Here is a 123,585-nt window from a genome sequence, read left to right on the forward strand (position 1 = left end):
TGGGAACCTTACTCCTGAAACCCTGCCTCTCTGCCCGGTCCTTCCTACCTGAAATGAGCTGGATAGGATGGGCAGTGGGTGGCAGGAACACTGTGCCTTGTTCAGCTGGTAGAGGTTTGGCCAGATCTCCAGGGACAAAAAGCTGAGGGCAAAATAACTTATTGAACCCAAACTGCTGTCCTGACAGTGGGGGATTTTGCCTTTGCCTAAAGCCATCTGCAAGCCAGTCCTTTCCTCTGGGGACTGGAAGATGCAGTGGATGGTGGCAATACCTCTCCTAGATTCTGTATTACATCTCCAGCTGATGTCATATGTGATGGTGAACATATATATATATACGCATATATATCATTGTGGACAAAGACAGACTCACCCAAATTAATTTTGAGCCAGATAGTTTGGTAGAGGGCACCAGCCTAGGGTAGGAGTTGGTTGCTGGAATACAGAGGCTCACTAACTTAAAGAAGTATATATGAAATGATTACTGTAGGTCCCTCTAAGGACACAAGACAGCCAACCTAGGCTTGGAGTTATGCTATAGAAAAGCGGGATCTGCTGATTGATCGTAAGCTAAGACTTCTTATGAATTCACCAACAGCCGGTAATTTGAAGTAGATGTTGTAATGCTTCGTCTCTGGTCTTTCTAAACCAGCCATACATTTCAACCTCATTTATTATTTAGACCTGATATGTTGCTTTGTGTGGTGAGGAATTTATGCTCTCAGATATTGACTTGGTGAAAAATCACAAGGTCGTTTTGACTGTTTCCACTTGAGCTTGGAAAAATAAGCTCTCACCAGCTGCATGGAGGCTGTAGCTGTCCCAGGATATGGTCTGATGTTAGGGTAATGGAGCAGTCCAAGGGGCAAGGAGTCAGTGCAGAGGGTGTTATACAGAAAATGAGCTTCTCTTCTAGTGTATCTGAAAGCATTAAATCTGTGCTTTCACTGGGAGAGAAGGGGGTGCCCTATTTAAATTAGAAATGAGGACATGGCAACATCTCTGGTTGGAAATTGGAAATGTCAGGCCAAAAGTAATTTTTGTTTTAGGATGGAATCCTAAGTGTGTTTATGTCCCTGTAAGAAAACCTGGTTTTTTTTTCACTCCCAACACTGATTGTGAACATATTTTCTTTGATTCACTCCATAATCTTCCTCTGCCCAGCCCTCTTCCCAATGGAAGACTTGTAGGGATGCAATTCATGCCGGAGGACCCTTTGATGGGGAGGTCTGCGTCCTGCTCTGGGCTCTTTCCTGCTCACAACTCCCTCGCCGCGGGTGATCTTCAGGCGAGATGGGAATCGCGGCAGGCTCCGGGCGAGCCGGCAGCACCATCTGCTGCAGGCGAAGCCGAACGGCAGCGCCGGCCGGGATATTGCCATCCCGGCTGGATAACGGGGAGCGCTGGGTATCCACAGGCTCCCCAGTGCTCAGGGGCAGGGATAAGTGTCCACACCTCTTGACCGGGGAGCTGAGGAAAGGTTTTCTCCCCGCATTTTGGAAATAAGCTTTGTTAAAACTTGGTTGCTAATTATTTTCTCGCAACTGAATGCAATGAAAACTTGGTCTTAAAGGCTCCATCTTGCTAGGATTTGTAGCTAAATGTGGATATTGGGGTTTAAGATGACTACAGACTGAGCTATAAATCACACAAATATTAAGACAAGCTGCTTGCAGTGGGCTAAGCTGGTGCTCCAAGTGAAATACAAACTTGCATATTAATCTGTCTTGCTAAAATAGGAAATGTCAAGTTTCCACAGAGCCTGTGTGGCATTTCAAGTGGAAAGTGGTAGAAGGTAATACATCTGCTCTAATTATAGAAGTTGGTCAAACCTCTGATTTGATCTTTTAAAAGGAGGAAGTTCAGATGTGACCTCTGCATCTGAAAGCTAAAGGGCAAAGCAGCTTTAGGATGGTGGCTGTAATGGCATTTAGTGAGTTGTTAAATGAGAGGGCTGACACTCCTGTGCTGAGCTGAGAGCTGTTTGGAAACCTCTTCGCTGCCCTTTTCCACCCTGTAACTGGTAAACTGTTTTCCTGCAAAAGAATGGAAAATTGAGCAATGTGCTCAAGGCTTGATCCAAAGCATATTGGCTTCAAAGCCCATCCCAAAACTCCAGCTTCAGAGGAATTTGGAACATACTCATCCCAATAACCCTCACTTTGAACAATAGAAAACAAATTCATTTTCTAGTAAACACATAGACACTTCAATCACCTGAAAATTTGGGTAGCACAACTTGAACTGATCTTAGCAACGGAAAGTACCATGGAAATTATGTCCTTAGTAGGACAAGGGCATTTTATCTCAGTGAGACAGGAATAACCTAAAAGTTACTAGCAGATGTATATTGTCTCCTTAAAATCATTTATTTGGGGAAAGTGGAGGAGTTTAACCCCCAGATCCATATCAGACTGATGAGCAGATGAAATATCCTCAGTGAGCTCCCCTGGGCATGGAATGATGGTCAGCCTCCAAAGCTGCGATGCTCAGAGGCCCTTGGCCCTGCTCCATCTTACACAATGCCGGAGAGCAGAGTGCAGATGAGTGTAAGGAGACACCCAAAGCAGCCTGTGTGCCGCAACTGTTTTCTGCAAGGCTTGCTCTGCACCCAGCAAGGGCAGCCCAGGGCTGTTTGGCCTATCCAGGAACGTGTGTTTCCAGTAAGCTCCTCTCATGAGGGGAAGAGTGTTTAGAAAGCCCAAAGCTGTTTTATTTCCTCATTTCCACACAACCAAAAAACATCCAAAATCTGTGTCAGAAACTCTCAGCGTTATAGAATATCTGGTGGGTGAGGGACACTGGGGAGGAGGCTTTGAGGTGACCTGTATCATATGGGCAAGGGCTTGCTGGACCAAGGGAGCCCCAAAGCCAGTGCCAGGAGAGTGTTTGGGTGTATATTGCAATATCTCACTGCTGGCTGAGCCATAGACTGCAGTAAAACTTCTGCTGGGACTTGAAAAGCAGCCTCCAAAGCTGTTGGGAGAAGTTCCTGCATTATTGTTGGGTAAAAGAGCTGCATAATGAACAAGGGGCTGTTACAAATGCCATTTTACATGCAGAATTCTGCCTTAACCCTGCACTTTGCAAAGCCTTTTTGACGGTGGGTAGAGATTTCACTCTCAAACCAAACTATTGTACCCCTCCAGCTCAGAGAGCTGAGCTGGAAGTGGGACTCTACCTTATGTTCCACGTGGAAGGTACACAGGGCTCTCAGAGAAAACCCTGAGCTCATCCTCTGTCTATTTACTTCAGGGACAGTCTAAAGAAAGAGCTAAGATCCTGACCTACAGTTACATCAGCTTCAGCAGCCAGAGCACGTGGCTATTAGTAATCTAGTGAAAAATGTAACAGCACTTGCTTAAAAATAAACAGCCCACTCGAAAAAGGAAGTTACAGTAAATAAACTCCGTGAGAGGTAGCATTACAAACTTTATGGCTGGAGTCATAATTGGCTGTAGCGATAAATGTCTCTAAAGCAAGAGGTATTGGACATTTTCCTCCCTACTTCTTGCCATTGAAATTACCCCAGCTGGAAGAAAGCAGCCCAAACCTGCGCTCTGGGGAAGGAGACATCACTGTGTTTAGAGTCACCCCAGTGCTTCTGCCCACACAACTTCCTTTCTTGAAGTCATGCTGCAAAGAGAAAATGTTTTCCTTCCACTTGCTCAGCAGAGCACGGTGACCTCATGAGCAGGAGACTTCAACTTTCAGATGTTGAACTCCACGGAGCCTGATTTCCCTCTTCGTTTATGTTTTCTTCAGCAGCTTACATGAGCTGAGGCACGCTCTGTTAAATTACTCTTCACCGGCTTCCACTCCTCCTCATCTGGAAAAGTTGCTGTGAGCAACTCTGGTCAGCCTGTGAGTAACCCCCTGGAATTACTACAATCCCAGATAATTGGGACTGGGACAGTAGAAGGGTGGGGGGTGGGAAAGGTTTCTACTTACACTTTCCTTTTGTCTATTTCACACAACTTTGTCTCAAAAAGTACTCTGAAACAGAGCGGTAAAAGCAGACAAACTGCAACCCAGCTTTACATCTCCAAAACCCTGCCAAAGGAGAGGGCCCCAACAACACTGCCCATTGCCAGGGAACAGCCCAGACCCCAAAAGAAACACAGCAAGTGCCAATCTACAGAAGCTACAGACCTGACAGAGCTTAGTGCAGATCCTGAGATTTGCTCTTATGTGCAATATCACACCTCATCTTGCAGAGATATTGTCCTCCCACGTGTGTTGATATTGTTCTCTAGAAGGCGTGTGTTTTTTTATTGTGATGGTAGAGTTACATGAAACTAATGAGTCAATGGTCTCACATTTTTAAACAGATGGTTGAGATACCACTTTTGATTGCAGTCAGCTGCTGTGCTTTGGTGCCTCTGTGTCTTGGAGTGGGCGCTTGGGAGTACACCTGTAGGGAAAAGAGGCTTGAAATGGCTGTAGATTTCAAGGTTGGGCAGAGCTTTGTGTGATATAGTCTAGTGTGAGGCAACCCTTCCTGTGGGAAATGGATTGGAACTAGGTGATCTTAAGGTCTTTTCCAACCCTAACTATTCTATGATTCTATGGATGCAGGTACCATAGAAAGTACCTTGCTGCTGCAAGCCTTCCACTGGCTTTATTGAGCCACTGGTTTGGTAAGAGACAGCTTTCTGTCCAAGTCCCTTCAAGGAGGGTGGTGGAAGGGAGAAGTCTGGTAATGGGACAAGGGATTTCTTGAAAAAGAATACAACTGTGTCCTGACAATGACTGGAGCATCCTATCTGGCCTCACACCAGAGACAGAGCTGCTGATACAGTGATGTCAACCTGATTTCAAAAGTGTTGGAGAGGCATTTTGGAGAGATACTGGTGTTTGGTCTCACTGCACATCTTCACCCTCTCCCATGCTGTAATGTTCTGACTCATGTTGAGCAGTACCTCTCTGAGGAAACAGTCCCACCAGTTACAGCAGGGCTACTCATGGAAGACACTAATATTCGACATGAGTAAACAGCTATAAGTGTGTGTGATGGGCCATACGTGGTTTGTCAGAGTCCTGTGGTTTACAAGTCTGTGGGCTATGATAACGATACAAGCATACTAGTGTAAAATTCCAGATAAATATCCTTAAGATTGTGTTGACATTTCTGCAGAGCTAAGCATGAAGACATTTCAGTAGTTATAGTTGCAAAGACTTCTCCTCCTCTGTTCTAAACTAAGTTCCTTCTTGTTCTCTGGGTTTTGAATTTGGTACCATGTAGAAGCATCACTTTGGTAGATCAGAGTTATGTTCATGCTGATCTGATGTAAGCTTCACAATAATGCTTTGGTCTTTGGCATATGGTGAAGTTCATCTCAGTCCTAGCTGTTCTGCAAGTTAGGTGTTGAGTTAAAATGGGTCCTGAAGGATCTTTGTGTGGCTGGTGAGAGAGATTGGTGGCATTGCTAGTGGAAACCTCCAAGACAGGTTAACTCTGGGATGGCCACGTCAACCTAGATAGTCTAAAAGGACAGTGTATATCATGAAAAATTAAAGCCGAAGTAGTACTGAGCAACAGAGATTCACCTGCAGGGCATGAGGACTGGAAAAATTGTCATGCCTATTGGTGTACTTAATTTTGCAGCTCTGGGGATGATTCTAGTGAGTATATTTGTGGCTTCCTGTGCTGACTGTGTAGTCAAAGCAATTGCAAAACAGCTGCTTGGCATCCTGGGCCCATTCAGTAGAAAAGTCCACGCACCCCAGCAGGCTCCAGGGTGGAGTTGTGGGGCAGCCAAGTACTGCAACTCCCAACTGCAGGCACACCCCTAAACTATGAATTTTTGGACTTCCCCAGCACCCACGTCACAGGTGTTTCAATAAACCCCACTCTGAGGTGTTCCACAGAAAATGGGAACGGGCAAAAGGAGAGAATGGAAAATTCCCACTGCCTATGCATTCTCCAAAGGAACCTGGAGGCGGGAGGGTGCTTTGAGTGGCATTCATGGAGCCTGTCAGTCCCACATAACTCATGTAGGAAGTTTCTCACTGTTACAGTCTGCAGGGACGTTTCTTCCCCCTTAGTGACCTAATTCTGGTGAGTGAGCAGCCATTTGGAAGGGCTTTCCTGTCTGACTTTCTGCCTGTAGCTTGGAGCCGGCAGGAACAGGAGCCCAGGTTCAGAGCTTCCCCCATGGCACACGGTTCAGCAGCCCCATGACTCCCTGGATCCCCATTGCGGCTGTTGTGCACAGACAAGGTGACACTTAATGGACAGAACATGACAATGCTGCTAAGAGAAATAGGTCCTTAGGATATAAAGCAGCCCAATGCAAGCTTCCAATCCCACTGTAACTGGATGTGGCTTACTGAATTCTAATAGAGTTTTGCCAAAAGAAAGCAACTTTTTCATACAAGGCACATGATTTTCCTGTGAAAGAATGTTTACAGAATAGAGCTCATTGCCTCATCAGTCAGTGTATCCTTGATATTTTCATTTATGTGGTTTCATACTTAACACGTGTTTGAATCATAAGACTTCTACCCCTTTATCTGAATGTATCTACTGGGAGCATTTTTAAAAGTGAAATGTCAGTCAGGTGCATGCCAGACATGTAACAAACAGTTTTTTTCTCTGCTCTTTGTCTCAGTTCTCTGGAATTCCCCTCTGCTGCTTTCTCGTTTCTAATGTTTCCTTTCCAGCAGAGGAGAACAGGTCCAGATTCTTCTCTGACTGAACAAATGTACTCAGTAAGGTCCTAGAACCAGTTCCTTGGTTGGTGTATTTGACCCATTTACAGCACAACAGGAGGTCCTTTTGTCCCCCAGGTGAGAGCCTTTAAAGACTCCTCATATTTCTTCAGCTGGTCTGTGTTGGTTTGGTACTGGAGGGCTCCCCTCAAGCCTTTGATGGGTCTAAAACCTGAGAGCAGCCACTAGTGCTGCTGAACTGAGTGTTTTCCAGGTGGGTTTTTCCTTTGACTTTATTTCTGTAGCAAAGGAAGAGAAAATGCAGTAGGTCAGGAGCACTGGGAGGGTTGCAAGCTGTGGGTGGCAGAGACCATGGCACCCCTATGCAGATATGAAACCTGCTGCATGGTGAGGTGCCCTCCCATACCTTGTAGCAGCATTCCCTGCCATCCCCTGGTCTGGATGGCTCTTGTTTCTGACTGCTAGTGCTGCAGCTGCATGGAGATCTGAGGAAGTGGGCAACGCTGGAATGGGAACAGAATGTCATTATTTGTGGTGAATTATTTCTTCACCCTGAGTGTAGGAGAGACTGTAAATATATGCACTGGCACAGTTTTAACATACTTCTCTCTTCACCATAATAATGCAATTTTCCAGAAAGCCGTATAGAAATCCAGGTCAGAATTTGGATAAAAGAAGTAGCTGTTTGTTTGTTCCTGTTATTTCTTCACTTAAAATAATACATCTCAGTATCACCAATAGCATGATGTGTGTGCAAGAATGATGACAATAATAAGCATGGGGGTGGTGTGATACTGAGCAGGAACAGCTTGATGTTTGGTGTTTTAAGCAAGACATGCAGCTTGAGATGTTTAGAAATCCCACCAAAAACATTGCATTTAATATATATGTTCTTGCATTTGTGCCCCAGTTAGCTATCCATGGAAGCTTTTCCTCGCTGCTGTGTGCATTGACCTCACAGGCAAACGTAGCTGCTGGCATTGATGACTGTGTCACATGGATTGTGTGAAAACAGGGCAACATCTGGCAGTGAGCACTTCAGGCCTCTGATCAGAAAAATAAGTACAAAGAGGAAATGTGGTGGTTCTGTTGTCTCCTGAGTGCTTTAAAAATGAGATGGAGACTCTAGAACAAAACTACTTCTTAATGAAGCCTACATGATCTTTCCAGTATTAGCACTTTGCCATGAGCTCAGACAGCATCTCCCCAGAGTGCTGATGTGGGATTTCAAATGTGTCTGCAGTCAGCAAAGGCATAAACCTCCTGCTGAAACCCATGGCAAAGCCCTCTCTGCTTGCAAAGGGAGCGGATGGCCATGGTAGCTTCAGTCCATGCTCAGCCACACAAACAAAACAAAGAGGATAGAGCAGACCTGTGAAAGTCAGCATATGGTTAAGTGTTTTCCTTTGCATCTAGATGTGCTGTGAATTTTACTGACAATGGCCAAGCCAGACAAGAATCCTATTCACTTACTGCTGGTGGAAGAGGATCTGCAGTGCTAACTGGGCCTGCAACTTCCCATTAATTACAAGGTGCAGTGATTGCATATTTACATTTGCTGATGATGCCAATGTCTTTCAGAAGAAGGTATAGAGGATTTTACATGACTTTCAGCTGGAACATGATGTCACCAACACTCCCCCTCCCAGGCTGGTGGAGCAGTTCTGATTGCTTGCAAGGCTTTATTAATAGACTTGCTAACATCAAGGAAAGCTTTATGAACACTTGGGATATAGGGAAGTGCCACTGACTGCACCTTGCGGTGCTTCTGCAGACCTGAGAGGCTTTCATGCCTTGAATGGAAATGACTGCCCTTGTCCCAGAGGTGCTAATTGACCTCATGTGCAGTGCTCTGTAGGGCATTATGAGAGTCAGCCTCAACCACATATTTGATTATATCTCAGCAAGAGACAGGACATCACCTTGCTGCTGAGCAAGGCTTTTGTGTTGTAAGTAACTGGGTTAAGGCCTGCTGTGCAATGAGTTTTCAGGGATATCGATAGAGGGTATTCTCTCCATTCTCCCACAACAGTACAGAACGTACTTTTTATTCCGTTTTGCCCCAGTAATGGCATTAATGTCTGGGAGAGCAGACAACATGAGCTCTAGGTCTGGCTTTCTTACTGACTAGCTCCTCAGAGAGAAGTCAGCTCATTTTAGCCATATCCATGAAAGCCACTGTGCCAAATAATTGAGGCCATCTGAAGCAGTTTGTATACCCTGTTCCCATGCACTATATCATCTAGTAGGGTGTGGAAGCTTAAGCCAAGTGCTTGTGTATGCGAGTCACTTAGCTGTGTACAATTTGGTTGGGGTTGTGCTGTTCTTTATCAAGCCTCTTACTACAGAAAGTAGTGTTGGTATTGGTGCTTCCCAAAGGACTGCCAAAGTGAGCCCTCCAAAATAAGCAGTAGTGGTTTGAGTTGTATTACTGGGCAAGTTGCCTCATTTTCTGCTTTTTGTATGCACATATTTGAAGCAAACATTTGAAATCATCCCTGGATTTATGTTGAGGGAAGGGGCATCTTTTCTTCATGGCTGATGAATCAGGTGCCTTTCTTCACAAGTAGGCAATGTGTCTGATAGATCCATGTTTAGCATGTTGGAATGAGTTACCAGGCCTTTTTTGTAACAAAGCCTCTTTCCTCTACAGAAAAATGTCCTCCAGCAAATTATCTTTCCATGTAGATGGAGGCAATGACACAGATTTAGGCTGCCTGTTCAGATCAAATGGCAGCCTGCTGAGAGAAAAAAGTATTAAATCCCTGTGGGGTTTCTGCACTAGGCATGCATAAGTAAAGCATTTAGTGATCACTCAAGAAGAATTTTGGGAATCCTTTTATTTTTGGTATGGGTTTTTGATCTTAACTATACATAGTTTTGGCCCTTGATGCTACCAATTATCCCTGTATAATACAGAGTTAAAATACTTGCCACATTGTCTTGCTAGCTGAGGGCGTTCTTTTCTGCACATCCAAAAGTGTGAAAGGTAACACAAACCCCCAGCAAATTGGCCTGTATCCTTTAATTCTTCTCTATAAAACCCCCACAAGTCTCAGCAGGCTTTATGTATTAAAGACCTTTTTTTTTCTTCCTTTGGCTTTCTGATTCCCTAACTGCTCAGTTTTCATTTGAAGACAAACTCTTTGGTGACATAGAAATGAATTGTAATAGAAGTACTGCAGATGAGAAAAAAGATTCTGACTTCAGGTGGCAAATATTTTAATATGAAATAGAATAATTTTTAATATGTTATTCTGATTTCAGCTGGGTATTGTAAGACATTCGGGGAGGGTTTGCATTTCGTGATGTGTGGGTAAAGGCCTGAAATAAAGCAGAAATATGAGGATCTTGGTATTTCAACTCATTATGACTACTAACTACAAATGATCATACTTTTAATGTAAAAAAACCCTTATTCTATTCAAATAGCACTTGTAATGAATCTCTCAAAAGACAGATGAAGCACAGGGAACATTCACGGGATGTATCAAAATAGAAGGTTTTCACTGAAAGAATCTGTGCTGTTTCCATTCAAAACTATTATTGGACAGTGGGAAAGAAAACAAACGCCTTTCCCCTAAATTGATGAGATTATGTGTATTTTGAAAAACAGGCTGTGATTTTGGTCTCACCTTTTATAATAGGATTTTCACGCAACAAATTTAGACCTAAGTGTTGTTGATGTGAACATGACACAGTTTCTCAGGAAAGCTGAGAATAAAGCACTGGAGACCAGCACTGCTGGGCCAAGTCCTCTTCTCCATGCACTTTGTTCCTCATTTAAAGCAGTTTCTTACATGTCCCTACAGGTTGTACTGGTTTAAATCCAGCAGGGAAAAACTGGCAGGGGTGTACAGTTCACCTTTGATTTTTAAAGCAGTCTAGTTAAACAAATGCAGGTAGTCAGGGCAAATGTATTTAAACCAGTTAATTTTATAATCAGTTTAGCTAGCACTGATACCATACCGAATTACATTAAATCAGCATAAGTGAGTTTAACCTGGTTTATCTACATCTGCTTTGGCCTTTGCACCAGTTGAATTAACTGGATTTGCAATGCCATGCTAGCCAAATAAGATTGCCCTCACAAACTTTATTCCATAGACTTTTACTGAGTTTCCCAGCCTGTCTATTGCTGTGTCTAAGTGTCCACTTGGTGATACCTGCTGGAGTCCAGCTCTGACTGCTTCTGCTGCCACCTTTCCCCCTCCCAGAGAGCCTGCAAAAGCCCAGCAGAACTTGGCAGGATGAGTTGTGTGCTTTCTTGCAGTTGTCTTTGAGAAGCAAGACCCAAATTATGTTCCTCTGTGAGAATAACCCTCTGCTCCTCAGGAGGAGCTAATCATACATAGCCTGCTGCCAGCTCTTCTGGCTTTGGTCTTGGTTTTGTATTCTCCTTTCTTAATGCAATGGTTAAAGTCAAGTTAGCTCAGGAGAACCTTGTCTTTCACTTGAAGAAAAAGCCAGCTGCCTACTTCTCAGAGGCCTGCAAATGCACCACTGTATCCAAGGGTGACTGGGTGTTACTGGCCAGGAGCCTGGTTTACAGCCTGTCAGATCCTTCTTTCCAGGCCATGGACTGAAGGTGAGAGCCCTCAGGTTCTCTTCTCCATCCTCCATATCCCTTCCTTGAATACCAACCCAGAGCAGGGAAGACTGACCATTTGTCCCTGCAGTTGTGACACCCCAGCACCCACCATCTGGACCTAGGAACATCTGCCTTAAGCACCAAGCTCAGTCTCTAATGTGGAAATTGTCTCTGACGAAGAACCAAAGGGAGTGACTTATTCCTCAGTCAAGGCTATTTTTTCCCCAATGCCAAGTCAGTATGACATTGCTCTTGCAGCTTCTGTTTGCGCCACTGCTGCTGTTGCTACCTAGTGTCATGAGTTAGCATCTGGAAAGAGGAACATGTGAGAATCAAAACAAGGGTATTGAACAACAGAGATTGTCCAGTTCCCCTTGAATCCTTCTGCAATCTATCCAAATACAGCAGAGATGAAGAAAGGGAGGGCTAGGAATTAGTGGATGATTCATTAGAGTAACACAATTCATTCAAGAGCCCAGCTGCAGAATTAATCACCTTCAATTCTGCTGATAAAACCACCCTGGGACTGACAGGGTTTCAGACTTTGTTCCAAACTGATGACATGCTCTTGGAAACTACATTTTAAAATATGAATTCTGCTTATTTCTTCTGTGGTATTCATGTGACAAGGGGGGGTGTATTTTAAATCTCAGAACTGGAAACTTCTGAGAGAGAAGCAGATGCAAACCTTGCAGTGAAATTATTAGACCTGGCAACAGCATCTTATGTGAGGCAGGCTGTGGAGAGCAAGGCTGTCCTGCCGAGACCTGGGGTAGCTGGCCTGTTGTTCTTCCTCATAAAATGGCTTTTGGATTCCCCCTGAAAACATCTGGCTGCTTCTGGCTGTCTAGCAAAGCCCTGCATGTGAACTGACAATGCTTGGAAGAATTATCTCACTGTATGTGGCTGAGATATAGATATGCCATGTGTTGTTCTTGTGACAGCTGCAGCAAAGCAGCAGTTAAATTTCCGTGGGTTTCATCCCTCTCGGACTTTTTCCATCCTAAATGGGAGCAGGATTTCCTGCTGTTATGTTCGTGAGCTGCTGTGTGTATGCAGCTATGAAGAGAGGAGTTTGTTAGGTTTATTTTCCTCAATGGGGAGAAGGAAACCCCTTCATTTGAAAGCAGAAAGGATGAAAACTGCACTGTACAGGAGTCAAAGCTCAAATGGCAGACAGGGTAGGCAGAAACTGTGATTAAATCCTGAGTAAATGTGTGAGGGTGTCACTGGGAGGTGGAGGGAGCTGAGGTCTGAAATAGGGAGAGTGTCTCGGGTGGGCAGAGAGACAGGGTGGCAGCTGGGGCAGGAAGGTGACAGATTGGGTGTCTGCAAAGAAATGGTGTGGCTGGATGAACGAAAACTGGGACAAGAAATGAAGCAGAATGATGAAGAGCATGGGCAGAGAGGAGTTCTCCACTACATCTGACCTGGAAGGTGAAACGATTTTGGTGAGATACTGGGAATGGGAGTTTTTAACTGGCAATATATGCAGCTGGTGGAGCAAAGAAACAGGACAAGGATGTTCCTATGAGACTCTACGTAATCTTTCTATGAGTACTGGAAGCTCTTGCTTAAATGCCACCTTTCTTTCCATAAGGAGTATGAATGCAAAGGTCTAGGAACTTTCTTCAGTATTAAGTCACATGTCTGTTTATTTTTCTGAATAGCAGCATTGACTGCTTCCTTTCCTCTTCAAATGAATGCGCAAATAGTTGGTGTGGGCAATTCTTCCCAACTGGGAACTCTGCTGAGTCGCATTTCAATTTGTTGCCTACATATAGAGATATCAATCGATAGTTCCCTGCTGTCAACTAGAGCTCCCCAGACTATGGTCTGAGAAACAAGACTGATGGGAGAACCATTTAAAATGGTACTTGTAGCCCAGAAGGCAAACAGTGTAAATTATGAGAATTATAAGTGAGAATACCACAAATGAGGGAAGTGCAAAGAGTAATCACGGGATGGGGATAAAATAGCAGCTCTGCCCAATGTGCTTGTTGCATGTTAAACTGTGCACCCCACAGTAGCTTGAAAATCATTGCTGAAATCACAGGAAATGTTGGTTCAAAATGAGGAAGAGCTGTGTCTTCTGATAAACCCTTTTCCTCAGGAGCTGCACAGCTGAAGTCCTTCAGCCTACTGAATCTCTGTGCTTCCTTCTCAGATTTGATGAGAATCCAGTCTGAAAAGGGGAATTTGTTCTGTAAGCTGAGCACGTATTTTAATGGCTTTAACAATGTCAGGCTCTCATTTGAAAAATAACAATGCTGACCAGAGAGAAGATGTCTGTTTAGTGCTCAGGAGGTAAGTAGAGCTGGGACATGACATGATGTAAATGGTATGGAATAAATGTGGATACTGTCCTGCTTTTAGCTGGGACAGAGATAATTCCTAGTAGCTCATGCAGTGCTGTGTTTGGGCTTTAGTCTGAGAACAATTCTGGTAGCACCCCAATGTGTCAGTTGTAGCTCAGTAGTGCTTACCCATATAAAGGAATTTCCAGTCTCTCGTGCTCTGCCATTGAGGAGGGGCTCAAGAAGACAGGAGGGCGCAGAAGCAGAAACCTGACCCAAATTAGCCAAAGGGGTATTCAGTAGCATAGAACATCATGTTCAGTAGAGGAACTGAGTTTGCCGGGAACCACCAATTGCTGTTTGGGATCAGGCTGAGCATCAGTCAGTGAATGGTGAGACATTATATTATGCAACACTTGTCTTTCTTGGGGTTTATTCCTCTGTCTCTAAAAATTATCATAATTACAATTTTTATAATAACAATTATAATAATGTTACTTTATTTCAATTATTAAACTGTTCTTATCTCAACCCATGCTTTTACCTTTTTCTGATTCTCTTCCTATCCCACCAGAGCAGCTACGTGGTCCCTAGTTGCCAGCTGTGCTGTCAACCACAACAGTATGACTCAGCAGGACAGTTGAAGGTCCCAGTTGCCTAAATGCAACAAGAAATTGCCCCACCTGAACACCAAATACAAACTTTGCATTGCGCAGAGGAGGGATGAAAGCCAGAAATAAGCTTTGAGGTCTGGTGAAAAGAAACCCAGGCTCCCCTCTCCATGAGAGCTGCACACGCCAGCCCTACTGAAGCTGCGGTATCTCAAGTGAAGCAGCTTTTTCTGCGTACATTTGCATACGAGATCTTCACTCTTTAGAACTAGTGCTATAATTAAAATAGAGCCGAAAGCTCATAAAGCTGTAGGGTTTGAACAGTGTCTCATTTTGTACACCTGGAAATATAGAAGCAAAGTTATTACAAAGAGATGAGTCCTGCCGCTTACTTCCTTTCGTCAAATCACACGACATTTGTTCACTCATGGAAAACAGTTCACCAGAAACACCCCCTAACCCACAGAGGCTCAGGCTGTAAATACAGCTTAGAAGAGGCTTTTTTTTTTCTAACTTGTTTTTAATTGTTTGTTTATTGGTTGCTTTTTTCTTTCCTCCCCAAAGCAAGCACTGTTAGCAAGCCTACTCCTCTGTCGAGCTACCCCAGCCATCTGCCAATGTGGGCTCAAAAGAACATTCTTCAGGGCCTTATCCAATTTGTTGTATCTGATTCATTAAAGTAATTACTCTTGCTATTAAATCATTGCTTGGAGTTTGGCAGCTGCAGGATAATCTGGGACCTAAATTTATAAACCAAGCTAAAATTCTTGGTTTTCACAGAATCATGGAATAGTTTGGGTTGGAAGGGATCTTAAAGCTCATCCAGTTCCAACCCCCTGCCATGGGGGCAGGGACACCTTCCACTAGAGCAGGGTGCTCCAAGCCCCTGTGTCCTTGAACACTGCCAGGGATGGGGCAGCCACAGCTTCTCTGGGCACCCTGTGCCAGCGCCTCAGCACCCTCACAGGGAAGAACTTGTGCTTTAGGTCTAATCTAAACTTACCCTCTTTCAGGCACAGGATGTGTCTGGAACCAACACCACCCAAATCCCCCTATGCCTTCTGCTTTCCCCAGGACCTGGCATCTGCTGCAGGGATGATGGAGATGTGTCAGAGCTCTTCCTAACACTGTGTTCAAAGATTATCTACTCTTGTATTTTCTTACCCTGCCAGGAGCCAATTTGGAGCATGAGGCAGCATTAAACAATTTCTGCTGCAAGTCATTGATACCCAGCTGGCTCTCCAGTGTTTCATTGCACCTTTCTTTGCAATGTTTATGAGTTTTTGCCTATTTATAAAGGCCCATAAAGTTTTGAAGGAAGCCTCTTGGAGCTATAAATTCTCACGCTGAGAAGTGCCAGCAGTCCTGGGATGCTAAAGCCTATCAAAATAAATTGCCTTAAATGTCCTGCTCTGTATGGACTGTAGATCCTCCTTTGCTTGATGTGAGCTCCCAACAAGGCCAGTTAACGAGTGCCGCTGCGCAGGAGCACTGCTGGACACCCACGGAGGGGCCCCTTTGCCAGACGGCTCCAACGGGGTGATGAAAACCCCTTTGTGGTTCCATCTCCCCTCGCTGGATGAAGACACCCCAACCCTTGTGCAGCCGGCGGGGGGGGGGGGGCGTGACGTCACGCCTGCCGTCAGAGCCGCGTGACGTCACCGCTCCGGTGGCTGAGGGAAGGGAGGGGGCTCAGGTGGCGGCTGGGCCGGGCCCGGCGCTGTCAGCCGGCAGAGCCCGGCCCTCCCCGGCGTGGCCCGGCGGGAGTTGTAGTACGCAGCGGGCGGAGGCAGCCGGGCCGGCCTCGGGGCGGACTACAAGTCCCAGGCGGGGCGGGCGGCGGCGCTGTGTGTGTGTGTGTGTGCGGGAGCGGGCTCGGCTGGGCTCGGCGCGGCAGTCACCTCCCGTCTCTCCCTCTCGCAGCGGCGGCCACGACGACGATGCAGGCGGAGTCGGGGATCGTGCCGGACTTCGAGGTGGGCGAGGAGTTCCACGAGGAGCCCAAGACCTACTACGAGCTCAAGAGCCAGCCCCTCAAGAGCAGGTGGGACGGGCGGAGGACGCCGTGCCCCTGAGCCGCGGCGGGCCGTCGGTGAACGCCGAGATCCCCCCCTCTCCGCCCCGGCGCTGAGGGGCGGCCATTTAGTGCTTCCTGCCATAATAGCGGCGTTGTCGGGCGGGAGGCGGGCCGGGCCGGCGTTATGTAAAGGGCATTGTTGGCCGTGCGGGGCCTCGCCGTCGCGCCGGGGCAGCCCCAGCCGCCCGCGGGGTCCGGGTGGGGGGAACAAGGCGCTGGCGATACCTGCCCCCGGTGAGCGGCTTCCCCTCTAGCCCCGGCAGGTGCGGCCGCGCTCGGGTGGGGTCGGCGCGGCGCTGCAAAGTTGTTGCAAGGTCTTAGGGCGTGCGAGGGGGTTTGGGGAGGTTTGTTCTGACTTTGAGAGCGGGGTTGGTGCGCGCAGGCGTTTGGGGGGCTGGAAACTTTTGCCTAGGTACGATTGTTTCTGCCTGCAGTGTTGTTTTTTGCTGTGGGAAAAGCCCTTTATTCTTATCTAGAGCGGCTGCATCGCTTAGATATGGTCTGTAAAACGAAGGGAGGCAGTGAGTGTTTCTCTCCCTTTTGGGGATTCAAGATACTTGCTTTCCGACGTGGTTCTGGAAGAAGAAAGCAAACGCTCTCCTGCACCTTAAGTACCTGCCTTGTCAGCAGTGGTGCGCTTCTCCCTCCTCTGGTTTTTCATTCAAAGTACTCAGGTAGAAACAAGCCCTCCATTTCATCACAACGCTCCCCATGGCAGTACCCACCTGCGTGTAAGGTCATTGCTGCAGGTGTAGCGTGTTTGTAATTGAGTCTGCTGTTAGCCCGCCTTTATGTTCATGGATTTTAGTTTTGAACAATGCTCTTTGTATATCTGTGCATGTAGCCAAAAAATGAATGGGAAGGTAAATACTTAAAAACATTTGTGCTAGAATGAGCTTAGACTATACCACTGGCTGGTCATACACACTTCAAAGTAAAGAAATGTTTTTTCGCTCATGTTCCAAATGTTTTGGAAACATTGAAAGTCTTTGACTACCAGATGTTAAAAATTCTGTCACTGTCACAGCTGGGGCCACCTCCCGTGGCTTCTCTTCACAGCACCCCTACTTCCCGCTGAACCTTTGGTAATGCTGAGAAATGGTGCACATAGTGATGGTGATATGCAGCCTTTCACAGCTTGACAGGCCAGCCAGCCGAACCAGTGTTGCCAGAACTCCTCTGCCCTCCAAGGTTGTGCAGGGAAGTCGCCATTATCCAGGTGGATAATGCTCCAAGCTGGGAGCCATGCTAATGTGCGGAAAGGGGGCAGCATGGAGAAGATCTGTTCATCAGCAGTAGTTGGTTCCAGCTGTGGTGGAGGCAGCTGGGAGACCCTCAAGGCTCTGGGTTCAGTCCTGTATTTCCAATGGAGTACAGCAGTTATGGAGTAGATCATGACAACTGCACTGTTATCAGGTAACTGCATCAGCTACAGGTTCTAAGTAGTGTGCAGGAGTTGTCCCTTTGTAGTTGTCTATTCTGTAGTTTGTCGATGCCTTCAGCTGGTGTGGGCATGGAGCATAGATAGCCTGTCTGCATTTGCCCTTGCACAGGTGTTTCAACTGCTTTTAATTCCTGTGACTTGATGCTTTGGGACCCAAATGTATTCCTGTGTTGTTCTCTTCTTTTGGGGGGAAAGTGAATAAAGATAGTTTGTAATGAAGTGCTGGAGTATTTATCTTTTAAGTGTTGTCACTTCAAACATTCCTGGACTGAATTGCTACAGTATGGTCTTACAGGGTACTTAATACAGAGCCAGCATGCCTGCTGTTTGGGTCTAAAGGGACCCCTGTGTCAGTCATCCTGGCTTTCTGGTGTTCCTCAGGCCAATATCTGCTCTGATGTTTCCAGGAGGGCTTGTTTGTTAGAAATGACAAGTTGCCCCAGTCTGTCTTGTGTCCCTCCATGCATACCCATGCATACAAGAAGGGGGAGCCCTGAGGGTGGAATAACAACCCATGGTTTTTCTGGCAGGTAGTAGAATGACATGTTAACCTCAGCATGGAGCCTGCCCAGCTCACATACAGCTCTTACCCTGAGGTAGAGTCCCAGTTGTCTTCCTGGTCTTGTGGGTAAAGAAGAAGCAAAGGAGCCAGGGGCCTCTGCCAGGTCCCTAATAAACCTGTCCTTGAAGCCAGGCCGATAAAGCTTGATGATAACAGGAGGCCAGAGTTGCTCACAAACCTGTTTGCTTCATGATGTGCAGATAGTAATCTTAAAAGGGCTTCTGTAGTCCTTCAGCTTTGCTGAGGCCTGAAACCAGTCTGACTGATGATTATCAAGGATATTCAGCATCACCCTGCTGCTTTCTCCTGTGGATGTAAATCAGGAGTAATTGCACAGCAGTCAGTGGAATAACACCGGGTCAGCATGGTGTAACTATGGAACTGTGGCCATGGGAATTGCTTTGTTACTGTCTGCTCTGCAGCCTTGCTTTGGAAAGGTGCCTGGGGAGCAAGCAAAACAGAGGCAATACCTGGTGTTAAGAGACAACTCTAAGTAGCAGTCTTGCTTTTTCTCCTGGTGAGAACTGCTGATTTCCTAGCAACGTTCAGGACTGTCTCTTTTAACCATGAGAGGTGAGAAGCATCCTTGGCTTACTCACAGAAGCTGAAATTGTGAATACCTGGAAGAAGCCACCTAGCTCAGAAATACATAAGAATGGCAGTGCTCTGAGCCAAGAATAAACTTTTTGTTGCCTGGTTTAGCTCAACCCTGCTGCTAGTGCTGCCCTTCACTCAGTAAAACACTATTTACTTCCTTCCAGATTGCTGGTTTTCCAATGTGTTACATTCAGTTAAAGATTTCTGCTCTCCAGTGTGCCCTCACAGTTACTCCATCCATATTTCATAATTCAAGTCTGCAATCGAAAGCCACAAGGGCTCCAGTAATAAAGGCTTTTTGCAGTAAATACTATACTGACTTAGGCCAAGCCACAACTGAGTGCTAGAGGCCAGGGAAAAATGTAAGCCCAGCAAACAACTTTAATCACAAGGGATAGAGAGAATACATGGGGCTGCAATACATCAGTTCCAACCATATTTTCTAAACCCTTCAGACTCATGAGAAGTTAGCTTCTTGTGCTAAGCCCTAGCTACATTTAAGGGTTCTCTGGAATCTGCTGTGGTTGAATGTCTTTGAAAACTGAGATGATGTTTTGGTTGCTTCGGTTTCTCTGGCATCACTTTTCACTGTGGGAGGAAACTGGACTTTATGACTAGCGAGGAAGACAATGAGATTTATTTATTTTCCCTCACATTCACGCTTCATTCCTCTCCTGCCGTATTCCTGAAGGATAATAGTCTTAATTTATAAGTACATACACTTAAGTATTGCATCTGTTTGTGTAATGAACAAGTAAATAAGGTTTCTTTCCTGGTACACGCAGTGCACAATGAAATTGATGGAGTTTTATTGTCAGGCAATCAGTTCAAGAAAATAATCAGTTGTTACCAAAGAAAACAAAGATTCTGACCTGTCTGCACACAGTCATCAGGGTGCTGTAGGCTTAAGTTGCATTCATTTACTGCTCATGTAAATTCTTTACATCACTTGACTTACTAAAGTGATGTTTTTGGATATAAAACTGGTACCTGGAAGTAAAGACTTTACAGTCTGCCTTCATTCAGGGCAATCTGAACTAACACAAGTGTGCCAAATGCAGAGAAGAAATTGTATATTCTGTGGCTTTTCTGTGTTTTTTGGTTCTCTGCTGCGTGTGTCCATTTGAATGGGTGTGTGACCTAGGAAGAGCCAGCAAATTATTGTCAGTTGTTGTAATTTACTGCCTTACTCTTAATAAAACCATGTACTTGCAGGTTAATTACTGGTATTTGTGCTATTTTCCATTGTGCTTTCCCAGCTTGCTTATTTTCAGGCTGGTTAAAAAGCACCTGAATGATGCTGTTGCTGAAGTATTTTTAGTGGAAAAAAATATTGGGAAGTGCTTTTAAGTTGCATGATAGTTGGTTTTCTGAGGAAGCTTATTCTTGCTTTATGAGCAATAGCATTGAGATGTAGAGTTTGTCATTATTAAAGCAGTGATATATTTATAAAATTCTTACAATTCCTGGTGTCAAAATGCTGCTTCTTATATGTAAACCTTCAATATTTTACTTATATCAGCTAGTATCTTGTATCTATATAGTTAAGATCCTCTGTAAAGCACTTCAGCCCCCTCCCCCCTTTTTCCCATTCTTCTGATGCTGTGCTAAACATTGAAGTCTTGATTTAGTTAAAATGTCCCTTTTAATACACAGCGTTTGAGGAAATCTGAATTTCACTGGAGGCACACATTTCTGAAACATGTACTTACTCTGGAGCCAGAGAGGACTTTTTGTAAAGTGCCTTAGTCTGCAGATGATCAGATTTAATTTTGTAAATGAACTTTGCAGCGTGATTGAATTTGAACTTGATTACATTAGGCTTAACGTTGAGTTTGTGCCCTATTGGAGGTAGTCTTTTCGTATTCCTGCTATTTATGGATCTTATTCAAGTGTTTTATATTCTGGTTGGGTTCTGCAATGCAGTTTGTTCAAGCTACTGCTTATATCTGTTCCAGTTGTGCAAGAAGTGGAAAATATCCTTTATTTAGAACAGGTCACATGTGCTTGCATCCAGAAACCGTGTCTCAGTGTGTTTAAAAAAAAAATATATAAAAATGTGTCTTGGAGGAACAGATTTAAAAAGTTCCTGAAATATTTTTCCGTCTGTTACAGAGGAACATCACATACTTGAAACTAAAAGGTAATAATAGCAGAGTTTAAAGTGATACGTAGGCTTGCACTAACTGAAGTCAATGGTAAAAGTCTTAACCGACGTCAGTGGGAGTAGAGCTAAGCCAAAAGTATGTCTCTTTGAAATCTCTCCGGTAACATTTTTGTGAGTGAGTCAATAATCCCATGTTTATTCAGCACCTCAAATTCGCCTCCCTGGGAAGGAAACCCTCTCCACATCATTTTGTACTACTTTATTTTTGAAAACAGACTGAAAAGGCAAGGCTGCAGTTGGAGTGTCTGTTGTATAAACATGTGGAGACAATAAGTGGTATTTCTTTACACTTCTTTATATTGGGAGCTGGTGCTGCTCCATGTCTGTAGCAGAGCATTTTCCACAGTGAGAGATCTCTGCTGACCTTTTCTCTTCTGTGAAACTCTCGCTCTGTTATTTGCAGTAGGCCTTTGCTATTTAGCAAGGAAACAGAAATAGCCCATGAAATTCAGTTTGGCATTTGCTTTGATACAAACTATTGAACGTCACCTTTTTGCTTCTCCAGCTTGCTTTCCTCAGGAGGATTTTGTTCAGCTGCCAAGCTGGCCAGAGAATGCACAGGTACTTTGAGGCTGAGCTGACTGCCCTGACTGTGCACCTTTTAGCATACACATGTATTTTCTTTTGATTTATTGGGCTGCTGGCTGTTAATTGTGTGTAGGTATATATGCACTCTGCATGAGATTAATCCATATACTTTTCTGGTGAGCAGGAAGCTCCACTAGCTGGGTACAATCGATATACAGAATGCAGGTGATAATTTGAATCAATACATTCTTCTGCCTTTGAAAACGTTGGAAATGATCCAGTGCAGCCCTTCTGGTGAATGGCTGGGGTACTGCTCTTTTCCCTGTGTGCAGTGGAGGTAATTTCACAAGCCTCCAGACCAGAATGTTTGGGGCTGCTGTGAATCTTCCAGTTGTCATTAGCAAGTCATTGCAGAGCTTATTCTGCACTGTGTATGTTTTTATTTAGCACGTAGGGTGATGTATCAGAGGTCCTTCCCAGCACGGTGGTAGGCAACGTGACTAATTCCTGCTCTACGGTTTGGTCAGGATCTGGAAGAAAATTGGAAAATTAGAACAGAAAAGACTTGCAGATGTGTTATTTTATAAACAAATCCAGCCCCTCACCACGTTCTATGATGAAAGGTTTAATGGGAAGAAGTCTGTAGAGCTGCAAAAATAAGGGTACAGGAGAAGCCTGTTCTGACATTTACTATCCTGTCCTATTCCTATTTCTGTTTGCTTTCCAAAGCAACATGCTTTAAGACTTTCAAATGAGACAGAAGGAGTAATTTTCTGTTTAAATTTCAGCTAAATAATGAAATTGTGTGCTGGCTCTTCATTGTCTTCTGAGAACGATCTGCTGGTTTCAGTATTGGGAGCAAAATGAGAGTCCAACTTCCATTACCCTGGTCAGGCTCTTGGCCATTATTGTCTGTCTCGTTCTATTTTAGATTCAAAAAGTTTTTGAAATACATTGGTTATAACATTTTTGTTTGGTAAAATTCACTGTCTTTTTTGCTGGAACAAAGACAACATGATTAAGCAGCATGGCATGGCAGATTGTGCTGGACAGTTAACCATTGCATCACTGTCATATCATATTAGAACTGTGGTTGTTCGATTTACTTACTTCTGTTTATAATCCCAGCAGCTAAACAGTAACAGGACAATTACTGGCTTGCATATGGTTTTACACTTTATTTCTTTATGGGAAAAAACAGCACAGGAAAAGGAATACTGTTGTGTACTTATAATGAAACAATGCTACTGCTTTGTCGGCAACAGCTGTAAAATAGCTGATACCTCTTTCAGTGTCAAGATTGAAATATTTCAGTGTTTACTGGAACCAAAGACCGTAATATAGCCTGAGACAGGTCAGCCTGTCCTCCAGCAGGAGTTACATGCAGTTTTCAGTGTCAGATATGCTTGTTGTGGAGGGGCACTAGCAATTTTGGGGTGCCTTCTGAAAGGGCTCTGTCCCAGTGTCTTTGGGTAGCATTTCAGCATGCGACTTGCATAGGCCCTAGTCACCAAAGTCTGTGGGCTTGACTTGAAAGTGTTTCAAAGCGAACACAGGAGTGTCCAAGTGAAAGAGGATGGTGTGGGTATCACTGTGACAAGTACAAAACCCGTGAAATTTAGTAAGGAAGGCTTGCAATACAACTGCTAACTGATTCTTTAGCCACTAATAGTGCCTTTGGAGCAAGCTGATTTTTTCTGGTAACATCGCTGCTGCAAGGGCTGCTGTAATGTTTGTGTTAGCAGCTTTCTGCCAAGCATGCAAGTCAGGGTCTGGTGGGTTATAGCTTTTTTTAATTCCTTCAGTAGAAAAAAACACTGTAGAAACCTTCTGTAGGTGTGTCCCCCCCCTCCACTGACCTGCTGCTCACAGCTGCTGTGTGGACTGGACTGGCAGGTTGAAGGGCAAAAATGTGTTGCTGTGATATATAATTACTTCTTCCAGCATGAGCCAACAGAGCTGCTTGCTGTGATGATTGTTACGTATACTGCTATGTAAAACAGAATGCAAGTTTAATGTAGGGTTTGGGCTAGTATTTTAATGTTGTAATTAAAAGCCTGTAACAGTAAACAAGGCTTTTTTTCAAATCAGTTCCCATGAAGATTATTCCTTTACAATGCAGGCAGGCACGCATTCACAGGTGTAGAGTTCATGAATTCTGTGTTGCTTGGAGAAATGAGCATCAAGAACAAGCACCTCTTTTCCAGACCTTTTTACTCTAGAACACTACAGGTACAGTGTAAGGCATCTGGAGATCAATCCTGCAGTTGCTGTTTCATAGGGATATTTCAGCTAAGGGAAAGTCGCATTTGAGACAATGCGGCAGTTCCCGTCTCTTGGAAGAACTGGATTCATCCTTCTTAAATGCTCCAAAATCCCCAGTGATCTTGTTTCACAGGTACGTTGCACCTCTGTTCATACTGTTCTTTTGACACAAAATGGATGTAAGCCCACCTGAGGCTGGTATGGCTGGGGGTCTGGTCTTCTTAGATCGTCTCATTAAACTGCTTGGGAAGAGTCCATGGAAGTTGAAGGGAGTAGGAGGAAGGTTTGTGTCTTTTCAAGCCTACAAAGACGAGCCTTGCTTAGCTATGTGCAAGGATTATGTGCCTGGTTTGGCCTGCTGGTACCTTAAAGAATTTTTGTGATGAATTCTGGGAAAAAAGGACTTTACATTGTGAAAACTGGTATTTTGGGTGATCATAGTCTTTCCAGGTACCCAAAACTTCCATCTTTCCATCAAAAGATGTTGAGATATTGAGGCAGTGGAAGCTTACCACATTTAATGTGCTGAAAGCATCATGCCAGTAATCGATACTGTATTGTCAAAGCTTGCTTGTACCCTAGGATGCTGAGACACCGTTTCTTGTCTTTGTAGTTTTTGACCACACACAAACTGCTGTATGAATGGTAGAAACCCAGTAGGGCAGGGACACTGGGATCAGGGGACCACAGAAGAGTAACAAGGAGAATTGGGAACAACTGGAATGCACCAGATAAAGTATGCTTCAGAGAATGGAGACAGGAATGATGATTGTTATTAATCTTCCTGCCAGCCATCCTGTTGTAACATGTAAACATGCAGAAAATAGGAATTACTGTGATTGTTTCTGGAGGAGAAACAGCTAGCTAGATAGGAAACTTGGAGCAGAACTAAAACTGCTGGGAACTCTTTCAGGCTGTAGAAGATGGGAGCAGGCTTTGGAAGCTGTCAGATGGCAAGAGATGGGGAATATGGGCAAAGAGGGGTTGTGCTTCTTAAGCTTTAAACTGGGAAGTTGGAATAGTACTGTAGAGATGGAAAAGGATCATTAAGATATGAGTGGGAAAGCCTGGCTGAGCACATTTTGTGCACATTTACTATTTCAAGATTCTTTGGGTTTTACTAAATAAAGAAGGAGAGTGTTTGTATAAAATATGACTGACTTTGGAAATGCTTTTTCTGGACGTGTCCCTGCATGGTAATATGCAGCTGTAAAGCCAAACTAGGAATACAGAGGTACAAACCCTTTTTATAATGCTTGTGGTGTTCAGCTTGAATAAGTAAGAGTTGCAGCCTGGGAGAATGAAGCTGGAATGATAGAGGTTTGCACACACACATGAGAGAATGATCTTACAGATGAGCAAAGGGAAACAAACTTTTATGAGCTGTTCATTGGAAGCTGGGAGGAGTTCAGGGAGGCGTGGGGCTCTTGCAGTGGGTCCCCTGGGGTGCCATTAACTCCTGTGTTTGGGTTTCTGCTCAATCTAACAAGCTTTATTTTATTTAAATCAAGTATTTACAATTCTACCCAAGCCCAGCCAGGCTAAAGGCACATCCCAGATGTCAAGTCTGTCTAGTGAAGACATAGGCATGTCTCAGAAGAGTTGCTGGGATCATTTATTTATTTATTGCTGTTGTAACATGAAGGTTGCCATCTGATAAGTAATTATTCCACCCTCGGAGGAGGCACATTGTAAATCTGTTAAGCTGCCCCTTTGTTTGTTAGGCTTGTGCATAATGAGTTTGGAATTTAAGATTAGTAGTATGCTGTGCAACTGCTCATTTCATGACTTCATCCTCCTGCTCAGCTCGCCTGCCTGTCCACCTGTCACATCCTGTTGGGCACCTAGGGCTATATTCGTAAGGGGAACTTTGGTTTAGCATTGCATCATCTCAGTTCTATGCGTTCTGCTGCCTAGTGGAATTAAAAAACAAACCCAGCCATGAGGTAGGTGTGAAGGTCCCCTATAGAACACATGGGGGAAAGGTGGCTTCAAAGAAGGCTTGTGAAAACTGGCATGTGGAGTGAGGGATGGCCTGAGTCAGGCAGTGATGGGTGTAGGAGGCTGGTGTTGAACACTGTCCCTTGAAGATTTAGTTGTCTGGTCTAGGTGAGCGGTTGCTAAATGCTTCTCAGAGTGATGAGCCAGAGACAAGTCTGCTCTTACGGAGATGAGGAAGAGCAGGTAGTACCACATCCCCCTACTCTAGCTTTATCCACTCAGGACACACAAGATTTGAGTTCCTGTCCTGCCTGTGACTCAAAATGTGGGATGGAACAAGTCCCCCATGCTTTGGACTGCCCAAACCAATAAACCATGGGTTTTTTTGTGGTGTCTCTTTTGCAGGAGCTAGTCTGTTTTGCCTTGTCTAGTTTTCATTGAACAGGTACGGACAGGAGTGGCTTGGTGTAACACGAGGGAGTGAGCATTCACCTGCTCCAGGAAGTAGTTATTTGCACAAAGTGAAACAGTTCTACCAGGAGGCAAAGAAAATGTGCTCAGAAATTACACAATTTTCAGAAACATCTTCTAAAAATAAGTCTTCCAAATCTCTGTAGTAGAGGTCACAGCATGAAATATGGGGACTTGCATATGAGTGGTATTTGAGGCTTAGACTGATGGATGAAGGGGAAAAGTCTTTAGGGTTATGGTAACCAGAGATTCCCAAATGGTTGCAGGCAGTCAGTGAAGTCAAAGGAAGGAATGGGCTCTCTGGTACTGATGGCCAAAGGACCTCTCTGAATTGTATACATTGGTGAGGAAGTTGTTGGTCAAAGGTGAATATTAAGAGTGAAGATGAGTATACGTATTTCTGAAGAGTATTTAAGTTTTTAGGAATGTGAAATCATTCCTGGTACATCAAGAGAAGTCTGAGTCTATGTAGAAGTGCGATAGGAAGGAGTAGAGTAAGGCAGGAGATGAAACGAGGTTATGTCTCTATCACATTTGTTGCACAATTTACAGTTTCAGTCTAATTGCAAAACTATTCTGCAGGTGATAATTTGGTTCCCAGCTAATACAGCTTTTGATATTTACTGTAGCAAGCTATGCTGTAAGAGCTGTTAGCTCTGGAGATGCCAGCAAGGACTTTGTTTGTCAGTTGTGTCAAGTAATGAAAAGCATGAAATGGATCTGCCTGTGAAGAGGGTCTTAAAGGTGTTGGAGCTGCCCCTGTAAGGAAAGGAAGGATGACTGGAAGTGCCCTTGTGCTGCGTGTTTGCAGGGCTGGGAAGGGTCTTGCAGTCTTTCTGATGTTTCCCGAAGGAATCAGCCACCTAACCTTTACTGCAGTGTCCTGCCTTCTGGGAGAGATCCCTCTGATAAGGCAGTAATTAATGTCCTTCCAAAGGAGTTGTGGAGGAGTCAATTAAGTATCCCTCACTTAGCCTTTCTAATAAGGTGCTTGTAGGAGTTGTACTGGGGTGCTTTATCTCCGTAGGGCAAGGTTTCCCTCCTTTGGGTCTGCAGTGATCTCTTGCATGATCTAGGGAAGGGTGTTCATGGGTCTCAGGTGGGATCTTTAAGGGTTTGTTCTCTGAAACTGTTGACCATTTGGCCTTTTGTGTTCCACTTGAAGCTATAAATAGACCTGCAGAGGAGCAGGTCCAATGATACTGTGTTCCTGAATGCTGTTCTGCTGTGCCAAGTGTTGGCTGTGTACCAGCTCAATGAAAGGAGGCTGGTGAGAAAAGTTGGCTCTTACGGTGAGCTGTGACCTGGAGCACCTCTTCCTGATGGTGGTTACAGTCTCAGCTGATAATCCCACCATTTTCATGCCCAGAGCTTCTCCTGGACAGCCTGGACATTGAAGCTGCTTTAGGTAGGCACAAGAGACACATGGAAAAGGACAGGTCTTGCTTTCTCAGGACCATGCTATCATCATGATGCAATGTTCAGCAGATTATGGTGATGCTCTGCTCTGCCATCCTGGTTGGCTCATGTGGAAAACAAGCAGCACTGCAGGAAAACACATATTAATGATCTAGAGAGTTCTTGCAGCTCCTCCTTGGTTAGGTACTGGGTTTGCTCACTTGCCTGTTTTCTTCTATTGTTTTTGAGATGTGCTATGAGTTGGAGGACGGGACTGGTTTGTATGGTTACCAGTCTCATCCCCTGCTATCTGATAACTCCTGCCCCGTTGCTATGAAACGTGTTAGTGAGATGCCGTGTAAAAGGGATGAATATCCATCTGTAACTGCAGAGAGGTTTTTCTGTGGCTCATCTCTCGCTGATCTTTCTGATCAGTTTTCTGATTCTGCTGGTGGTGCATTTGAATGTTGTTGCATAATTATCTGATGTGTATTTCCTATCTGTAATTTAATACACTTCCATTGAGGTTTATGAAATAGTACAGTGCAGAAAATCGCAATATCTGTCCTTGTTGTCTTTTTTCAGTGGGTTTCTGTTTTGTGGCAAGGACTTTCACAGCTCTTGATATTCCAATTCTGTACACACTATTTATTCTAAGATAGCTTCCCCTGTATTTAAGAGCTACAGGATCAGACTGTGCTTTGGAGAAATGCTAAATTTGGCTGCTTGCAGTCATCCAAAGTACATAGGTTCTTCAGTAGGTGCTGTTTGGCTTCGTGTAGTGCCATAGGGAATGGTGGGTATGTGGTGGAAATGCAGTTCCTCCTTCTGTATATAGCATAGGTAAAAGTAAACGGTTGGATTAGAAACTGTGCTTTACTTGGTTGCACTAGAAACTGTGTGTGCTTTATTTGGTGGCACTTACAGTTACAGAGCACCCTGGCAGCAGAAAGACTGATGCTCTAGAACTGCAAGATTGTATGGATCGCATTGCATTTCTGCTGGAACAAAAATATAACAGGCTCAGCATTTGGACTTTCCACTTGTGTATTGTTTTCTTTTTATTTTGTGTATTTAGAAAAAGCTATGCCCTGCAAACTGCTGGTTTAGTGTTTTCTGTGGAATGAAAACCATCTGGAGGATTTAACTGAATTTCATCGAAGTTTTTGGTAACAGGCTCTTTTCTGTTTCCTGGCATGTTGTTAGATGAAGATGAGAATCTGAGTTAAAATTCAGGGAGTTACCTGTGTGCTGGTTTATGACCTGGAATTTTAGAAACAACTTGGGCTTATTTGAAGTTGTAAAAGTGATTGGAATATCAAAATGATATGTAGTGTCTTTCATAAGCATTCTTCCTGAGCAAATGCTTGCCATAAGCTGCTTTTTTTTCCCCTAATATACTTTGAATCTTTGGCATAGTGGGAGCTGCAAGCTAAAGAAAGCATCTAGCATTCGTGCCGAGGCTTCTTTGAAAGAGATCAGACTTAAATGCCAACTGAAGTTAAGCGTATGTTTAAAGACCTCCCTTGATCAAGCCTTCATTCAGCAAAACACTTCCATGTATTTTTTATTTCAGAATCCTAAATAATTCAATGGGTTTTGTGCTGGCAGGTTTAAACTTGTTGCAGCCCTTAGGCTGTAACGAACACTGGAGTGCTCCAGGAAACCATAAGCACATGAACTGTGCTGCTCATCTGTTTGTGCTTGAGTTTGAGCTCATGGTTTGAATGTGGTGTTGGACTGGGAGAAGAGTGTTCAGCATATGACAGGCTGCTAAATCTGATGTACTTTTGAGCCTGACACTGTGACTTTAATTTATTCTGCTTTTGTTGAAATACTACTTGGAAAAGTAAAAAAATCCCACTGAGAAGAGAAATGCGTGATCTTTTCAATGCGAGGTGCAGAATGAGCAGAACTTCAGTATGGTCTATCTAACAGAGGAAGAGCTCTATCAGTCAGTTTTCTTTTAGTCGTTTCCCACAAAAACTTAACTGCCCATTTAGTTTTTGATGCCCTGATGATAACATTGGCTTACATAGTCATTTTTTGGGGTGGTAGGGTTTTTTTGGTAGATTGTTCTCAAAGCCAACCACAGTGGTGTTAGTCTGGTATAAGGTGTCATATGGATTGGTTCTGAAAATTTGGAATAGGGTTCTTTCCAGCAGTGTCAAGTTTTTCCCAGTGGCTATATAGAATCAGAGAGTCAATGAGGTGATGCCTCTGGAGATCATCTCATCCAGCTCCATTGCTTGTCATGTTGAGTAGATTGCTCAGAGCCATGTCTCAATGGGTTTTGAGTATCTCCAGAGACAGAGACACTGCAGCCTCTCTTGGTAACCTCTTCCAGTTTTGGTGAGCTTCACAGCAGAAGTGTGGGGTTTGTTTGTTTGGTTGTTGTGTGGTTTTCTGAACTGTACATAACTCATACCTAAACTGCTGTTTTGACTTGTCTATCACAGTGCGCAGTAGATAGAGTATGCAGGAGGCTCCACACCTTCTCCCCAAGTTGGCTCCTTCAGCTTTGCTTTTCTGAGTAAGGCCAGGAATGTCTTTATCTAAACTGTTGCAATTTGTCCCTAAAGCAGTTGATGGTACAGGCATAGGTAAAGACCGGGTAGGCAGAACTTCTATGTCTTTTTTAGTCTTGGTTCAAAGCAGCCAGGTTTTCTTCATCTTGATTTAACCTTGTTTGACACAAACTATGTTTTGCTCTGTCATTCCTTGGTGTGGATGGATGCAAAGCACCCCGCAGCATAACATTACATTTAATAAGCCCTTCAGCTGCAGTGAAGAGGTTGTGTCCCGTGCAGCAAGACCATACCTTGGTGGTGGTTGTGCAAAGCATTTGACAGATGCTCATTGCTTGTGATGTTATCTGGACTGTTTAACAAGCATAATAGTTCCACAAGGCTGTTGACTAAAATATTTCATTTCTTTGATGCACCAGCACTAACTTGCCTGCTATGAATTCACACACTAAACTCAAAATTACTTCTAAAATAGTAAACATGAACTTTGGCCATTTCATGCTCTGGGATAATTCTAGAATCAGTTCCTCAGTGTGCTTGTGCAAAGTGCCTTTTTGTAACCTGCAGCTGGGTCTCTGCTCATCAGGACAGCATACCACACACTCTGCCAAGCTGTATTAAAGAAGTATCACATGGAATTAAGTATCAAAGCTTCAGTCGGGACTGATCTTGCCTTGGCTGTACTGCATTGTGCAGCTACCTGGAAACAGCAGTTTTCTGCAGATTGCTTCTGGTAGCCTTAAGGTCCAGCAAACTGGAGATCTTAGCATAAAAAAATGTTTACTGGGTTTACTGGAAAAGTTTAATTCAGAGGTGCCTTCCAGGGTAAAATAAAGCAGTTAAATACAAATCTTTAACGACACTGTCAATAGCAAGTAAGAGTCCAGTGCTGTCATGCCATAGCTGTCTTACCTGATTCACTTGGTGTCAGACATAGAAATGAACATGTGCTGCACAGTCTCCAGTTTGTATTTTCTGAGGCTGCATTTGTTTCTCTGTACTACCAAGTTCTGACATGTTTCAATAACTGGAGTTGACTGGCAATAACAAAACATCAAGAATAGAAAATAAACTATGTTTACTGCTCCAGACTTTGCTTCTTTTACGTTTCCCATAACTATTGAGAAGGAGGCAGGAAGTTAAGGGTGCTTTCCTGGAATAACACTTTTTGGAAAAGCGACTTGATTACTTATTGCTGTCTAGAAGCTCCAAGCAAACCTGAGACACAGTAGACTCGATGGTCCTTCTTACGTTAAGGTTATAGATGAGGACTATGTCTTCATTTGTGCAGTCCTTTAGGGCTTTTCTCATATAAATGAGCGACTTTGGATGATAAATAGCATGCAGCAATACCTGCCCTCCCAGGCAGGTAAGGCTTAGCTGTTAGGTGCCTCAGTGACAAAATTAATACCATGTGAGTGCTGGATGTTGGTAAGACTTGCCTCTACCTGTACTACGTGCAGTGAGAGTTCCTTTTGCCCCATTGCTTTTCTTTGCCTCCCCTTAGTGGTATGTACAGGGCAAATGAGGAGAAGCGGGTTGGGGAAAGAGGTCTGTACCTCTGCTTGAAAGGCCCATTTTGAAATGCCACTGGATTATCTTATTGTAGATGCCAGCTTCAGGAGCAGGAGAAGCCTTGTTCTCTGTCCTCTGGGTAAAATGTGGGATCCTGGGATGTTTCACTGTGAGAACTGCTGTTTGAATAAAGCTGTTGGGGCAGTTTAACTCTGCAGTGCTTAACTTCAATTAAGTTGTCAAGCCTAGCATTGCTTTAGGCATTAATAGAGTTTCACTCTCACTTAAAAATCTGGTTTAGTAATTAACCTCCATTTTATTCTGGAGTTCAGAAGGTGCTTGTTTAGTGCAGCAAATCTAATGTCATGTGAATTAAAACATGAAAGATACTCAGTAATGAGACACTGGAACAGGGTAGTGTAGAAATTAGATTATATGCAGTTTACAGAGAGTTCTCAGTGTAAAGTGTTTTGAAGCTACTGCCTTACCTCTGCATTTGCTCTGTTAAAGAATGTTCTGGAAATTAGCAATGGAGTTTGAATTTCTGTTGTCACACATGGATTTTTTATTGCACTTAGGTTTATTGTGCAGCTTCTGAAATCTGGCCATTGTTTGACTGTGACAGTGCAACATAAGCTGTGAGATGTTTAGGGAGGCTGTGAGAAAAGTATATAAAGATAGAGGGACCCTGGGTTCATCTGGGTGATAAGACCACAAGTTGAGATTCCCTTGTCTGTTGTAACTGAAGACTCAACCCAAACTCCAGCATGTTCTGCTGAATTTATTGGAGAGGCACAGAAGGATGGTGAGTGGAAGGAAAATTACACACACAGACAGCAGGACTGCTTCACAAAACTTAGCCTGGCCATTGTGATATCTTCGGTACCTTCCTTCATGCTTCTGTGCCCCTATTTACATCCTACCACAGCTATTACTGTTACAAAGAAAAGTAGTCCCCAGCTTTTCTGGCCAGAGGACTGTTTATCATTGACATGTAGCTGGGTACTGCTGCTCTTGTCTGTAAGAGCAGAGCTGCTATGCAAGGGGAAATGGGTTTAATCTTCCCCAGGAAGTGTCAGGCTTACTGCATGTATGGAGTGTGTGTCAGCTGCTGTGTTCCATGAGTTTCAGAACTGGACTGGTTGATGGCATTGCACCAGTTCATATGGGCTGATGTGCCTTTGGGCAGAAGGTACAGGCCTTCAAACAGGCCAGAAAAGTACACCAGTTTCTGCTGCCTGGGGGTTTTGTGTGGCTGCAGGGATAAGGGGCAGCTTTCAGCTTTTCTACTGAACATTGCATGCACAAAGTGTTGTTTAGGCATCTTTTTTAGTCTGGGAATCAGGGACTGTGTAAAAGCACCAATTCAGAACATTCAGAACATGACAAAGGCATTTGCAGAACAGTACTATCATGCTTTTGCCCTGTGACGTTCATTCTAATGTTAAAGTGCACTTCTACCAGTTCTCTGGTATTGGCTACTACAGTAGACTTCAGAGGTGAAGATACAGGAGGTTCAGTGTTCGCCCAGCCACCTCTATAGCTTAGATATGTGTAATCAAAGGCTTTGTCTTTTCTATCATTGTGGTGATTTAAGGGGAAAAACAACCTCTAACCAATTACTTCACTCCTTTAGTTCCAAGGCTGTAATGTGGGGTAAAAGTTCATCTTCTGAATGCCAGTAGAGGGACTATGCACTGTGCCGGGTGGGGTTTGGGCTGTTGCTGCAAGGTACAGCCATGCCCATCTCTGCCTTGAGCCACAGTCCTGCACCCAGGGAAGGAGCTGGCTGCTAAATGGCTGCAGGGAGGGTTGATTTATCTCGCTGAGTCAGTGGGAAAGGACCACACATGCATCAGCTTGCTGAACTGACTTGTAACTGTGTGGCCGTAGCACAAGACTCAAGCCAGGGCAGTGTTGAGAACCAGACTGTGGGAAGGCAGGACTCCTCCTTCTGTAGCAGTTTGCAGTTATGCTGAGTATTAGATGAAGCATCAAATCATGCTGCAGACCTAATAAAAACATGGTAAAAGTAATGTGTGAGTCGTATGGTTGCTGACCTGTGGTTGGTTTTCTGTCTGCAGCTGGATTTTGCTGTCTTACAAACAACATTCCAGTAGAAAGTGTGACAAGTACCATGCCTACAGCCAGTGACATCTTTACTAGTGAGTCCAGTTTGATGACTTTATATGACTGATTCTTGACATACCGAATCTCTTAAATGAATGAGCTGTAATGCCAGTGGTCTGGTAAACTGCCAGCACTCTTGAGCTTTATGCTTACTCCATAGGAGCCACGTCCCAAATATGGCTCACTGAACTCGTCACCTTACGGCTCAAGCATAGCTTAGTTAATTCTGTGTAATAATTTACTGGTGTCAGCTATCCTGCAGTAGTTATCTGTGTGCAAAGTCCTGGTTCATAGCAAATATGATGTAATGCAGGTTAACACTAGCCTCTTTGACTGTAGACTAAGGTAAGCTGTCTTAGCACACATGGGCTGTGGTCTAACAGCACACGTGGCTGTTCTCGCTGCATAGCTGCCGAATGGTAAGTTTTTAAGCCAAGGTGTTTTGATTAGCCACCATTGAGACCTGGAATCACTTGTGTTAGCTTCAGCTGTAATGAGCAAGTCATCTTATGTTAATCTGTTTTCCATGGGAGACAGAAAAGGTAGATAATGGATGAAATGGGATTAAATTCTTCCAGTGTGTAGCCACTGCTGGTAACTGTGGACTAGTTTGACAGGGTTCACATCTGTGTTAACTTTCAGAAGACAACATGAAGCTATTATGCAGTTACTTCCCACTCCAGGATCTGCACATCAATTAGGAGAGGCTGCTTACTCATGCTCCTCAAAAGTTGTGCCAAAATAGCTGTTACATTATGTCAGAGCCCATATTTTCATCCTGAACAATTAATCAGAATATAAACCTTGTTCTTCCTTGGTAGCTTTGTATAGAGACCTAGGACTTTGATGCAGAGTACTTTGGAGTTGTGCTGGTTGAAGAGGTCTTCTCTGTAGTTGGCACACATCAGGGAAATTATTAGGAAATGCAGTGTTACTTGCCAGTGGTATATCTGGGAAGCTCCAACAACAAAGTCCTCTCTAAACAGTGTTTGTTCTGCAAGTTATGACTTACCCTACTATAATGCTTAGGATCCCTGCTTGGGACCAAGCATCCCATGCTGCTGGTAGGTGCTGTGAACATGAAGGAAGGTGGTGGGCTGCTTCACAGCAGATCAGCAGTCTGAGAATAAGATACAAGAAGCAGATGGCTGCAGGGGAAAACAATGAGGCAGAGCTGTTGATGTGATGGGAAGGAGTCCGAGCGCACCCACTGCCTCGCTGTTGTCGGCATGCTGCCCAGGAACAAGGTCTTGAGGCAGGCAAGGTTGATCATAGAGCAGGTACAATTGGAGGCACCTTTGAGCACCTTCTGTTGGCAATAGGAGAAAACTCTGAGCAGGCGCTGTTGAAATGTGGCATAGTTGGTGATAAGCTTGCAGCTATTGTTAAGCATCTGTTGTTCCAGATCCCAGCCTTGTCTCCGTGGATAGCTGGTAGATGTTCATGACGACCAGAGATTCATGGTAGCAGAGCCTCAGGCGGGTGTTGCATCTCAATTACTATGTGATGTGCCAAGGAGGCAGTGTCTGTGGAGAAGTGACAAAACCTTTTGTCATGAAAATGGAAAAATATGGGCTTTACTGAGGCTTTTGGTCTTGTGCAGAACCTGGAGATCTGTCTCCTGACTTTCCAGGCTGTCCTTGTATAAGAGCTACCTGATAGTGCTATACAGGAGCTCATTTTACCAAAGAACAGAGAAGTCTCAAATGTAATTACAGGAATTATTGTACTGTGCAACACACAACCTGAACAAGGATTCTGTAGAGAGGGAAGTACCATCACACTGAAGGGAAGATTAATGTCTGTTCCGTGTGTCTTGCTCCTAATTCACGATTTTCTGTGTGTTTTGCCAAATACCTTGTAATACAGGAAAAATAACTTGGAAAAGATGATGTGTAATAAAAATAGAAGTGCTTGCTCCAATTGTTCCATATGTTAATGGCTGGATTTTAGGCAAGAGATTCCGGTAAGGTGTGCCAACAGTCTGAATACCTGCTCGTGCTGCTGCCCTCTTTCCATGAAAAAGCATTTTGGGTTAGAGACAAGGGTGAAGTCATAGGGAGCATTTGTTATCTCCGTGAATTGGATCCAGTTCTGTGTGAATTTATTAGAAGAAACAAAGTATTGTAATTCCTGAGGTACCAGCAAGGTTCCTGCTTCAGATATCCTATCTTGCTTCCATTTATTTCTTCCTTACTGGTAAACTCATGGTGAGTGAACAAATCCATCATGTTGGAGACCATCTGGAAATAGCTGGAGCAGGCTAAATTGTACATGATATTTGTTAGAAACTTTTCAAAGACCCTTTAAGCCTGGAACAAGGTTTAATAGGAAAAACAGATTAGGATTCAATACATAGGAAATTTAATGTTTTCACTGAAAAAAAGAAAAGAAATAGAGACAGGGAAGTTAGATGATGATTGAATATAAATGCTGAGCCATTAAAGTGCAGCTCTGCCAGTGGCTGTTCTCTTGGTTTATTCTCTTCTTCCAGCTAATGTGTATGACTTCAAGATGCAGACCACTTTCCATCATTTGACAGGGTACCTGCTTGTGTTAAAAGTAAATACATGCAAGGCAATAATATAGGTTTGTAGAAAAAGAAAGAAGTTTAAGCAGGTAGTTAATGGATTTGGTTGCTGCAAGGGACTGTGGAGGTAGGTTGTACTAGTAGGCTCAAGGAAAGATAGACAACTTCATGGACAAAACAGACACTATTGGGAACTGGACTGGGGTTGCTCTATTTCTCAGTTAATGACTGGATGCTGGAGGGTTACAGGGCAGCAGAGCACAAGTACTAGCTGTGCTTGTCTGCTTTCCTGTTGGAGATGGGGTGCTGAGCTGGATGGACCATCAGTCTGCTTATTCCATGTGTTTGGCCAGGGCCTGGAATTTGGGTACCAGTCAGCTGAGCTCTATAGCAGGTTGGATGTCTAGTTCCTTCTTTCTCTATTTCAAATCCAGGAACATCTCGTCAAAGTCTGGGCTAATGAATCATTGCAAATGCTTGATGTGTTGGCAGCTACATGCCACCCAGCTTCACACTCTGTTCTGCTGCCATCATTTTAAGAAACTATTGGAACACTGCCTTCCCCCCCAAAAAAGAGTATATCCAAAGATCTGGGAACTAATGTATGCAACCCTCCCCCGGCTTATTTGTACCAAGATGCTTGGGTAGGCCTTGGTATTAATTCTAGCTGCAAAGCAGGTTTTAGTCAGGAAATCAAAAGCTTGGATATCATTTACTCTGAGTAGGTAACTGAGCCAGTTAATCCAGAATTGATGAAAAAAGCTCATCTGGGTTGGGAGAGCTCCAAGGCACCAAAATCTCCCAAGTTTATAACAGTGAGCTATATGGTGCTTTGCTTTACATGAGATATTAGTCATTATTCTGTCAGTCATGTTTGTTAGTTTGATTTAGCGTTTATTTAGAGGTCAAAAGAGTCATGTTCATCTTTGCATGTACCAAGAGGCTTGTTTATCCTCCTAATGTATTAGTTCAGTTGCTAGATGAACTGAAATCTGTACTTCCATCAACTATTTGTCATCTTTTATTTGAGTCACAAGGTTCATGTCATGATCTACTTCAACATATATGTTAAAACAGCTTCTAAAGGCTGCCTTTCTTTGGGGGAGCAGATGCCTAGTGAGTGTGACCTGCTTCCCTCTGTTTGGCTGAGGGGTCAGTAGGCAATATTTGTACTTCCAGCAGGGAAGAAATGTTATGAAAGTACATGGTCCTCTCCTGACCAGGTACTTGATGGACCTTTGATTTTTCACCCCACATCCCTGCAACTCCTTGACTCTTTGCTTTCTGGAGCAGACCACAAGTCACATAGCAAGTGAGCCTGGCCAGAGGAAGAGTTTCCATTTTACTGAGGGGTGAAATCAAGGACTGTGTTTTGGCTGGATGTCGTGATTCAGGCCTTCCCTTAAATCCAGAGGATGTGAAGCCCAGTCCTCTTCTCCAAGAGCTTAAAACCTTTTCCAGTGTTTGAAAAGCTGCCTGCTCTCCTGGGCTAGTACTCCTGCCTTTTCTTTTTCTCCGTTTCTGCAGTGTCAGGAAGAAAAAATAAATCTGTAACCCAAGTAATATTCTAAATATAGAAGTGCTAGTTTAAAAATGAGAAATCTTTCTGATGGCTTCAAAATGGGTTTTGTAATAAAAGGAAATGTATTTGACACTGCCAGAATTTACAGTCCCACCAGAGGCTTGTGAAATAACTGCTATAGCAAACATCCTGGACTGTAATGGAGCTTGTTGACACGTACGGGTTACTGAAGGGTATTTCTGGCTGTTGCCATGAGGATGGGTTAGCAGGAAAAAAATACATTCTTTGCAACTCCTGCAGGGCCCTGTCTGTACCATTGGCTTTTAAAAAGAGTGGCTTAATAAATGGTGGCTAAAAGGGAGACTTTCAAAATGGGTATCAAGAGTATGACCATTGGGAGCTAGGAGGAAGGGATTATGAGTAAGTCTGGTGTGAGTGGTACTCAGGCTAATGCTGCTTGTGATTGTTTGACTAGAAAACAGTTTTACTCAAGTCCCTTTCTAAATCCTTTCAGGCTTCAGCCTCCTTACAGCTGTTCAGCAAGTAAAGGTACCAGTTTTTCCCAGGTGAGATAATGACGTTAGTGTAGTCAGTAATTGTTGCAGGAAGGTGTTGTAGTGGTCTTCAGGTGATGTCAAATGCAGAGATTGCTCTGAGCCATTTTGATGAGATTTCAGCTACAGGTTTAGAGGTGAATGGTCCTACTCTATTTGACAGCACTTTATTTGTAGTACTTATTTATAGGTGTATCCATGGGTTTGATACATAGTGGCATAACCATAAAGAATTACACTAGAAGGAGTGTACTTTGCCATGATTTCTGCTTTGTCTTTAGGAGACACTGAAGATACATGGGGGAGAGGGAGCTTCTGCGCAGCTTCTCATAGCGTCCAAAAAAAACCACCATTGGGGGACTTAATTGCTGATGCTAGAAAGAAAAATAAATGTCTATAAGAACTTTTCTTCTATCAAAAGTTACTTTTCAGATGGGAATAAGACTGTTAAAGTATTGAAGTTTGATAAGTAAAGTTGTTTATTACAATGGGAAACTGGGGCTCTGGTACTTCGTACAGTTTCCTGTCTCATTCACTGCCACATGCATGGGGCTTGCGACATATTATTTTCATCTGCAGGTCTCTTAAGGCTTTTGCTGCTTCTCTGTGGGTCTTGCTTTGACTGCATGAGGGGCTCAGAGCATGAAACTCCACAGTACATTGGATATTGAATTGGTACTTTGAATGCTCCATCCCTGGCAGTGTTTAAGGCCAGGTTGGACGAAACCTTGTGTAGCAAGCTTTAGTGTGAGGTGTGCCTGCTCATGGTAGGGGGGTTGGAACTAGATGATCTTAAGGTCCATTCCAACCCTAACTATTCCATGATTCTATATTAAGGATTTGCTTTAATCTTCTGCTAAAGATCAGTTTCTCATACTGAGTGACAGTGGCTTAGCTGGCAAACCCCCAGATTTAAAGCTGTGTTTTCCAGCCATGTTTAGGCCTGTGCCTCTGTGTAACCTGCTTCTGTGGGAGATGGGGCTTTGGTCTACCTTTTGTTGTGCTTTTAATTTGTGAGCTTTCAGTGCCCACACACCACCCGTTACTGTTTGAGCCCTGAGTTGGGTACCACTGTTCCAGGCTCTGCTCGTTCTCGGTCGGTACTCAGTGCAAACACCTCCATGAGCTCTCAGAGATGTTTCAGGTTACATAAACCAGAATTTTAAATAGTGCATTTTTCACAACATTTGGAGCACGTGTTTGTGAATATAAATTCTCAGCACAGCACCAGCAGAGTTACTTCAACAGATGCAGAACTCTGTTACTAAGAATAGTTTCTGCAGTTATCTCCCCACACAAATTTTCTCCTTGGGCATTTGCAATGTGCTTATCAACACTGCAGAAGATCATATATGTATGTTCACAGGGTTTATTTTCCCCAGAAAACAGCCTGCAAGCTTTCTACTCTCAGGAGCTATTGAAGCTCTTCTGAAGCCGCACTGAGTTTCAGCTGAATTGGAATTCTACGTGGAAGCATTTGGGTACAAACACAATAAGGAAATTTAGCAATATCTCTTTTTTATGTTCTTTTTGTTCTTCCTTTCCCTTAGTAAACAGCAACACTTGCTGGCAAGAATGGGAATAACAGATCAATCTGCTTATTTTCAGTTGTTGGATTCATGTTTGTTAGTCATCCAGCTCTTTTCAGCTGTTACCCAGTGAAGGATTTACCTGGTAGGGAGGAAGAATGTCTTGGCACAAGATATAGACTCCTTCCTAAGAACATTGAGGGTGTAAAAGCACCTGAAGTCACATATAGATTTTACTTGTTTAAATGAAAGCTGAATTCTCAGCATTTTCCCACTGAAAGAAACAGAGTGCTCTCAGGAGTTAGGCCAGCCCTTGATCACCAGTAGGCACAAGAAAGGCATAATTGAAGGTTGCCTTGTTCCTCATTTGCTGAGCAGCAGAACTTTTATAGGGTGTGAGACTGTGGTTATTAACCGTAGTTAATGGGGATTGTCTCATTCTCATACACTGTTAAGAGTAACTGTTGGTTACGCTGTTCAAGCAGTGCTTCTGTTGCCAGTGATGTCAGAAGATTTACTTCGTTGAAATAAGAACAAAGGTCTTGTTTTGGTATATTAATAGTCATTGAAGGTGAACATAAAAGAAATTAAATAGGAACAACACACTGAAAATAAGCACAGTTTTAAAGGTATTTGAATGCTTAGTTCTTCTTGTCAAACAGAAGTGCCCTCACACAATAAAAATATGGCCTGGAGAAAAGAAAGAGTGGAAACTAGCAAAGAGGCTTTGGATCTGATAAAGTAAAGCCAGAAAGGGGAAAAATGGGAGGAAGAATAAAAAATAACTGGTTTTGATGGAGGTTTGGGCAGCTAACTTGATTTGCCCTGATGTCCTTTCTGGGTTCCATCACATCTGGCATTTTTGTGCATGTTTTAGGTTAAGTTGTGAGATTGTATTGTTTCTTGTGCATGGGACAACACAGCCCTAAATCTTTGGATGACTTTAAAAACAAAGTGAGAGTTTTTGTAGAAATATGTGGAATAATGCATGTTGCTTTGGTCAGGAGGAAAAACCCTTTGCATATGGAATAATTCTCCTGTAAATATCACTGTTGCATTAATGCTATGGAATTGGCAGCTGGATGCTCTTGGATAACTTAGGCCAGAAAGAAACTGCTAGAGGAAATGTAGCTCTCCCTGCTTTGGGAATAGCAGGTAATAAGCTTCCCTACTAAATGTTTTGTAATTTCTTTTAATGTGCTTGATAATGGCTTTTGTGAAAGAGGGTGTTATTGATGGTGTGGTCTCTTGTGGTGGTTCTCATCTTCCTAATGTGGGTTTCAGTTTGTTGTTATCACCAGCGGTGGCAGATCCAACCTCCCTGGGTGTTGTCCCTACCTCACTGCAGTGGTTTCACCAACATCTGGATATTTTAGAGGTAAAAACTCTTTTTTTCCAAAGGTGGCATTTCTTGTACTCAGCTTTTACATTTGTGGTACAAACGGTATTTCTTAAAACATATGGGGGGGGGGGAGGGGGAATCTGTGCTGTATTATTTACAAGATTCCCTAAACTTGGAGCTACCAATCCCGGTCTGGCTGTAAGTGTTACAGCCTTTTTCTCACCTAATGGCTGTCAACATGCAAATCCACCTCTCTAGTCTGGATTCATCTCCTAACATCATTGTACAAGCTGGTGTTGGAAGGAAGCGTAGCCAGGCCAAGGATCCTGGAACCTGCTGTCACGTACTTTGCTTGTCTCTACCTGGGAGCAAAAGTGATCCCTGAAGTTCTGTAGGATTTCCCCCTTGAAATAGGGAGTAGGAGTATGGGGAGGCAAAGGAAAGCTTGGGATTTTCCATATTCTTATGCCTAAATTAAACCAATGATTCAGCCAGCCAAGGGAGATGGTTTATCTGTTCAGCTATGGTATAGGCGTTGCCTCTTCTCCTGCCAAATACCTTTGAGGATGGGAAGGGACAACATGGTCCTTCTGGAAACCTGAGAAGCGTGATGGTGGTTAAACAGGAATAAACTAAACTTCTTGTACGTTCTGAGTCTGCTGAGCCTGCTGCTGAGCCTGTGCTGCTATTTAGTCCTAGTAGAAGAGAGCAGGGATTGTTATAGAATTCAAGGAGAAAGCCTTTAATCGATGTGCCAGGTGTACCCTGCCCATGGCAGGGGGGTTGGAACTAGGTGATCTTAAGGTCCTTTCCAGCCTTTCCTTTAAACCTTTCCAGCCCTAACTATTCTGTTCTTGTTTAAGGAAGCCCTTTATATCTGACTGATCTGGGTAACTTACTGTTTTGTGTCTCCAGGAGAAGGCTACTGTATGTGGCTTTGTCTTCCCAGCAGCTGCGGTAGCCCATAGTGATAAGAGTGCTGCGTGCTGTAGGTCTGAGATAAGTGTTGGAAATCTACATGTTTATTTCTGAAACACGATACAAATGTAACAACTTCTGAAGATCAGCTATAGATTAGCAAATACTTGGTGAGTCATACCTTCCCCTTACTGCTTTGGTTTCTTTAGTATGTCATAAACGCTTAGGAAAGCTCATTCATCCCAGATAGGTGTGAAATCAATCTTTGATGCGTAGGGTTGTGACTCAGGGAGTGGAAACAAAAAGGCCACTTGGTGTAATGTCTGCTGCTGTGTTCTTGCCAGATGCCTTGAGCAGAGGGGGGCAATCGCTTCTGCTGTGGTTTGTTTGGGAGATGCTTTGAAGATTATGGATCTCTTCCATATAACATATACCAATTAACTGTGATTAGGAGTGTTGTAGGTAATAGCTCTGCTATGAGGATGAAAAGATGAATAGCACAGGATATGAAGGTATTGGCTGCATATGTGAGGGAAGGCTATGGGGCATTGGGAGTCTTGTTCCACGGGGAGCGAGGTGGCAGGGAAGTGGGAGGGAGTTGGGACAGGCAGGAGCTTTGTCTGGAGGGTTTCTGGGGCAGATGTCGGCAGCAGGCTGGGAGCTGACATCAAGGTGAGTTTCTGCTTTATCTCCTTGCTCTGGCTTGAGTCCCTCTTTTTGTTGTACGTGTGCCTTTGGCCCTCCTTGTGGAGTAAGCGGGGCCACATCTCTAGAAGATCTTTCAGTCTTTTGTTCCAAAGGGAACTTGGAGCCTTCAGACTCTGCCTCTTGCCTGTTCTTTCTGGCTTGAAATGAAGGATGCCATGTCCTTTGCTGTGAGAACTTTCCTTATCCTGTCATGTCTGTCTTCTGTCCCTCCCAGCAGTGCCATGAGGCTCCCCATCTCTTGCTTCCTGTACTTGTTCTTTCATCCTGGAAGGGTTTTTGTTTATTAGTAAAGTGAACTGGCTGCCGTAATTTAACACGTGTCCTTCACTTGCTTCCCACCTTGGAAGTCAGGATTCCAGATTCATCCTGTGTTACAGCACATCTGCTTCACCTTCCTGAGCCATTTGCTGGGTGCTCATCCACCTTGTCCTGCAGAGTACTGTTTGGTGATTGTTTTCCTTGTGAGCCTTTTAAAATGATCTTACTAATGAACTGTGCTGCAAGCTGGGAGACTGGCAGGAAGCTGGTCTCATGTTTTTATGGGAATCTCTGCAGTGTTCCCACCAGATGCTACCTACTGCAGAGCTTGCTATGACAGGTTCAGATGATAACCAGCCTCTTGCACCCTGCCACTGTAAGGTTGATGGAGCAGCTTTCAAGGTGCTTTCGTGCTCTGTGTGTTTGAGCAGTGTTGGTGTGCCTGTAATTTGCACTGGGCGGACAAACAGGCTGCTTATTGCTCCTGTGATTGCCCAGGAAATGTTCTGTCAACTCCACCCTTTCTTCCTGATGTGTAGCACTTCCCACTGATCCAGTGTTGAGCTAAGCTGGAGAGAGGAGCAGAGAACTGGGTGAGTCATCTCACAAAGGCTTTACAGCAGGTGTCTCACCTGATACGCTTGCCCTGCTTTCTTGTCTGTTGTGGTATTTTTCTGCCCCATCTCTTAAATTTCTTTGGGTTGTTCTTTGACAAGGTGCCCTTAATAGAAGGCACCTGGTTTTTTTCCCATCTGTTTTCCCTTCTTTCCCCTGAGATCTGTGTCCTTGCCTATGGCAGAGGGGTTGGAACTACATGATCTTTAAAGTCCCTTCCAACCCACACTATTCTATGATCTTTGGTTTGCCAGTACAGGGGGTTAAACTGGCAGGTAAAGGTGATTTTGAGATGCTTTCTGCTGCAATATTTCCTGTGGCAGCATTATATGCAATCAGTTGTGCTCATAGAAAATGAAGGGAAGGTTCAGTGGAGCAGTGAGGAAGGAGAGGGCAGACTACCAGCTACAATGTGTTTCAAGTAAAATCTTCTGCCTGTTAGCCTTGTCACATCAAAATGAATTGACTGTTAGCGTCGGTATGGAAAAAGTGTTTCTTCTTCCTGAGTATTTCCCCTTTCTTCAAAGGGAAGAAGAGATCCATGGTAGGAAGTGGCTGGGGGTTTTTTATTGCTGTTATTAAAATAAGACAAACTCACTCCTTTAGCTAGCATCTATTGTAAGCACTGCTGCTGTGTCCTGGCACGCTTTTGTCTCCTCCAGTGGTACTTATGTTGTCTGTCTTCTATAATAAGTTCTTCGGGACATGAGTGGTCATGTTTGCTATTTGTGTAGTGGTGTTTGTACAAGATGCTGATTGATGTTGACTGCTTCTTTGTGCTGTGGCAGTGCAAACAAATAATTAAGTAGCTTATATGTGGCAGGTAGAGACTTGGTGTATATATGAGTAAATGTGTGCAAACCCCATGATATGCTAATACACAGCACCAGGGAGATGTATAAAAAGCTTAGATTTTGTGTCTTGGATAAAAAAGCTGGTTTTAGGTAGGGGGAGAGAGCAATCCCACCCACAGTGGGTAAAATACCCAGTATGTTTAAGAGAATGTAGCAGAACAGAAGCCTCTGGGTATGGGTTGCTGTGTGTTGGAACTGCAGAAGCAAGTCATTCAGCAGCTGATTTATTTAATGCTTTCAAATATAATTGTAACTTTTAATGCAGATGGACACAACTTTTACACACTTCACTAATTTCATTCAAATATGTACCGTAAATGAATGTTTTTATCTTCACCAATTTTTTACCTGCTCTGAAATAAGAGAGGCTTCCAGTAAGTCCATTTTGACATGGGCCACTCTTCAGCTCCTCCATCACTGCAAGAAATGTTCTATGATTTCTTAAAAACTGTAAATATTTAAGGGGAACAGAACTTCTGGGTGGAAACTGCCCAATTAAAAGTGTTTGGAGCTCTGTGTTTATTTATAACATTTATGAATAATTATTACTCAAAGTCTGAGTATTATTTTCTTGGGAAGTCCCTCATTAGAAACTCTGCATCATCAAGGGTGAACTGTACTGTTACTTTACTAGTTTCAGTTCCCAACTGGGCAGAGACATGAGGAAAAACTGCAGAGGCAAACACAGCACGCTGTGAGTAAGAAAGCAAGTCTTCCAGCATCCCAAATACTTTTCATACTTATTTTTCTTTGTTTTCCTGAACTTAAGCACAACTGCTTTTGCAGTGAAATGTTGTGTATATGGAGCATTGTTCTGGGTAGCGCAGGGAGAGAGAAGCCAGGGAGAGTGGTGTGTACTCCCCCCCCCTTTAATGCCAGGGCTGGGCATCCCTAAGCCTGCCATGTACCTTCTACCAGTCTGCATGCCCTCAGTGCAGCTCTGCTTGGGTTATACATCCAAGTATTTGGCCTCTTTCCATTTTCCTTAGAACAGGGACCATTGTTTGTGCCTGGACAACAGTGGCTTGTTTTCTAATTCAAAAAATGCCTTATAGAAGAGGCCTTTATCATCCTGCTTTGTAAATGGGGAAATAGAAACAGAAAAGGGAGCATCTTATCCCCAGGTAATGTAGATGAATAGCAGTCAGGGACAGAGCCCTGGTCCTTATTAAGTCCTATAGTTATTTACATCTGATGTTAGTATCACCAAGCATAACTCTCCTGTGAGTTTCTTATAATAAGTTTATTGCAAAATGTTTCAGAACACAAATAACCTTTCCCTCTGTGCAGACAGAGCCAGCTTATTGCAGTTACTCATTATTGTGGCCTTAAGCTGCTGGCAGTGATAGTCTGTGACAGGTAGGAATAGCTCAATAGTCAGTGCTGGAGATACAGGGCTGGAGAGACGTGGCAGATGGTAATAACACATGCAACAGGCTACTTCTCATCCTTCAGATTACTGGAAAAGGAAGTTTTTGTGCTGTCTGCTCATGACTGGGTCCGGGAAGCCTCTCCTGCATGGTTCCACACACCAAGAGTGAACTTTGACCAGCTCACTTCTTGAAGCTGTCGTTTTGTTACACAACACTTGTATCTTTGACCTTTTCTTAAACAGAACAAAATCAAAAGCCGTTGAGGTTTCTTGTTCTCAGTTCCTCAGTAATGTTTTTTCGTTTTCTTTCTGTTTTTACTTCTCTGTTAAGAGCTGATGCTGTTCTCCTTGGACCTCTATGTATGCATCTCTTGTACCTTCTGTCATTCTCCACTTAGACCCCAACAAGTATTCCTCCATCCTTACTATGTTGATACTCACTTGCGTTCTCCACACTGTTTTCTGGCCCTGCCTTTACTCATCACTCATATCACCTGTCCTGATACCTGTCTCTCAGCTTTCTCATGCTGCAGCCCCTCCTGTGCCGCATCCCTTGGGGCTGTTCCTTGCATGTTGACGGTTGTTCTGTCAGCCTCTTCTCAACATCTCTTGTTTTCTTGCATTTTCCTGTCCTCTTTCTCCTAAAGGAGGCCTCTCATGCTACATCCTTTCTTTTGATGTGAACTCTTCCACTTTATTCTTCCTGCCTTGTCCTCTCCCTGTATTATTGAAGACTAAGTGAAATTTCTGTAGCTTTGTACCTAATAGCCAGATCTTGATTCTTTGTGTTTTCACTTATTCCAGCTATATCTTTCTACTTCATAGTGTTTTGTACAGCACACACACAAGGATCTTCAGAGCTCTTTTATGTGAATTTACTTCATTTTGGATTTGAAGGGTTGGAAAGCAGGTAATACAGAAATGAAGGACAGTAGTAATAGTTAAAAATTCAGGTAATGGGGCAAGGAGAGGCTACTTTCTATATCAAGAACTCGTTGTTAACAACAGAACTGGAAACGCTAAGGATTTTGGTAACTGGCTACTTCTGAGAGCAGTCTAGGATGGGTGACCATGCACTTGTGGCAGGACATAAGTTTGCTTTGCATTCAGAAGGGGTTCTGACTTCTCCACAACTTTTTTCCTTTTATCCTCTGTTTGACTATCCGTTAATCCTTATGTCCATGACCCAAACTAGCCATAATGTGTGCTTTGTTGTTTACATCTCGCTGTTATACTTTTTTTTCTGCCTGTTTACTCAGAATTGTTTGCTTCCATGGTGAGCAGTAGGATAACTAGGATTTAGCATGAAAGCTGTACTGCATGACGTTGCTGATGTTAAAGCCTCAATGTGCCTCTGTTGTAGAAGGGGAGGAATTTGGATGCGGTGACTTGATTTAGCATGTTCCCATCATACAATAAAGGAAAACTTGCCAACTGAATGGGAAGTGATGGCTTGATTGCGTTAAGATTATTCTATTCTGTTCATAAATGATTATTTCCTGTTTCCCCACTCCCTTCCTCCTCCAGACTAATCAAATTGAAGCAGAGCTGCCTTTGCATCTCAGAACTGGGCTTCTTCAAAATGTAGTGAAAAGGAATAAATTAATGTTTTTATAGTTGCATTACTAATTTATACAAAATCTCAGTTGTTCCATAACGGCAGTGGGGTTTTTTGTTTATGCAACCAATGGCATGAGAAAAATCTGTGTTGCTAATGATGGTTTCTCTGTTGACATGCTGTTGGACTTCATGGTATTTTAGATTTGGTCAACCATTAAGCAACTGTAGTTTGGTAGTTTAATTATGTGAGAAAGTAGGTGCTGGAACTGAGAGCTGTAATATAACTGCTAACCTCACAGGAGAGAATTAGATTTGTCCAGTGTCCTGTTTGTCATTTTGCCCTGCTTGTCATGTGTGAGGAACACCCAAATGCAGCCTAATGAAGAATTTGTCCACTAAAAGCTTACATTCCACCCACTGCAATGTTTCTGTTGATCTGTTGAAGTAGTTTCCTTGTAAACTCTTGGATTGCTCATGTCCTCTGACCATGATGGCTACAAGAAAATAATTTTTTTTTATTACAAGAATATAACTTTTGATGTTTCAGGTGAATGGATTTGTTCATCAGCTGCTCTTAGCAACTACTTTGCAGATGCATCCTGCAGTCATCTGTCCTAGTTTCTTTCATATTTATGGAAGGCAAAGGAGCTGTACTGAGTGCTGTTAAGGTTGACCAAGGGTGGTCTAGGCCATCTACTTTGGGTCTAAGTTTTGGCCCAAGACTTTTAGGCAATGTTTTTTTATGTGGGCACCTGAGTCCAGCTCATGTTATCTGCAGCTTGTCATCTGAAGCTTAGAATGAGGGATAGGAAAGACTTCCTCTTGCAGATCTCCCACGTAGAATGTTATTTCACCAAATGTGAAGCTGTTTTTTCTGGGGCTGTTATTTGGGTTTTTTGTGTGTGTGCATATGCTGCTACTGAAAGGTGTTACTTATCACAGGAATAGCCATCCTTTGGGAGCCGTCTTTCCTGCCTTCAGCAAGAAGCTCAACTTTTGTTTCTACCTGAGATTTGAACCCTTGGTAATAATGTGGTGAATGCCTTTTTGTTTCGAGGTATGTTGGTTGCAGGAAGGATGCTTAAAGTGTTCTGTGTGACAGTGCACCCTAAGTAGTGATCAAGCAGCAAAACTGAAGTCAGCCATCCTTTATTTTCTGACATTTAGGCACTATTATCTCTGTCCTAAGCCTTGCTGTCTTGTCTCTGCTTTTTACATTGAAATTAGTACTTGCATTCAGTTGCAATGCAGCTGAAATCAGAGGGAAGTGCTGGGCCATGGTTATTGCCCCTCTCCCCTCCAGTTCTCCATGCTAACCAGAGAGACCAGCAGTGTTTTCTTCACAAGACTTGCTGTCGAGATGTGTGTGTTGCTGTGCCTGATGGATTGAATGACACTGCCAGATGGATGGTATGCTCAAGTGGCTCTGACCATTGGCTTGGGTTTTAGACATTACATGTCTAAAGGCTTAGTCACCTATTAGATGGAAATGTTTTAAATATTTTTCTTTTCGTTTACTGAACAAGGCTCACTAAATTATTCCAAAATAGATGGAATATTGTTTGTTCTTACTGCAATAGAAACAGTTACTTAAAAATGTTTGGAAAAGTTTCCTCAATGTATGCTTCAGTCTTTCTCCTGACCTGAAATTGCTTATTAACTTGGTGATGCACCAAGGCTGCTCTCAGAAATAGATCATCAAATACACCCTCTACTACTCCGCTCAGTCACTGTGTATGTTTCCTTTAAAATGCTACAAGAAGCACAGATATAGCTGGAGCACCTACTGTGGAGTCAGGGACAGAAATAAACATGACATTATTATTTTAGACTTGGGCACAGTTCTGACTGGTGGTGTGCCTTGATAACTTTGACAACTAATATTTTTTAAGCAGACTTTAAGGTTTGTAGGCTTTGCTACTTTAGTGGCTAAGCCTTTCTCTTACCAGCTTTTTTTCTCTGAGGTTCTTGGTTTGGTGTTCATACCCTTGTCTCCTGTTACAAAAAGCCAAGGCTGTGCTTTTCCCTGGTCATACAGAAGTGGCTCTCCCTCTGTTACCTTACTGAAGCACTTCTGTAGCATTTTTGCCTCCCTTCCTGCACTGAAACTCCTAAATTTAGTAACATCAAAGCCAAAAGGTTAGAATTGTGCTGTGAACTTGCCACAATTCATTTTGGTTGCATTGTGCCCATTCAAACTGTTAAGTGGCTATTCCCTTTCATCTGCTTGGGCTTTAGGGAGCCATCAGCAGCTTGCCAGTGGAGTTTGACCACTGGGCTGCTCTAGGTTTATGTCACCGTTATTACTCCCACTGCTATACCAATAGCTGTCTTTATATTTGCAGTATCACCAGCTACAGGCCTTTCTATTTTAAGAATCCCTGGCATGTTGTAGCCTTTCCAGAGCATGATTTGCACTCTTAGGGAAAACGAAAGATGCATCCAACAGAAAGCAGCAAGCTTGCAGAAGTTTGGATGTACATCAAGTTTCCTTGAGGTGTAACTTAAGAGAAATGACGTCTGGTTATGAATTATGACTGCTAGAAGATTTCTATCACATACAGAAAACTTAACGAGGAGAGATTCTGACCAATTCGGCTTGAATTTTCCCAATGCATGTACATTGGTAACGTACTGCATTCAGTGCTGAATAGATATTCACTCAAACCTTAAATACAGTGTCAGTAATGTTGAGTTGTGACTGACACAGTGTTTGGTAAAGATGCTCTGTCACACTCTTCCAAGCTATAATCTTTTCCTCAACCTTGCTTAAAGGTAACCAAGGTATCTTGGGCACTGGCACTGTTGTAAGATAGCAGTATGCTAACAACCCGTGTCTGCTTGTGCACGTACGTGTTGGATTTGAGGAGGAGAAACGCTGAGGGCTGACTCACCAGGGTGTTGTTTCGGGGGGAAGGAGGGAGGTTGAGCTGCTCATCGCTCCCTTACAGTCAGATTTGATCCGTCAGTATTTTAGGAAGGCAGTTATGGAAATCGGCCATCTCCGCATGGCGTTCTGTGCTGGGCATGCTCGATGGGGAGAGGAGAATGTATGTAAGGGCTTAGTGGTTTCATGTTGGCTCAGCTAGCTGAATTTTAGTAGTTGTCAATGTTATTAAAAGCTTGCAAGATATCTTTATTTAATTCCATTAGAAGAGTTTGGCTGGTAGGAATGCTCAACCTCTAAACTTCTTAAAGTTACAGTAGGTCAACAGACAAACTCGCTTATAAGGATTAATAAAGAATACAACAGCAAGGGCCCTGTGAGAAAATTACTCTTGTGGAGCCTTGTGTAGGAATGCATGCACAGAGCAGTTATTGAAGAGTAGCAAGAGTCTTGTTGCAACTATAAGTGCTCTTCTGTATCTTTCCAAGGGATAATGAGTGGCTGGGCTGTATCATTTTTGACCCCGTCTGCCATGGCTTAAACCTTTATAACTTGGATGAGTAAAATATATTTTAGGTATATGATAATTAATTTAAATGACAAAGACTTCAGTGTTTCTGGACCAAAAATAGTTTGGGTTGGAAGGGACCCCCAGACGTCATCTGGTCCAACCAGTGTCCAAGTTCAAAGTTGAGCAGGGCTTTAAGCAGCCTCCTTTTCTAGTGAAGCTTTGCTTATCTTCCAAGGATCACTAATGAAAATGTTGCAGTGTTCAACATCAGTAACATCAACAAAATCAACATTGTTGATCCCAGAGTGAACCCCCCCCTCCAAGGACAGCTGATATTAACCAACCCATGCAGTGTGGGTTGACTTGCTGACCGCTGCCTGCAGAGCTGGGCAGCCTGTCCAGATTTCCTTGCATCTTGTAGTCATGTAAACAGCAGTCACTGCTCTCTGGTTTTGCCTCCGAGCCAGCCATCTCACTGTGGAAGGCAGTCAATTTGAGAGGCACAGTTTGCCTGGCATGGGAGCTATCCCATTGTCTCTTCCCCATCTCAGTGTAGATTACACCAGTGTCTGATCCATTTGCTTTGCCCTCTTTTTAACACCCCTGCAACTAAATGCTCTTTACAGTGAGCAGCCAGCCAAGATCTAAGGCAGAGGATTGATTTCTTACGTGCTTTCTTTTGGGCAGAGGGCTTAACAATGTTTACATTTGCAGAATGACCTTGAAGACCAGGCCTGTTGGCTTTCCTTCCATCTGCCGGGCATGTTCCAGTTCTGGACCCACTGTCTGGATGTCCCAGTTTTCAGAACAGTCTCAGTTGTACTGAGATGTACATTGAGATTGGGAAGAGTTTGTTTCCTATTGAAGAAATTGATTGCTAGTGGCTTTTCACATTCTTCTTCCTCGGTTTTGTCACTGAATATTTTCCAGAACCTGTTTTCTTCCTGTAACAGTTATGGTTGGAAAAACTGTAGGCTATGTTTTGGTGCCATTCAATCCGGAGCAGCTAATATTAGGAGGAAAAACTAATCTAATTTTCAGAAGTTGTGGATAATAATTTTTCAGTAACAGTTTTTCTTTATTTAAAGTGCTAACAAAATATGTGTATGTACAAAAGCTGTGTTTGAGTGCACAGAGATTAAGCCAGCTATAAATAGCATCTTCCATGACCCTGCTGGAATTTTCTTTAAGCTTGGAAACACTGAAGTGTGTGTTTTGTCAGTATTGAATCATGAACTCTGAAGAAGAGCTAATGACTTCTTATTTCTCAGCCCTGATCTCCAAGTAGAGTGTTCTTTATATGAACAGGAGATCAGTCTGAAACTGTAGCTCAGGCTTCATTTGCCTTATTTAACTGCATTTACTCGCTTTGTGCATTGTGGCATTCTCTTTTCCGCTCCAGTTGGTGTGTTTATGAAAATAATTATTTTCAACCCATATTATCAAAGCCATGCAAGCTGTGGGTGACAGTTCACAAAATCTGCTTCATTTTCTGTTGTACTTAAACCCAAGTTTTCCCATTTGGACATCTTGTAAATCTTCCCCTTGTGAAATGCATGGCTTTCTTTATTATTCTGACTAATTTAAGGAAGAGGTGGAACTGGGATTAAATGATCAGCTCCTGTTAGAAAAGCCATATTCTCTGCTACCTGTCCTGATGGATCTGGCTGTAGACAGCACATTTGGGCCTGAGATTTGGTTCTGACTTTAAAAGTGTTCCCAGGATGTGCTGCACCCAAACTGGTTGGGCTGCAATTAATGTATGTTAATGAAGTTCTGCCAACAAAACAATGAAAAGATGTTTAAACTCCCCAGTTTGTTTGAAATTGAAATGTTTTGTAGGAAGATGTTAACTTTTTGGTAGGAAGCAGTCAGATTGCTTTGCATGTCCTTTTTTGGTGCAGGATTCCTTTCAGCAGATATTAGTATTTAAGCAATAATAGATGTTTTGGTAATCGGTCGAATCCTGGCTTCAATAATCTTTTCTTAAAATCTGTCTTCTGTTTCTGTATAGAACAGAACTGTAAAAAATAAATTCCAGAGCTTGACTAGCTCTTGTTTGGCATGAAGTCGTAGAGCACTTAAAATTCCTCATACAACAGCTTTAATTGCTTGCTAATCCTGCCTAAAGATTGGCTGAGAATGTCAGCTCGGTTCTCCTGTTGCTGAGTTTGAGTAGCATAGACCACAAATGCTTTGAGAAAAATACTGGAAGTATTTGTGGTAGAATGCAAGTAGAGGGGTATGGAAAGCTATGCCTAGAGGTCAAATTGTTACCATTTAGATGGCTGGCTATTGATCTGTATCACCGGTCTGACAGATGTATAGCTATTGTAGCATGAGTTAATAATTTCTTGGTGTAATGCAAAATCAACAGTGAGTTGACCTGTTCCCAGTGCTGCTGCTGTGCTCCACGAAGCACAGCAATTCTGGACCAAGGCTGACCGATAGCCATGCCTTCCTCTTGCCTTTCTACGTTGTGTTGAGCTTTGATGAATGTGTTAGTACTCACTGCTGGCTGTTCCCTTTTTTTAGAAACAAACCTTACCCTCAGTAACTCTATAGCCACGGTGAGTAATGGAGAAGTCATTGCTTGTTAATGATTCACTTACAGGTTCCTGTATTGCTGTTGCTCAGTCACTTGTGTTGCTGTTCTCTGCAGAAGTATTGCTCAGATGAGCACTTAGACCTGATTTTCATAGTTTCGGTAGTGTTGCTGTAATGACAGGGTGGCAGGTGTCTGCCTTCGATTACTGATCATCTGGTCTAAAGTGTATCACTCCAGAGCTGGTCCCAGTGATGCTCTTGGCAGGCTTGTAGAAAATCAGTGCCTTTGAACCCTGCAACTACTTAAAGACAACTTTAAAGTTGTTTTGTGTTGGTCTGTGAAAGGTGTGCATGGTTGCTTGCTGAAAGACTGACCCGTCCTGCTATGTCAGCTCTTGTAAACGAAAAGGATTAAATGCGAAACTTCCCTTTTCCATTTTGAAACTTATTTTCAGGTAAAGTTCTTAACACAGCTTCTCCAAGGTGTTTATTTTCTGCACACACGCTTGGTGATCTGCTTTCTTAGGAAGCACTGGGTGCTTTGCTGCGGCACTTACAGGAATGGTACATCCAATAGAGCAGCAAAAGGAAACGTCATCTCTTAAGTAACTCAGCTGCAGAAACAGAGTCCTGAAAGAGATGCCTGGGGTCACCCAGTCCAGTCCTTTGTCTTAGTCGTGCATGTCATATCCTCCCTGGTCTGATTGAGTTACGCAGACAAAGCTTGCCTAATAATACGGCTTCCTATTTTGTAACAGTCATTATTGTAAGGCTGGTTCATGGTGCCATTGTTCAAATAAAACAGAAAAAATAAAATGAGAAAAAAAAGTGAAAAGGGGCTCACACAAGAACAAGAGGATGCTTTTGCTGCTTTTGGCTTGGTTACTTCCTGTAAAAACAACAAAGCCACTTGCCATGCGATTCTTGGGATTGTTCAGCAGCAGTCAACCCAAGAATAGTAATTAATAAGTTAAAACCCCCTGAAAGCTGCAGGATGCTAACAACATGGAGATGCTGTGGCCTGACTTTTGAAGATGCAGTATCTTGTTTTTCCTTGATATCTGCTTGCCTTCCAGCATGGGTGGCCAAAGCCCAGCAGCTCCAAGTCATTTCCCAGGAAGATGCATGGGCTAACAGAGGCCCTCGGCTTGGGAGTGCTATGATTTGATCTGAGATTGGTGAAAATCTGCGTGTGAGAGCAAAAGCCGAGAGGGACAACCACAGCTTGGCCATGGGCTGTTAGAGGAGAATCTTGAAGGGAGGGTCAGGTAGAATGGGCAGAGTTTCTGATAAAAGGAGATGAATTGCACCCAGTTTTTTTATAGCTTTTAGGTGTTCCTATAATTTACTTTATTCTAGGGAGAAAAGTCAGAATTTTTAAACAAAAGTGTTTTTTTGTGTTGTCTTTTGGTGGATTTGTTATTTTTCTTGCCAGCGGTGAACCAGGTCAGGGCCTGTGCAAGGCAAGGCTTCCATGTCATCATTCTGCCCCTGCCATTTCACAGCAGTGGCTTTGTACCCTCTCCGTTTTCTTCCTCTCCTCTTGCCCTTCTCCACTTTCTCCTCCCTGTGCGCTGCCCTTTCCTTCCCATCCCACCTGTTTGCTCCTGGAGCAGTTGGAGCTGGCGGCAGTGTGCCAGGGTGCCACGGGAACCGGGAAAACAGCCTGCCAAAGCACCTTTCCCTGCCTGAATCCATGAGCTCCGGGACGCCGCATTCCAGTGAGCTCAGATTGGCATCTGCAGTGAAGCGTGTGCATAAAGTGGGAATGTCTCTGCTCAGATTTTTAATTGAACTCTTGATATCTAAAGTGAAGGAGCACAAAACCTGATTGCTTTGGGGAGTTTTGTGAGGGACAACCCCTTCAAAAAGCCTCAGATTGCTCCACATCATGTTGATCCACATAAATTGTTCGAGAGTCCTGGGCCTAAGCTCCTATGGGAAACGGCAACCGGATCAATGAAAGAAAGCATTCAGCAATGTGCGTTTTATACAAGCATTTAAACTTTTTTGTGTTGTTGTTGTTTTGGTTTTGTTTAGTAATAAAAGGAACAAAGCTATTATTAGTGACCATGGGCTTGGGAGTTTGCTAAAGCAGCAGTAGTTACTCATCTGTTTTCATTTGCAGAAGTATTCTAACAAAGGCAGCCACAAATGCAGCGGCGGGGTTAGGAGGTGGATGGTAGGAGTGGAAGTACAGTTTCTGGAAGCCTGTGCTTACTAAGACCTTTCTGTCTAGTCTTGGTTTTGTGGCCATCAGGAACACAGTTCCCAGTGAGCTCTTGCCTTGCTGGATCAAAACGTGGAAAGAATGAATTCCCCAGGTAAGTTCTCAGTCCTTTTTCTTCTCTAAGCTGCAGCAGAGTTATAGAGCAATTGTCACTTGTGGGGCTGGCATGGGGCTGCGTCTGCATGTCAACTCCTGCAGCTGGCTTGCAGGAGTTGGAGAACAAGCAGTGTTATGTGATCATTGTGTTCTATTTCTCCCCCTCCCATCCTGGCCATGTAGGAATAACATTGAGAATTCATCTGATGTGCAACACAAAACCCCCAAACCCACACAAGGTGGTGAATATTTCCTTGCTTGTTTCTCTTTCCTCTACAAAACAGCCTAACAAGCATGCACAAGACCTTTTTATGTGCTTTAATGTTCAGCCAGCTGGTTCATGGTTGCAGGTGCTGAGGAGTGCAGAGCTGATGTGCGTGGTGGGGTCGATGCTGCTGTGTGATCGGATGCAGTGAGGGTGAGCGAGTCTTCAGATAACAATACTGTAGTCAAATACCCTCTGTACTGAAAGAGCATTAGCTTATGGGAAGTGAATGAAATACTCTGATTTCCTTAGGTTTGGAACCACGTCCCTGCCTAATTTGGTTACGATGCACTGAATGTATGCTTGAATTCAATGCTGTAATTAAATGCTCAGTGAAAGTTGCTGTCTAATAATATCATTAAAACCAGCCTCTCTTTCTCCCTGGTCCTGCAGAACTTAAAGAGTCTGACCTTGCAATTTGAGTTTCAATCCTAGGTTACTAGGACAAATACAATGAGGAATGTTTTGAATACGAAACATAAACTCTTAGATGTAACTTTAATGTTGCTTAGATGTCTGTGTGCTGAAGATATGGACTTAAAACTGTAGATATGCAGAAGAGCTAAATGGAACATGGAGTTAGATGAGGAAAACTCTTGTTTTGTGCATAGAGATCTGTTGGGGTGTCTGAGTCACAGTGTAGAAAGTTCCAAGTGTTTTTCTAGTGTCTAAAATGATATTCTTTGTGGTTTTTAGATAACAGATTAGCAAGGGAGAAATAATTGAGCTGCTTTATCAGGCTGCTTGCAGAAACATGAAATTTAGCATGATAGTTGAATAGAAGTCTTATCTGTATTTACGGTTGTTAATGGTCAGAAACTGCCATTTGAAAGGATAGATTTAGCCATGTGTATGAAATTTATAAATACATCTTTTTACTTGGATTTTATACAAACAATTTTTTCAATACCCAATATCTTCTCTATGCTACCTGAAATAATAGTTTGCTTTCAGAAGCCAAAGTTTGGGGAATAGACTGATAGAGTAGGAGAAATGTTACACATGGTGATATTTTTACCCAGGGCATTTAGCAGGGCTTTTTCTTTGCTTTTAAATTTTTAATCATCCAGTTTTCTATTGCTTTGAATAAAGGTTTTGCAATGGCAATAGAATATGTAGACATAAAAGTTTGAACTGACCTGGTACTAACGGGGACAAAGAGACCTTCACACTCTTGAAACAGGATTCTGCATAGAAAACTTCAGCTTGCTTGGGTTTCCTCCATAGCAAACAGTTTTTTGCAGTTTACTTTGGCAGTAATTCATACCACCATTATGTATAATGGGAATGGAAGGATGTTTCCAAAGCAGCGTGCTGTTCATTGCTATGCGGAAATGTAGCTTTGAATCTGTTTTCTGTAGTTACATTGAGGGTTTTTTGCTTGTTTTTTCCATTTCCTTGTCTTCTTCCCATACATTTATAGGTTCCCAAGCCCACTGGAAATAGTAATATTGCTATTTTTAATTGGAACAAGAGAAGTATGTCATTTGGCCATTCTGGCTTAAAGTTCACTGTTTAAATTCTTATGCATGTGAAATGTTAACCAGTGCAAAAATGCATGCAGGGTGGGTCCCACCTTGTGTTTGCATAGTTGGTTTATCAGTTCCAAAGAGTTTCACTGAATTTGATCTCAAATGAACATTAAAAAAGGATGAACGTTACTGTAGGAAATTTAAGAGATTTCTGCCAATATCGATTTTTGGTTTTCTGTTCTAGTTACAATGGAAACATTATTACAGAAAAGCTCTTGCATGTTGCTGCTTAGGGGGTGGCAGTTGGACAGTTGGCCAAAGGATGCTGAAAATACTGCAGAGAAGGAATGATAAATAATCAGAAACTGGGGTTTTAAAACTGTTGCAGGTAAATCTAGAACATGCTGGACAATTTCTAACAAAACTGACTACTTCAGGTTTTTTGGAGCAAGTTTTCTGGGAAGCCAGATTGTGTGGGGTACCTTTTTGTTCAGGGTGGGAGAGTATCGACACAGGAGAGTGATGTTGCAAATTGGGTGTTACCCATGAGCTGTCCCTGTAGTAATGCATCTTTGCAGTTAGCAGTTGCTGTGGTTCAGTGGGTGGTTTAGGGATTGGACACTACTCTCAGCTTATTTTCCTTAAGCTATTTTGGAAGTGCCATGGTGTTCTAGGGAGGAACCGTACCGTTCCTATCAACTTCAGCCTGTTACTTGCATGTGGGCATGGAGAGGGTGTTACACCCTGAAACCCTCTTGAACTGTGATCTGCTTTCATTGGCATTGCAATAGCCTCTTACTCACTTTTTTTCATGGCAGTATACGGAGGTTTTCCTTGAATAAGGAAGGATGCTGCAACTTACCTGAACCTAGTAACTTCAAGGCTGTTTTATGGCTGGTGTCAGTCTTGCATGCCTTTGGCCTGGGAACTGCATTGCCCTGACTGACTCTGCAGTCTCCACTTTACCTGATGCTCATTCTGCAGACTCGTGGTGGGTGGTGAAATGTGAATTTTATTATGTTTTTTTTTTTGCCTAGGGCTTTTTTGCTCTTGTTTCAGGGAATTTTTGCATCCCAGTCTGGAAAGATTTAATGTGCTGGCGTTTTAATAGTACTGAACACTTGTTAGAGTCTTAAAAACTCATGCATAGTTGTTCAAATATAGTTTCAAAGAACATGTGTATGGATTTAATCTGCTTTATTTTTTCTTTTTCAGAATCAACATTTTCAGTTTGTATTTTGTAGATCATCTCTGCTTTCCCCCAGTTATCTTTAAAACCCAGTTTTAGAACCATGAGCTAATGTGCCTTTAGAAAGTGCTTACTCTGCCAGAAACAGGAGGGTGTTTTTCAGGTTCCATACTTTGGTTTTGGGTACTTCTTAATTATTACTTTTTTTCAGAATAAATGAGGCTGTATTAAAGGAGTGGTGGAAGCTGATGTTCTTTGTTCCCAGGCTGGGAATAACATGGGCAAGGCAGGTGTTTTCATTCAGTTCCACTTTGAAACTTCAGTTGAAATTCTGGATGGTAAGTTCAGGATATTGAACAGCAATGGGATACCAGGGTTGGGGTTTCTGTGCTGCTGTAATGCACTGAAAGGGTTTTTCTCCACTAAACTTGCAAGGAGATGTTTCAAGAGCCTGGTAGGTTCACCTTCAGTTATGTCTTGTGTTGCTTGTTAGTGCTAGGTGGCATAATAAGACACATGACTCTTGCGTACAGGGGATGAGTGATAGTGGGATTTAGAGATGTGGTTTCAACTCGTCTGTACTCGCGAAGCTTTGTGTCCCCAAGAGGTTCTACTCAAGATCCTTGTGTTGAAAGTCATTGCAGGTGATGACATCTTTGTCAGGTGATGGGTGCCTACTGGACCCTTCAGCTGCTGTCTTGTGTCTTTGAAAGGTGTCCCTCTTAAATCTAATATGGATTAAATATCTTTTAAAAAAATCTCTCTGCATGCATTTTATCTACATTTGTCTGTTTTTGTAGTAGGTATTTGTTGTTTTTATGTTTGTTTTGGGGGGATGCCTAATCTTTGGGTTATCAGTTTTTGACTGGGTGACGTAGGTGAGCCTCTACAGATTAGCCCATATAGCCCTGTAGTTTAAAACATAGGAGCTCCAGCTTTCTAGGATGGCAGACAGCGGTGGGCAGATGGAGGTGTGCTGTTAAGACTCTTGAAGGTTGATTGGTTTTGCTCTCCTTACAATGTCAAACGCCCTGTCAAAGTCTTCTGTAAGGTATATGCTGCTCGTAAGCATCTTGACCTGAAAAAATGCTTACACTGGCTGACCAGTTTTGGCTGTCCAGTCTGGACTGGTTAAAGTACCTGCAGTCTGATCAGGAAGCCGCTGCTGGCAAGCATCACTTACATTGACTGACCAGTTTTGGCTGTCTAGTCTGGACTGGTAAAAGTACCTGCAGTCTGATCAGGAAGCCACTGCTGGCAAACCACAGGAGGCCTTCTAAGAAACGAAATTGTGGTAGGTGTGCTTTTTATTTTCCTGGTTTTATTTTGTTCCTCCACTGAATAAGCAAACAAGTGTTTTTGCTTGAAACTGGTGACCTACTTGAATGTTTGATTTAGGCAGAACTTCATAATGCTGACTCTGCAGGCCCAGTTAAACCTGGTGTGGTCAACAGAAAGCAAATAGGGACTTAGGCTGATTGTATTGATATGAACAAATAACAGCGTCTTCTTTTCATCATCTGTGCTTAGTTTCCTAACTCTAGCTTTCTTTCTGTGCTATTTAATAGCTATTACTATTTTTACTACTTTACTATTTAATAGCTATTACTATTTTGTTATGATACTAATATTAATAACTAGTTAATAACTGTGCTATAATGACTGGTCAGTTATTTGTACCACTCGATGGGAGTTTCTGCCTATTTAAGAAATACTTAAAAGGAGGAGCCTTTTGCATGACAAAATGACCTTTGTTTGGAGCCTATTTTTAGACCTTTTCCTAATACTAGTACTTTAAATTAGGCTTACTCTGTTTGAACATGCGGCTGCCCCAAATTAAGGAGGCACTGTAACCCTCTGGTCTCTGCATGGATCAGTGCAGAAATATGGGGAATAATGTAAGAGCCAGGCACAAAAGGTGGGGTCAGCTAAACTGTAGTCCCTTGCTTGCAGAGTGGTGACATAGGCACCAAAGTGATTTCTAAATTAGTTAGAAAGGAGGAGTTGCATTTTTGAGGTATTACTGCTTCACTTCAACACTTCTGAACTCTGGCTCACTCAGCTGGGCTAACGTGGGAGAGGATGCGGGCAATGGTATTCCCAAAGGTGGGAGTGAGAGAGAAGACTTCCAAGAAATTTCAGTACAATGGCTGCTGATACTCACTTTCCAGCTGACCAAGTGTGACAGATGATAGGAGTGTTTCATTAGGGTCCATATGGGCTGGTAGCTATGGAAGAGCATCTTTGTTTTGGAGGGACCCACTGAGAAGCCTGTCCAAGCTACCACGGTCACCTTCGCCGTTTGGCCATGCTAATGCATGTGGAGCACCTCTTGTATGCAATACTACATTCCAGCACTACTTCAGATCCATATGTTCTGCCAAAGGGTTTGCTTTGTCCTGCATCTGTCCTGTAGGAGCTGGAGGGCATCTTCTGTGGGATGTAATTCATTACCGGCTGGTTTGTTCACAGTGACCTACTTCGATTAGGCAACAAGTCTTTATCTGAAAAGCATCAAGTTGTTCCGTTGCCAGTCCTCCAGTTGGAACTGGTTTCAGGACTGGACTTCTCAGAATAAGACTGTTGGTACCAATTTAGTGTTGTTCATAGCTGGTTTATATCACTTGGTGAAATGCCAGGGTTGTTCTCTCCCTGGTGTTTGTTTCTCTGCTGTATTTATAGACAGCAACACTCATCCCTGTCAACCTCCATTTTGTGAGATTAAAATGTCAAACTTTTCTTTAGCTTCCCACTATAAAGTGGGCTCTTGTTTCTCTCGGCACCTCAATTTCAGCTCCTTCTTGAGCAGAGGTGCCCAGTCAGGACCCCTTTACCCACAAGGCCTTACACTGATGTCTTCTACTGTGGGCACGAGCAGTTCTTCGTCCTCTCTGGTGTTACCTTGTCTGATACAGCCTGAGGCTGCTGCTTTTCTGCAGTGCTGGCCACTTGGGACATTAGGAGTGACTCATTCCCCTGGGCTCTTCTCTGTCCCATTGAGTTTAAACACATCATAGAAATACCATATGATGGACCATATCCTGTTGTGCTTTGAAAGATCCTAATGGAGTTGTGGCAGCTCCCCAGAAGGATGAGCTGTTTTTCCTGAACTGTGTTTTGAAACAATACAGAGCAAATCCAGCAGCTACAAGTCAAGGAGAATTTTGCTGTGATTAAATGGGTTATTTCCCAGAAGTGTCAATGGATCCAAGTATAGAGCCTAGCAGAAGCATTAAGTACAGATGTTTTGGGTCACTAGAGAGGAGACCAAAGTGCTGATTTTGAAAGAAAATATGTGGGAATATGAAGACGGATCCAGGAAAGCCCATGAGCAATTTAGGTATGTAACCTGGTAATAACTTTAAATGCTATGTCTTTATAAGGGGAGAAAAAGCAGTATAATTCTAATGTGCTGTGAGCTCAAGACAGTGCCTCATGGCTATAGTAAAGGCTGATGGAGTTGGAGCATGATTGGGGATCTGGAGTTGTTGAACTCTTTGCTTCTTTGAAAATGACAAAGCAGTGATCAACCAAGAGGTTAATGGGAGCAGGGGGAGAGCAGGACCAGGAGGGTATGGTGTGAGTCCCAATACTCACCCACTATCACACCACTCCTGACACTGTTGTGTGGGGTGATGTTGGTGTTTCACCCTTTGCCTCCTCACCATTTTTAGCCCTAATAGTGCAGTGCCAGCCAGCTGGCTGGGCAAGCAGGGAACAAAGCTCCATCTAGTGTGTAAAGGGAGAGGTCTGGGAGCTAGCAAAATAAGATGATGTCCTGCAGAAGATGGCTTTTCATGGCCAATGATAAGGGAAGTTTTGTTCTGTTTTGGCTTTTTTGATAGCCTGTGAATAAGATTGCACTTTGCCTGTGCAAGTGTTAATTGTTAATTAAGTTTGGCATTCTGATAGGTAATGCTCATTTTTGGTACCCTGGCGTGTAGAGAGGTTAATACTGGCTTTAATACAATTGTAAGTAGTCTGTAATTATAGACAAAATTAAATATATATCCTTCTATTAGATCAGGAATTGTATAGCCAGGTTATAGTTCTGTGAAGCAAAGGGACACAGGAGCATATAATGATTGTATAATGATTATATAAAGTTAACACTTTTAGGGTAGAATATCTGACTTCTTTGTGCAATCTTAAACTACTTGTTTTGGGGTTTTCCATGGTTTCCAGCTTGTTGGGAATATTGGGGATCCTTCTTCTGGAGGAGGAACAGGAGGAATTGAAGAAGGAGAGTGAAGAGGAGGTGAAGTCTGCATCCAAAGCAGTAGGTCATGAGGGGATGGTTTCTGGTGCTGACCTTTCTGAACCAAGAAGTTAGAAGAAATGGGAGGGTCATTTTGCTCCCAGAAGCATGTTTGTCAAGGATACCTTTTGCAGGAGCATACAGCTGAGCCACTATAGTACAACGTTTTAGAGACAGCAATACTGTTGGTTGCTGGGCTCCAGCAAGTCTAGAACTATACATTGTTTTCAGGTGATGTTGCTGCAGGTTTCAAAGCCTGGTTGACTATTACAGCACTGTATAGTCCTCTGCTGTAGCCTAAAATAACAGGAGGTGTGAATTGCTGCTCCACAGTAATGATGGGTGCTCCGCAGGTACTTTGCCAAGGTCATGAATGTTAAATAAACCAGATTAAACAAAACCCTGTTGGGAGAATTCATGATTAACTATAGTCTTTGCAGGATTTATTCGTTATAAACTAAGCCCCTGCCTTTATTTTTTGTCCTAGTAACTAAGGCAGATGTGAACTTCAAGTCCAGTGAAACATTTTTTGGCTCTTGCGTCTGTTTACATGATTCAGGAGTTTGCAGTAGTTCCACAACAAATATAGCTTTGAACAGAAATAGCCATTCAAGTGCTATGCTTCTGGCAGTGCAGAACAGATTAAGAGGGTCTAAGAAAAAGGCTTGTAAATAGTTTTGAGTTGGCTGCTTTTGAGTCCTTTTTTTTTTCCTCCAAATATAAACCAACAGCTGTAATGTACTTTGACAAGTAAGAAGTGGTATTCCTGCAGCGAGTTGCATGGGCAGCATGTCTCAGTTGTCATTAAGCTGTGCAAAACATAGGCCATGCTGAACAGTTTTATTCTAAAATAGTCTCTTTTGTAGAACTGCAGCAGTGGAAGCTGGAGCTTATCCCACCTTCTGTCTATGCCATGAATACTCTGGGCAGCAAGGCTGGTTGGTATATCTGTCCTGCAGTTGCACCATAAATATCTAAGAAGTTGATGAATTAACTTGTTGCTGAATAAAGGCTTTACCCCCACCCCCAGCCGTTCAGCCTGCACAGTAAAACAATCCTCTTTGCCCCAATAACTCTTCCGCAAACAGCAAAAAATGTAGAAGAACTATGAGCAGTGCTGAAAGACTCTACTAGTGAAGGCTGTTTAAAACATGGATGCTGAGGAACTGATTTCTGCAGTCTGGAGAGTTGCTTGGAAAGAGAAGTTGCTAAAGACACTCCCTGATGCGATCAGGTCCTGTGATGACCAGCTTGCACTGTGGCTAGAGATCAAAGTGAGAGTTTGCATAGTATCTGTCTGAGATTATTTTAATGTTCGAGTTACTGCAGTAATGTATTAGGGGTTGGTTGGTTCCCTTGCACATAGTAGTCACTGTAAGAAGCAAGTCCTACACACTGATAACACTGACCCATCATGTGCCGAGCACTGAATTCACTTGGTGGTTTTCATTATTACTGTTTGGGGTTCTTAATCGTTTAGAGCAAATCTTCCATAAACACTTTCCCTTTTGCTGCTTCAGATCCTGTTTGCTGAGCATACCAGAGCCAGGATGTCATCTGTAGGAGATGAGGCTTCGAGCTGCCTCCTTGTCTTTGGAAAGCATTGAGCAGTGTTCTAACAGTGGAGTCAGTAAGCAGAAAACCTTGGGGAAGCAGAAGGGTTTAGGCTGGGAACTGCTGGGTCACAGTAAGCCTCGAGAAGTGTGGTGGCTGTTTGGCTGGGAGGGAATCTGAACATGTGAATGATGGATTCACAAGCTGTAAACACAACATGGTCGAGTCTTGTTTTCTGCAGGGCTGCCTCTGTGAATAAACTTGCTATCCCACTGTGTAAGTGACAGTACTTTCTAAACCAAGATACATTGTAAAGGTGATGTGGAGTCAGATGTGGCCGCTTTGTAGTTGCAAAGTACCAAAGTATGGTGATCTACATCATCTTCCCTCTCAGGGACAGCATTATCTTCTCTATTTACCCAGTTAAAAGGAGGTAAACTCTGTATTACAAAATCAAGAATTATAGAGGTTGTTGGCACAGTGTTATCTCCTCCCTTTTCCTTTTATCACCTCTTGGTTGTTTTAGCCATCTGGCTCTTTGTTTCGCAAGTGTGTGTGGAGCTCTTTGGATAGGGAAGTACCCATAGATGTGGTGTCTGAAAAATGTTCAAAAAGCCTTTGACAAGGTCAGCTTTTCAAGTGAAAGGAATCTGCCTATGCCCACCTTTTCTTTTTTTTTCCCTTTTAGTATCTCTTAAGCCTGTGATGGCTTTGAAAGTTTATGGAAGAGCACCAAACTGGTATTGGGTGGTGTAGGTACCTACGTTATAAATCCCTTTTAACCCTTCATTGAATGTTTTGGGGAGTTTGAGGTATTTGTGTAGGTGTCTTCACCTGCCTGCTCCTTTTCTGCCCGAGGGATTCAGTCTGTGTTTGCAGAGTGAAATTGTGTGTGCACCATCATATTGAGTCTCTGTACTGTTGTAATCACACGTCTAGGTCTTGAGATGCACTTCTGATGATTGCTAGTTGGAGGTTCACCTAGGTTAATCTTGTATGTGAAGGAGTTAAGTCCCAGAAAACAAATTGGTCTTGCACCCACCCTTGGTCTTTTTGGTGATAAAGATCGTGAGAAAACTGCTGTTACAGACAGCCCTTATCCACTCCTCTGTTGGCATTAATGGCCTGATCACACCCCTTTTAATTAATGAATGGGAGAAGTGCTTTCTAGGCCATCCCACATCTTCCATTTCTCCCAGTCCTGCAGTGGGCTGGCTGTCTGCAGGAGGTACAGTGAGGGTGGTTCAGTGCCTGGGCACGGGTCTGAGCATCACACTCAGCCCCATGGGAGTGCTGAGCATTTGTCACAGCATACCAGTTTGGAAGTGACCTCAAGGCTGCAGACCCACACCTTGCTGCCGGCTGTCTTCATCAGGACTTTGTGCAATACTCTGATGCAGGTGAGACAAGATGTAGTGAGATGCTGACACTGAACTTCTAGGCTGGTTTGGAGTCTTTGTGGTACCTGAAGACCTTGTATGTGGCTGCCTCAACCCCTCCTCAGTAGGTGCTGGGTTGCACAGGTCTGCAGTGCTGGCAGGCACTAGGCATTGCTGCCCATGTTGCTGCTCCATGGGGATTGGAGTTGCCAGGTCCTTATCTGGAGCCACCCCTAGAGACATCCTGCCTGGAGGCTGCTTGACTTTAACTGGAGGGTGCTCAGTAAAAGCCCTTGGACACAAGATTCAGGGGGAGGTGGAATCTGTTAGAGTTGAGATGTTCATGCCCTGCTCTTCTGACAGCTTCTGTCTGTAAGTGGCGCTTTTATGGAGCAATGGCACTGTGAGCAGATTGTGTGATTGACTTGTAGTGGAGGTTGTGTTTGGGAGCTAATAGTACCATGTCTGGGAGCTGGCCACTGTCTTCTGCACAGCTGCAGCAGCTGTGGCAGAGCAGCTGAGGGCACGATGGGGACTTTCAGGAGAAGGAGGCTTGTAAAATTCTCCAGATTTAAAAAGAAACAAAACCCAAACCGTTCATGTATGTATTATACATATTATATATGTATATAAGATATATATATTTATCACAAGGAGATATATATAAACTATCTGAATATGTATATATTCAGAAAGAAATATATCTCCTGAAACTTCATGTTAAACACATATTTGCACTAATGGAGGTTTAGGTTCAGCGTAAAAAGCCTTGGTGCATTTCAGCGATTATTATATGGAATTCTCTGAGGATACTCCAGGTTTGCAATTATTCATCTCCCTTTTAACAGGAATGGTAGTAAAGGATTGTAAAATGTGATCTTTGCAGCTTCTAGGTTGAACCTCTTTAGTTTTACCTTGTTCCTTAATCTGGTGGTGATCAAGCTTTCCTTCCAAGCTATACTGCAGACTGTGTCCCCAAGTAAATAGGCATTCAAGCAGATCAACTTAGGGCATTTTATTAAGTCAACACTCATGCAAAAGCCACCTCCAGAGCTTAATAATTATTTACTGAGTGCTCCTGGGTCATGAGAGAGGTTTTCATTAAGTTCACAAAGCATTATGTTCAGCCGCTTGTGAACGTGGGTTTTAAAGACAGAAAGAAAAATGGAAAACTACTAAATGGTGCACAGCTACTTAAAAAATTCTTAGCTGAGGATTAAATGGTTTTGTTTGTGTGGTTGGGTTTTGGTGGGGTTTGGCTTTTTCTTTTTTTCTTCTTTGCCCCAAAGAGAAGTGCATCCACTGAATTCATTGGGTTTGTAATTCACCCCTTAGCTCCTGGGGAGTAGATCTGCACAGTGGATGTTTTCTGCCTTCTGCAGAGCAGGCGCACACAAGGCATTCAGGTAGATGGATTGATGCCCACTGAGCTGCGAGTTGTTCTCTGGGTGCATCCCGTGGTGCAGGGCAAAGCGGTGCTGGTGCAGGTCAGGGTATGAGAGCACAGGAGGGACAAGAAGTGCTTACCTCGATGCTGGAGCAGATGCGACAGCAGGCAGTGTGTCTCTTTGAACATGTAACCTTCAACCGCAGAACCCTGCCTTCATACAGAAGCCTGAACTGTCATCCTTGCTTTATTATAAAGGCTGATAAAGGTCCCCACACCGTTTATGCAATTGCTCTGTCCTTGGCACATAGGGACATAGGAGGGTGCCAACTGTTGGGGTTGGGCTTTTTTTACACTGATACTTCAAGCAGTGCCAGGCAGTTGATACAGTGAGCAGAGGGCTGCTGGGACCCACAGTCAATTATTGCATTTTAGGAATGAAGTACAGAGTGCTCCAGAGAAAATGCTGTACCAGTTGGAATCCCTTACCTTGGCTGGTGATGGAGGAGAAGAGATTGTGCAGGGGATTGTTTTGTTGTTTGTGGATTTTTGAGGGGTTTGGATTTGTTTGGTTGGCTCGTTCTTGTATTTATTTATATTTATTTTTCCCTTTAGTGGTATTCTCTTTTCTGTCACCCCTCTGTAGCAGTCAGCGCTGCTGGTTGGCAGGTTAGATGCTGCTGAGAGTGCTGTTGCTTCACTCACATACATAGTATGCGAGTTTCTTGAGGTTTTATTACTTGGTAGAGACTGCAAACAGAATCTGGACAAGTAAACTTTAGTTTTGAAGGAACTCTTGTGGTTGTTGAACAGGAGGGGTGTTGGAATGGGAGCTGAGCTGTGGTCTCCTCTGATAATGGAGGTCAAACCAAGCATTTGAGTTGTGACATTGGCAACTTCTCATCTGCATTCTTCAAAGATCAAGATAGTTTTATGTTAATGTCAGGTACTTAAATATCTTTCTTTTCTCTAAATAATAATGAATGGGATAAGTTTGAGACATAAAGCAAGCATTTAAATACTGTGTTATTTCTTATTTCTAAGATCTGGTTGCAGCTCTGGATTTCTTGAGGTGCAAAATCTGCTTTTCTTGGCTGATTTCTCTGTGGACTAATCCATTAACAACCAGTTGTCATGAATGGAGGAGAGCAACAGCATCCCTCTTGTATGCCATTTCTCTGCCTAGAGCAGAGTAATCGATCCTGCCCAGGGCAAGTGGTTTTGAAAACTCTTTATTTATTTTTAATGCATTTTATTTTATTCTTGTTCATCTTCTGGGTTTGAAGAAGCTTTGAAGGGTTGAGGAGTTGATCGACCTTTTTAGTTATTGTCATTTTTGAAACCTTACATTGGAGGCTTTTCTTCTTAAATCTAAATCAGTAATTAAAAAGCAAAGCTGAATTAAAAAACATTTCCCATTTCAAAATTTGCAGAGAAGTTTCTTAATAAATACACAGCTAATGGGAAATTATGTTTGTGAACCAGACAACCCCTGTAAATAAGGCATGTGAACCAGAGAACTTGGTTGATCAGTTTATAAGAGCCTGAAAACAAGCTGACCAACACAAGATGAGTTTGTCTTTTTTGCCCAAGGAGACAAAGTAATCAGTACATATCTGGGAAGGTAGATTAGGCTCTACAAGGGATGATTTCTGTAGTCTCTTGAGTTGCTGGCAACAAAATCAAACTTGATTTTAATCTGATCAGTTGCCTTTTATTATGCAATGACCATCTGCATTATAACCTGTGTATGCAGTATCTAGCATTTCCCAGGCATCTGTGCACTGGATATGTAATTTAAATTTACTTAATAAAACGTTATCACTTCATGATTAATTGGATCGGCACATGACACTCACAACTAATAACCCTCAGTCTGTATTACACTGTGCTTATTAGACTGCTAATGGATAACCGGTTTAATCATACAGCAATTAAAAGGATGAGTCAGTTTCATTTATTGCAATTAAATGGTATCCATAAAGCATGTTTGCAGGAAGTATCTAAATCACATCGTGTATCAGTTGTGTGTGTGGGCTCTACCGATTCTACATAATCCGGGGGTGAATCAGCTCATGTATGGGAGTTTTGAATCCATGTGTCCAGGTCCTGAATCGTGCTGTGGCGTATGACACCGTGGTGGATTGTGGGTGCAGCAGCACATAAAGGTGAACACCCTTTAAAAATACTAGTTCTCAAAGTTCTTCTGATGAGGCCTTTGATAGAGCAAGTCTTGATTTGCCTTTTTTGATTGGAAAACTGACTTTCTCTGTTTGCTCTCAGGATGGTACATGGTAACAAAACCCAAACCATCTTCCATTCCATCTTGGAGCTTTGCATGGAGGAAAGGAGCAGACATGGTGGGGAAGGGAAGCTGGGCAGGAGGATGGTCTCTGTTACAGTGAAAGAGTTTCCAACAGTTTCCCACATTTGATCAGTGCTGCCTGTGGTGAGTGAACAAGTGCTGGTGTGGTGAGATGGCCCTGCCCATGGGATGAGCTTTAGAGTTCCCAGGGGATAAATAACAGGAAAGCTTTGTGGCAGGAGCTGTCCTGTGTTTGTTCAGTTTCCTTTGCAGCACTTGTGACAGGAGCGTCTGGCCAGGCAGGCAGGTGTTGTGCTGCAGCTTTTATCCCAGATGAAAGCGTTATTTGAGCTCAGATGGTTTGGTGGCAGTAGCCGCAGTGCTGCAAGCTGTGCTGTGTTCAGGTCTTGACCACCTCTATACTGTGTGAGATTATAACGTACACAAATAAGAGAACGATGTGTCTGTTGTGCTCATAGCTCTTTTGTAGCTACACTGGTTTCCAGCTTCTGCTTTGCAATAAGGACAAACAGGACATTCAGTACTCTCTCAAGCTTTTTCTTCCCTCTGATCTGACCACCATAAATCTGGTGTTCTGGATGGATGTGAATAAGATCAGACTCTTCTTCCCCTTACTGATGCTTGCTTTTTTGATATTTGTTTAAAAAGTGCATTGCTTGACCTTGCATTCCCTTACAAATTACAGCTAAGCCAGTTTTCCCAGTGAACAATAAAAATATTGGGCAGAATTGCAGGAGAAATAAAGCCTGGAAGTGCCCCTGCCCATTGGGAAAGAATTTGGCAGAACAGCATTTTTTGGAACTGTTCTGTACGCTCATCGAATCAGCTAGGTTGGAAAAGACCTTTAAGATCATCAAGTCCAACCGTTACCCCAGGAATTTCTTTGAAAGCCACAATACTTGAAGCTTTTGTTGACAATTTTCAATGAACAGGAGAGCCCTGAATCACCTGCAAGAAGCTGTAAGGGTGGTTGTTGAGTTGTTGATGTGGGTAGGTGCAGTAATAGATAGGGTTGCTGGCAGGGGCTGTTTGAAATGCCATGGAAATAATTTCTTCTTTCTCCTCCCTTTCATTCTCTAGTGTTTTAGTGTATGGGAAGGTTCTTTTGAGATGGTTTTTATCACACTTGGCTTTGGTAGGCGGAGAAACAGTTCAGGATGGAAGAAGGTGGGAGGAACTGCTGGGTTACCAACTTTGCAGCATTAGTTATCTGTACAAAATGCCGGTAGCACACAAATGAGAATCCTGCTTAGCATGATACAAAATCAGCTTTTCCTCAATGCAAGGAGAATGAATCCTTCCTTAGAAGCACCAACTGAGTGCCTTTTTTCACTCATCTCCTCACATACAATCTCCTAAGTGGGGTGTGCAGCAATATTGGTGGGTGACAAAAAAGATGAGCACTTCAGTAATACATGGATATAACTCATAAATAAATCAGTGTACATGTATTGGGAGTGCATGCTCCAACACTATTTTTCTGGTGTGGGTGCGTGATTAACTGTAACTATTGTGGTGATGGAAATAAACCATCTCTTTGGTTTAGAAACGTGCAAGCCAGGAAACACGCTGTTGGGTTTAGCTGTGAGAATGCTTTGCCCTTAATTGAAAGGGTGGTGTTTTATGCAAGTATCACAGTCAATGACTTGTCTTGAGCAGCTAATTAGTACGATTATTCCACAGCTGCATTAGTTTCACCACAAAGGTTTTCTCTTGTTTTATCAAAAGGATCAGTGTCTCTCTGAATGTTTCAACCTGACAGGTCTTAAATAGCAAGATGGTCCCCTGCCTCCCTGCCCCCAGAATGTGTGCTCTGGAAAAGCAGAGTTTGATCTCTTCCAGCGGTGCTGGCTTTGGTTGCCTAAGCACAAGTCCGTGCCTGCAGGCACCTGCGAGGCCTGGGAGGGATGCTGGCTCCTGGGCTCCATTGCAAGCTGTCCTGTCAGCATCCTGCAGGTAGCACCTGAACACTGGAGCCATAGGTGGGGTTAGTGCTGCCTTCCCCAGGCATGGTCCTGCATTGTTATAGCCTAATGAGCCTGTTCCTTCCATGGGCTGATGGCAATCCACTGCTGCAGTCAGAATCAGAACCCAAATACCCCGAATTACACACACTGTAGCTCTTTCTTAGATGGAGTCCCGTATTCTTGACCACTTCCAACATCCTTCCCATGAAGGATGTGGAGCTCGGTATTTGCATATTCTAGTTGCTTTATGCTACAGAAATGCCTCATAAATAGATTTTAGTTCTGAGGGCTAACAAAATGATGTATTGCTTCAGGTAAAGTCCCATGGTTTGTCCCTTGCTATTTGGTATGAAGCTCTGCTTGCCAGTGGCTTAGAAATGCCTCTTAGGTGGTGAAGCCGTGCAGCTTGGGCCAGCCAGCTATCTAAAGTGTGACTGAAATAAAGCCATTATTGTTGTTTATTCTGCCTGTTCTTGTACCTTGCTGTGCTTGGAAGGTGCTGGTAGGCCTGAAGTGGGAGTTGAGGATTTTTAGTGGGTGTCTGGTTTCTGGCTGTGAAGAGTGTTCCCACCAGAAATCCAACCCTGAGGTAGTGTTCTGCAGAAAACAACTGAACCTGGTTATGTTGTGTTTTATTTTATTTATCTGTTTTTGAGCGAGATCATTAGACCTGCAATATTATCTATACCTATCATTAGACTTGCTACAGCCTTTTATTGCTTCATAAGAAAAGAAATACGAGTGTTTACTGCTATCTGTAAAAGCATTACTTTTCTCGTGGGTGACTGCTGTAAAAATTGAAACAGCAAATAGCTCTTTACTGCTGGAAATTGGTGTTTGGAAATGGATAGCTGCAGTCAAGTTAAGGCAGCCTAATGTGGCTAAGTACCTGAAGTAGGTCGGCTCCACGTTCCCCCTCGCGTGGTGCAGCATATCCTCACCCATCCCGCCCCACGTTCCGGTGTAAATTCTGCAAGCTGTGAGCGCCAGAGCCACGATCCTGCTTGTGGAAGCTGAGCTATCTTTCTTTTGGTCTTCCCACAGCAATTCCGAGCATCCTGGCGCTTCCAAGCCTCCCTTAAGCTCCTCCAGCATGACCTCACGAATCCTGCTACGACAGCAGCTCATGCGTGAGCAGATGCAAGAGCAGGAGCGTCGGGAGCAGCAGCAGAAGCAGCAAGCAGCCCAGTTCATGCAGCAGCGAGTACCCGTCAGCCAGACACCTGCCATCAACGTCAGCGTCCCCACCAGCCTGCCCCCCGCCACCCAGGTTCCCATGGAGGTCCTCAAGGTACGCCAGTTTCTGCCTTTCTGTTCAGGCACTCTCGCTCGACCTATTTTATGCAACAGGGACATGGTTATAGGGGGTTTTGGTGATTAAAGTTTCCGAGAAGCTGCGCTCTGGCTTCATTTGCAACTTATTTTGGTGTCCTGAGAGCGAAGAATGGGAAAACGTGTAAAAAAGTTTGTGTAACTTTTGGTTTTCTTTAAACTTTGGGATCCCGGGAGGGGGGGTGTTGTTACAAAACTAAGGTTTCCATCATTTTCCCTTTGGAAAACGCTTCTCCATCTTTCTAGTACTTAAATAATTTTCCAAAAGAAGAAACTGTTAATAGATGTTCAAATCAATGTTTTGGTTTGTAAAACAAAACATTTAAATATATTTGTAAAATGGAGTCAAAACTATACAAAAGAGCCTTGCAAAAAGCCTTAATCTGAAATATGGGTGAGTTTCCAGCCCCTTGCAATGAGCCTTTGTAATCCTTTTTTGCTTAAACGACTTGTTTGCTATTAGTAGCTTTGGATTCCTTGTCCAACTGGAAACTGCAGGAGCTTGTTAGTATCCCTCTGTCAAAAGGGATGTAGCTTGCTAATTACTCAGAAAAACAGGTGAACAGCTGTAAGAAAACAGATCACTTAATGCCCTGGTTAACTCTGAATAGAGTTAAGCAACGTGGACTGTGTTAGTAAAAGAATGCAAAACGTTTTGGAGAAATTTTCTAACATATTTAATGAAAATAATTCTTAGTTCTGAAGTTACCTACTTGCTCTGCATTATTGTTGAATCTTTTTATTAGATTCTGATGTTTAGTGACCACTTGTAGTCAGTAAACATGTTCTTGCTGGGTAAGTTAATTGAGCTTGGTTACAACCCACTTGTAGTTTGCTCATGGCTGTTATATATCAGTGATACGTATTCAAAGAATTGGTTTAAAATAGACTTGCAGACACAGGATTTTGAAGCAGTTTGTGAGCTGGGTGTATGGAGAAAATGTAGGAGCCTTTATTTATTGAATCTGCATTATGGCATTGTATTGGCAGTGCCAAAACCAATACTTAGTTGGGGTGCGGGTGACATGCTCAAGTATGGTCTATGATCAAGGAGCAAAAAGGCAACAGTTGAATTTTGAATTCTCTCCCTATATATACATCTCAATTAAAAATTAAATGAGCATGAGTGATGTGCATATAGTTAGGAGTCTGAAATTGTCTGGGAAGAGCTATTTTGTGTAATGTTTATGCATTGCACACAATGTTTGTGTATGACAATTCGTTAAACTTGTTTCCAGGTTGTGCCCCTGTAGTTATACTACTTCAAATCCAACAGATGTGTAGGTGCTATAGAATAATTTTAATTTGCAATACACTCAGTTAAATAAGCATATGTTGCATTTTTTACATCCTTTCATCCTAATACCTTATGATGTCAATTTTAGGTTTGTTTTTGGTGGCTTTTTTTAAGCCCTTCTGAACACTTGTATGAAAGTCTTTATTTTCTGTGATATTTTACTATTAAGGAAGAAATGTAATGTCTTGAAGAAGCATTAGCAGTTGTCTATTGCCTCTTTATACAAGGGAGGAGGGAAGGCAGCCTTTATTTCTGAGGAATAAAATGAAGGTGATGCTTGGTTATTACAAATAGGGTTACTAGGAACTTGCTTGTCATACAATTTGTATGCAAATCTCTGACCTGCTGGAGCATGGTGAGGGAACTTCATGAGAAGGACTTGAACCTGAATGCTTATTCTTTAGGATTCCAAAAGAAGTATCTGTCCCCTGTTTCCTTCTGATGGAGAAGGATGTCCTGGAAAGAGGGAGGACACTTTTCCTGCATTTGTCTTTGGTCCAAATGACCCTGTAGAGCAAAAATGTAAGAGATTGTGTCCTTAACTGGCATGTAAATTAAAAGTAGTAACTGGCAACTACTACCTTTTGTTGACAGAGTTTTGCATTGAAGGTGATGGTTGTGGAAATAGAGGTTCCTACTGGAACAAAATAATGCCTGTCTTCCTATCATCTGCATTTACATAAGTAACGGTCAAAATCAGCTAAAACAAGTTCTCTTGGTCTCTGCTCATGAAAGAGAGACTGCTTTGCATAGGTTTGCTGCTTGTGGTTTTGGTGGGAGAAAGCAGCTGAAGATTCATCCTTTAATTGATAAAAGTGGACCAGTTCTGTACAAAAAAATAGGTGGTACAAAATACCAGGGCTGAAGTCATGATCTTACTGTAAATTGACCAGCAAGAGCAGGATTTGGCTGAGAGGTCCATGTAATTTCATTTGGTGTTTTTTGTTTGTTTGGTTGGTTTTGTTTTGCTTTGTTTTTCTTTGGTTTTGTTCAGTTTAAATAGGTTATTTGGCTCAAAAGATGAGATTAACAGTAAATCAGGATCCTCCTGGTGCCGATGCGCTGACAGCCGGCTCTGCCTGCAGTAACAAAGTACGAGTGACATCATTTCCCTGCAGCTGCTTTTCACACTTCAGTTGTTTTTTAGCTGTAGACAAATTTTCCGTATGAGCTGTAGAGAAGTTTTAATTAGATAAATAGGGAACTAAGTTGGTAACTTTATTATCCAGATGGTCTGGATTTAGTGACCTTAAAGAACAAGAGACACAAAAAGGGGATTTTTACACTTTGAGAAATGTTAATCTGCAAGGCAACTTTCTTTTGAAGAGCTCTGTTTGAATCGTACTTCACAAACACCTAAGACCAAATGTAATAGCTGTTTTTGTTGTTGTTTTTGCTTGCTTGGCATTTAGCATCAAAAATAGCCCATACCAAGCCTCTTGAATTTGTCATCATTTAGTGTTTTTTAGTTACATTGTGTGACTTGCCTTTCTCCCCTGCCTCTGAATGTGAGGAGAATAATACTTGCATGGCTGAAGCTGGTAGTTTGGAATAAGTAGTTTAAAAAGGAGCCAAAGGTGTTAATGAGCTTGGATTTTTATATTTGTTTTCCAAATATTCATGAAAAAATAATGCAGAAAGAGAGAGAAATACATATGAATCTCTGTCACATTGCATAGGAATCTCCAAATTACATAATGTGGTATGTTTAAAGACATATGCATAAATAGGATTTAGTTTTCTTGAGTAATGACTTATTGCATCAGCCATCTGTCACATAATGTCGCTTGGCAAGGTAGGAAATGACCTGTTGGAATTCAAATTTTGTGTTGCTTTATGCACCCTAATTAGGAGATGGACTAGGTCTAAGACATTTGGAAGAGTATCTCTTCAAATCTAATAGCCAAAGGAAGGTTTGTTACTGCTTTCAGTTATCCTTCTGCAGAGTTGATGTTAGCTTCATAGACATACAGGCTGGTTTATCTCTCAGCTCTTTTTCATCCATCTCCTGTTGGTAGCTGAGGACCACCACTACAGAGATGTCACAAGAGTTTCTTTGCTTCTGCTTCAATTCAGCTTCTTGCTCTGCCTTGGAAATAGGAGCATATGACTTAAATATTGGTTGTTGGAGCAGTTCTGAGCTCTAGCGATGTTGGATCAGGATCTGTTCCTGAGGTACAGCGTAAGTTTATATTTTTGTAAGGCTTAAATTATTTTCAAAAAGTTCAGCTTAAAATGTCTTCAGTTGTTTTACAGAGGTGCTTCTTCCATGCAGGTGTATTTTAGCTTTGTATACTTAATTTGTGTTAAGACGCTGTTCTTTTTGTTGCTGTTGATTGCAGTTATTCTCGTCTGGTATGAGTCCTTACCTATAGGAGCAGAAGCACCGCTGTAGATCCCAACTTCAGTATCCCAGAACTGATGTCTGGGGATTGCTGTGTTTCTGTAAGCATGGTTAACCCAGGACTGGAGGGAGGTCATGCATCAGGTTCTTGTCTGTGATCACTGAGACCTGGTGATGGGTTAGTCCTTTTGCTCTTCAGTCATCCATTTGCAAAACAACACTGCTACTAATCCTGTACCTTGTGGAGTTAAATTTGTTAAAGGTGGTGAAATCCTTGGCTATTAAGAAATCAAGAGAATATGCTCTTGGTTTGTGGTGAAGCTGGTCTGTTAATCTGCTTCCCCATAGTTGTTTTGGACCTCATGTGTTACTGTCTTCCTGCTTGGTATCACGGAATTAGCTTGTCTCCTGTAGTCCTAGCAGCTGTCCTAGCAGAGAGCAATTCCTGTTGATGTGATAGAGTTGTTGGGTTCTGCTTTTCATGCCTTTTGTGCCCTCTCACCTGCTCCCAGCCTCCTTTCCTATCGAGCAACTTGCAGGATTCTTGTAAAGTGAGTGACTTCCCGCCTGCTCAGTTACTGGTGGCAGCAGGACAACTCCCTGCCTTTCTATGGCCTGGTCTATAGGGTAGTTTTCAGTCTTCCGTGTCAGTCCAGGCAGCTGATAATAGGAACTTTTTGATCAGCAGGCAGAAACACTGATTTGCTTCAGGAATTCAGAGAAGGCTGAAGGAGGAGGAGACTCACCTGTTTGCTACTTGAGAGATGTGACAAAAACTGAGTAGTAGCTATGCTGTGCGACTTGTGTTGCTTTGCCTGATTTCTGAGTAAATGTTACAGTTCAGAACAAGCATAACACAAGCCTCTAAGTACTTTGGACCTGCCTACCCAGAACACAGTGTGGCACTGAAGAAATTGAGACTGGTGTGAACAGGCTTGTGACCTTCTTAGGAAGGGAAGCACTGGAGCATCACAGGAGTCAGGAAAGGAGGCCCAGAATCCCACATCAGCCCACAGAACTGCAAATCACTTCCTTTGGGAACATTACCAGTTCTTTCAGGATTGAAAAGGTTACCAGTGGGCAGCTGACATCCAGCCTGCTGCATGTCTCACTAAGCAGTTGGAAAGTGGAAAATTGAGGTGAACACTTACTCTTCTGTCTCCCCATGTTATTTGCTGGCATTCTTCAGTTGGTGCATGGATGTGACACTTGTGCTGCCCTGGTTTTAATGTGCTACACCAGGTCACAGTACAAGAGCTGATGGAAACCTAAACTGGATGTATTGTGTGAAATGGTATGATGCCTGCCTGCCCCAGTCTATCCCTACTGCTGCACACTAATGCTTCTGAGGATGTGGTTGGTGTACATCCCCATCCTCTGGAGTGTCACCATACCAGATGAATAACACAGTAAGAAAACTGCTGGATCTCTCATGTCTCTTCCTCCCTATTTGTCTGCCATAGGGATTTAAGAATGTAACTCCTATTTGGCACAGGCTTTGAGATGGGAGATGTGTGCCTGAGAGCACCACGTTGAATGCTGCTGCAAAGAACAGGCTCGAGGGCTGGGGTTGAGAACCTGCAGTGGGTGTTTGCAGCATGAACTGGCATGTTCCTGCAATGATGCAGTTGTCTTTTGGACACCATATAAATGCTGGGCATGTAATAAGATAAAAGCAGGTTTCCTGGCCAGCAGATTATATAATGGATCCATTTCAGGATGCCAGCATCCCTTTTATCCCTGTTCCTGGAGACTGAGCAAACAGTTCTCTTGTTCCAGAGGATCTGGAGGGTTCTGGGTCCTGGTTTGGTGATCCACAGTTTGAAATCTCTCCTTTCTGGACATAGAATCTGTGCTCCTGCATAGTACCTGCCCTTGCTAATGCGACAGTTCACCCTGAGATGTGATGTGTATAAAAATATATCTATGAAACTATAGGTTAAAACACCAGTTTTAATATTTGTTATTAACAGATTTTTAATAGCGTATTTGCATACAACAATGCTTATTATATTCTGGATATTTAAAAATCTATTTTTCCAGAAGAGCCCCATTCAGCATTCCCCCTGCCACACTGACTGCAGTGGGTATCTTTGTGGTAGATGTTAACTGCTCTTTTGGTGCTAGAACTGCAGCACTTTACTGCTATGTCTTGTCATTGTGGCCTTTCTTCTTTCACCTGGGGTCCTAACCAAGCTGAAACCTCTTCTTTTCAAAGACTAGAACTAGATACTGCTTACTGGCTTTCCATTCTTGCTTTATAGTTTCTGGAGCTTTTTGCCCATCTCATGGCAGTGTTGTGAGCTGATTACTGATAGCAGAGCAGGTCTGTTTTTCTCTTCTTTAATGCTGTCCCACTGCTGTAGTTTGTGATCATATTTTCCCTTAAAGCAACATTTTCTGAGTGGACAGAAGTGCAGCACTGCTTGGGAGGGTGCAGGCGACCAGGCTGGCCTCTTGTCTTCACCCTCATGTCATTGTTCGTTCAGACTTTAAATGCGCCACCACGATAAGCTCTTTGCATCAGATACCCTGTATTTGTTCGTTTTTGAAATGCCAAGCATGCCTTCTGGGTGATGGTAATGACTATGGACATGTATCAAAAAAATACCTCCTCCTACTTCTTTTCCAGTGTGCTTATTACAGAGAGTGACCTGTGGTGGTAATGCAGCCCTGCTGAGCAGGGAAGGCTGTGCCGTTAGCACTAGTATTCTTGGTGTAATAATTACCATAAAGCTTCATTCTATAGGGGACTTATCTCACAGTTCTGAAGAACAGGAACAATGGGATGCCAAGATAAACATGTGGTAGCATCTGCTACAGCAAATGCGTGTTTGTGGACACTCTTATCTGATGAAGAGCTAATTTAATCTAACCTGACAATGGTAGACCAGTAGTGTGTGCCCCTATGTTAAGTAAGCGTGTCGTGTATTTGCAGTTGAGAACTTAGATAAGTGATTTGACAGGATTGGTGAACTACAGATAGAACATTTAACTAAGATTATTTACATTCAGTGGCTGTTGTATACTTAACTTCAGCCTACAGCAGATTCTTCATGAAGAAAAACTAGCATTTAGCTACAGAGCCACTAAAGCCTGCCTTGTCTCATAAGCCTTCATGTAAGTAAAAGCATCTCTTAGGCCTTCAATCTTTTGCTTGCTTAGTGGGTTTAAAGCTGTTCCAAAACAAGCACTGTGTGCTTGATGTCTGTGGTTAATAATAGAGGTAAAATGTGAACTGTTGCTTAACACCTGGGTTATTAGACATTAAAAATGCATGGAATTCAAGGGGGCAACATACTTCTGTGTGCAGGTATCTGACTGCTTGACTGCTACTGCAGAACACTGTTTTCACCCTTCATCCTGAATGTCCTTTACCTATGGATGCAGGTATGTGTGTTGCTTAGCTTTTGGTAGAAGTGCTGTTCCTAATGAAGATGTCTGATCTTTCTATCGTGGCTCTTCAGATATGGTCACTGTGACACGAAATACAACTCCCGAAGTTGTAGCACGAATGGTGCTGCTGCTGCTGAGTTGTGCTGCTAAGGAATTTCCTGGGCAAATGATGCTGAGAGCAGAGTGGGAAGGTAGCTAAGGAAGTGCTTCTTATCTGAGAGCAGTTGCCATGCAAGTTCACAGAATAGTTACCTGATAGTTTGAAATAACATTTTTGATGCAGAGGAAATAAGGACATATTCACACAGAATGATGTAGGCATCTGGAAGTCCAAGCCCTGATCTTCTTTTAGAAGGTTCTTGGTGATTTATATCCTGGTCTTGAGGGTTTGCTGGCATGATAACATCCACAAAGTTAAGGACAGCTTGCTAAGTTTGTTTTGTTACGGCTTCAAAGCGCTTCTTTTCAACGGTCTAGACGTATTATCTGATGGCTGAATTACCAGACCTTGGGAAAATGGTGGTTCGCCACGTGTCAGTGGCTGTTTTGGATCTGCAGAAGATGATTTAATCTGCCTAAAGGTTTGTAGGTGCCCATGTTTGTGGGTATTAAACACATTGATGAGGCACTGCAGCCCACCAGCTACCAGGTTTCAACAGCTTGTATTAAGACCTTTTCCAGTAAATGTTCATTTAAACCCCACCTTATTCCACTTTCGTGGTTGAGTCAAGGATGTATGAAGAGGATGATTGCAGTGCTGGTCATTGCAGTTGTGTTTGTTGAGTCCAAAGCTTAATAATGCAGAAACCAGTGCTTGGAGCCACACATGGTGCTGGAGAGCAGCAGGGTTGAGTGAGGGTCTAGGGAGGCCTCTGCTGACACTTTTGACAGACATTACATTTTAAATGTGAAAACTTCGATCTGCTTAAAGTAATCCTGTGGTATTATGTACGCTCACAAGTATTTCAGTTCTTCAGCCACTTTGGCAGCATTATTCTCCGAGATGTTGAACCTGTGCAGTGAACGAATTCAAAGTGACAAGCTGGAGACATTCCTGCCGTTCAAGAGAGGCTTAAGGAATTTCTTATTGGCTAAATTACAAATATGTAGCATTTTGCCCAGCACTGCATGGCAATTTCAACCTGCCTGACCGTGACAAGATTAGTGCTTTTCCTCCCCCTCCCCTGCAGTAATAATTTTTTCTCTTTTTAAATTAGATTAAGAAGTACCAGGCAGAGATGCAAAAGCTTGAAAGAGTAAAAACCAGTCTTACCTTGAATGATTCTGTCTGTCATTGGATTGGTTCCTTAATTAGCCCCGTGTCCTTTAACCTCTTGAGAAATAAGTAAGGGATAAATTTGGGGATAAAGACAAAGACGCCTGGAGATTTACCACACACCGCTAGGTAATTCATCGAGGAATGTTGGTAATTAGCCCTGCCTCTTTCCTTTCTGGCTCATTTAATAAAACTGGTTGATTTAAAATAATGCCTGCTGGTTCATTATCAACTACTTTAAGAGCCAAGTTATGAACTTGAAACAAAACCCAGTATTGTGCTGTCTGCAAAGGACCTGGAAAACGTGTTTTGTTTTGTATGTTTTAAACCCAGAAATTGTTACAGTCCCACCATCAGTCTCCCCTACTTGATAGTTATGTATCACCTTATTTGGATTGCCATTGGACTTTCTGGGGGTATTTATTTCTAGTGTCTCCTATTGAGAGGCATAGAGGAGGGGAAAAAAATCCAAGATCCTGAAGGGTACATGTCAGATCGTGTTAAGAAAGCATGGCCTGATGGAATTCAGCTGAATATGGACTTTATAATAGTAGTAGTTGTCCAGCTGAGGAATGGGTAACTGCTTTAATCCTTTATCTCTCAGAAATGAGTACCAGCTATGTGTCTTGTTCTAAGTGCAAAATGAGCCCTTTTAGTAATGCATCTCCTTGGTGCTTGTAGTGGAACTTTGTCCTTTTATTGAGGACCGAACTCATCTGGTTTATATTTGCTTAGGAAAATATTCATGCAGAGTTCTTTCTTATAGATAGGAATAGCATTACTCAGGAATTAAATGAGAGGGTCAGGCTATCAATGGATCAATACACTGCTGCCTTTGCACTTTTCTGGGAGAATATATCTATATGGCAGCATCCAGTTTGAATCTGTAACATGAACTGTTGCTGGCCAGCAGATCTGGTTAGGTCTGTCTGAATTAAGGAATTAAGTTGTTATTATTACTGTGAATCTTCCTTTAATAATGAGTGTCAGACTTGGATTGCAACACTTCTGGATCTGTTGTGGCCTAGAGGAAAAGCAGGCTTTTTTAACCTAGCTTAGCTTCCACTTAGGGTCAGCTTGCCGGATTTTGGATCCTTTAGAAGACTTTTTCTGACCCTCTTCTTTAACTCATCAGTACTGTTTGGAGCAGAACTGGATATAGTGTTTCAGTGCCAGAAAAGAAAGCACATCCTTGGAAATGTTGCTCTGACAGTCTTTAGGTTTTAGCAATTCTTTAACATCTAAGGAAATGGCTTTTTGCCCCCAAACACTTGCAGGCATTGCTCTGGGTATTGGGGTAACAGCTCAAGCCTGTGGGTGAAGCACTTCCATTGTCTGCCATTTACCCACTTGTTTATTGAGCCTTGTTAATATACTTTTATACTTTAAATCGACTTAGAACTGAGGAACATTTTTTCCAGCTTGTAACGATGTGGAGCAGAAAATTCAGTATCTAAAACAAACGCCAAAGTAACCAACCAAATAAAAAAAACAAATAGTGAAACAAACCCTCAACAAACACAACTCCATTTAACATCACTGGTTTTACAGTTAGTGTGTCCGTGCCAAATTCATAGTTTTGTTTTTTCACATTGTATTCTTATCTTTTTAACGTACTGGAACAGTGTTCTATTATAGACCTGTGTGACTTAAGTGTCCTCGTCTTGCTGAGTATCGGTAGTTGAAGTTCCAATAGTTCTCTGAAATTCTTAGGTAATTTATACAATTCAAGCACTTTTTTCCCCCCTTTTGACCTTGATCACGAGCAGGATGTATTTCAACACCAGCGTTACAGTAATTAAATTGGGCATGGAATGGTCAGAAGCGCCGAGAACTCATTCAGGTATGTCATTCGTGGCGCTGCACTTCCATAGTCTCTCAGCAGATGGCATTAGAGTTTCCAAGAGTGCCTGTATGTATTGGGAAAACTCAGTTGCTGGGAACTTGTCTTTCTAGACTATTCCTTTCACCAATGGAGACTAATACTCGGGTGTTAAAAACTGTTTTGGCACATTAATGGTGTTGTTTGCTTGAGTGTTTATATTTTATTCTCACCAGCTAATGTCCCAGAGGTACTTTTAAGCCATTATCCAGTTAAATGCTGTATGCAATAGTTATTACATGTGAAATTACTGCTAGAAGGCCTGTGAGAGGCAGGCTGCCTCTTTTAAATACACCTGCGACTGGTATCCAGTAGAAGTAATAAACTGAAGTGACAAAAACGCTGAAGTGGTAAAACTGGAGCATGTTTTCCCTTTAACATTCCCGATGCTCAAAGCTGTTGTAAGACACAACTGTGTTGTATTAAATTATACCACCCTTCCTGCTTTGTGCTACAAATCCTGATTTTTGAAGACAATGTGAGAAAGAAAAATAATTTGAAGTAGTAAATGATGCCTTTCTGGAAAAAAGTAGTAAATATTACTGTGTTTCTAAGGTAATGGGGCTTACACAACCCAGAGCCTTTAGCTGTTTCAAGCAACCCACCTACTTGAAGCCCTGGCTTCTGAGGACAGCATATTTATTCCCAACTTGGCTGGAATCTGTGTAATTTCTCCAAATGAGCACATTGATGCTGGCAGAAATGTCTGGTGCATTAAAGAAACCCATGTTTCAAAGAGCTGTCTTGGAGCAGTGTAGTCCTTTATCCCACTATCTGTCTGTCTGTCTGTTGTCTGAACACAGAGTGCATTGGATCTGCTTGCCAGAAAGTGGCACAGGTCATGAGAGTGCAATGGATGCTGAATACTGGGAGCTGTTGCTGGAGCTGAGCTTGGAGTCTCAGCAGCAGCCAGGCACCTAAGCATCTTTAAAGGGGCTGGGGTAAGGGTTCATTGCCTCAAGATGCAGAAAACCCCTGAGAGTCAGTTTCAGTGGCTGCTGCTTTCGTGTTACCATGAAAGGCCTTGCCAGTAAACTGCTGTATTCAAATACGCTGAGAGTGGTATCAATCCAGAAATTATTCTGACCTGGAATCAAAAATAATTTGAGAGAAAGCTTATATGTCACTGGATGTGAATCAAACCTCCTATTGCAGGCTTCTTTCCTAAAAATACCAGGACCATTATCCTAGTTGAAACCATCAAAATTTGGACTTCAAAATTTGGATTTCAACCAAAAGTTTATGGACTTCATGTTTGGCTATGACTTACAACTTTCTGCTCTTTTCAGAGGAAAATATAAACAGGCAATTAATGGAAATTCTCTTTAGTTTATTCTGGGTTTGGGGGGCCCTGGCTCAGGGGAGGTGATACTGTCAGGAAAGACTTACTCCACTTTATCTACACCAGCAATCCAGAGAGCCATTGCCCTCAACCAGCATCGCTGTCCTAATAAGCAGCTGCCTGATAAGCCTGCTTTTATTGATACATCTGGTTTGTGCTGGGGGGGGGGGGGGGGGGGGGGGGGGGGGGGGGGGGGAGGGGAGGGGACAGAGCTGCTTTTAGTGCTGGTACAGCCTCATGCAAAGTAAGGCTGTTCTGGTCAAGTGATGTTAGCATTTCAGGAACTGCCTTGATGTTAATTTCTGCCTTGTTAAACAGTGCTTTAAAGTTAATTCTTGTCCTGTTAAACAGAAAATTCTGAGAAGTGAGATCTCTGTTAAACAAAAATGGCAATCATCTATATTTTCATAACTTCCTAATTGAAAAGTCATCATTTGAGCAGTCAAATAGCTTTTTACTATAGTATTAATTTGGCTATTTTACCATTCTGCTTCTTGTATTCCAGAAAAACTATGCTCTTCTGAAATACCACCATAACCTGGGTCTCAAAGAAACGATTTGTTCAGGGAAGGAGTAAAATGACCTTGAATGAGTCAGCATTTGCGTGTAGCAATTGTAAGCTTTCTATCCTCTTTGCTCTCTAAAAGGAAATGAATTTGTACCACAGGCGCCATTCATTGCACAGTAGTTAATGGGCTTCATTCACATGAAAGTTCATATATTCCTTAAGGGTTCAGCCCTGCGTGGTTTGCTGTGTAAAAGGAAAAACACTATTTAATCTTGCTACTGTGGCTTTTCAAAAGAGTTTATCCTTTGCTAATATACATTGCCTTTTGAGGGAAGAAAAGTGGTGCCTTCTGCTCTAGAGTGCTGCTTATTCAGTAAGTGGTTGCTCTATGTGAAGTGCTGCTTCCTATGTGGGTCACTGTTCAGAATTGCCTTCTGCCTTTTCCTGCAGTGTTTAATGTGAGTAATGAGGGAAAAGCTTCCAGCCAGGGCTTCTGCCTGCTCACAGGACTTGTCCTGAGTAAACCCTACTCTCTGAACCTGCACTTCCCAGGAAAAGTTGGATTTCATTTCCTTTGTTTAAAGGTGTTTGGCTGCATTCAGGGTTTGATGACTCTACATGATCTGAGCACACAGCATCTAGATGCTCTGCTTTGGATGCAAAGTGAGGAATGTGCTGACTGTTACTATACCCAGGGAATAACTATAAGAGGAAAACAGTTAATCCGCATTTCTTTTTCTTCTCTAGTACCTGCAGTTCCTGATAACATTCATAAATGGCTGTTGTTACCAGCTGTATATAAAGCAGTAGGCCACCAGATGGGGTAAAGCAGAAGCAGCTTTGGCTGTTACTCAGTCAATTCCTTATTTGTGCCCTTTTTGGGGGGGAGGAGGATTATGGGTCTAGGATACACATGGCTGCACCAATATGTGCATTTGTGGGGCCACACTAAAAATTACGTGGGACTGCTGAGGCAGTTTGAGATTTTAAAAAAGGCCTGGATTTTGGAAAGGTGACTTTTGGTTTATGAATTTTTTTAATCATCTCAGTGTTGTTGATTGCCTGGGTCAGTGTAGCCCTGCAAACAGTGGTACCTGCATAGTGAGGGGTAAGAGCAGCAAGGTGGTGTGTGTGTGGTAGGGAAAGAACAAGCAGTTGAACATCAGCATTGCCACCTTCTCAGGCCAACTCTGCCTATAGAGTGGAGCAGTGATGCAATTTTGATGTAGAATCCCAGTTACCCCCACTTATTACATGTTGGCTTATTTTTGCCCAGTGCCGTTGATGATTACTGACTAGATTCTTGTCACAGAAAATTAAATAAGGAGACCTTGCGTTACCCAGCCACTACTGGGAATTCAGTCTGTGAGAGCAGACGAGAATCAGCCTGACATCAATGGCTTGAAGTGCACACAGTGTTCTGAACTGTTCCTCTAGGGGGTCCCACATCCTGCACTGCGCTGCTTGAGGATGCACAGCTAGCTGTGGTGTCCTTGGGACCAGCTGCAGTTGTCAAACACATCTGCCATTGTCAAACCCAACTGTTTGTTATCATGGATGCACTGGCATCTCCTCTGGCTCCTAGCAGATGTTAAACCCTCACCAGCTTTCCCTTTTCTTCTTATTTAATTTAAAACAAACTCTGTTCATTACAAGCTTCTTTGTATTTTTTGAAGCATTTAGATCTCTAAAAACATGTATTCCATCCTGTAAAGTAGTGATGTGCTAAACTGGGTTTATGTTTGAAGTTTAGAAAAGGGTGAGGAAGGTAGGGAAAGTTGAGTTAGGATCTAGTTAATTCACGTTCATTCAGTTACCCAAGTTAATTCTTGGATAGCTAAAACTTTGTATTATGTTGTCAATCAGTGATGAGAGGTATGTTATAAAATACATGTCATGTTGTTTGTATCTTTTTAGTGTTAAAAGGAGATACATGATTTTTTTTGCATAAATAAATACGGCTTTAGTGGAAGCTACTATGCCTACTTCCCCTTGTGAGCATAGTCTTGTTCTTGTAATAGCATTTGAAAGGTTACATTAGCGTGAGTCAAGTGCGGTTTAGAATAGGATTCTTCTGAGACCAAGCCTGGAGGCCCTGAATTTCTCTCTCAAAAGATGTTTTGATCTTCTGACAAAACTATTATTTCTGAATTTCTTGGTGATTCGTATTTGCAGCTAACCTTTGGAGAAGAAGAATGACAACACACATCTTTGTGTTTTATGAATGTGCGGCTCCTGGTGAGCTGTTGGCTTGTGCTTTTTTGAAGTTCAGATGAAACCACTGAAAAGAGTTTCCTGTGAGCTGTTTGGGAAGGTGGCATTCTTCTGGTGTCGTGTAAGAAAAAATGTGATTCCAGTCCTTCAGAAAGAGCCCTAACCCTGACCTTGATAGGACTTCACACAGCAGAGAATCAAGAGCCTGCAGTCCCTTTGCAGGCTGGAGGTCTTATTTATGCTCACATGCTGAAAATGCTGCTGCTGCAGGGTATGTGTGTGTGCTGGAAGAGCATCACAACAGAAGCTTAGACCATCCTTTTATAGAACCTGTTTTTCACAGTCTCTAAGTTTTTGTGATGAGGAACATGGTTGTGCATTATCTATTGAAGTAATGATGCTGACTGCCAGTTTATGTTAACAACTGTGATATAAACCTGGCTACTGACATCTAACTTGCTTTTTGTCACTGATTCAGGTGATGGTCCTGCAAAAGAGCCCCATCCTCTTGTCTGTTCAAGGGTCATTTATGTGGGCAGGCACTTCTCGTTTCACAACATAACTGATTATCTGCCTACCATATGTGAAATAACACGAGGAGAAGGGTTTTCAACAGCTCATCTCTGGAAGACGTGGAGAGGCAGGTGCAGGGAAGGTTACAAAAATGGCCAAGTGGCTGGATGTTGTTTTTGTCAGTATAAAATAGATTGTGATGCTATGTTACTATGTATGTAAGGCGTGAGATCTTAAAAGGGCTGAAATGTTGGCATCCCTGTTTAATAAATGAGCTGATGGTAGGCTTGTTTTTCCTGGGAGCCAGACGGTAGCTACTGTCTCGTTACATGGGAATATGCTTCATGGGGTGTAGAGGTGAGGCCATGCAACCTAATTGCTGTTACAGTAGGATTGTGGCAATGTTCCTTTAGCTAAGAAGTAACTAAACCGCTAAGTTTTATTGTGGTTTCTGGGTTTAAAATTAGAGTGGAATAAGCACACTTAATTTCTTACTTTGTTATCTTTAATCTCTTGTGGCTACTGTGATGTCTGTCATAACACCTACTTTGTGAGTGTGATACCAGGAAATAAAAGATGCAGTGTTGCTTAGAAGAAGTGTCAGACAATAGCAGTCCACTCCCTATGAAGAGCCACTACCATTCAGTACTAACCCCAACAGCCTTGGCTTTCAATTTTGATGCTCCCTGGCTAAATTATCCTCCAGAGTGGTGGTTTGCCACCCTGCTCAAGGCATGTATCCACCCACCTTTGTGGTTTGCCAGAGTCCCTCTGAAAAATGCCAATACTGGTATTTAGCAGAATGCTTCAGATCACAGCCAGTTGAGTTTGCATGAAGGTGACTTGGATTATCTTACATTAGCAAACATGATGATCAAGCACTCTGAGGTACTGAAACTGTTTTATTATAACTGAGTAGGTTTTAATGCAGTCATAAATAAGATCACAGCTCGTTGAGCAGAAGGATAAAAATCAAGGAGTTCAGTGGTAAGTCAGCTTGCATTTCCTTCACTTAGATGAAGTCAGCGATTTATTATTATTTTAGGCTGTGTCTAATGATCGTATTAGTACTGTGAATAAAATGGATATATCTAGACTGCTTTGTTCTTCTGCTTATTCAAGCCTTTCATATTGGGGCTGACATGAGACATTGTCTGTAGCCAGAGTGATATAAAGCCCAGCTAAGTCTTACTAGTTCTTTATTAACTGTGACATGTAGAAGCTCGGGGCATGTTAACAGCATAAAACTCTTCTGAATTAACAAAATCTTCATTCTCTTGCTAACTTCTTCTCATGGTGCTGTGTATTTGTTGTAAAGCAGAGAGCCTCAAAACAGGCATGTTCCAGAACAAGTGTCCTTTGTGCTGTAGACAGTGCATTGCCAAATGGTTTGTTAAAATAAATGGTCTTTTCTAAATAATTTTCACTCTTATTTTTGGATGCTTCATTAAAAGTATCAGTAGGAAGGCTTTTCAGTAGATGCACAGGCCAGGCTGTTCCAGCACACACACTGCGTGGCTCTGGTTGGCCTCGGTGTATTTATGTTTTCACATTTGGCTCGTGATTAGAGGGCATGTTCTTGATACGTGTTTTGTAAGTGACCTTGAGAGCACGTTGCCAACCTCCCAGTTATGTGGACAGTGAGTGTTGCAGTCTTTCACCTACATCATTTTTTAGGTGTGCAACAAGATGTAGAGGTTGGACTCAATGAACTTTCAAAGGTCCCTTTCAACTCAAACTATTCTATGATTTTCTGATGTCCTTATATGCAGTGTGCCTCCAAAATGGGACATTCTTTTCCTTTTAATATAATAATCCACAAGTTGCATTTGAATTTACATATAGCTTTGATTTAAGAAAGAAGACACAACTGTTTCTGCTTGTGGCTTTTGGGTGTTTGATATATTTTGACCTAGTGTCATCTTTATGTCTTTCTTCCTATCTTGTGTTTTAGTACTAAATGTTGAAAATTGGTAAATAACTACTTCAGTAGCTGCCCACAGGCAATATTCTCAACACCAGTCCTCTCTCACAAGCTACCACTGTGTATTTGAAAGGCTTTTAAATCAAACTCACTTCTTTCAGCCCTAAAGTGCTGAAAATCGCATTCCTCAATATTTGAAGTTATCTTGGGTCGAAGCTGTTTCATATGCTATAAAATTGACCAGTGTTTCACAAACTTCATAGTGACAGATAAAACCAGATTTGAGAGTATGGGTTTTTAAAATTTATGAGAGGAACAGATTGGGGTTTTCCCTTTCTTAAACTTTTTACTTACAGTTTGGGCAAAACAGCCTGTTTTTGCTTTTATTTAATTTATGAAAGTCAGTGTGGCATGACACACAGTAAGACAAGTCCTTGCAGGGGCAAAGTAGATTTTACTGCATTAAAATCTGCTTTTGATGTAGAGACTTGAAACTTCCCAAGTTTTCTTTAGTAAAGTTTAGACAGGTAAACAACCTGCCCCATTCTGAGTGTGGGTAACTCCACATCTCTAGGAAATCGGTAGTAAGGTTTGTTATTTTAAAGTCAGCATATGCATGTGTGTTTTAAGTTTAGCTCTGGTTACCTGTTACACAGCATCTTGTATGAAACCGATTCCTGTTTTCTCCTTTGTTCATTTTCAGAGAAGGATACCATTATTTTTACCCAGTCCCATGTACATTCTTCACATTTGACAAATGAGCCATGATGAGCAACCTGAGTAAAACCAGGTGTGAAGAAAGGATACCTCTTCTCACCTGTGGAAACAAGGGCAGGACTTGTGCAAAACCCCATGTTCCTCTGTATAGCAGAGTGCATGCTGTCTTGAGTGTGGGCTCTAGAAATACAACTAGAATCACTAAATCCTTTGCACATGTGAAAGTTGGTGTGATGAAGCAGCAGGCCCTGCTTGGAAGAAGGGTTGTTACTCTGCACCTCTTCCTTCCCTGCCATGGGAAGTGCAATAGACTGAAGGCATTAAGACATCACTCTTTCCAGCAGGCTTGCTGTGAGCTAGAGACCTGGAAGTGAAATACTCTGTTGTACAGGTCTAGCAGGGGTTACAGAGGGCTGGAACAGTGGCTGGGTTAGTAAACCCTGTGAAACGTAACTGATAGTCATGCGCAGGCTCTAAATATGTGATTGCAAGTCAAAGCTGGCACTGGCTAACACCGTGCTTGGCAACCTTAGGAGGAAGATAAGGTTGGACAAATACTTCTGCTCCAATGTGACTCTTTCAAGTTGATAGGGAACTGCGTTAGAGTCTGGTAATTCTTGTGTTGGTGTTGCTTGGGCCGGAGGAAGGCAGATAATTGTAGCTAGACTATGAAAGGCTTTGCAAGGGGAAGATGGCTTCAGATCATCTCTGCTGGCTTTGAGTTTGGCTGACCCTCGTGAGTTCACATCTCTATGCCAGGTCTTGCAAGAGAGCTTTTTGGAAGCAACTTCATGTCTGTCTTTGATGGTTCCTGTAAGGAGGAGTCATTTGTATCTACTGTGAGCAATCTCAAACCTTCTGGTGCTGACGAAAGAGCTTCCTTGCAGGAGAGGGTGACAGAAGTGAATGTCAATGCAAGGTGTTTCAATTAAGCTTTTTACCATGGCAGTACCGTAATTCAGGCTTGCCTGTCAGATGCAGTGGTGTGGCTGATATTGTTGCCTGTTAGTCATAAAATGTTTATGCTCTGAAGCACCTGAGGTAGGTGAAATCATAGCAGAAGATTTGTGTCGGACATTTTATGGAGTCAATTGCTTGTTTGTCCTGAAATGTTGCAATGCTTTTTGATATCCTCTCAGTAACTGTATAAAATAGAAATTTATGACATGTATCTTGGGAAGTAAACAGCTGAAATGCTGGTTTCCTAATAAAATAAATGCAGGACTTCAAAGGACTGAGTCCTGTCCGAAAGCTGCACTTGTGGAATAGCAGCTAGCATGCCATTGACCTGCAAATGACACCAAAGCATATCTGGCTAACCTCTCTTTAATTTCCTTACATACTGTTGTCTTGTGCTTCTGCAGCTAGAGTGTAGTTTCTAAATATTAATCCACAAAAGCTTGGTTCTTTTTGTCTGTTTCATGTCTTTCATTTGGATAAAAAGTCACATTACACAGAGGAATTTTCGGTGATGAGCAAAACAGCATGTAGTTGTATAAGTGATCTTCATTCTGTACAATGTGCCTTTTCTTTTTTGTAACCCCTTGGTGCTTGAAGATGACTGTTGGGTTCACTTAAACTGCAGTCATGATTCCAGATGACTTCCTTGTACCTGCCATGATTTTCAAGTTCAGACGGTTTTCGTTTGGTTTTTTGTTTTTTAATGAATTTAATAACCAGGGAGTTTCATTGTGCAATTTATGTCATTTATTGGCTGTGTTCTCAGATAAAATGCTGGAATCAGCTCATCCTGCTTGTCGTTCTGTAGTCAATACAAGTAACTCTTCACCTTTTTCCTGTTCTTGGCTTCCTGGTCAGTGTTCTTCTGGCCACTTTTCTTGGATTAGGGACTAAATGAAAGGGGAGCAAATACGCCCCAGAAAAGATGGTGAGAAGGGGAGAATAGCAGCTGGAGAAGTTCATGAATAGGTTTATCTATTACTAAATTCACAGTGGCTCTATGGGGAATGATCTATCACATACCAATCACTCTAATTTTGGTTATATTTTGAAGGCAATAGCTGCTTGTTCTTGAACTGGAAAGGTTTCAGAAAGTAAGAAGACTGAACTCTAGCAAAGCTACTTCAGGCCACTGATGTCCTTAGGGGAAAAAATGTGATGCTGTTGCTCAATATTTGAATGCAGCATGTAGAAAATGTCTTTGAGAATGAGTTAAGCCGTTGTCTGGTTGGTTATTTGGATTGCTCAGAGTTGGGTGGTAGTAGGATTCTTTCTGGCATTGCAGTGAAAAGCAGGATCAATATTTCAATGAAATATGAAATTCTTTTGTGGTCTTTAGGATTTTCAGATTTCTTCAGTCAAGCTGTGGTGAATATGACTTGCAGAATCTTGTACAGAAAATTTAAGGAGAATAAACCTTACTGTAAGAGGCAGTAATTATCTTGTATGTCATTCAGAGATTTCCCCAGTTCTCCCATATGAAAGGATAGACACCTGTTTATGCAGCCTTCTGGTTTTATTCAGAGTCATAGGAAGCAGTTTGTTGCTGCTGGTTTTGGATTTTTATCCTTGAAAGTGATGGGTCAAAACAGTTTGAAAAAGCAGCCTTGAAGCCCTGGACTAGCGTGTTGAAGATGCTTTCTACTGCAGAAGACCCAACCGAAGCCTGTAGCCTTTGCAGAACACTGAAGTGGATGTGGTTTTGTATCGTTTTTCTTTGTGTACCATTAACTGGTAAATGATACAGAATTTTAACCTTTCATAAAAATCCCATGACATTTAGCTAAGCAACAAGAAGTTCCATTGAGCTGAGAAAACTGACAAAAAGTGTTTTATTTGTGATTATAAACTGTAAGTCCTAAGGCAATTTGCTTGAAACAAATGGTCTTTTAATTAAAAAAAGTGGAGTTGGGGAAGAAAAGTCTTCCTCCTCCTTGGTTAGCTGTCCTCTGTAGATCTCTGGTATGTCCCTGTGCCCAAGCCTATCTCTGCTTAAATGAAACATCAAGTGGTTTGGCTTTACTTTCACAGGAAGGTTCGGGGATGCTTTTGGTGAGAAGAATTTCCTTACATGTGGTCTGGGGAGCGGGAATATGCTTCTTCCCAGCTGGAGGGGTCCAAGAGCTGCTGGCATCGCCATGGCCTCTTATCACTTGTGTTGTGCCAGCAGAAGATTTGGGACATCTTCAGCATTGAATACACAGGCGTGAGGTCTCCACTGGTTCTTAGCTGTCTGCTTTTTGCTAGGAAGTGGGTTTTGTGTCCTGTAAACTCAGGGGGAGGAGGAAAGCATGGGGAGCTGTTTTGGCTGCACAATGGCTCACATCTGAGCAGTCAGACCTGAGCATGGTACTGGCTCTGGGCCGTACCTGTGGAGAATTCACAGTGTGGGGATGGTCAGGGGTGATGGCCTTTGCCAGAGGGGGCAAGGGAGATGGAGGTGTGATACCTGCCATGAAACAGGGGGAAGTGAAAAATGGAGAAGCCCAACAGCTGGTGGAGGAAGGAGACTTGTGTAGGCAGGGCTTCCTGATGCAGGATGAGATCACTGTCCTCAGGGTGGACAAGTCGTTTTTCCGACATCTGGGTTTCAAATGTAGCTTTGTTCTCCTCAAATTCATTTAATGTTTTGCTCCTGATAGTTTTCCTGGTTGTCCTGCTCCAAATTCTTGCCATTATTAGCAAGTTATTAGCAAATTAAGTCTGAGTGATACCCAGCAAGATTTGACAGGAGGAGCAAGTCTCAGAAGTAATGTTTGAATTGCTTGTGCTAGATTCATACAGAGGAACCATTTGAGCTTTATGCTTTGTGTTGAAATTCCTGAGCTCCTGATCACCTGAACAGGAAACATTTTTAGTTGTTCAGATTGAAGGAAGTATGTGGGTCTACTAGGAGTCCTGTCACTGATGTGTAATGTAATACAAGGGTTTTGATGAATGTAGTCTAAAGTACACCTAAAATTCCCACTGATATGGTGTGTATACTTACAGCTAGTGAAAGCCATTGATTGTTTGCTTGATAGATGCTAGATACAAAGTCTGGGAAAAGTCTGCTCTATGAATATGGGTTATTACTGTTGTTTCTGTGATGTGGAAGAGTATAGGCAGCTTCTCAGGAGCTGTTTTTCCCTTACTCAGATACTTGAGCTGGGTGTACACATTGGAATTAGCAGTCAGATGCCTAGATTAGTGAAGATAATCAGGAAGATTTTTCCCTGCTTGAGATAACGTTGTTCTCCAGGGTATGTCCAAAGAGCAAAGAGTAATCAGCATGGCTCCATTCCAAACATTTCTAGCCCAGCTGAGTCTTGTAGGGCCTAAGCTGGGTTACATATGGGTGCAGTCAAGCTGATTGTTTTATACTGCTTTTCTTAGTGCTTCAGCTCAAGCAGCATGCTAGCTCAGCATCACTGTGGCAAGAATGGATGGAGCTTGAACCACTGAACCTGTGAGACTTGTAGTGCAGGAGTACCTGATGCAGTGACAGTTCTAACTGTGCTTGGAGCCAGCCCGTGGAGATGCTTCTGAGCTGGCATCGAAGGCTGTTCTAGCATGAAACCAGTTCTAGCCCTCTACTTCTGAGGCAGTGCTATTCTGCATTACCAGTGTAAGCAGAACCTTGATAATCAAACAACTTCAGATATGCCCAGATTGGAAGTACAGCCTTCTTCCAGGTGTTTCTTTGGATCCAGGCTATACGCTGCCACTTGGTCATCCTTGATCTGTAGTTCCTTGTAGCCAAATTCTTCTTTTACTGTGGTATGATTAAATTTAGCTGGTTTTGCCATCTTGTCATAAATGATTTCCAAAGTTCTGTAGATGAGACTTCCATTACTTCTTACTTGCCAGTACCCAAATGCCCCAAACCCAATGTTCACTTCAGTAATGTTACAGCAAAGCTTGGGTTGAGATCCCTGAAGATAGATGGCTTGGAGATCCAGAGGATTCAGTTTCAAGCTGCTTCACATTTCTTGTGTGTCCCCATTCAGATGCATTTGTTAGGGCATGTTTCCAAACCAGCAGTCATCTTGTACTTTGTGTCTTGTGAACTTGGAAGAACAACAAGAGCTATTCTTCACCCCAAAGTCCAGTAAGGGCTGAGGACCAAAATTAGTTAATTATTTAAGTTAAAGCTTTTATTCACGGTTTCAAATTTGTGGTAATGGCATTTAATTGTAGGGTTTGTTTTGCAGCTCTTTGCTTGTCAGACACTTTGTCATAAAGTAAGACTGTTTTATGGCTTATCTACAGGCTGACCATGACTGGTGCATCTTGGGACACTTGCCCAAGTAGACATAGTTGGCTTCTCTTTGAGGTGGAGAATGCAGAAAAGGATGCTCTAGGCCAAAGAGAGATGGGCAGCACAGCCCATTTGAGAGAGAGAGGAATTGTGGAGTAGCAAAATGACACAGGCTAATCTAACGCAGGATAGCGCAACGAAGTCTTAGGGAACCTGAGTTCTTGTGAAGTATGTATGCTTTTTTCCAGCAAAAGTCCTATGTCAGTCAGCAGTGCATGTTTTAAACTTGGTATGTAGTAGAGTCAGTTCAGTGTGTTAGTATATACTTAAAATACTATGAACATTTGATGACACAGAGCTGTGGATCTTGGAATTTTGGTAGTCTCTCTCCTGGGAGTGCGGAGGGTGGGTAGGAGATGGGTGCAGAGAAGAGAGGCTTTGCTCCATCCTATGGAGCCTGGAGAGCAGGCACGGTGTCTGATGACTGCAGAGGAAAGGGAATGTGCAAATCCTGTCAGATAAATAGTGCTTGCTTTTAAAGTAACATATTCCAAGATAAGTGTTACAAAAATAATGTGATTACTGATAACTTTGTTTGCTCAGAAGATGAAAATGTAAGAGAAAAATAGACATATCTGGGTAGCATAAGTCCTGCCACTGCTGGTAGGAAAATTGATAACGCAGTTTGGGACTGACAAAGCAAGTGCTGTATTTATCACAGCAGACTTCTTGTACTGTGTTGTCTTGCAATTTAGTACAACAAATCAGATTAAACTCTCTAGAAATGCAGTCTCAAGTGTGCCTCCCTATGCAGCAGAGACTTTGGAAAATGCAAGTTGGGTGTCTTTTGATGCCTGTGTCTGAGTACAGGCTTTTGTTGAGGAGTTGGATAGAAAGAAAAAGTAAGTTGTGGAAGATGTAGGGGCTGTGCACAGTACCATGACTGTGCATAAGTGCAAATATCTGAGACATGCTTTAGACCATTGTCAACCATTCCTGAACTGGAAAACTTGTAGCTGTGCACTGAGACAGAAATAATGGGCTCTGAAGCACCAAAGGGGCTGAGGATGTGTAGAGCTTCTTCATATCCTCTGCATTCAGCTGCAGGTCCCTTGTAAATTGGTGGGGCACCAGGAAGCTGATGACAGGACTGTGTAGCCCCATGGGTTTATCCAGTGCACCCCACTGCCAGGGGATACGCATAACGCTCATGGGGCATTTGTTCGATTATTCCTTACTCTGTACTTAAAAACTTTTAACCTTACTGCTAAAGAAAAATACCATTGTCTGTTAGTACGACTGGAACGAAAGATGAATAGCGAATTAGCCTTGAGCAAACTGTCAATCTGACTTTGATAGCTCATCACTTAAAAGATTCTTTTGTGTTTGTGAAAAACCATGACATCAAAGCCAGGGGGAAAAAGATAATACCAATACTTAGGGCTAAACTTGCATAGCTTCCAAGAGGAGCCCCTGTGTGAACTGTTTGTTTCTCTGCATGCGTGGCTAATTAGCCTAGGTTACTATAAGTCTGAGCAGTGGTGTTCAAGTTTCTTCTGCTGTTGTGGGGTAGCTTGTTTATGGTGCCTCCTTCCATATGTGAATTCCTCAAACCGGAGTAGCATAGAGCGAAGGATATTGCAGCCTCTTCTCTTGCAACCTCTTAGTAATATGCTGGAAATGCTTGAGTATAATCATTATCAGGTGAGTTTTTGTTGTGGACTTCTTTTAAAACCTATTGGTAAGAAGGCTTACAGTATACATTAAGTCTTTTCCCCTAGTATATAGTGCACTTTATTTAATTTCTTCTACAACAAGAAGTGGAGGACATACATGGTCCTTTGTAACAGCGAAAGTAACTTTAACAGAGCTGTTTTAAAGCAAAAAAACTTTCCAAAGTATCATTATAATTAGATTTGCTTTCCGCTCTCCGATAAAAACATAAATGATTGAAGAATGGTGACAAAGTGTTTCCAGGATATGGTGAAAATTTTGTATAGGAAAAAAATTGCCTTTCTTCTCTTGCTTATTTGTGGTGCGTGAGAATAGTTGGGTAAGAGTTCTTCCTATTTTGTATATAAGAAAAATAATCTGTGTACTGAAAAGCTTATCTTAAATACAAAAATAGCTGTTGCCGAGGACAGTGATTGATCTGAACTGAAACACTTCTTTCTCTTCTTGCATCTTATTTGCATAATGCGTTTATAAACAGGCTGTCTTATTTGTATATGATTTAGGCTGTATCTCTGAGATATAAATGAGTTGTAGGCACAATGATAGTTTGTTCCTCTTATTTTTAATTCTTAACCTTATGTGTTAATTTAAAAAAAACCCAAATAACCAAAATCTAAAAAACCAACAATGAACATTTTGATCTCTCTGTTATTTGATAGCTGATAAAGAAACGCAGTCCATAACACTTGGTTTTAATGTAGCTACTAAGAAATGACTCCTGCAGTACCTTGTTTCTTCATATTTTAGTGAAAACTAAATGTCATATGAAGGTCTGAATGCAGAACTGTCTGTTTGGGAGTATCTGTATAAACTGGAGAACCTGAGCGTAGGTCTTAAGTGAGAAATCTCATGTTGTAGAAAAATAAGCGGGCTTCTTAGTTTACCCTTAAGTCAGTTATTGAAATACTAAGTCATAAACTGATTTCTTGCCACTGAATGTGGATTAGCAAAGCGCTGTTGTCTTCCTTGGAGCTGCACGGGTTTGTATTTAAGTCAAATGCTTATCTGGTCTATATGTCACAAGTTTATAGCTCAAGTTGATCATGTGTATGTGTCATGCTACAGTTGATAGCTGGGATGTACAACAATAAAGCACTTCTTCAATTGTGTCCTACAGGTGCAGACTCACCTTGAGAATCCAACCAAGTACCACATTCAGCAAGCCCAGCGGCAGCAGGTAAAGCAGTACCTCTCTACCACTCTAGCAAACAAACATGCCAACCAAGCCCTGAGCTTGCCATGTCCAAACCAGCCCGGAGATCATGTCATGCCGCCTGGAACTGGAAGCAGCGCGCCAAACAGCCCAATGGCTATGCTTACCCTTAACTCCAACTGTGAGAAAGAGGTAATATGCTCTCCCTCTTCGTATTCTTCAGTAAAAGGAAATTGCAGTCTGCTTTCTTTCTGTTTCACACTCTATTTCTTGTTCTTGAGATGCTGTGTTTGTTCTTTTTTGAACTGTTCAGTTTGAAAGTGCAGCTACCTCTGTGTCTGCCTGCCTAATGCACATTTACATAGAATATTTTGGCAGAAAACCTGTGTCCATCTAACTTCCTCTGGTTTGAACTATTTTAGCTAGTTTATCAAAACTACTTTTCTTTCACCCCCCCCTTGTCTGGTGCATGCAGTGAATAATTGACCTTTGGAGAATACAAAGCTGTTTTATAAGCTGTAGCTTTCTGAAATAATGTTATTTATGGCTCATACATGTAAAAAGAGCAAAGAGCATAGCAAAAATAACTGAAAAACACAAAGGTTTTTGAGATACGTTAGGCATTTTTACAGTAAAATTTGAGCAAGTCTCATGCTTAGCTGGAAGGCCAGATTATCCCAGCTAATATTACTGTGTTACTGATTTCTGTTTCATGGCGAGTTTGGTGCTGTAAATAGAAGACTTCTCTAGTGTGTGCCTAGAAGTTCTCTATAATCTTGTGTTAATCTTTGCTGGTAAAAACTTCCTGTGCTCAGGTGCTGAAGGAAAATGGTTTGAAAGATGTTAACAAGCCTAAAAATTATGTCAATAGCTTTGTAACATGGCAGTTGAGAGACAGTTGTTGAACCCCTTGTGTCCCTTCATGCTTCCTCCTCAAGCCTTTGTGCCAGGTCTTTAATAGAGATGTACTCCATGAGTAAAATGTTGTGCAGCTTTGAGAAAGTTATTATCGAATATGTTTTGCGTGTGCAGGAGAAATCACTTGTGCTCCATAGCAATGAAAGAAATGAAAATCAGGTAGTTCCATCCTGTTGTCCTAGTTGTACCCAAGTATTTCCCCCCCACCCCAAGATATTTACAGCTTCACTTTGCTGTGTCATCGGGCACATGTGTGCATGACTTGTTGAAATCGTGCTCTTTTTGGAACTCAGACTGTGCCATGAACTCAGATCCATGCTTTGCTTTTTCTTTTTTTTTTCTCTTTTTTCTTTCTTTTTTCTTTTTATTTCTGCAGGGATTTTATAAATTTGAAGAGCAAAGCAGGGTTGAGAGTGAGTGCCCGGCTCTGAATACACACTCACGAGCATCATGCATGCAGGTACTGGATGACACAGGAGTTGGAGCACAGCATGTTAGAAGTTATGTTGAAGAATAAACTTGCCCTGTAGTGCCTTTCAGAAGCTGAATATCAGATATATTTAAGGAACAAAACACCAGCATTTGTTAGCATTGATGTCAGAAGCGCATTAAGGTATCTAAAGAGGGGCAGTGCTTTTGTAGCACTGTAACGCTAGAGCGGAAGAACGTGTCAATTGCACATTAAGGTCTCACTTACAAAAATCTTTCCTAATGCATTTTCCCAAGATTGCATGTATGTCTCCTTGTCCTGATAGTTTCTAAGATCATGTTTCTGTGCACATCACACTTGTGTTTAAAAAAATGAGTAGTTTCTAAGATCATGTTTCTGTGCAGATCACACTTGTGTTTAAAATAATATGAGAAGACTTTAATCCATCCATGCTGATTCATCCTCAGTCGTCATCTTTTTTATTTCTTTTTTTTCTTTCATTTTTTTAATTTTTATTTTGTAATTTATGTTTTTGAACTAAGGGGTTTCTATTTCTGGTAACAAGACTTCACGTATGGGCTGTGTAACTGTTAGTTCCTTTTTTGCGCTCATTTTGAACAATTTAATTCATTCTGATCACGATTTCTGGGGCTGATACAAAAATACTATATACCACTATTTCTACCACCAACATTATGCATTGATTTTTAAAGGTGATTGTCATTTAAGCTCCTTTTTTTTCTAGCTAGCAAAAAGGATACAGTCAGTCCTGCAGGACAGTTTGAATCACCTGCATGGGTGTTTTGAAGGGCTCTGTTTATCCTGACAGTGCAGGAGCTTATGGAGGCAGCCCAGCCCCAGAAAAAAGACGGCTTGCACCACCCAAAATCACCTCCAAGTTGCTCTTGGGTGGTGCTTTGTGGGAGGGTGTATGAGGGACATGAATCCAATGGATTCTGTTGCTAAAGTGGGTAGCCTGTCACCTAGCAAGCAGCAAGCTTTTGTTCCCTCTCCTTCCTCTGCGGGTGGCAGAGGCAGGCTTGGGATAACTGTCTGTACACAGGCTTTTGACCCCACAACTAGAATAAAGAGGTGGAGGATAGACAGGCAGAGCTGGACAGGGGAAAGGGATTCATATTGTTAGCATAGCACATTCTATGGGGAGCTATCTCTTCCCCTGTTCTTGGAAGGAGCAGTGTGTCTGGGCAGGAAATTCAGGGTAATTGCTGGTGGCAAGAATGGGTTAGACCATGAAGCTTCAGCTTTGTCGTGACTTGACTGTCCTGCCTGAATAGCAGGAGTCATAGCTGGGGGATTGGAGTGTGGCAGAGCTGCACAGGCACCTTTGATTGCACCTGTGCTGCAGAGAGCCTGTGTGTGGCTCAGGTGCTTTGTTGCGCCTCCGTATCCTAGGTGTTTTGATAACTGTTTTGTTTTCCTTTGTCCACCTTTTCTGCTGCAGATGGATGATGTGATTGATGACATAATTAGTCTGGAGTCAAGTTACAATGAAGAAATCCTTGGCTTGGTGGACCCAGCCCTGCAAATGGCAAATACGGTACAATGCTCCTTTCCTTCTAGATTCCCTGCTAAGTCCAAGTGTCTAATTGAAAGAATGCTAAACATGAGCATGACTGCTTTTTCCAAGCAATTAAGTAGTTATTGTATTGTCCCATAGAGCGTAATTAGTTTTTCTTTGAAGAACTTAAGGTATGCATTTGCAATGAAAAATACAAATTTAAAAATGCAAGCTGGAATCAGGTTGAGGGAATACAAAGGACAATTTTGCTTTTCTTATTTCAAAGTCAAGTTAGTACATGAGAGGGTTGTAAGAGAGGAATGAACTGGGCTGCCAGGAGTGAGCTCATACCCGTCAATGTTAAAGATCACCATGGACATTATGCTTGGACTCAGCCTAGAAGGAACCTCCCAGCACTGCAGATTCCTGTATCTTTTCATGTTCAAGTAAGAAACTGCACGCCATGCTTAAGGATGTGTTAGTATCCCTGTCCAGAGATGCTCTAGTTTAACATCAGAGCTTTAGCTTAATCTCATTTCAAATGCACAGAAGCTCCTAGCTAGATGACAGCAGTGATGTTACAAAACTGAACAAACAAAAGAAAAACTTAAAAAGCAACCTTCAAAACAAGCAAAAAGGGAAGGAATAAAGAAGCTTAAGAAACTGAACTGGGGTAGAGGAAGTAGGAAGCCTGTGACAGAAGACAAGAACACAGAGGTGTGAAAATTGGTGAGTGAGGGAAGGCACAGGTTACGAGCAAGTCGCTGTTTCTGTTTGCTGATTCACATTGCTGTGAGCATTAGTATAATCGTACTTGTGGTGTAATCTTGTTTTGATCTTTTGTGGAGGGTAGCTCCAGTGAATTTTTTGCCTTGGGCTTAAGCACTGTTAGATCTGGCCGGGTAGATGTCTGCCAGTGCTGGCGTCTGTTTCTTCTTTATCTAGTGCCAAAAGTTACAGCTTTTACCACACAGGATCCATTCTGTAGCATGGGTTCACGTCGACAGTAGTCATCTGATGTCATGTTAACCTAGTCCTACGCTCCCACATATTCCCACAACCCTCTGAGACAAGGTGCATGCTGCAGGAAACGGCCCACCAACATCCCTTTCTGAATGGTGCCCTTTGAGGAGATGGAGAAATCACTGCAGATCCTACTGAAAGAATGAATTTTTTCATTTTAATTTAATCTTTAATTCAGGATAACTGGAAAAGTGCAGCTGTCCTGGAATGGGAGAGGAAAACCAAAAATAGTCTTTAGTAAAAAATCCTATTTTTATTGAGGAATCAGGTTCTTCTGAGTCCTTTCTCTGAAGTTCCATTGAATTGGGACCTGTTAAATCAGAGGGGACCTGGATTTCTTTGTGCTCTCTCATTCCACAGGGACCCCTGCAGAGGCTCTTTGCTTCCAGACGTAGTGGTATTCTGCACTCTTTTGGTGCAAGGAGTCCGTATAATCACTATTTAGGGTAGTCTGCATCCCTCCTGTTTGATGCGTGACAAGAAGCCTTGTAATGGCTCCATGATCCACATTCACTGTGAAATTTTAGATACTGCCCACTGTGCGTGGTGAAGTCTGTAAGGTAATGATATGAAATAGTAGAATTAAGATTTTAATACATTTAAATTGCTAGAGGCAAAAAAACCCACATATTTCAGTCTCTGGATTAACCTGAAGAGTTGAAAATTGAACTGTATTTCCCAACAGTTGGTTTGGTAGAAAATTGAACCTGATGTAAACACTTTCCTTTTGGAACAGGATTTAGTTCTTAAACCACGCAACACTTTACTAATAAGGAATTAATGTCTGTAGACTGAGTTAAGTAGAGGTGGAAGGAATCAAGAGAGGAAATGGTCTTTAAAGAGATGCAGCCTATAAATAGCTGTGCTGAGACTGCGACAAGGGCTGTGTTGTTCCATAACCAGCAGAGAACAAAAGGACTAGTTTGTTACATTTGTTAACAGTACTTAATTGATAAGCAAAATCAGGGATTTCTGTGTAGAGTGAGCTATGGGAAGCTCCCAAGAACCTCTTAATAGAAAAGGGCTCATAGCACTCAGCTGCTTGCAGAAGTGTTTGTAAACTTTGATATTGGGTCACAAGTTAACTGGCTTTGCTTCTATGGTGAAGAGTATCACAGAATGATCACTAGTTTGTTGAGAGGGTTTTCTGCATAGATAGGACCTAGTGATTGAGCAGGTAGGTACTGTGTAAAGTCATCTCAACTTGGCATACAAGAGTACAATTGATTGATCCAACTGATCAATCCCAGTAAGGGCCTGACGTGGAAAGCCGTGTGAGTTCATGCATCTCCACTTCATAATGTGACTTCCCCGTGGAAGTTAAAACTCCATAGAGGAGTCTTATTTCAGGGATTGTTGAGGAGCATGAGCTTATAAATAAAGGAACAGCACAATACGTTGTAGGCTGCATGAGCTGGGGAACAGAACCTATTTCAGTATGCACTGATACCTTAGAAACAGCCTTGCTGATCGCACAGCCAAGGTCTCATTGATTTTATACAGAGCCCAAATGGCCTGAATGTCAGTGCTTGTTTTGTTGGAGTAGTGGAGAAAGGAAAGCCTCAGACTCCCCTGAATGTACACTATGATGAATCTGCAGTAATAATTACCATGTTTGTAATTTCTGTATGTAAAAGCAGCTATTAATAAAGAAAAGCAGATGCAAAGTGATAGGAAAGCAGATAAGAGCTGAAATGTTGGCAAACAAGGTTGAAGTTTATCCAGTTTCTTCCAGTAGGAAGCATTTGAAATAAATTCTAGGTGTTGCTGAATTATGCATGTTATAAGATCCTTTTGTTTCTTTGGGCAGTTTTTTTGCCCCATTTCAGGTTAGTGGCCGCTTTTGTGTGCTCACAGCTCTGATGACTTGTCCATCTCAAACCAATGCCTACAGCATAGGGATTCTTCTCCCGTTTCGAGTTCTCTAAACTCTGCACTAATGATTGTTGTTTTTACCTTACAAGTTCACTAATTTTATTCCTCTGGGGCCTGGAATATAATAGTGAACAGAGGATATACCTCTGTTTTAACTTGCCTTTAACTGTTCTAATCTTTTGAGGTGAGCTGATGTGTTGGGTACACTTTATGTTTCTAATTTGAAGTTTAGTCCCAAAGATGTGATTTGCAGCCATCCTGGAGAAAAGTCCTCTGAGAGGATCCTACTGAGTGTGGACCATATGTGTAGTCACGCTCGTAGTAAAAAGTTACAACTGGAGCTTTGACCTTTGGAGTTTAAATTGAGACCATTGGCGTCTACATCTAATGTAGGCTTCCTTGATAAGAATTTATGTGCACATACAAGCCTGCAACATTGAGCAGCAGCACAAATTTCTCCCTTTTATTTAGCTGATGCTACATTGGCAGTGCTTGTGCTCAGGTTGGTGCACAGCTCTTGGTTGGGTTCCTCTGGTGCATGCAAGTTCTGCAGGACTTCAGTGTGCCCATTCAGCAGCTATCTGTGTTACTGCCACCTTCTGTTGTGACTGCTTACACAGGTCCTATTTGTTTACATGGAAATCTGTGTTTCTTTGGCAAAAGAAATAAAACTTATGAACTTGTAAAAGGCAGGATTCATCTTGCAGCAGGGAAAACAGCTTGGTGACCTTAACTGTTCGCCATATTTCATTTCCCTGAAATTCCTAATTAGATTTCACATGTCTGGTTTTGAACTTCAAGTCCCTGAGCTACAAACAAGGTCTTTGTGCTCTCCCCGTGCTTAGGAGCATGAATAGAAAAAGCACATCCAAGTCAGAAGGGTGTATGACGCTATTGCTGTGCCTGTGTCATGGATGCGTTCGAGGGGCCAAAAGATACAAGGGGCAACTTGTAGAGCCATAGTCATCCTGACATTAATGTGGGTAGGTCACAACTGGGTCTATAGTCTGTGACGAACAACTGTGACCTTAGCTTTATGATAGATGTTCCTTTTTCCTCCTTTCATTTTTAATATATTGCACTCAGGAGCTAAAGGGAGGGCAAGGATTTGTAAGGCTGAATCTTGGTGAGAATTCAGAATTCAGTTTCAGTTACATTTTCCCTCTCTCATGGAAAGGTTGATTCAGGGAACTTTTAGTTGTTGGCCACTGTGTTGAAGTATCAGCATGGCTTCTAGCTGTCAGTATTTTAATGGCTGCATATCAACTTTGCTCCTTGAGTAGCTCCAGATGGCAGATAAATTTTGTTAGGTCTCAGTCTGGCAAGGGCCAGCCTAGGCTGTGACTCACTCCATTGTATTCAACGGCATTATTTACATAGGTGTAAAGTTTAATACTTACTCTAATCTCTGCAGGATCAGTGTCTTGGAGGGATGGGTTTTCTTTGCAGCAACAATGGTAAGAAGTATTGCCACTCAGATAAGATAACAAAGTGTTTTATACCTATCTCTTCAAAACCTGGCTTGAAAACAAATAAGAGATGGGTAAAATAATACACTCAGGACAAATGTAAACATCTTTAAATACGTTTCAGTTTAAAGAGATAGCTTTGGTAAGTCTTGTTGGAATACTAACCTATTTCTCTGTAAATCTCCTTGCTTAAACATGCCTAAATAAGAATAGCAGAATGAACAAGTAATTGAGAAAACTTAATATAAAAATAACTTCCTCCTACTGGTGTACATTCTTGTTACGTAAGGCAAAAAACAAGCTAAAGTAAGCTTAAATGTTTTCTGTGTAGGTAGCTTTCAAACACATGAAAATACAGTGTTCTTCCTCAAGCATGTGACAACTTGCTAAGTACTTTCACTCACATATTCCTGGAAGAAGGGGGGCTTCCTCCAGGAAAGCTCTGCAGGCTCTTTCAGATATTTTGAGTTAGAGAAGTGATGGGGGTACAGATACAATAGCTTCACAGAAGAATAAGCAGCAACAATACATCAGTATTGTCAGCCTGTTACCTCTTCTGCATATCCTCTGTGTATTTGTGATGAGAAAGAACAGAATTTTCCCAATGTAGGTGTTTTATTCCTCATGCCTGTGCATACCTTTTACTGACTTTACTGCACACTCTGCTTGCAAAAGAAGAGCACAGATTTCTTAGCAGATCCTAACTGTTCTTCTGTACAAAGCCTTTCATAAGGACAAACAAAATGATATTTTTCCTTGTTTATCTTTTCCAGTTGCCTGTGTCTGGCAATTTGATTGACCTTTATGGCAACCAAAGCATGCCTCCTCCAGGACTAAACATCAGCAACTCCTGTCCAGCTAACCTTCCTAATATAAAAAGGGAGCTCACAGGTAAATACGTCTAAAATACCACCTTGGAGAAATCGTGTAATTGTTTTGAATTCAGGTGATATTGGACATAAGTTTTGTTATCAGAGAGACTATATGGATGAACAGTTACCTTTTGGTTTGCAGACCATTTTTTAGCAGATGTTTTACCCTGCTGTGCAGTTTGTGTTCATGTGTGGGCATGCGTGTGTTCACTGTGACATGGTAAGTTAAAGTCCCTAGTTGTTATAGTAAGATCTGCACCCTGAAAGCATTGTGTCACTGGAAGCTTCTGTGCATCTCCTGCAGAGTTGTTTTCTAGTTTGGGCTCATTGTTTGTTCTGTCAACACCAAACTTCAAAAAATTTTTATCTGGAGTTTCTGTGGGATTCTTGTTGAGGAATGCTGCATGCTGAGGCCTCACTCTAGTAGGGCAGGGCAGTAATGAACAGATAACCTGTTGTAATATGAAATCTGGACACCTAGATCCTACAAAAAGTAGAATTAGACATTGGAGAATACATATCTCTTAAGATGAATATGAAGTAGATTTCTTGTCATGTTGGTTCTTCCAGCAGTGCTGTGAATAAACCCTGAGAAGCAGGTGGAGGGAAGAGGGGCATTAAAATCCTCTTTCCTTAAGCATGTGTGTACAGAAGCTAAATAGTTGGAAGGAAGAAATAAGAAGTTTAATATTCTCAAGCATGTTTTATTTTTGCTGTTCTCCTTTACTTTAAAGGATCTAACTAATGACAGAGTCATCATAATCCCCAGAAATGGGTATTCTTCAGCCCAAGAAGGAATCATACTGCATGCAGTATGGTAGAGGCAGATTTTCTTTCTTGTCTCCCTTCCTTCTGTGTTTCTGTTGTGAAAACTCTCAGGCTGACTCAGTTGCAAAGCAGGTTCTGGGCAGGAATTAGTTTAAGTAGAGCAGTTTTAATAGCCCAGGAGTCAGCTTCTCAGGAGGAAATGCCAAATCTCTGAGCTGGCGGATATTTTTGCATTTATATGATGGCACAAAATTTGAGTTAGGCACCAACTGAAGACACACAAACTGCACAATGATTTGTGGCTGCTAGAAAAAGAAAAGCTTGTACTATGTAAAGAGGAGGGTGGGAGGGGATGAGAACTGTTCCGAGTTCTGCATTACAGATAGTTTCGTTGCCCCAGTTATAGAAAGTTAAAGGTGGCTGTAGACTGCAAATCCAACTTGTTGGATGCCCAGGCTGCTGGATTCACTGCAGATGGTTGTGTAAGACTTCAGGCAAAGAAAGCAGAAAGAGAAGGGAAGTCAGTGAGTGAAGCAGTCTTATGGATGTCCCCAGTGCATCAGAATAGACCTGAACTAAGTTTAATGTCTATATGCTACATTTACCTGTACACAGACATGATTTAGGCAAGTGCTTTTTCTGTTCAAAAGATATGCTAGCAGATTGTATGTAATTTATGAGAGGCTTAGGAATTAAACTCAGATTTAACAGCAGTCATTTGGACATTGATCTCGCCAAGCCTTTCTGCAGAAAGCACTATTTGATTAGCTTTTTGACAGGCAGTGATTTTAAAATCAGCATGTTATTGCAGGCAGGAGCCTTTTGGTTCTCCATTTCCTGATTTTACTCTTGGAGCTAGGCTGGAGAGAGCTTGCAATACTTAAATCTAGCACTTGTCAGAAACTTTTCTTCATCCTGCTGTATAAATATCAAAATGATGAACCCTCCCCAAACCAAACCTTCTATCCCAGCGTGTGGTGTTCATAATGGTTGTTGAGTTCTCAAATGTAGTTACTGAAGCATTTAATGGGAATCCTGCTCACCCAGAAGTGCTGTTTGTATCAGTTTTCACCTTACAAACCTCATACTTGTTTCATAAGGCAAGGACAGATTAAGCCCAAATTTCATTAAAACGTGCAGTGATCTTTTGAACTTTTTGGGAATCCTTTGGGAGCCTAGAAGAGGATATGACAGTATCAGTATGCAGTAGCTCTGTGTTCTAAGCAGTGAAGTAGTAAGCTTTCAGTAGTCCAGGGAAACCCTTATCACCTGATATTTTTAACTGGGTGTGCCATAATCCATATTCCTTAAAAATAAAATAGTGCAGGGAAGAAACGTGTTGGAGTCACTGAGAAGTTTTGTTTCCATAATGGAGCGTGTGATAATAGATCATACACTCGTTCTTCCTCGCTGACCGGCTGTGAAGCCAAGTAATGCTTTCTGGTTTTGAGATTTCAGTGCAACAGGGCAAGGATCAATGACATAACCTATTTCAGAAATTAAAAAGGGTAGAGCAAACGTATGAAAATACTTAAAATTCCTTGAGAAACATAAGATCAAATGAGATCAGTAAATAACAAATATAGTTTTGCTTTTGCCTGAACTATTGCATGCTTAAGTCTGATAACAAATACGTGGGGAAGGGTTAAGAACAGTGCTGAGCTGAGGAGACAACTGATGTGCAGCATGGTTGTTGTCATTTTAATGATTGCCCGAAGCAAGGGACATTGTTTTCTAGTGTTACTCCTAAAGAAGGTGTTGAATTTTTCATCTTTTTTTCATGTAATGAGAGCAATTAGTGTAGCTGGAAAATACAGTATTTTTAATAGGTCACTTAAGTTACACCTCGAGTCTTGTGTAGCTGGAAAATACAGTATTTTTAATAGGTCACTTAAGTTACTCCTCGAGTCTTGTGGTGATGTGCATGCATGTGCCACTAAGGGACGTAACCTTAATTCCGGTGAGTAGAGTCTCTGGCTCCTGGCTGCTTCACATCCTGTGCAGGTAGCAATGCAGTAAGCATGCTGTTCCTCTGGTTCAGCTTCTGCATGCCTGATGTATATAATCGTAGGAGAAGGTATGTTAGATTTGAGCAGTGTGCTGTCCTCAAATACCTTGCTGAATCAGGGCCTCCGTGGGAAACATTCTCATCATGGAAGTCAGTATGGGAAGTGTGGGAAGAGATGCTCTGCAGGTGAAGTTCAACACCAATGCCGTGTTGTGGCAATCACAGGCCTTTCTCACTCACTGGAATGGGTGTAATAATTGGTTTGACAAATATCAGTCAGGCTTCCTGCGCAAATACTTCACACACTGAAACATTGTGTTTGAATTACTTTAATTCTAATTACTTCATTCACATGCACAGCATGTATTTTTCCTACAGAGTCAGAAGCAAGAGCATTGGCTAAGGAGAGGCAAAAGAAGGACAATCACAACCTGAGTAAGTTTTGGTTCTTTGCATTTTGCACCAATTCTAGTAATGGTTTTAGACATTAAGTGTTTGAATGCTGATGATTTAAATCTGAGTGAGACACTGCATGTAATACGTAGTACCAGCTAATTATGTTATGCCTATAGATCAAATATTTCAAGTTCTGGTGAAACATGCTTAAATCTAGTATTGAATTTTAAACTCTGTTTTGGTTTCTTTTCAATAAGCCAGGGCGATTATCATCAGTAGAATTATTTGGAACAACAGCTGATCCCGTTGCTTTTAACAAGTCCACTTTGCACAGTTTGGCCCCCTTTTTTTTAATTTATCAAAAATCTTAGCTATGTGATCAGTTTGTGACTTCAAACATCAGTGTGCACCCTCAGTGTGGTGATTTTATAAGTTCCATTTTTGAAGGGAATGCATATTTCCATGTTGGAAAAAGAACATTTTAAAATAAAGAGCATCATATGACTTGAAGGATCCTTAAATTGTCCTTATACAAGTAGAAAAAAGGAATTTTTTCATGCCTTGAGCAATTCAGAAGCCTTTTCCATAGCATGAAGAGTTCACACAGAAAAACTGGTATGTTTGACTTTTGGATCCTCAGAATGTTGCATCTGGAAGATTACTTTCAAAAAGAGATTGTATGTTTTGTCCCTTTTCCTGCTTTGGGAAATACCGATGCCTTGAGCATCTACAATTTTGTCTCTGAATTTGTGCAACATTTGCTCCTCGGTTGAGTCCTTTGCTAATGCATTCATTTTTAGAGTCCCTGCTTAACTTTGCCACTTCAGCAGTTCCATGTTTTTACAGTATAGACAAAACTTCTGCTTTTTAGTGTATCCATGTGTAGGAGCAAAATCAAATTACTCTGTCACTGGATTTTAAGCTTCAGGCAAATATATCAAAGGCGCTTAAAGAAATCTTTGATGAAGCACTTTATGTGTTGTAATTAAGTGTGAATACTACTTGTAACGCTTGTGCTGTTTTTCCTAAAGTTGAACGAAGAAGAAGATTTAATATTAATGATCGTATAAAAGAACTAGGCACTTTGATACCCAAGTCAAATGACCCGTAAGTATAATGTGCCCAAGGAGACTGTGGGAGGGAGATATTTAAAGACAAAAAAAAACAACCTTAAGGGAGAAAAAGAATTTACCAAAACAAAATTCCTGAGCTTTTTTGTATGATCTTGGCATTCCATGACTGTAGAAATGCTTTATACTTTTTAAAGATAGCCTTGGGGTTTATTTTTCCCTTTGGAACTTGCCTGAATTTAGATTAATTTGATTATTTTTGTCACAAAACAGCCACCATACTATTGTGCAGCAGCTCAGCATCCAGCCGGACCCTGTGTTTTGGCAGGGCTGGGGTTGATGCTGGTAGTGACTGCCTTACCAGAGGTAGAGTTGCCGGGATGCAAAACCTTAGTCTGCGTGATCTTAGTGCTAAGATGGCTGCTTGTCTTGCTAAATGATTATTTTAATTTATTAGATGCCATATCTTGGCAAGACAGAACCAATCCTTCTTTCTTTGAAAATGGAGGGCACTTCATCTGAGAAGTCATCCTATTCCCTTACCCCTCAAGAAAAAGGAAATTAAATATAAAGCATAACTGTGTCTGTTCACTGATAACTTGTCAGTGTCTGTGGTAATTTCTCAATAGTTCTTTTAGGCGATTTTACTGTTATTAACTTGTCTTAGCACTTTCCTAATGCTGATTCAGAAGCAAGGAACCCCCCACACCCTTGCTCTGGAGCTTGAAAGTCTCACTGAAATCTGAATCAATGCCCTGTGATTTTGAGGAGAGTTTCCATTATTTTAAGACAATGGAGTAAACTCATAGCTGCTATCCAGAGAAGATCTGTAGCTTTTTCTAAGGCAAGCAAGACAATACTGCAGATATGCTGCTGTGTTGAGTTTTTCTCTTCCTACCATAACACAGCTGTGATGCAGTGCTACCATGACTATTGCTTGCTGCTGCTTGGGAGCCTTTAGGCATCACCTCAGGTCATTTAGCACAGAAGCACCAGGTTATATATGGTCCTAATTCCCCAGCTGAAATCAGGCATCACCCACATAGTAAACTGTTCACTGTTTGAGAAGTCCTGGGGGTTTTGTTGTTGTCTTGCAGCCTTGTCATGAGGCAATGAAAGGAGCCCCTCGTCTTCAGTTTCTCTGCACAGTGCTGGTCCTAAACCATGCAAACGGCAGGGAATGGCGAGCTGCAGGGTCCTGCAGGCTGCTTTGCAATAGCTGCACTCGGGCCCCCTCTAGTGCTTTTCAAATGCTCCCTGTATTCATAAACTTGGAATCAGTATTATCCAGGAGTTACGTATATGTGAGGTGTAATCGTAGCTGCCAGTGTAAAGGTGGTGCCTATAAAATAAAGCCTCCTTGATAGTGTTAACTTTTCTTTTTGTGCTGATTTCAAAGGGATATGCGCTGGAATAAGGGAACTATTCTAAAAGCATCAGTGGACTACATTCGTAAGCTGCAAAGAGAACAGCAGCGCACAAAGGAGCTTGAGAACAGACAGAAGAAGCTGGAACATGCCAATAGGCATCTGCTGCTCAGAATACAGGTTTGCTGATAAATAAGCTGCAAATGCTCTTGATGTTGCAGTGTGTGACTGCAACGAATGGTAACTGAAGCTTGTTTATAGGAATGTGGGTTAGAAGGAGCCACCAGTCTAATTCATGGTGACCAATGTTGAGACGTCTGCCAAGATTTTTCTGGGGGTGGGGGGGGGGGAAACTCTTTTTCAGTCAAAATAACATAAAACCCAGACCCTTGAATAATGGCAAATTGACCTGGCAGCAAATAATCTAATGTCTTTATTTTCCCTTTTTATCTTGATTCTGATTGAGCACAGGATAAGGAACTTCTAATTTTGGCATGTTAGCTGATGAAAGAAGTGCTTTCTTTTTCCACCTTCTCTGCTGATCTTGCAGTGTGCCATTACAAGCTTGTTGTTTTAGCTTGAAAATGGAAAAAAAGGCTGTTAATCAACCTTAGTGTTAGGAATACCCAGAAACAGTACAATCACAGCAGTGATATGATTGCCTAATATAATGCATAAGTAGAAGCAAAACATCTCATTTGCTGCTGCATTTGAGATAGGGCATTAAAGTGAATTCTTCTTTTATGTCTTCAGTCAAGTCCATCTGTATGTTTAAATGTGATGGTAGAATTTAAACTTTTTATGAAGATTGAAAGAACCCAGGCTGTGTGTGAAGTCTAAGGCCTCATGATTTGCCTATAACTTTTCAGTGCAGGAATAGCATCGCTCAGTTTTGGCTGACCTCTTACAGTTCTGCCAGACTTGTAGAATGAGAAATATCCCTGCCAGTGTCTCGGCACAAAACTGCGAGCATCACAGAGACGTGCTGTGCTTTCACATATGACTTTTAAAGATTACAAAGCAGGTGCTTCTGCTGTTCCCACACGTTCCCTCCCCAACCTTTAAATGCTTTCCTGACCTGATGCCAAGCTTACCTGCTGTGGTACTGGTTTGGGAAGGGGCCCAAAGGGTAACGTGTCTGTTCTACAGGGCTCTGGGTTTTGGCTCCGATGTAGGTTCTGAATGGGAAGTGTGAAGAACCTGTGTGGGGCCATGTTCACCCACCTCTTCAAGAGACTAATGGTCAAGTGAACTTTGCAGGGTGGAAGTGCTCAAGGTGCAAGCACTTGTTGCTGCTGGAGAGGGAGGAAACTGTACAGCAGAAAGAGACTGTTAACTTGCAGTACACAAGAGTGTAGGATGATACGTTTTGCTTTCAGATTTCTCTCTTAATTTGTCCCTTCTTGTCCTTCACAGGAACTTGAGATGCAAGCTCGGGCACACGGACTGTCCCTTGTTCCATCTACAGGCCTCTGCTCCCCTGATATGGTCAACAGGGTCATCAAACAAGAGCCGGTGCTGGACAACTGCAACCAAGACATCATGCCGCACCACACAGACCTGTCTTGCACTACCACACTCGATCTCACTGATGGTACCATCACCTTCAGTGACAACCTCGGAAACGTGACTGAACCAGCTGGCACTTACGGTGTTCCTGCCAAAATGGGATCCAAACTGGAAGATATCTTGATGGACGATACCCTCTCCCCTGTCGGAGTGACTGACCCACTACTGTCCTCTGTGTCTCCTGGAGCATCGAAGACAAGTAGCAGGCGGAGCAGCGTGAGCATGGAGGACACCGACCATGCTTGTTAGCATATACTTGGCACATCTTTCATAAACTGCTTTTTGTTTCTTGATCAGTAGATGAAATAATTTACCTTTTGTAGAATTTTTTGATTTTCCTTCCTTGTGCTTCATCAGTAGCCCAGTGTGTGTGAGTGTGTGTATATATTATATATATAGGAGTTTTTTAGCATTTTTGTGAAGAAACTTGTATATTCTATTTTAAAACTACCAATGCCTCCAAAATATTGTACAGCATATGTACAGTATCTGTGAACTGGATTCGCCAAGAACTTTGAACTGGTCAAATCTACTCAAAGCAATAGAAATATAAATGAAGAGTCTGTTTCTACTGGGGGAGGGAGGGGAGAATCATAGAACTGTAAATGCAACCTATTTACTTGGAAACAAAATGTAAAGTTAAAGAATGTAAAGAAACAACAACAACAAAGTCCAATTTGTAATTGTATGAATTGAATAGTGCTGCCTTAAAGATACAGTGTCCCTCAAATGTTGGTCTTTACATGACAAGTGTTTAGGGAGGAGAAATCCCCACCCTATTCCACTCATAATCCAAACAAAAACCAAAAGTGTTGAGACATCCTGATTGTGTCGATTGTGCTAGAAAATGCTGTTGCTGAAAATTGCAGGGAGATGAGAGTCTCTTTCTCAGAGTGCCCTTTAATTTTACTCTGAGCTGATTTGGGTTTTCCTTTTGATCATGGTTCGAGTTTTTTCACTTAGATTTTCATTTTGGTTTGTAACACGATGATGACTTGCCAACAGTAACCCAGGCAGGAACACTGTAAGTTGGTATCAACTCTTTGGGCAAAAATAGATGCATTTTATCAGCTGGGCACATTGTATTGTACATATCTAATTGGCTTTCTGTTTTCTTTTTAAATTGCATTGTACAGTTCCTTTTGATTTGCATGGATTCCTTAGTTACCTTCAACTTTTTGTTTTAAATATATTTGTATTTCATTTGTAAGGTTTTTTGCCTCTTAATATTGCAACGATTTTTTGACATTTTTAAAACTCATTGGAAGTTTTCTGCGTTCTTTGTAAACACTTGAAAGGAAGCTTTTCTGCAGGGTTCTGTGTTTTAAGAGAGATTTTGAGAATATTTTGTATATTACAGTCTCACTTTGAAGATGTTTTTAAACGCATTTAAGGTAGATTACAAATTTAGATTAGGTAATAAAACAACTCTGTAGAGAAACTGAACTTACATATTTATTTTTAGTGATACAGGAAAAAAAAAGTAGTACTATGCTTGGAAACATAACTATGTAGTTAATATACCCGTTATAGCAATTTGTGTTTTATTTCAGCACTGGCGCTGCCATAAGGAAAAAAAAAAACAAAAACAACAAAAAAAAAGAGTAAATTTACTGTATCTGCAAATAACTGTTACTTGATAACAATGTTATTAATTTTTAACATGCAACCATGTTGTAAAAGTAGTTTGGTGCATTATCTACTCAAGTGTAGTCCTATGCAATAACGGTAGTTCTACTCGTATTATATCAAGCCTAGGTGTTTTACAGAGGTGACACGTGGTGTTCCAAGCTAGGGGGATCGAATGGATTTCCAATGGCAGCCTACAGCTGACTCGCAAGCGGCAGGCAGGTGTATCTCGTTCAGAATGAAGTGCCTTAAACTGTAGTTGTAGTCTTCCTCGACTAGCACTGACTGAAGTGTGGCATAGGAGAGAGCTTTAGGGTGGTGTTTTACAGGATGTTGAAGTGTAGCATGGTGCCTACGTATAGAAAACAAAGAGCTTCCTGTTCTTCCTCGTGCTACACTGGGAATGACATAGGATAAATGAAATGGTTAGTGACTCGAGTGCCAGTTTGGCAGGATTTATAAGGAAACTGTGGTCTCAGCAGTTGGTGTTCAGCAGTCAAATGTGAATTGGGTAGTGATGGGACAGTGGGGGACAGCATCAGGGGTTCCCTGGCCTGTGGCTTGGCTCGCTGAGCTTTCACCCAAATGTTTCCCCATGGATGGTTCTTGAAGTGTCCCCTGCCTGGCCCTAGTGGCGAAGGGCTCGGTGGGGGCACAGCTTGCTGTTACGGTACTCTGGGATCTGCGTTCATCTTGCTCTTTCTGTGGCTGATGCTGGCTCTGTCCAGCCCTCTCCGTTTCCGCTTGAGCAGCGAGCTATGTGTTAGCATTGATGCAACCACCAGGTTGTGGCTTTTTTTCTTTCTTTTTGGCGTTCTGTTTTTGTTTTCTTGAAGGAGGAGCTGGATTTAGATTATAATGATGCCTCTCCCCCCCACCTCCCCTGCTTTTGGGAATGTGTCTTTCCTATGGTAGAGAAGCTGTGGTCCAGGAGCCTGCAGGATGCCGTGTGGCCACTGTGGTCCCCAGACAGGGAAATGTTCCAGTTCACAGCAAGGCAGCTCGCTCTGAGCTGAGTATGTGGGTATAGGCTTCTGGTGCTGCTGTTTGGTCAGGGTGGCAGGTAAAGGATATCAGGGCTGCAAAATGCTTGTAGCTGTAACACAGGGCTGCGTTACCCTCCTCCATTACAATGGGACAGCGCTACGGCCTTGTACAACAAAATGAATTGTGCATGCTGGATTGTAGTTACTGAGAACCACTGAATACATTGACTTAAGGCTTTTGGTTTGACTCCCATGATGGGCATTCAGGAACAAAAGTCTAGACTGTGGAATATAACTATTTTTAAATCTTATGCGAAACCACTGGTACTTGCTGACAGCCGTGATTTCTGATATTTTGGCTACATGGTGTATGGAAATGAGTTAAGATTCAATAACAGTTACATCAAGAGCTGGATTTCTTGATGCAAGTCACTATGGTCCCAGCAGCTGTGTGGTGTGTTCCCTGTATGTTGGGTTGTGCTGGGGTAACGTAACTTGGCTGTGACCTGCTCACTCTTCACCCTGTGTTTCCTTAGGTTACAGCCCTCCTCTGAGTTTGCCCATGGTTTGAATAGCAGCACATTGACACTGCAGTGGGGGGGGGACATCTCTAGGAGACATGGACCTCCAGGAGGGTGCTAAGTGGAGATGTCTGCCCCTTTGAGCATTGTGGGATGTGTGGCCGTGATGTTTTACAGGGGATCAGTCGCAGGGGACAGAGAGAGCAATTGCAGGCAGGGTTTGGCATGAACTAGGTGGAGTGAGATAGTTAGAAGTTGTTGCCCAGTTTGATGACCATGTCTGATGTGACACTGGGCTTCCCTGAGCAGGTGGACAGGATATCTACCAGTGCTCCTTCGCCAAAGCCATGCAACAAGCAGGAACATGCAGAGTACCATGAAGTTCTTCCTTACTGCTTTTGGCCTATAAAGCAATATTTAACTCTTACAACCTGTAAAAGCAAAAAGAAGGTACGTAAGGAAAGCACAAAGCACAAAATAATGCACTTACATTTATGTTGTTTGACATAAAATGCACTGGGGGGAAGCTGATGTTGATAATAGTATAAATACCTATATTTCTTGAAAAAGTGACATTAATTACTGCCTCTTGCTATGATGCTTGGTACTGTAATGTTGATATTCATCTGCTGTTGACTGCAGCAATAATTTGTGTATGGTCCATAGCACTGTAAATTATGGATCAATATTAATGTATCCAATGAAATAATTTGAACTGTTGTTCTTGATAGATGGATTAAAGCATTTTGGTTTTTCACATATGTCTGTGTAAGCCACTCGTTTTCCGTGTAAGTGAATCTTTGTTTTTCCATGCATCTGAAGTCCCAGCAGCACTCCTGTGTTTGTGACCTGGTGGTGGATGTGTCCGTGTTCCTGACCTGCTGTCAGTCAGGAGCTCCAGTTGCACCACTGCTGTCCAGTTGTGTTTGCATGGTGGTAGCATCATGGGGACAGAGCTGTGGATCAGGCCATACTTGGGCTTTGCAAATACACGTCCAAGTGGATAGACCTAAAGCTTATGGTCCAGCATGAGGAACACAGCAAAATGTCATTGCTTTTCTGCCCTCCTGTGGGTTCTCCTGTCCCTATTGCCTCTGTCTTGGTTTGGGCTTAAACCACAACAGTCTCTTACCCTCCTCAGAGAGGTGTCTGCCAACCTCCCCTCCCCCCCCCAGCTCCATTGCCGTTTGCCACAGCCTTATGTCAGGCATGGGCTCAGTGAGGCCTTGGGATACCTACACCTCTTTGCCCGGCTGTCGCTCATGCAAAGGCACTGCTGACCTGTGTATGGAGAGACCCCAGTCCTCCACTGCTCACCCCGGGTTGCTTCTCTGTACCCTCCACTCACCCAACACACAAACAGCAGCTCCTGGCTTGTGCTGGTGAGGAACCAGCTGGAGTCTTGTCTTCTCATCTTCATCATCTTTCTCTGTCTCTCTGTTGCTTTCATCCCTCCTCATCTTGTTCTTCCAGACTGTCTCTTACTGTGCGTGGAGTCCTCACTATCTCTGTGGACATTGCTGCAGCGGTGGTGGTTAATGTGTATTATCTCACAGGGTTTAAACCCCGAATACCAACCACAGAAGTTTTGAATTTGGCCTATTTGTATCTTGAAAATCTCATACCTGTTTGGAGTATGGAGTATTTAATTCAGTCGCAATTAAAAGTGACTGGTTGTCCTGCATCATTTGGTTTAAAAACCAGCCAAAGTACTGGGTGAAACTACCTGACTCTGTTAGGACTGCAGCAGAAAAGCCCTGCTCCCTCTGTAGAAGACATTTGAGTTAAAGCTTGTGTTTCCAGCAGGTTTTGTAATGCTATTTCTTTGGAGATTCAGCACAATGTTAGAATGTGGCATCAGTACTGCAATAGGAAATGTATTTATCATCAGCCTAGAATATAATGAGTTTGAGGTTTTAGATGTATTTTGGCTTTCCTTTTGGTGGTCAGTTGGGCTATGCTGCATTTTGGGAGTTAATTCCTTGCTGTTGGGAGCAGCCTCAGGTTTTGGTTGGGTTGCAGAACCCAGTACGAGCAGGAGGAAAACCCATCCTAGAGGTAGTGGCTATAAGCAGTTGCTCGATGTGTGTCAGCAGGGGTCTGCAGGTCTGTTCCGGAGCCTTTTAGCTCCTTTGGACAAGCCTGGGAAATGCTGTGCAGGGTAAGAAAGTGGGTGTCAAAGATAAGGCTGCCAATACCTGGAAGGGTCTGTATTGTTGGGAAGAGCTGTGGCCAGGGGATGCTGCAGGGCTCAACTGCATGGTGAGGCAGCACAGCAGTACCCTGTCACACCAATAACAGTGTCACCATATCACTGCATTGTGCTTTCCTTATGAGAAGATGCAGCTGTTGTACTTATTACGTGTTATAAAACCAGCTGATGATACAAACCATCCTGACTTACTAGAATCAGTAAGACTTATAAGATGGGTTAAATGAGCATGCAGTGATCATCACAGTTATCTTTGCCTGTGAGCCAAAGTGCACCCTTCCCTGAAACTGCTTAATTCTTAACCAGGTTTGTGTGAGTGACTCTCTTCACAGCTCATGTTGATCTGCACCAAGGCTGCAGCTTCTTCCTTGTTACAGCTTTCTCATCTAGGTTGCAAAGGATTCAAAGGTTGCAAAGGCTGAGAAGGATTCAACTCTGTCAGTGCTGAACATGGACAGATGCCTGAAGGAGGAGGAGGCAGCTCCCATCCCCTTGTGCTGCCATTCTTCTACCCCATCCCTGCGCCTTCTGGGGCTGGGGCACATTTGTGCTCTATGGTCATAAAGGCAAATGATGTTTCTTGTGACAGGCCTCTATATTAATGCTGTCCCAAGAGTTGTGCAAGGCAATGGGAAGGCTGCTAAGTGAGTAGGACAAGCCAGGGCACGCAAAACATCTAAACATTGATTTCTCTTTTAATGTATTTATAGAGATCGCCATGGGGTTGATGTACAAAGTTGCATATTGTGGATGCTGTCTCCAAGGAGCTATGGCAGAAATCCTCAATGCTCAATTCATCTGCTGAGGGCAGGACCCCCTGTCAGAGGCTTTAGGAGGTGGGCACAGCCTGTCGGTGGTCACCTCTCTATAGCCACTGGTAGGCTGGGCACCTGCAATCCTTTGGGAGGAAGGCAAGTGCCTGGCCCTAGCGCAAAATCCATCATCTGAGCGTGGTGCTCATTCTATAGGAGTAAGGCTGGTGCTGGTAAGGGTGTATTGGGTTCTCTAGATGTGCCCTGGGCTCTGAGCAGGGTTTGGTAGATGGGGCACAGAGCTTGGGTGCTCTGATCTCTCTCAAACCCCTTCCTTCCTCTCCCACCATTCAGCAGTGCCTCTCCAGCACTCCCTGCTCCCGCTGGCTTTCCTCCTTCCTGCCCCTGAGAGCAGCCGCAGTTAGACACCAGATAAAAAGGCAGGGAACAGCACACCCTTGTGGGGCTGATCCCGGCATCACTGGCCGGTGGCGTTCCCTGCGGCACCGCGTTAGCTCCATCCCGGCACAGGCAGCGAACTCGCCTTGCTCTGAGGCGAGCCGTGATTTAACAGTCATGCACAAGCTGGTTCTCTGAACACAGTGTGTAATTTGTACTGGGGGTGCCGGCTCCAGCCAGGCAAGCACGGAAAGGCTGAGCACGTGTTGCACCACAGCACGAATAGAGCAGTTGCTGTTACGTTCAGCGCTGTTTGTTTAGCCACTTCAAACACAGTCAGTCAAACCTTTTAGAGCCTTCGAGGCCTCTGGCCTGCTTCACATTTTACATTGGCCACAATGAATGCTTTTGACTGGCCATGTGAATAGTAACTGCTCAGATACTCCTTTATTAGTCACAGAATGGTTTGCACTGGGAGGGATCTTATGAAAAGTATCAGAGCTCAAATTCCTCCTCTTTTATTCTTCTTTTTCCCTGCTGAAAAGCAGTTCCTGGAGCAGGTTGTTTAAAGAGAAATTGCTTCAGAACTTGTAAGTAACAAAATAATTTCTTGTTCTCTGACCACTAAAGTAATTTTGATCGAACAATCTATGAAGAACTTGTGCTGAGGAGAGCCCAGCTTTGTCCTGTATGGCTTCCTACTTTGGAGTAATACGAGATTGGAGGTAATAAGAAAATAAGCAGAGATTTTAGGTCTAATGATAATAGTTCTGTTTGAAAAAGCAGGAATTAAATCTGAATAAATGGAAAAGAATTAAATTCATGCTAGACATTAACAAAAATGTACTGCAAACAATAAGGTGTATTTTAAAAAGTCACTGTTTTATTAATCATAATTTCCACCTCCTTCCCTTGATCTTCCAATGACAAGCCTGGCAGGGCCACTCTTTATCAGACATTGAAGCAATTTAGCTGCTGTCACATGCCTTTCTTGATATCCATGTATTAGTCACACAGCCGTTTTATGTTCTTTAGCATATTTTAGTATATAATTAAAAATGTGGCTGGCTGCTACTAAGCAACCAAGCACGTCAGGGGTTGATTGCGTTCTGTCACCCGCAGCAGAAGGGGAGGGTAAAAAGTAATAATCATGTGTTCACTTTTCAGTCTTAATTGTGCTCCAGCTCCTTTGATGTGTTGTTAGACACACACACACTGGCTCCTGAAGATGGAGGCAAAGCCAACATCTTCATCATCCCACCATATGGGAACGGCAGGTGACCTGCAGCCACCTCACTGTCCCTGAGAGCACATCAGTCCTAGATATTGGGCTTCTAATGTGTACATGTGGTTTGGGACACTTCTGGACTCAGTTTGGATGGACCCCACCAAGCTGCTGCTTGGCTTCCCATGGGACTGGAGTGCTAAATGCCTTTGGGATTCTGAGCGTCTCCCCCTGGACATTTAAAACAGGCAACTCCAGTTGATGTTTGATACCTCCTCCATGTGGGTAGGCAGGAGTGGGACTGCTGCACTGAAGGACAATGACTATTGGGCAGCTCATAATCCTAGAATGGTTTGGAAGGGACCTTAAAGCTCATCCAGTTCCAACGCTCAGCACAGGCAGGGACACCTTCCACTGTACCAGGTTACTCAAAGCCCTGTCCAACCTGGCCTTGAACATTTCCTGCACCTCATTCATTTCTAGATTATCTTATGTTGACAATGGCCCATCCAGCTGCTGGAGAGGATACAAACCACTTGCGAGTGTATCCAGGTGATCACTGTAAACTCCAGGAGAGGAGCACTGAAGCTACAGGTCTCCAGTCCTAGATCGTATTAAAGAGGTGGCCAGCACCAGATAAGGCAGAAAACAAGCAGCTCTCCAGCTGGAGGCTCTCAGCACATTGCCCTTCAGCAGTGCTGTCCTTGGGGTTCCCTCACAATCCTAAAAAGCTCAGGCCCTCACCTAGCCCCCCTTGCACTGTCCCTTCCCGTTCCAGTGAAAGGCTGATGGTGCAGATGGTTTCCCTGCAGTGGTAGTGATGCTCTCTCCTCCTGGTGGCTGCTGTCTGGAACTGGCTGAATGAACCCTTTTGATGGTGTGGGAACAGGACAGAATTTCATTTCTATCCTCAGCCACTGGCTTACTTAACTCAGGGCATTAAGGGATTATTTCTGGGGGAAGATGTGGCTCTGAGGATGCGCTTTTATTGTTTGCCTCCAGGGCACTACACAAGCTCTGCGTGGTAAGGTGGCACCATCTGTGTGAAAGCCCATTCTGAAGCCCTGAAGAGGGAATGAGGAAGAGTTTTTGCGTATCTTTTGGCACATCTTCTGCAGGCTAAAGAGGAAAAGGGATTTATTATGTCAGCTCTATTCCTCATCCCCCCAGTGTCTGTCTCTTGAGCTCATGCAAATGTCCACAGGCACACAATGAGTGCAGTGATGGAACCATTATTTTAGAAGTTTTCCAGTTTTAATAGCTTTTATTACTTCAGCAGAACAGAAGGCAGCACAGCAGCACAAACAGGTATGGCATAAGGGGAAAAATAATGCTGTAAGTAATTCAAAGGTTGTTTGCTGATTCACCCTCCAGGGAGAAGGATGACATTGCCTCTACATTTCTCAGCTAGCATCTGATGTACAATCTGCTGTGAGTCTGTCAGCATCCTGAGACGTGGCACCCAGGCTGCTGGAAGATGATGAACTCATTTGGGGTCCATTCATTTCTCTTGGCTTTCCACAGCTCACCTTATCTACACAGAAAGCACCACGATGGGGAAGGAGCCCCAGCCAGGTATGAGGAGACCCATGACACATGCTCCATAGGGATGCCCAGGGGGTTCTGTGCCATAGCCTGGGAACTTAGCTTTGTTCATAGGTAGCACTAATGCAAATCGTACCCTAGTTGTCACACTGCTTGCAGGGGTGTGCAGTAAAACCACTGCTGTACGTTTTGGCAGCAAGATGAGTCTTGCCAGCATGTCCTCAGTATCTTAAGAGTCCCAAGACACAGGGCTGCCATGCTGTCAACATACAGCTCCCATTGTGTTTCAACAGCAGTGATATCTGCTGATCTGTGGGTATGTGATGGTGCCTATAATCCAAGTGTGTCATTCCCTTACACCAGGAGCAAAGGCTGGCTCCTGAGTTACTTTTTTAGCTAGTTTCAGTGAGCTGAAAAACAAGAACAACTCAGAATGCCAAAACCAGTGAAGGACATAATTCTCTTCAAGTATTTTCTATAGCATGGAGGCTTTTCATGGTGCCATGGAGATGCAGCACTTCTTTTACATGCTCTATGGGTCACATACACCTCTTGGCTTCAGGGGTCCAGCAA

The 123,585-nt window shown here is 42.6% G+C and overlaps 1 protein-coding gene across 11 annotated transcripts; it reads left to right on the plus strand.

Moving 5' to 3' along the window:
* The first annotated feature begins 16,021 nt into the window (after positions 1-16,021).
* On the plus strand, positions 16,022-117,640 carry MITF (melanocyte inducing transcription factor). Of its 11 annotated transcripts, none has more exons than XM_005149410.4 (10): positions 16,022-16,218; positions 72,672-72,918; positions 98,424-98,651; positions 99,754-99,837; positions 101,270-101,365; positions 106,467-106,584; positions 109,702-109,776; positions 110,769-110,844; positions 112,207-112,354; positions 113,591-117,640. In XM_005149410.4, the coding sequence occupies exons 1-10, from the start codon at positions 16,115-16,117 to the stop codon at positions 113,990-113,992; spliced, it is 1,578 nt and encodes a 525-aa protein (XP_005149467.1). In that variant the 5' UTR covers positions 16,022-16,114; the 3' UTR covers positions 113,993-117,640. The 11 variants fall into 11 exon arrangements, with proteins under 11 accessions (XP_005149467.1, XP_005149468.1, XP_030905055.1 ...); XM_005149411.4 differs by having other exon boundaries at positions 109,720-109,776; XM_031049197.2 differs by lacking the exon at positions 16,022-16,218 and adding an exon at positions 23,668-23,947.
* The last annotated feature ends 5,945 nt before the right edge of the window (positions 117,641-123,585 follow it).

Source organism: Melopsittacus undulatus, chromosome 9 (assembly GCF_012275295.1).
Source record: "Melopsittacus undulatus isolate bMelUnd1 chromosome 9, bMelUnd1.mat.Z, whole genome shotgun sequence".
Lineage (NCBI taxonomy): Eukaryota > Metazoa > Chordata > Aves > Psittaciformes > Psittaculidae > Melopsittacus > Melopsittacus undulatus.

Bases quoted from the DNA above. Each gene is read 5' to 3' on its own strand.
- MITF (XM_005149410.4), top strand. From the start codon at position 16,115: ATGCAGGCGGAGTCGGGGATCGTGCCGGACTTCGAGGTGGGCGAGGAG. The intron at 106,585-109,701 runs GTAAATACGTCT...TCACATGCACAG, and splicing joins TATAAAAAGGGAGCTCACAG to CATGTATTTTTCCTACAGAG. The intron at 110,845-112,206 runs GTAAGTATAATG...CTGATTTCAAAG, and splicing joins ATACCCAAGTCAAATGACCC to GGATATGCGCTGGAATAAGG.